General features: G+C 43.7%; 5 protein-coding genes and 1 long non-coding RNA gene across 21 annotated transcripts; 3 read left to right on the forward strand and 3 right to left on the reverse strand.

Moving 5' to 3' along the window:
* The first annotated feature begins 3,101 nt into the window (after positions 1–3,101).
* On the forward strand, positions 3,102–25,829 carry SCTR (secretin receptor). 6 transcript variants are annotated; one of them, XM_081199907.1, is made up of 15 exons: positions 3,102–3,295; positions 6,024–6,093; positions 9,063–9,192; positions 10,925–11,180; positions 14,744–14,862; positions 16,160–16,257; positions 17,583–17,718; positions 18,701–18,854; positions 20,192–20,252; positions 22,209–22,275; positions 22,475–22,566; positions 23,544–23,682; positions 23,790–23,825; positions 25,244–25,285; positions 25,372–25,829. In XM_081199907.1, the coding sequence occupies exons 4-15, from the start codon at positions 11,084–11,086 to the stop codon at positions 25,552–25,554; spliced, it is 1,224 nt and encodes a 407-aa protein (XP_081056033.1). In that variant the 5' UTR covers positions 3,102–3,295; positions 6,024–6,093; positions 9,063–9,192; positions 10,925–11,083; the 3' UTR covers positions 25,555–25,829. The 6 variants fall into 6 exon arrangements, with proteins under 6 accessions (XP_081056033.1, XP_081056031.1, XP_081056028.1 ...); XM_081199905.1 differs by having other exon boundaries at positions 11,070–11,180; XM_081199902.1 differs by lacking the exon at positions 6,024–6,093 and having other exon boundaries at positions 11,070–11,180.
* Positions 25,830–28,420: 2,591 nt separating this feature from the next.
* TMEM37 (transmembrane protein 37) lies at positions 28,421–36,736 on the reverse strand. Of its 2 annotated transcripts, XR_014009739.1 has the most exons (3): positions 36,486–36,736; positions 31,482–32,504; positions 28,421–31,221 (listed from the first exon to the last, which is right to left on the reverse strand). XR_014009739.1 is itself a non-coding variant. In XM_081200208.1 (2 exons), exons 1-2 carry the CDS (start codon positions 36,504–36,506, stop codon positions 31,932–31,934), a joined length of 594 nt encoding a protein of 197 aa, XP_081056334.1. In that variant the 5' UTR covers positions 36,507–36,736; the 3' UTR covers positions 28,421–31,931. The 2 variants fall into 2 exon arrangements, 1 of the variants encoding a protein (XP_081056334.1); XM_081200208.1 differs by having other exon boundaries at positions 28,421–32,504.
* Positions 36,737–46,364: 9,628 nt separating this feature from the next.
* Positions 46,365–53,152, reverse strand: DBI (diazepam binding inhibitor, acyl-CoA binding protein). The gene is made up of 4 exons (XM_081200293.1): positions 53,012–53,152; positions 51,502–51,619; positions 47,303–47,365; positions 46,365–46,601 (listed from the first exon to the last, which is right to left on the reverse strand). The coding sequence occupies exons 1-4, from the start codon at positions 53,018–53,020 to the stop codon at positions 46,525–46,527; spliced, it is 267 nt and encodes an 88-aa protein (XP_081056419.1). The 5' UTR covers positions 53,021–53,152; the 3' UTR covers positions 46,365–46,524.
* Positions 47,372–51,494, forward strand: LOC308590336. The gene is made up of 3 exons (XR_014009751.1): positions 47,372–48,023; positions 48,264–49,551; positions 49,763–51,494. It is a non-coding gene; the product is annotated as an uncharacterized lncRNA (long non-coding RNA).
* Positions 53,153–53,265: 113 nt separating the features above from the next.
* Positions 53,266–85,454, forward strand: LOC308590272 (UPF0538 protein C2orf76 homolog). 8 transcript variants are annotated; one of them, XM_081200131.1, is made up of 8 exons: positions 53,270–54,149; positions 54,698–54,973; positions 56,379–56,531; positions 57,752–57,802; positions 60,199–60,236; positions 60,382–60,459; positions 66,485–66,603; positions 67,031–67,344. In XM_081200131.1, the coding sequence occupies exons 3-8, from the start codon at positions 56,399–56,401 to the stop codon at positions 67,176–67,178; spliced, it is 567 nt and encodes a 188-aa protein (XP_081056257.1). In that variant the 5' UTR covers positions 53,270–54,149; positions 54,698–54,973; positions 56,379–56,398; the 3' UTR covers positions 67,179–67,344. The 8 variants fall into 8 exon arrangements, with proteins under 8 accessions (XP_081056258.1, XP_081056256.1, XP_081056257.1 ...); XM_081200132.1 differs by lacking the exons at positions 54,698–54,973; positions 67,031–67,344 and adding an exon at positions 85,387–85,454 and having other exon boundaries at positions 53,266–54,149; XM_081200130.1 differs by lacking the exon at positions 54,698–54,973 and having other exon boundaries at positions 53,266–54,149.
* STEAP3 (STEAP3 metalloreductase) lies at positions 77,239–102,729 on the reverse strand. Of its 3 annotated transcripts, none has more exons than XM_081199833.1 (5): positions 102,642–102,729; positions 86,608–87,102; positions 85,434–85,961; positions 81,244–81,405; positions 77,239–78,666 (listed from the first exon to the last, which is right to left on the reverse strand). In XM_081199833.1, exons 2-5 carry the CDS (start codon positions 87,091–87,093, stop codon positions 78,376–78,378), a joined length of 1,467 nt encoding a protein of 488 aa, XP_081055959.1. In that variant the 5' UTR covers positions 87,094–87,102; positions 102,642–102,729; the 3' UTR covers positions 77,239–78,375. The 3 variants fall into 3 exon arrangements, with proteins under 3 accessions (XP_081055959.1, XP_081055960.1, XP_081055961.1); XM_081199834.1 differs by lacking the exon at positions 102,642–102,729 and adding an exon at positions 102,361–102,634; XM_081199835.1 differs by lacking the exon at positions 102,642–102,729 and adding an exon at positions 89,310–89,454.
* Between the last annotated feature and the right edge of the window lie 23,528 nt (positions 102,730–126,257).

Here is a 126,257-nt window from a genome sequence, read left to right on the forward strand (position 1 = left end):
TACGGAACTAGATAGATCAATGGTCTGACTTGGCATATGGTAGCTTTTGATGCTTCCAGGCATATCAGCTGCCAGCACCTGCACACCTAGGATTAGAAGGCAAAACAGTGGTTTTCAGGGTTGGTCAGATTATATCCCCCCTCCCCAACCCCTATTTTAGACATTAATTATTGCAAGTATTGTAGCTCCAGGGACCCTGGAAGCTTGTCAGAGCTTCTCTGATGATTGGTAAGAATTGTAGGGAGTTTTCCATGCAATACAGCTTGCCCATCAATCCCAATTTCCGCCTGCAACCTTTCCCTGATATATAAGAGGTTGTTCAGAATCCTTTGCAACATGCAGCAGATCCACAGCAGACCCTCAGGGTCTGACTGATGTAAAAAGCATTCATTGAAGGCATAAGGTTTGCAAAACCACTGCACTAGAAGACACAATTTTAAAAGTTATGTGCAACAGTCCCTCACCTTGCTTGTACATGTAACTGTGAGATAATAAGCAGTGCCTTAGCTGCATGTTATATCAATGCTGGATTTACGTATAAGGTAAACAAATTATAGCATAAGGCCCCACTCTCTTGGGGGGCCCCAAAAAAATTTACAGGGGGGAAAAACCTTGATGTACATTTCCAAAATTTAAGATAAAAAACAAATAGAATAAAACCTACATACAGCAACAGTGTTTTGTGTGGTGTAGGCTCCTATGATGTAAGTAATCAACACAAAAAACAGCGACAATTTGTTGTTGACAAAGGGCAGCTGGACATATAAAGGGCTCCATTACCTTCAGTAGCTCAGGGCCTCATCAAACCTAAATCCGGCCCTGTGTTATATGCATGACCTGGAAGTTCAAAACAAGCAAGAGGAAGGCACCTTGCTCCCTGTAGTATCTGACGATGACCTTACAACCTGAAGGTGGAACTGCTGCCTCATATGCCACCTTATAACAGAAACACTTCTGAGTATTATGATGCATCCTTGCCTTTGCCAAGGGGATGTGGCTGGTGCTTAATAGCCAGCCATAGCAATCCCAAGCAAACAAAAGTCTCATTATTTTGTTAGTAGGCTACCTGTCTAATTCAAAAATGAAACACAAATGAGGAAGTTAAGAAAAAGGGCAATGAAAGGTAACGGGAAAGGAACTGTGTTGCAGCAGGACATTGTAATGGTGAAGATACAAGCAGGCAAAGCAGGTTAAAATTCTGCCAATGGAGACGGAATCTGTTGTCCTGTTCCTTCTCTCAAATACCTGATCTCTGGAATTTTCCAAAGGGCTTCATGGCTGGGGGTCAGGAGGAGAGAATGGTCTTGTATTCAGGTCTGGCTTAAGTGTGCTTCCTATTTAGGCACCTGGTTGGCCACTGTGAGAAGAGGAGGCTGGACTAGATAGGCCATTGGCCCAGTCCAGGGAGCTCTTGTTAGATTCTTTTGTTAAATGCAGGGCAAACATTGCAGAAAGGTAAAGCGTCATCAACCACATCACTAGCTGTCTCATGAACCATTCCTCTGCACCAGATAGAGCAAAGGTACTTCGCCAATATGGATGTGAATCTTTGATGCACCAGTTGTGTTGTGCAAGGCAGAAGAATTGCCACAAACTAGGCCTTTAAAAAGTTGGGGGGACAACAGGGATTTTACAGGGCTAGTTCTTCCATTGGGCAGAACTGGGCAGCTGCCTCATATGCTAAGGCATGCAGAGTGGACAGAGTGCTGTGTGAGCCAGACAGCTTGCCCTGTGCCTTCTAAGCTAGCCTGCTGCCCTGAGGTGCAGTAAATAATGCTGTCCTGTTTAAATTAGTCCAACGGGTTAGCTTTTCAATATGGAATCGGGGTGATGGAAATCGCCATCTTGTCCTTTGCGTGACACATTAAAATGTTTTGGGCTGCCAGACAGGGAAATTGCTGGACCACAGTAGTTCTGCGGTTTACTAATGTCGTTCTGGGTTCTTCAGAATATCTGAGGGAGCAAATCATCTCAGTACCTATGGATGTTGGTAATATTAGCCCAAAGTATATTTAATATGGTCTTGTAGCATTATAAGAAAAATAATGCTTCTAATTTAATTCTACATTAGCCTTTCCTTTTTTTTTCTTTTGCATTTGTTGTATTGCTGCACAGTGATTAACATTTTGTGGCAGATCAAATATCAGAAATGCAGGCAGGTAAAACATTCTAGAGTGCAATATCCTCTTCCCTGGACATAGCTACCCTTTTTTAAATGGGCTACTTGGGCAGCAATTAAAAAAAGGATGTGGCATATACCAAATATAATCAGTGCAAGCCAGCAGTAAGACACGACAAGAGCGGGGACTCAGGTCTGTAGTAAAATTTCACATTTGATAATAAGCATGTGTGTTCAAGAGGTGGAGGCATGAAATGCTCTGTATGTGTTTGTTTTTGGTCGAGGGCTCTGAAAAGATTTTACCAGGTTATAACTCTGCCCTCCCCCCAAATGTCAATAATACAAGGATGCAGTTTTGTGCACCATTACTTAGATGTATAAGTCTTGAATAAATGTGATTAGGCATGGGCTGCACCTGTGGCAGCTGTTGCCCTACTTTTTACACTAGATCAATATAGTTGTCACCATATGTAGCTTCCAGGGAGTACTTGCATCCCTACCCACGTGAGTGTGAACAATGAATCATATTCCATATACCCACCCACTGAAGCTTGCTCCTACTAAAGCTCCGCAGGAGTGGAGCTTCCATTTCCATTGAAGTTAGTCTCTCTCCATCAGTTTTCCCTTGTGCTCTCCGGTCATCATTCCAGGCAGACATTAGCAGAGGCGTTTTGGTCAGCTTGAATCCCATTGTGCAAAGCTCTCCCCCCACCCCATCCCACTAGATTTTTTTCCTGTGTGCTCACCTGCTTCCTTCCAGTCTCCAGGATATTAAATTATCTCTCCCCCCCCCCGGCTCCTGTGATATCTGTGCCAGAACTTTTCTTGCTGCCCTTACCGTGGGAACGTAAAAGATTGACCTTTCCTTGCTCAAGTGCAGCGATAACAATGAGTAATGAAAGGGGGCATGGGTGACGAAGATACCTGGGGCATGGACTGCAGAGTTGCCTGCAGTGCATCCTGCTTCAAAGAGGCACCTGGGACTCAGTAACAGAAGCAACAGCACTGGCAAAAGATGAGGCGAGCTCAGGAACCCAAGGAAACAGACTGAGAGAACCTGCTGAGGATTGCCCATTGAAATGACTTCTGATCCTGTGCCTGGGAGATGAAAGAGACAGACAACAGCTGAACATGTGGACCATCGTAATAATAATCCTTTCTTCTTCGACACTAACTGTAAGTAACCAAAGAGCCTTGTGTTATTGTTTTGCTGCAAACACAAGAGCCCATCCGCTGAAAAGGGAAAGGGGGAGAAATTTGTGAGAGCCTGGTTGATGCACTAAGGCTATGATCCTATATATATATATATATATATAATTCTGTGAGAGTAAGCCCTACTGAACACCAAGGCATTTTTCTTATTGAATAAACAAAGCACTGTGGGATAAAGCTGGAAAAATTCTGAGCTTCATTCCCCAAGGAGAGGACATGAAACTCCCTAAAAACTTGTATGCCCCATACAAAACATTCTGATGCATCAGCAAAGCGGTGAGAGGATAGGAAAGGTGTGCTTTAGAAGGGAGATTAGAGTTTAGTTATTTTAGGGGAGCACATTCACACTGGCAGCTTCAATTTAGGAATGCATGAGATTTTCCTTGGGAAAAGTTTCTTTCCCTAAAGGTGTGCTCAGTGGAAAAGTAAACTTTTCAGACCATGTAGCACAGTCTTGTCCTCAAATAGTTTCTGTGTGCTATGGGGACTAGAATGCTTAAGTGCTGTGCATATGCAGAGGGGATTAGCTGAATGGATAGTCTCCCGATTTGTTCAGTCTATAAACGTAAGTTTTATGACAGCTGCTTTCTTTATCTTCATAAACCATATTGAGACAGCTGCTGGTTAAAAGCATATTTGCTTATGTTTTATATAATCATTATTGTTTGTAACTGATATACTAAATTATATGAGAAATAAATAGCTTTGTTGACATACACCTGTTCAAAATTTTATTTCTTGCTTGCTTGTTTCCATAATGCAGTGTTGTTCAGTTGGGGCTAGAGGAATAAATGTCATGTGGAAACGAGCAAAACATTTTAAAAAACCCCAAAACAAAATTTAAAATATATAGAGTTTGTAATTAAACATTTTTTTAATCAATCCATCTCAAATATTTAAAAAATGAGGTATCCAATATTATTTAAGGATTGGGTAAAATTATTGCTCAAAGTACAACAGTGTATCAGACTATTATTTGGAAACAAGGGTATTATTTGACCTGTATAACCAGATTTTCATATTCACACACAAATTTCCGCAAATTAAGTTGCTTAGCTTAAAACCATAGCTAGACCTGTTGTCACAATAGGAAGCAATGACTCCCACAGGTTGCCTTTGGCTTTTGTGATTATAATGTCTTACATTTGTTTTAAATATGATGTAAAAAGAAGTAGCTACTTGGCACCGATTTCCTGAGATAAAAAACAACCTATGCAGAGCCTACGTCTCTCCCCACCCCAATCTGCAAAATTATGGGAAATTGGCACATGACTGAGCATGGATTAGCCATGCTGCTTGGGATAATAGGTGCACTGAATGAGTGATTCCACTCAAATCTCTCTTGTGGTGTGCACTCACCACAACCACATACCGTATTTTTTGCCCTATAGGACGCACTTTTTCTCCTCCAAAAATGAAGGGAAAATGTGTGTGCGTCCTATGGGGCGAATACAGGCTTACGCTGAAGCCTGGAGAGCGAGAGGGGTCGGTGTGCACAGACCCCTCTCGCTCTCCAGGCTTCAGGAAGACATCCGCAAGCCTTGCAAGCCCGGCGGGAGGTCCCGCGGGCTCGCAAGGCTTGCGAGCAGCAGCCTGCAGCCCACAAGCTCGGGGGATAGCGGGGAGGCGGAGCGCCGCCACCCCGCTATTCCCCGACCTGATCTGAAGGCTGGCGGGGGGGGGAGGAGAAGCGAGCTTGCTTCTCCCCCCCCCCCAGCCTCCATAAGCTGGGGGACAGCGGGGCAAGCCGCTGCCCCATGGAGGCTAGAGAGGCTGTCCCTGAAGGCAGAAGAGGGAGACGGAGCGCTCTGTCTCCCTCTTCTAGCTTGGGGATGGCTGTGCAAACCTGGGGGGGGGGGAATAAAATTTCCCCCCTTGATTTCCCCCCCAAAAAACTAGGTGCATCCTATGGGCCGGTGCGTCCTATAGGGCGAAAAATATGGTACATCCTAGAGGTCTAACAATTCAGTGTTCAAAATGCTTCACATATATTACCTCAGCAGTTCTTACTGCTGCAGATACAGGGAGGGGGGCTGATATTAAGGATACATTAACCCTCCCATTTACAGTGCTCTCGCTGCATTTCCAGTGTTGGGTTTCTAATCTGTGTTCATAGAATGCTGTGCGAAATCCATATCCATCCTGTACTTTGTTATACAACTTTGATGTGCTGTTTCACATCACACAAGTAGCTGTGAACACATTTGCATGGAGTAAAGACAGGAGAAAGCCCCCTGGTGTGTACACAGACAGAAACGAATCTGACACAATTGAAGCCAATGCTGCTATGCACAGCTGGGCAGTAATGTGAAAGCATCCTAAAAGACAGTGGCTTCCCTGAGGGAATTCATTGCTGAAACAAGATTTGAAGCAGGACTTCTTGGCTTGTGTCTTACATGCTTATCCACTACAGAACATCAGCTGTGCCTCACTTACTCTCTATAACTTTAAATATATATATAGTTATTTGTTTTAATTGAAAATACTTCAATAAAATATAAAGTGATGCAGAAAAAAGGAAAAGTGGGGGGGGGGACAACAAAAATATATCTAAAAGTGATACACACACAAACACACATGGAAAAGAAGATACTCCCTTATAGTCGTATTATCCTAATACTTAGGTAAATGTTAATAGCCTATTGCATTCTGTATAAACTCATTCCAGATGTTATCATATTTATCAAAACAGAGTCCATGCCTATAAGCAGTCCGTGCATAGGTTGCGAGTGATGTCACATCGCCAACCCATTGATTAAAGGGTATCATATCTTTACTTTTCCAGTTCTTCAATATCAAGCTCTTGGCCACCATTAGGGCGTGCAGGATCCATTTTTGTTGTCCTGTTTTTAATTTCCATACAGTAGGTAAATAGTTCAATAGAATATTCGCCACTGAAAGATTTAACTTTTTCTGCACAGTCATAGCTACACAGTCCAGCACCTTCTCCCAAAACTTAATAACTATAGAACACTGTACAAACACATGTTTCAGGAAAGCATTGTCCTTCTCACATTTCCAACACTGAGCTATCTTAGCTAACCCTTTTTTACACAACCCTAAAGGAATCCTGGCTGCCTGCAGGAGAGCTGTGCCCTTACCTTTTTCAGTCATGTTGCTTGAGCTACCTTACTTTTTAAAGCGCCCCCTTGTTATTTAGAATGGCAGACTCAAGCTGAATAACATCCGAACCCATTACGCTGGAATAATAGAACTGTAGAGTTGGAAGGAACCATAAGGGTCATCTAGTGCAACCCCCTGCAATGCAGGAATATTTTGCCCAACATAGGGCTCAAAGCCATGATGCTTAAGCCATGATTAAGAATCTCATGCTCCACCGACTGAGCTATTCTAGCTGACCAAAATACGCATATGCTTACATTTTCTGACATGTTTATATCCAACAAGGCAAGGTAAAAATCCCCCTCTCTCATTGGAACTCATCTGGTTTGGAAACAAAACAGAGCGATCAGACTATTTTAGGTCATGGCTTGGTATATATATATATATATTCTGGTTTATTTTCCATTTCAGAGCTTGGACACATAGTTCTCAAAGCATGTAACGGGGCTTTCTAGTGACACACAGGTGGCTGTGAGGGAATTAACATGCACTATCTACCCTGCTGAGGCATTTTTCCACCAAAGATGATTCCAAGCTCTATTCTATGTGTGCAGACAGAAAGGAAGCCTTTTTTGTACTTGCTGTCATCTAGAAAGCTCCCTCTTCTAAAATGCAAGGCTAGTTGTCAAGACTGTTGAGAGTGTGGCTGTCAATTCAGTTTTCCTAGCCAAGAGTCATGGTTCATGATGAGTAATATTTCATTGACGTAAGGCCCAATGTCATGAGCCATGGTTGTGGTTGAGCAGGCCCAACCATCCCCACGGTTTTGCTTCCTTTTACTCGTGAGGGCCCAAGAGTACACCTTCCTTCTAGGTGTGATTGTGCAAAGTTTGAACCCTCCCCTCCCTTTCCTAGTTTTAGGCAATTGCAAATTTGTGTGTTTTTAGATTACACCCCTGTTCTTCGCCAGGCTTCTCTGGAATGTGAAGCAAGGGGGCACCTTCCCTCCTGTGTTTCCATCTTCGCCTTGAGTCAAGTACTGTCACAAATAAGTTAGGATAAGTATTATGATTTCCATGCTGAGTGACTGACAGGTAAGAGAGGATCTCCCTTCCTCCTGTCTTTGCTCAAATGACCAGCCAAAGAAAAGAAAGAAGCCCTTAAAAACGCAAGAAAATAAACCCGAGGACTATGTGTGCCACCTCTATAATCTATCAGATATATCCCACCCCCTAAGTGCGACAGTCTCTTTGGCACTTGCCATAGGGACCAGTCCAGGCCATCTGAACATCTTATGGTTTAAAATTGTACAGATTACAGGCAGGCAGGTTGTAAATATTTTTTTAATAAATAATAAATTTAGGCTACATTCCTAACTAGGAGGTGATATGTTCAACCTATAGGCAGATTTATGCAAACTTAAGAAATGAGCTGACCAAAATGTATACAAATAATCTATTTCAATGTATTTAGTCAACTTCCAGCCCTTCTTTATGGGCCGAGGCTCAAATGAAACCCCAATAAGAGCAGTAGCCTTGTTTGTAGCATTTAATCTGTTTACCTGTTGCTTTCCTGTGTCTGTCACTGCTAACTGGAGACCTTTCTAACACCGATGTAAGGTATGCTGTCTGCAGTTAACACTGGTCAGTTTTGGAATGGTTGCTATAGCTGAGCAGGACTGGCTTTGTTAAGACTGAAATAGACTCGCCCCATTTTGATTTGCTGTGTGCAGAAAAGAACAAAAGAAAAGAGCGGGGTGGGGTGGGGGAATGGAAATTCCACACATTTGTTATCCTGAATTTTAGCAGGGCTGTTCCTGTCTAGGTTGCCTTTTCCGCTGCCAGTTGTGAGGGATTTCCCCTCTTCTTCTCTCTCTTTTTTGTGTGCATAGTTATCCTGTTCTGATATTGTTCGAATGGCAAACAGCAAGGGTTCATTCATTTGAAAGAGATTTTTTTTTTTTGGAAAGGCAATTGAAGGAGCAGCAGACCAACAAATCCTGCCCACACATTTTCAAGAACTGGCTGGGTTACCTTGGTATCGTAACCCGATGTGTTAATGCAAGTTTACAATGTACATTAGTTTAAAAGCATTAGATAAATGTGCAGATGGCATGGAATTTGCTCAAAGCAGTGCAAATCAAATATGTGCTAAGGGGAAACAAGGATATCCCGCTGTTATAGGACAAAGCCCCAGTGTGCTTTCGGCTATACCTGCTGCAGGTCGTGTCAAGCTAATCTGGGGTGGCTTTTGTATAAACTCCCTCTAATTCATGAACATATCTTTTCAGTGAAAGAAGCTGACTTAAGCCCTTTGCAATCTAACCCTGATGACATAGACTTTTTTTGTCAACATGGAACTGGTGTAGTTCAGCTGCTTCCACTGAAATCAGTGGCTTGGGAGAGGCCCAAGGACCAGAGCCAGAGACCTGGAGGGGCTGCATTTGATCCCCAGACCCGAGGTTCCCCACTCCTACTCTAGTGAGTTCAAAATGAGCTCAGAAGGGCAGGCAAAACTTCAAAGGGCATTCTCTGATTTTAACATGCTGCACTCTTAGGAATCCATCTATTTCTATAGCTGTAACCTGCCCATAAACCTTTATGTGGATGTTTTGTAGGGTGTGTGTTTGGCTACTGACCAATAAAAGAGCAAATGCTTTCTCAACTAGCAGGTCAGAGCCTTTATTTCATCATGTGAAATCATGAAAATTATGACAACAGAAGAAGAACTCTGCAGCTTGGTCCTCTCCAAGGAAGAAGTGAATGCGACAACTGGAAATGAATCACTCCGGAGTTCAGGTAAAACTGTGTGTGTGTGTGTGTGTGTGTGTGTGTGTGTGCGCACGCGCGTAAGGAAAAATTAGGCTGATGTAGCCATGGGTTCACTTGTGGGACTCATTTCCAAAACAGAGATTGCAGGCTAGGAAAGTCTCAGTCATTAGAGATACCAGGATACGCATCAAGGATTCTGGAATGAAGAAGCAGCTGTTTCTTTTTGTCGTCATCGTTTTTGATAGAAAATTAGACTAATTTCAGCCTCGTTTCACTCACATCCTGCTTTTGTGCTTCTTGTATAATGTTTGAAAAAGAAAGCTCCAGTTTCAAAAATTTCAGTGTTGCATGGAATCAAATCTAGTGTGCTCAGAGAGTACAGTGGTACCTCGGCTTACATACGCTTCAGGTTACATACGCTTCAGGTTACAGACACCACTAACCCAGAAATAGTGCTTCAGGTTAAGAACTTTGCTTCAGGATGAGAACAGAAATCGTGCTCCGGCAGTGCAGCGGCAGCAGGAGGCCTCATTAGCTAAAATGGTGCTTCAGGTTAAGAACAGTTTCAGGTTAAGAACGGACCTCCGGAACGAATTAAGTACTTAGCCTGAGGTACCACTGTATTGTATTTAGTAGCTAGACTAAAATATTTCCCCCTACTATGGTGTCCACAGAGACCTGGGTGAATGAATGTGGGTGTGCATGTTTCAGGTGGTATAGGGAATGGTTGACTTCTGGGAAAGAGATTTCAGAACAATGACTGGCTGAAAGATAGTATTGATCTGTTTCCTCCTGGTCTTGATTAATGACGTTTTATTAATATAGTCATTTCTTAAATAAACAACACAGTGTCCTTGCCCTTCCTGTTTATCAGTGAGGTGAAGTCTGGTGATAGGCATCCAGTGGGTCTGTGGGAACCTTTGACATTAATGGCCCTGTCTGTCATCTATCTGCTCCCCCCCCCCCAACTACGCTTTATCTCTATATGCCATTGGCATCACGGGGGGTCCTCTGTTAGGAATGCCAGATGCCTACTTCAGAAGATATGTATATGGGGCACAATAGTATACAATTGAACAAGATCACTTCTCCTCCCTTTTCCCAGCACACTCATCACAGTTTCCTTCTCAAATGCTCCTGGAACTGCCTGATTAATGCCCACTTGGCTTAGTTAATGCCTGTAGGCTGCCAATTCCCGTGGTGTCTAGGCTCTACATGAAGCAGACCCAAGTAGTCTAAAACAAAGTATGATCATGTGAAGATGCAGAATAAATAAAAGGAGCCCTTTGTATTTTTGCACCAGCTGGAAAACACTTGTAGCGTCGGATGGTGGTGGTGGCGGCAGCAGAGGGAATGATACGAAGCGCTGCTGTACATCAGGTTTTTCCCTTCCTTGTAGCCCCTGCAGTGCCAAGTGGGCTGCTCAGATTAGTTTGCAGTGAGTGGAGCTGCCATCTAGCCCCTCCACATCATCTCAAGCACTGATGGCCAAAATTCTGGGGTTTGCTCAGAGAATCAGCCAAACTGATTTTCCAGCTAATCCATCAGAAGCAGGGAGCCTCAATAGAGGAAAAGCTGCTCTGGACAGAAGTGTGTGTGTGTGTGTGTGTGTGTGTGTGTGTGTGTGTGTGAAAAATGATCGCTAATGCCTGCACAAATCTGGGAGTTTTAAACTTTGAGTTTCCATCACAATTTGTGACAGCCCTAGAGAAGCCACAAGCTTTCCCAGAAGATAAGACACTAATCATCTCCACTATAGGTGTAACAAATGGAAAATGAGGCGTAGAAATGTACTTAAAGCAGGGTTGAGGAACCTCAGGCCTGGGGATCAGAATGTGGTAATTCCTCTTCTTCGTCTGGATGGTGTGAGGTATGTAACTTTTGTTGTTGTTCTTGACTCCTAGACAGATGCCTTGGAATGTGGGATAATATAACCTGCTGGCTGTCTTCTTCCATTGGGCAAACAGTTAGCGTTCCTTGCCCCAAAGCCTTCCAAATGGTAACTGGGAAAACAGGTAAAACTTAAAACATAACACTTCCATAGGCACTGTCTGATGCCAGGCTTTCCTTGTACCCTGTCAAGGATTAAAGGCTGAGTCCTCAGTGTAACACAGGCTAGAATATGGTTTGTCATGTACTGTTTTTCTAGAGAAAGTAGAATCTTACCTAGAATCTAGGAGCTGCTTCCAGAAATGTCTGATGCTGCTATCTTAGCCTTGCACAGAGTTATTATTACTATTATTAATTAAATTTATATACCACCCTTCATCCAAGGATCACAAAGGAAAAAAAGAAAGAGGCAGAAACGTCACAGACCAAGAGCCCTTTTGGGGCTCGGCTTAATGGATGTTGCTGGATGTCCCATAAGCTGATTGGCATCAGGAGGCATAGCAGGTTTCTGCATTTGCTCCTTGCCTATTCCCCTGTGGGGCAATTGCTGTTTGCCCCAGGCAAGAAGGTGAACAGTAAATTCCCATTCCCAGGATCCCATTCGGACCAGAGTGTGAATTCTGTAAATGTTATGTTGGCCTTTTCTTTCTGTGACGTCAAGCAGAATTTGACAAGTGGCACAACCTATTTGGATTTTTTAAAATGTCATTCCTAGACGAATCCACCATCTATCATGGGCAACTGGTTGTGGTGGTTGTATACATAATCTCTGGATTCATAGGCAGTATGGCACTGAACACCAGCTGCTGGGGAGCCAGAATGGGAAGGAAGGCTATTGCCTTCATCTCCTGCCTGTAGGGTTCCCAGAGGCACCTGGTGTGCAGCAGGATGGTGATTCAGAGGGATCTGTAGCCTGAATCATCTTCTCATGTTCTTGTGCCACACATGGAGAGAATTTGGACCAAGATCAGGGCTCAGATCCCAACAATGGAACTTTTTAGGCTTCCTATCTGCAAAATGAGAAAAATAATGGGCTGCCCGCAGAGTGCTTCTGAGGAAACTGCTTGTTCATATAGATATAGATATGGATCTATAAACACACAGATAGAAGTGGTAATTTCCCCTTCTGGTCCACGGGAATAAAAACGAAGCATAATATAAACAAGGAAAGACGGCTCCTGCCTGATGTATTTGTTCTGTGGTGTTTTCATGGAGCCACAGTGAAGGGTTGCTTTGGATGGTGATTAAGATCAGTGATAAGCTAAAAACATTAAACCCATGTAAACATTCTGCATATTTGGGTAGTCTTCTCTAGGAAAAAAATATTTTAGCAGGCACCGAAAAGAGTACAGTCAATTGAAGGTGCCTGCCTGATGTTAATGGATGGGGAGTTCTAAATAGTGGGAGCTGCCACCCTAAAATACTGATTTGCTACAAATGGTTGTTATGTGGCACCTTTGCAGTGCCAGTTCTGCAGATTGCAGCAGTTGAGTGGACATATAGGGTAAGGTAAACTGGCTCTTAAGGGCTTTATATTCTAATAGTAACACCTTGAACTTGACCCAGCAGCAAATTGGCAACCAGTACAGGTCTCTGAGCACAGGTGTTATATGCAAACAAGGACTGACTCCTGTCAGCATCACGTCGCACCATTCTGCATTAACTGCAGCTTCTGGATCAAGCTCAAGGGAAGCCCCACATAGAGTGCATTGCAGTAGCCCAGTCTTGAAGTAACCAATGCGCAAACTACTGTGGCTAAGTTTTCCTGGTGCAGGAACAGTTGTAGCAGTTGTACCAGTTGCAGCTGCAGAAAGGTGCTTCTAGCCACCAAGGTTACCTGAGCCTCCATCGACAATGCTGGATCCAGAAGCACCCTTTCTGGGACTGGCAAGTGTGTATCAGGCAGGGGGCGGGTGGAGTCTGACTCGGGAGAGGGGGGGCAGTGGTTTGTGGGGACCTGTATCAGCCAGGAGGCAATAATCAGAGGCGGGTGGAGGCTGGTGGAGCACCAGATGGGTTGGAGGAAGAGGAGGATGAGGCAGGTCAGGCAAGGGAAGGGCCCACCTGCTTCCCCACCCTCTCCTGTCTCCCAGAACCAGGAGGGAAATGAAAAGGGAAGTTACCATGCAAGCACAGTCTCCAGCTGCGTGTATGCAGTCTATCAGAGGAAGGTACATAAACTGGCAGAGGAGGAGTGGTCCTCTGTTGCTGCAACTGCTCCCCAGAGCATGGAGCTGTAGAGGCGACAGGAATCACTTAGCCACAGAGCCCCTGTCTTGCCAGGCTTCAAGCTCTTCTGGTTCTTCCTCATCCACTTCACCACTGCATCTGAGGACTGCACAGCCTCTCCCAATTCAGGTGTTATGATTCAGCACCTTAACAGCCTGCTTGAGAGGGTCTGGAAAAGGGACACCGAGCAGCTTGTCGCCTGATCGCTGGGAACACTGCAAAGCTGCTTTGGACTACAACTCCCATCAGCCCTGCTGGCTGGGGCTGAGACAGATGGAAGTTGTTAGTTCCAGAGCAGCTGGAGGGCACCAGGTCAGGGAAGACGGACAGCCTCTCCCACCAGCTGCTTGCAGATGGAAAACTCAGCCGCTAGAGGGAGCTGGTAAAATTGAAACAACTCAGCTCTTGGCTTTTTTCCCTTGCTGTTTTGATTTGTTATGCTTGCTCTGGGCTTTATTGCTTTAATGGTGAAGGGTGATAAGAAAACCTTTAAATACATATTGATCAATCACAGTGTTGCCCCAAGACATTTTGGTATCGGACGTGAACCACAAAATGGCACCCCAGCGTACCTGTCAGGGAAGAAGCGGGAAGAATATGAGAAGCTCTGTATCAGGAACCAGGAAGTAATAAAGATCTATATGTGATGTGTTCCTTGGAGGCCAGATATGCTGCCCCAGTGGATCCTGCTGCCTAAGGTGGTCACCTCACCTTGGCCCTGATCTTTCAGTTACATTTTAAACAACCTGAAGCCTAAGTATACTTAGAAAGGAGTCAGTCTCGTTGAACATAGTGAGACTTACTTCCAGTTGATATACTTAGGATTTAACTGCATACCATTCACTATACTATAGGCGACTGATGCTAGTGCTTTATGGTTCATAGCATGCCATAACAACCACAGCGTAAGTGTAACCAGTTGTGTGATATATCTCCACGCTTGCAATCCTGAAATGATGTTTTCATTCTTGGGAACCATTTATTTTTATGGTGTCAACAATGAACTTTGTTCCTTGTAAAACAAAAAAAGTAAAACAGAGACAGCAGCAGGAATGTCTGTGTTCAGACAGAGTCACTTAATTGCTCTTAAACATAACAGGATTAATGCATCTCTTTGGAACATAATGAATACAGCTATTTTTGTCCGTGGTTTAAGAACAGTAAACAATTTTCTGCTCCACTAATGGCTAATCTTGAAAATGCTTTGCTGAAACAAGCCAGCTTCATAAACTACAGTTTGAAATTGGCTTGTTTCAGCAAACCATAGTTAAGATGAACCACAATTTGCCCGGGTTCTGACATCACAGCAAGCTGCAGGTAATCTAAAAGGGAAGCAAAAACTTCCAGACTCCACCATGTGGCCTTGAATGTGTATTTACTGTATAATAGCTGCTTTCACCAGTGCTAATTGCAACTACTAACTGTATGACTTATTTTGTTTCTGTCATTGCAAACCAAGGGTTTATATATCGTAACTGCACCAAGGATGGCTGGTCGGAAAAATATCCAAGACCCTATATTGCTTGTGGTTTAAATGTGGAAGAGATTAATGCTCCTATAGTTGCGTGGCAACGTAGGGTAAGTTCAAATAATCAGTACAGTATCCTATGGGCACTTTCAAATGGTTGCTGTTTTTGGGTGAAATTCAATACTGAAAATTCAGGTTGGGCAATTATAGTTGATTGGAAGGTCTTTCACAATAAACCTGCTTCCCCAAAACATGACCTTTTGTGATAAGGAAAGTGAAGGAGAAATTCACTGGGCAATGTGGGATGACATTCGCCTTAAAGCAATGCCATCTTACCTTCCTGCAAACAAACCAGGATGAATGCTCAACGGGCAGGCCATCTGGAAGCATCAGAAGTGGGGTGGAAGTGGTTTGAGCACACATTCCCTGTATTCCTGGGTATTTCTGCTTGTTTAGATTGACCCTCTAAACCACAGGTGGAAAACCCATTAGGATATCCTCTCACCAGACTCTTTTGGATCTGCATCATTTCCTGATAACTCTGGATGAGGTTCCTGCTGATATTCAAAAACTGGAGCCAGAGGAGAGGAAGAGAATCCAGTTCCATGGCTCTGTCTTCTGTTGTGCTTTTAAAACTGCTGCTTGTTTGATTTTAGCTGCTGTTGACTTTGCTTCGTAGTTTGTTTTGTTTTTAGGCTGTACTTTTATTGCACTTGTTTTTAGATTGGCATAGAAGGGTGGGATATAGAAATATCGTAAACATATGTTTTCGTTCTGCAGCAGAAAAAGTGCGCTCAAGCCACCTATACCACACTTTTAGATATCTGCCTTCATCCTATGCATTTATCATCTGCCAGTGGCTTATTAGTGCACAGCACTAAAGAGCAGAGTAGGAAAAGGTGTTGCAAATAGCCCCACCTGGTGACAAAACATAGTATTATTCAGTCATAATACAGTGCAAACAGAGCCTTTCTCCCTTCAAAAATTCGTTATAGGACAGCAGTCTGTTTTAAGTGACTGACGCTCAGTTGGGACTAGTTATACACAAGCGCAGTTGACATGGAAGCAAAGGCTACTGCCAGGCCACTGATTTCTGGCACATCAATACTGAACCTGTAGACAATGGTAAAACAATTTAAATATGTTGTCAACCACTTACAACCCTCTGTGGGCTTTTTTTGTGTGTGTGTCTAAATTTTAAATCTGGCCTAATTCTACTTGGGGCAGTGTTTTCTAATCACTCTGATTGCAGGCAAAGCCAAATTAGTTCATGGTAGTGCTTTTAGAACAAATGATGGGACAGCATGTTCTGAAAAAAGACATGTTGTCACTCCTTTTGAGACAAGTGGGTTTCCTACACATTCACATCTCTGCCTGGACTGAGTGTACCTGGTTGTTTCTTGACAGGTCTCTTACCTGAGGAAGTTGGAGATTGTGTACACCATTGGAACCAGCGCTTCTCTGGTGGTGCTGACAATTGCCTTGGGCATTCTGGGTTCTTTCAGGTGAAGAAGAATTATTCATTCCTTTTTAAATCATAGAATCATAGAATCATAGAGTTGGAAGAGACCACAAGGGCCATCGAGTCCAACCCCCTGCCAAGCATTCGGGCATCCGATGCTAATAGGTGGAGGCTGTAGGAAATGGCTCGACTCCATGCTCATTTAACAATTGAGGGCTGGGCGAACTCGAGTCGTAAGGCTGCACCTGAGACACATCTCGGGATGCCGGAAAGAGATCTCAGAAACATATGAAGTGGGCGATCCAAGTTACCTGATGTTGAATATTTGTTTCTACTTCCTGGTTAATCTGTGAAAAAAAAACCAACCCCAAATGAATAGTGAAATAAAGTGTTATTCCAAAAGCCGTTCCATTGATCTTTCGTCAGATATTCATTCTGAAAGGGCTTCCTGTTTTGCACAGTAACAGTGGGGAAGTGTACATTCTGTTCAAACGTCAACAGGCAGAAGTGTATATTCAAGTGGGTAGAAGAAAAAACTTAAGTTTTAAAACTTAAGCTGTGGATTTGGGAAGATGATCTGTATGTTAGGTGGATATCCTGCTCATTGGATAAGTTTTTCAGGTGGATCTGATGAAGCCTGGCAAAGAAGCAATGACTGCATCCTCCCTTTTTACTGCCCTTTTATTAGTTCTTTTGCCTTTCTATTAAAGCAGGGGTGCAACCCACAGTTGTCAAGATGCTGTAGGACTCTAGCTCCCATCAGCCCCAGCCAGCATGGCCAAGAGTTAGGGAGGTCTACTCCGGAAACATCCAGAGGGTCACAAGTTCCTCACCCTAGTGTTGTGGGAAAGATGATATTCAGTCCAACAATTCTCAGTTTTACCATCAATACATCAGTTTTGCTTCATGATGCTATCAGATCAGGCAATGGTATTGGATGGTTGCAGAGTACTGATGAGGTTCCTGTTGATTTGAATGACCATTGCTGAGTGGTAGCACACTTGTATCCATGAGGCCCTATATTTAATCCTCAGTGACTTCAAGTAGCAAGACTGAGATCTCCAGGACTGAGATCTTGGAGAAGCAGTTTCCTGTCAGAGTAGATACATGGGTGTGGCCAAGGGGGGCAGAAGGGTAGCTCCTCCCCCCTAGATCAAGTAAAACCATAGAAATACTTAACTAACTGACCAGTCATGTCAGTTCTGCCCCCCCCCCCCAATCCTGGCTACACCCATGAGCAGATGGGTTTGATGGATCAATAGTCTGATTCTGCTTTAGATGGTATAAGATCTGTTCATATGTCTGATAAGAAACCCAAGCAGTTCCTTGTTTAGAAAGCGTCTTGATGCTTTTCTCTTTGGGCCACAGAAGGCTTCGCTGTACGAGAAATTGCATCCACATGCAGCTCTTTGCATCATTCATTTTGCGAGCTTTGGCAAACTTCATCAGAGATCCTGCCCTGTCTGAAGACACTGACAATGCAGTCTACTGTGAGTTACACATGGTAAGGAAGCAGCCTATAAATATCGCCTACCGTCCAGCTCATCACAGGTTGAAGAAAGGAATTAAATTTCCTTTCCATCCCTGTGAGCCATTTTGTCAGAGAAAATGGCAGACTTGAGGTGCAAGCTTATGTGAACTTCCCTGGTGCAGACCCATTGAAAACTGAGGATTTACCTATGAGTAAAAAATGCCAAGGAGTGTGCTGTTCATCTGCTTGCTTGTGTATGTATGTATGTATGTATGGTCTGAGCATAAATAATATATTGTTTATATATTTAGTTGTTCTTTGGTTTTATGAATACCACAACCACAAGGGGTGGATGTTCAAACTAAATGAATGAAATAATCACAAGGCCAAAGAAACCAAAGAGCAAAACGTGTTTAAACACAATTTGGATAACGTGTCGTGTGGCATCATGACACTTTACGAGGAAATTAATTGAAGTGCATTAATCAGCTCTTATAAAGATTTCACAAGGGAGTGAATGTGAATCTCTGTGATTGGCAGTAGGTTTGAAAATGGGAAAACTGTTCAGGACTTGAACAATAATAATTTGTTGCAGACTTGTTGATTTTAAAAGATAACGTTTTGAATCTTTTACATCATTTTTTTTAAAAAAAGAATACAGTATACATTTAAACATGGATGCTAGTGGTAGAAATAAAACAATCCAAACCAATACATAAAATACATGGGTAACAGCGACTTATATCCCATGATATCATACTCAGAACAGACCCATTGATTTAAGCAACTTCAGCCCATTGATTCCCACAGGTCTATTCTGTGTGCGATTTAGTTGTGTATCACTCAAAATCTACAGTGAGAATGACAAAAATGAGTGTAGTAATTGTAACAACCACAATCCGACTTTTACACCGGTGATAAATAAAGCAAGGTGAAGCTTGGGAGCAGGACTGTGAAATGCCTAGGGAAGGGAGACAAAGCACATGCTGTTTAGCTTCTCTTCTTCTTTCCTCAGGGCCGATGTAAGATTATCATGGTCTTCATTAACTTCTGTATCATGGCTAACTACAGCTGGCTTCTTGTGGAAGGGCTTTATCTTCATACCTTGCTGGTGATGTCTTTCTTCTCCGAAAGAAAGTTCTTCTGGTGGTTTGTGGTTCTGGGATGGGGTAAGTACCAGTTGACACCAGTGGGGGAGCCGCAACAGAATGCTGCACAGTATTATTCCCCCATTGACTCCATTTCAGTCCTTGCTCTGCTTCCCTTGCCTTCCTGCACTCTTCTTTGCTTACCCTCATTTGGTGTGTCTCTCACTTCCTGTCTCACTCCATCTCTGGCACCACAACTTTAAAGCACACGGCTTCACGCATATAATCCTGGGAGCTGTAGCTACAATTCCTAGCACTCTTAACATGCTCCTGTTCCCAGAATCCTTTGGGGGAAGTCATGTCCTTTAAACGTGTGGTGTGTACACAGCCTCTGGCTCCCTCTTCTTCGTTCCCTGCTCTTGCTTCCTGCTTTATTCCTCTTTCTTTCGTCCTCTTTGCTACATTGCTTCTTTTGATGCTTCCCCTCCCTCTATTTCTCTTCTTGCCTCCCCACTCGCCACTTTCCTTCTGTCTCTCGCTATCCTTTGCACAGCTTTGAGGTGCGATGGAGCAGGGTTTGCGGGGGCAGAATGTATTGCTTACACAGCTGAGGTAACAAACACATTTCAAAGAAGCCAATAATATGCATTCATAGTCCTCAGCAGCCAGTTTTCCACATGCTCTTTTTTGTTGTTGCTCCCTTTTGAGTTGGGGACAACTGAACTGAAACATGATGTGCTTGTGTATAGCTTCATATTCCCTGGGTATACAGTGGTACCTCGGGTTACATACGCTTCAGGTTACATACGCTTCAGGTTACAGACTCCGCTAACCCAGAAATATTACCTCGGGTTAAGAACTTTGCTTCAGGATGAGAACAGAAATTGTGCAGTGGCAGTGCAGCGGCAGCAGGAGGCCCCATTAGCTAAAGTAGTGCTTCAGGTTAAGAACAGTTTCAGGTTAAGAACAAACCTCCAGAACGAATTAAGTTCTTAACTCGAGGTACCACTGTATCAGGGGAACTTCTCTTTGGTTTGTGGTTGTTCCCATTTTGCTTCAAATTGATTGGCACAGAACCACGGGAGTTTGCTATTATGAGTCAAAATATTCATTTAGCTGGTGATGGGATAGCTGCATATTCCTGCTTTGCAGGCCAGATAATCCTCAGGGTCCTTTCCAACTCTACGATGCTATGATTTCCTGTGCGTTGTATGATTAAGGGCTTTCCCACACTTCCGCTTAGTCTTTAGCTCTAAATTGGAACAAAGGGCAATCCGCAAAACACCTGAACTGCTATTTGCTCCAAGTGAGCACTAAAGAGCGGTTTTTGCTGTGGGCAAAAGGAGCGGGAGAAGAGGAAGTATGGAAAAGCCTTAAGGGTTGACGGGGGGGTGTCCCCTTTTTTTTCTTTACTGCAGGCACTCCAACTTTCTTTGCAATTGCATGGGTCACAGCCAGACTACTACATGAAAATGTTGGGTAAGTTGTGTTTCCATTACATCTTTCCATGCTCTGTATTTATTAGCGTTGCCTCAGCTATGTGCCCACAGAACCTTTGACAGCTGGTTTCAAATGGCTGCCATCCTATTTTCTTGCAATATTCTGAAACACTAAGACAAGAAGAGAATAACAGTGGCAGTTCAGTTGCAATTAATACTGATCAAACCACACCTAAAAATAGTGTGTATTCCATTATACAAGTGCCTGGCCAGTATAAAAAAATCTGCAGCTTCCTTGTGAAAACAGAATCCGTTCTTTTCTCTTTGCCATCTCCCACTGCCCAGACATATATTGTCTCAAGCAATCTCCATCATTCTATGCTGGTGAAGTCAGATCAGTTAATCTGGTTCCAAACCATTTTTACGTCTTTTGTTCTGTTCCAAGAACCACTTGTAGCCTTCATTTGTCATCTAGAACTCATACTTTTATTATTATCAATAAAATAAAATAGGCAGAGTTTTCATCTGAACATCACAACAGCAGCAGCAGCAGCAGCAGGGCATTTATGAAAGACTCTCATTGTCAGGAGCTCTCTGTATTAAAATGGCAAGAAGGGAAGCAGCTGTATCTGCAGTTATTGTGACAATAAATTCCAGAAGGGCAGCTGTTCCTCGCCTGTTGCATCAAAAACAACACAGATTATTGTGGAACCTTAAATACTTCTTTTTTAAAAAACGTATTGTTGCATATGCGTTAATTTGATTATGATCATTTCCCATCCAGCAGGGGGAGTTGGGTTGTTTGTGAAGTGCTGTTGTTTTCTCGTTGCAAAGACCGCGCTAAACGAAAACACAATATTATCTTGAAAAACAAGGAAGTGTTTTCGGAACCTCAAGTCAAAGGATAAGAAGCTGACTCAGCTGCATTGCTGTGGGGCCTCTGGACTTTGACGTTTGACTGGGGTTGGAATACGGTATCAGAAGTAACAATCTTTCAGGCCAGCAGCCGTATATACCTGTGTTATAGTCAAGGCTTTTTTCCCCAGCCAGAACTTGCCAGAACTCAGTTCCAGCACCTCTCAGGCAGGCGCCATTGCCATTCTAAGGGAATAAGGGAGGTGATCACAGCCCCTCTTTTTCAAGAAAAGTAGTCCTGGTTATAGTGAGAGCCAGGTGAAGCTGTAGAGGCTGCTCTATGAGACTCTATTAACCTCAGTCTGTCCTCAGCCAGCCCTCACCTCAGCCCTGGTCTTCTTACTTAGCCTGGGGCCCTCCAGAACCACAAGCCTGTTTTGCCCCAGCAGCATCCTCCTGCTGCACATCTGATGTCCTATGTGAGGTTAGCTGTGTGGCAGGTAAAGGAGCAGCTGGGCAGAAAGGCTGCCTGCAGTCACCACAGGGCTATGCAAGCCCAGACAATCAGCTGATCCTCAGGGCTTGCATGCATAGTGTTGTGCCTTTGCCTGCACAGTTTGATTTCAAAATGCACAGGCAAAAATGGATCATCTGACACCATTGGGACTTCCCTTACCAGGTTGAGGGTGATCAAGGTCTAGATGGATCCAGCTCCTCCCCACCCCTAGACCAGGGTACACTTCCCGATCCTGGGGGGGGGGGGGCTTTGGACTACAACTCCCATCATGCTGTGACCATTGGCCAGGCTGGATGGGGCTGATGGGAGTGGCGAAGAAGGGCATCAAGTTGAAAAAGGATGGCGACTAGGGCATTGCCAATTTGTTGAGTTCCTCTGAATCATGACTCACAGTAAAATGCAAATGTATTCTTCTGCTTTTCCTGCTTGTTTTCTGCACACTTGAGTATTCTAATAGTTTCATCCATCCGGTATAATTTGAAAGGCCAGGATGGATGCCAGCTCCTATCTGCTGGGCATGTTGCCTTGCAATATTTTTCCTTTGAAGCCAAATATTGCTAACATTATGCTCGCTGGCATTTGTTGGCCTGAAAAGCACAATGAATGAATTTTGCTATCTTACAGATGCTGGGATACTCATCTTACATATGCCCGGTGGCTCATTCAAGGCCCTGTGGTAGTTTCTATTGTTGTAAGTCTGAATTACAATGCCTCTTCTATTTTTGTACCAAATGTTATTCGACTGTGGCCGTAATAAACAAATTCATGCTATTGCTGTAAGTCCATTTCACAGCCGATTTCTGAGATGAAGATCGAACTGAAGAGAGCAAATTTGATGCGTGTCTTTCAAATATGTGAATGTCAATGCCAGCTTTTCATTCTCTTTGCAGATCAATTTCGTTTTGTTTGTTAATATTGTGAGGATTCTAATGAGCAAACTTAGATGGCCAGATGGAAGGAACAAGGATTCCAGTCAATACAAGTAAGACAGCTTAAAACAAAAAACAAAAAAACCCTCAGCCTCACACATAATCACAACAGCAAGAGATACCTGTGCACAGATGTTTTACCTGTTTGCCTGCAAATATATGCAAAGATATGTATCACCCAGACAAACGTGTCTGATTAGCTGCCTCAAGGACACCCACCCCAATAAAATGCCTCCAGGTCTGCTTGTGCTTCTTTTGGAAAGATCTTATCCCCATCTATAGTAGCAGCATCAGAGCACAAATCTGGATGCAAAGCCCTGAGCGTAGTGTGATGAAAGCTGATGGAGAAAATCCCCATTCCCTCTCTTGTAATACAGTCATACCTTGGTTGTTGAATGCCTTGGTACTCGTCTGTTTTGGCTCCTGAATGCCGCAAACCCAGAAGTGAGTGTTCTAGTTTGCGGACGTTCTTTGGAAACTGAACGTCCGATGAGGCTTCTGCGGTTTCCGATTGGCTGCAGGATCTTCCTGCAGCCAATCGGAAGCAGCACCTTGGTTTCTAAATGTTTTGGAAGTCAAACAGACTTCTGGAACAGATTCCGTTTGACTTCTGAGATACCACTGTACTTCGGTTAAGGGCCATCCCGTGAAACTGAAGAGGCAGGTGATTCAGGAGAGAGAAAATGAAGCACTTCTTCACACAGCACAGAGTTTAAACTATGGAATTCACTTCAAGGGGGCTTAGATAGATTCATGGAGGATGTCCATAGTGCCTGCTGCCCATATGTAAAAAAACAGAAGCTGCAGGGACTTCTGGGACCTAGACTCTGTGACCTGTTGTCTGGCACCAGTGATACTGCTGATCTTTAAAGGCAGGCCTGCACTGCCCCTGAAACTTCCCTTTGCGTTTTCTGCTGTTGCTACTGGAGGGGATAGTTCTGCCTACAAACTGAGATCAATATGAAGCTCACCCTCTTTAGGCCGTTTCTTCATTTGTGTTTTGTTCTGTTATCTCTGTCTTTACTCCTAGGAGACTCGCTAAATCCACACTCATCCTCATCCCTCTCTTTGGAGTCCATTACATCATATTTGCTTTCTTCCCTTTCGATACCACGAACGGCACCATGGAGATCCAAGCTCTGTTTGAAAAAGCCATCGGATCTTTCCAGGTAATCTGTTCCTTGGAAGGTCTTCATCATCTTCAGATGAAAGAAGCCCCACCTGTCTTTTGCAATCAAAACAGGCTGTGTTGGCAAACCTCCTCAATGTTTTCCAGGCCCCCGGGTGTCTAGAGCAAACAGGATGCAAAGAGGTAACTGGAATTCTTAGGTAACTAGGACAGGGGTGGTTATTGGCTAATGCTTTTTGGGGGGCCCAACACATTAACACTTGGCAAATCTTTTGTAGGTTGCATGCCAGTGGTGGATATGGCTGCACCACTCTCTCTCATGCAGACTTTTACATACATGGAGAGAGTGTGAACAAACACAAGCAGACACAGACATTGGCACACAGCCCCCTCCTCCCAGATCTGGGCAGATCAACTGAGGAGGACAGGTTATTACCTTCTTTCCACTGGTCAAGTGGTTGATTAGATGACTGAGGAGGAAAAATTTTTTTATCCCTATCAGGGTGTTGGTCTCTGCCCATCCCAGTGCTGTTGATTCTCCCCCACCTTTCACCAACATAATTGTTGGGTCTTGGGCACTTCATAAATTGGGAGAAGGCAGGTGAGTCCCTAACCCAAACGGGTTTAGCCATGCCTGCTTTAGGAATAAAGTCCTCCCACAAGGACAAAGGTAGTTAACAGTCTTTCTCTTTTTTTAAATGGCACAAGGAATGAAATACACATTCAGGTTGGGCATGATGTAGCCCTCCTCTGCATTGGGTTTCTGATTAGACCAACACCCCAGAGATCCAGTATTTCTCATGGCACCTTGCAGGACCCTCTTTGTAACAAGGACATGTTCCATCTTGCCCCATGCCTCACTTTCTTCTCAGAATGCCCTTGTTGCAAGAAAGACCTGCACGAGTTTGAAAACACTGCAACTGCTAAAATATCCAGTTGGTCCAGCAAAGTATATCATTTCTCCTAGTGTAACAATCCAATCCTAACCCATGGATCTTTGCCACTGGAGGGGCTTAACATATGGCACAGGTGACAGGGACCATCACTTCTGCTGCTACTTGCTGTGGTAGCAGAAAGCATAGCACTTGAGACGCTAAGCATGGCAGTGTTCGCACAGGTGGCTAACCAGCATGGGCCCCCGAAATGGGGTGTTATGGGGCAGGGATAGAGCAGAGCTGACCATGGATCACTGGTTCCAAAGCTGCTCCAGCTTTCTAATCCTGGAGCTCGTGGGAGTGGTATGGTGGAAATCCCACTGCCACCTTCTGCCCTGACCAGGGGCACCAGCTTCAGGGGGCCAAGCCCTTTGGGGGGGCCTATGTGCCTGTGATTCCCCCCCCCACACACACACACTGCACCTCTCGCCCCGGACTAGTTTGAGGTGGCAGGACTTGGGATGCAGTAGTAGACAGACCACTCTTCTCTGGCCCTAGTTCAGATTGCTCTGTAAGTCACTCTGTCTTTTCTTCACATCTGGCAGCACACTGCATGCCTGGAAGGTCTACACGAGCTTTTTCTTGCTTCTATATTTATTCTGGAGTGCCGACCTGCCATTTCCAGTTGTATATCTCATGACTGACACGGGTCTCTTTTGTTCTCAGGGCTTTGCTGTGGCTGTGCTTTACTGTTTTCTTAACGGAGAGGTGAGTTTCCCATAGATTGTAATGTACTAAAAATCAAAATATGTGTTCTTCTTAATTGCATGTTGACCCCATAATGTTTTGTTTAGGTACAGCAGGAGATCCACAGAAAATGGCAGCAGTGGCACTTAAGAAAACACATTCATTCGCAGAAGCATCACAGCTGCACATTTCCAAATGATGTCAGTGGATTCACCCAGGTGGTGCAGCTGATGAAGCCCAGCCCCCAGGAGGAAAGGGGACCTTCTGCCCCAAATCTGAGTCAAATGTGATGGATCTTGTGCAGGAAAGAACTAATTGCTCACTCGGAGGGAACTGGAAAGCTCAAGAATTGAGATTATGGATCTGAAAGCTAAATTTGCCCCTTAATTAGCTGTGCGCAGAGTCTGGCTTTGTCTTTATTATCCCCTGGAGGATTTTTTATATTTTTTTTACAAAGAAGATGTATGAAGATTTGTTTCCTGGTGGAAGATTCCCTTCTGACTACACCATTCTAAGATGCCATTTTCTAGTGGGATGTGAGTGCCAGATTAAAGAGCTTTTCTGATTTGTTTTGTACTGCTGAATATTGTGCGGCATTGAATAGTTTGGACAAGACATGACTCATGAGCTGCATTTCCTTGGGGAAACATTGTGTTGTCTGGAGACACTTTGTAGAATACAAGCTTTAAAACACACACACACACAGCAAAAAATTACACCCTTAACTGGCTGCAGGATTCAACGATGGATTGTGATCAGCACTGAAACTAGATCTCACAGGTTTGCAGCTTTGGACCTTGGACATTCAGCTGCCATGATGGCTGTGGGAATATTTTTTAAATTACTTTACTTTCTCAGAAGATGATGTCTCTCTCAGCCCAGGTATCTGTTGTCCATGCTTTTGTAATCTAGAGGCTTGACTGCTGTAACACATTCTGTGAAGGGCTGCCTTGATGTTTCAAGAATAAGGAAGCTGGGTGCCATATCTATTCTCCATCGTCTACCTTGATTTCCTGTTGTCTTCTGGGGCTAATCCAAGATGCCTAGAAAGCCCTAAACATCTTGCGTTTTGCATATATTACAGACTACCTTTTCCTCCCATTGTACAATGATCTCTTCAATAAGCTGAGAATGCCCAGCTAATGATCTCTGTACCAAACCAGAAAAGACATCAAACACATGCAGAGTGTTATTTGTGGTGGCTGATGTATTACTATTGAACTCTTTCCAGGTAGACTTGCCAAAGCCAGAGCTAAGTTAGATGTGTTTGCAAGACTGTTCTTGACCAGATGAGTGGGGTTAATGTGCATTTCTTACCTCCTTATTACTTTCAATAGGTTGCATGTCTGTATTTTTTTATATAAACATATAGGTAGATAAACATGGCTTAGAGTCTTAGAGTTGGAAGAGACCTCAAAGGGTCATCTAGTTTGACTGCATGCCAGTAGAGCTTGAGCCTGTATCATGTCCAGCACAAGTGGAACAACGCCACTCTGCCAGGCTGACTAGTGGAGACGATCGCACCATTAAAAACTTCTTCCAGATGTCAGGCACGTGTGCTTGGGTCGTTGCATCTGCTTTCCTTTCACGGCTGCCTCTGCAAAGTGCTTTCTCTCCCTTTCCCTTGGGGAAATCTGTGCTGCTGCTCATTTGTACCATCTGGATCATGCCCCTGTGTCACATGATGCAACTGCAGGAGCCACAGCTAGCCTGACTGGGGAGGGAATGGGTGTCAGGGACTCCCCTCCCCCCCCCGTTTCTCGGGAGCAATGTGTGTGCATTGAGAAGCAGCAAATTCTTCCTCCATGGGCGGCAATAGCTAACAAGAAGATTCCAGCACTCCTCCTTACTCATAATCTGTGCCTATGTATTCCTGGCCTTCTCTTCTATTGCGCAGAGTTGCAGCCTTGCCCACAGAAGTGCAAGAGCCTTCAAACTGGGAGAGCAAGTGAGCAAAAAAAGAAAGAATGCATCTGAGGCCTTTTGATTTGCATGTGCAAATAAGGATGTGCACATTTGAGTTCCCCTCTTACGGGAACCACATGCAGGTGTTGCTCACATGTGAGATTCAAACATGAACCTACCAGGTAGAAGAAATACATTAGCACATGTGACTGACACTGTGAAACTGGGTTTCAACAGATCCTGGGTATTCATTATTGATTTTCTTATGCCTATATATCACTAGCAGCTGCCAGTCACACCCATGCTAAATGGATCTTGATTGGATTTGGCATTCATGCACGTCCTGCATAGTACAGCTTGTATTGTTTGGCCTTTTGACCTCCTGCTGTAAAAATTGAATACTTTCCCCTCATTTATTTCTTTGCACTCAGGGTGCATGTGTATGATACAAACACACTTTTCGGTGCCCACTTCATGCATCTGCCAAAGCGAGCTCTGTACTGCCCTCGTGAACCTCCCAAGCAAAGAAAGATGAAGATAGCAATTCCTTGCTATTATTCAGCCCTGGGTGTGAATGTGCATCCTTCCCCACCATGTGACTATGCACATTACCAGTTGCATGTGTACCTTTGATTCAAGTTCAATATTTTCAAATATAATTTGGTCTCTTCTGCTAAGCTTTCCACGCACTGGGTCACTCTGCTCTAGATAAATGTGTGGTTGTGAGACTGTGCCATAGTCTGTGTTCCAATAGTCTTCCATTTTCATTTTTGATTTTGGAGGAAAGCTAGGAAACACTCAGTCTGATTCAGTATTATTTACACTGACTGGCAGCCGTCTCCAGTGTCTCAGAGATGGATCTTTGCTGGTTCTACCTGGAAATGTTGGGGGTTGAACTCGGGTCTGTCTGTGTGCAAAGCACGTCTCTCCCATTGAGCAACGGCCCCTTCCACATCCGTTTCCATGCTCTTGTTTAATAGCTAAAAGGTAAAGGTAAAGGGACCCCTGACCATTAGGTCCAGTCATGACCGACTCTGGGGTTGCGGCACTCATCTCGCTTTATTGGCCGAGGGAGCCGGCGTACAGCTTCCGGGTCATGTGGCCAGCATGACTAAGCCGCTTCTGGCGAACCAGAGCAGCGCACGGAAACGCCGTTTATCTTCCTGCCGGAGTGGTACCTATTTATCTACTTGCACTTTGACATGCTTTCAAACTGCTACCTGCCCCCAAATTGCGACACAGGACTAGAACTAGCAATTCACAAAGTAGTTTATTGAACATTTGACATTCAGATCTGAGATTTCTTCCTATATTCTCTTACCATTTTTTTTAAAGAAAACAGTTTAGAAAAGCTGCAGGTTTCATAATAAAAAAACACCACTTATTTGAGACAAAGACCACATACAAACACACCCCTTTGCATTCTCCAGTCTTTACTGACAAAATGGCCTTTAATAGGAATGGAATCATACGCCCATAAGAACCAGCTATAGAATGGTGTGGAGGGCTCCTTCAGATTGTCAGCTCAAAATGGGTCTCTAATGCGTTTTAACCTCCATGGGATAGTCTTGAAAGCTTCAGTTCAGTGGAAATGGTGTGATACCCAGGCCCGACTAATGCATGTGGGATGCCTTATCATAGTGTGCCAATTTTAGAAAAGTCTGAATGATGTGTACTTCAGGGAGTGTTGGAGTGTTGAGCTTTTTTAAAAAATGGAGCTGAAACTCTTAAGAAGCAGCCAGTGATAGGGGGAGGGAATGCAAAAGTCCCGCAAGCATGTGTACTTATTTAAGGGAAGCTATCACTTCTGTGGCTCTTACACAGCAGATTAGTCACAATTGCACAGTTGTTGTGCTGCAAGATGATTATCTGGGGAGGCCCATGGAGAACAAAGCCTTGCCACAATTCCTTCATTCACTAGACCGTTCTTCCAAAAAGACATCATGTTTCCTAAACAAACGTTTGGGATTGCCCTTGAATGAAATCCATGGCACAATATTGCCTCTTCCCAGTTGCCAGATGTCCATTATTTTAAAAGGACTGTGCTTAAATGGAGAACAGCACAGTCTCTCTGAGGGCCTGTCCACACGTCACATGTTTCTGATAAGGGTTTGCGTTCATCAGCCCTTTCTACCATTTGACAACTCACCTAGAACGCCTGAACCATTTGTGGACAATTGGTCAACACTTCTGCAACATAATCATGAACAAATGTGTGCCAACCACTCACCATTTTGACAACTATTTGGGGGTCGGGTGTGTTGAACAGCTTCACATAAAAGCCACCTTGACCAACCCCTTTTAAGCCATCGTGAGGATACTTCTCTCTCCACTAGTCACGAAATGGTTGCACTGGGTAAATGGTTGTTCTTTAGGGTATTACGGCTGTTGTTTCACCAAGGAACAATTGTCAATCCATACAGAACTACCGTACATGTGTCCCTGGATGTATTTTCAAAACAATCCTGCCAGCAGATATACACTAGATCACTCCTGAAACCCAAACAAAAAAAATTCCAAGCATTTTTATCAAAGCATAATTATTATTTTTTTAAAAAAAGAAGAGAATTTGAACAACACTCCCAGCTTGGATGACTGCCTTCAGAGAAAGAGAGAGCAGGAACTTTGCTTCCTGTGATTTTGAGAAGGGGGAAATGAAATTGGCAATGCTAGCACAGCATTCCCTGATCTACATCCTGTTCTCTGAGGACTGCATAGAGTGATGGCATTTTGAAAGATCGTCTCAAGCCCATAGGGAAGAGTTTGCCTTGTTTTTCCCCCATTAACTCTGAGTAGCAAAGACCTCTTTAACAATATATTGGGCAGATAGCTCTGCCTCTCAGCAGCAAAGTGCCTTTGTTGCTGCTAAGCTGCCCAATTCACCTCTTTGGCTCCAACACAATGAGGGTTGTGGATCTTCTATAATTGAAATCATTCTAACCCATCTGGCCACATAATGAGATTGTGGAATCATGTGAAGAAAAAGGGAGAGGGAGAATAATACTTATTCGTAAAGATGCTTACTCTAAGATAGAAATGACTGGGGTCCATGCTTGCTATTCATGAATGAAAGAAATAACAATCAGACATAATATTAAATTATATAGCATAAATTCCAGCCATATGAGAGATGACTGCAACCCATATATTAAGCATTTTGATTCTCTGTGTAGCAACAGGGGTGCCTGAATGTTACAAAATTAAAGGTGGACCTCTTAAGGAAGTTTCTTTTAAAATCTCTTATACTGAACCAAATGAATACTGCAGGTGTTATTTTATCATTTGGCCGGTGTTGTTAAGAGTATACCTACTATCATTAGGCTCCTTGTTGTGGTTCAAATCAGTCAAGCAGCTTTGTCATGATGACCAAAGTCTGGTTGTCTATGTCCGTCTCCATCAATGCGCCTTCCTGTGGTTCCCCTTCAAAGCCATCCTGCTTTCCAGGTAGGAGATGTGGCTGGGCAATCCTTGGAACCTGTGGCCCTCCACGTATTGTTGGACTACAACTCCCATCATTCCTGACCACAGGCCATGCTGGCAGCAGCAGCTGATGGGAACTGGAGTCCAACCACATCTGGAAAGCCATTGAAATCCATGCCAGGGCAGCCCAGCCACCTCTTGCACTCTGGCCTGAGATCTCTTCCTTTCCCACCTGGAAAGTGGTTAAGAGAGACTCCAGAATGTGGTGAGATGTAAGACAAGCCCTGTATCTCTTGAAACCAAATTGTCACCATAAAAAGCTTCATGGGAGGTACAGTTCAGATGAGAGCAATAATCTCCACAGTGCACAGCTGGTTTGTTGAAATGTTGGCATTGTATATAAATCAGATATACTCTCATGGCAGAAACAACAAGGAGCAAAACCCATATAATGTTTTTTGAATAGGTTAAGCTAAAATGCAAATTATTTGAATTTGGAGATGAGGCCCTAGTTAGCATTCCCAACATTTTGCATAGTACAAATGATCCTAATCTTGATCCCAGCTGATGTGCAAAAATGAAACCATGAAGTTTTCTGAAAAGGACAAAGCACATTTACCGTATTTTTTGCTCTATGACTCACTTTTTCCCTCCTAAAAAGTAAGGGGAAATGTGTGTGCGTCTTATGGAGCGAATGTAGGCTGTGCAGATATCGCTGAAGCAAGCAGAGCAAGAGGGATTGCTGCTTTCACTGTGCAGCGATCCCTCTTGCTGTTCTGGCTTCTGAGATTCAGATTTTTCCCCCCCCTTGTTTTCCTCTTCCAAAAACTAGGTGCGTCTTGTGGTCTGGTGCATCTTATAGAGTGAAAAATACGGTATAACCTTTTCTCACTTGGATACTGAGTATGACCTCCAGTGAGGTTTCTTAGTCCTGACAATCTGACCTATTGGTTTTAATGAGATTAAGTCACAATTTACTGTGACCTGATTGGGGCTTTTGATTAATAAATCTAAGAACTCCAGATAGATTACAGTAAGGATGCGCCTTAAATAGCATTAAAAACAACAAACCAAGTTTGTTTTGCTTTTACTGGGCCACCTTTAAATGAATGAGCTTTAAACAAAGGAAACCAGTCTTTTGCACTTCCATTTCTGTGGAGAGTTACATCATTCAAAATCTAAGCAGGTCATAATAGCCAACTTCCAGTATCCAGCATCCATTATCAAGTGATCTTGGAGATATCCATTTCATATATTTTCTCTTAATGTAAACTAAGAAAACTTGGTCTCCTTTTGAAAGGCCTCAGTTTACTTTTCTGTGTATCTGGTGAAGCTAATTCTTTTAATTTTTCCTCATTCTATTCCATGGAAATGTGATGTTGTTAAGATGAAGTCCACTGATTCCATTCAGGAAGAAAAGGAAGGCAGAAATGAATTCACACCAATAGGTTAGTGTGAAACCCGTGAGAGTGATGTGGTCCCTCAGAAGGAATAAGAAGCTCAAAACTCCAGTGAATGAGAGCAGGAACGAGAGAAGAACAAGGAGCGATCCCATCGACCACTTCTTCCTGGAGTTGACGTCTTCACAGACTTGGGAGACCATGAGAAGTTCCAGGCCAAAGATTGCGACGACAACAGCAAAAGACACCAGACTTCTTGCAAAAGTCATTCCCGCGTTGATCCCTCGAATGTTGGCCAACGTGAGATCAGTGGCACATTTCAGGGCACTATTGTTCCCGACTGTGCAGAAGTGCCACAGTCCAAAGAGCTTTCCCTTGGCAAAAAGCCAGTGCCCATCGCACACAGCAATGGAGGACAGGACAATGGCTATCGCAACGCAGAGGATAATCAGGCTCCTGATGAACATCTCAAAAAACGATCTTGTCCGTCTTCTACGAGTGAGTAACCACTGGGCCTTAAAGAGAAGGTCCAGAAAGAAAGAAGTTAAATACCCCTACTATTAAAGCAACACAGATTGCTTTTAGATCGCAGCCAGCAATTATATTGCTATTGATGTTGTGACCAGTTAGAAAGAATGCTCAATAACAGCAAGTTAAATACACTATGCAGACAAGCTTGGTTGGGTACAAACTATACATTTAAAGCACACTGCTACTTTCAAAGAATCTTGGGAATTGTAGTTTGTTAATGGTGCAGGGAACTTTAGATCTGCGAGGGGTTCCCAGGATTCTTGGGGGGAAGCAATGTGCCTTACATCAATGGTGTGTGCGCAGCCTTAATATACAAATGATTTGTGAGTGCTGTGAGAAAGGGAAGGCAGTGATAAAACATTTAAAATGCCACAGAAGCAGTGGGAAGTCTTACCAAATCAATCTTTTGAATATAAGATCTCATGTGTGTGTGAGAGAGAGAGGGGGGGGAGGGGGGAGGGAGATGCTACATTTATGCTGTGTAAGTAAAAAGTCTGGAAAGAAAGTAAATTATCTGCCATATTTCATTCATAAGAAAAAGAAAAGTGAAGCAGGCTACACTTAGTCACATCTTTCTTGGGTCTCATAGGCAATGCCCTGGCTGACTGCTATCCAGAGAAGCAACAAGGCACCATATACTAGCAAACAGAGTCCCCCCCCCCCACTAGCTGGACCATAAAGAAGGCTGATTGTCGAATAATTGATGCTTTTGAATTATGGTGCTGGAGGAGACTCTTGAGAGAAGATCAAACCTCTCCATTCTGAAGGAAATCAGCCCTGAGTGCTCACTGGAAGGACAGATTGTGAAGCTGAGGCTCCAATACTTTGGCCACCTCATGAGAAGAGAAGACTCCCTGGAAAAGACCCTGATGTTGGGAAAGATGGAGGGCACAAGGAGAAGGGGACGACAGAGGATGAGATGGTTGGATAGTGTTCTCAAAGCTACCAGCATGAGTTTGACCAAACTGCGGGAGGCAGTGGAAGACAGGAGTGCCTGGCGTGCTCTGGTCCATGGGGTCACGAAGAGCCGGACACGACTAAACAACTAAACAACAACAACAAAGCAGCACAGACCTGTTCTTGGCTGAACCAGGAAATCCTCCCACCATCGGAGCGGTTTTTTAAAAGTGTGTGTGTAGGAACAAGTCTATTGCGCATGTGGCTTGCCCCACTTTACGAACTTGTCTCCCTGGCTGCCACTGCAAGCTTGCCTGCTCAGGCTGCCCGCCCAAGGCTGCACTGAAACTTCCCCAGCTTAACATTTCGATCTCTCTTGCCATGGCTTGTTCTGTGCAGAAGTGTTGGCTGTCATGGACGCCGCCTCCGGAGTTTTAAAAGTGAGAGATTAAAATGTTCCACTTCTCCCTATACACACTTTTCTAGTAATGAGTATTGCAGCTCCACCGAGTTCTGATTTCCTGCGTGTTGGAGGAAAGGACCCTAACCATTTTGATGTCTCCATCAAGATAACCTTTATTGTCTGAGGAGCTGTCTCATGGGTTTTCCAGGGCCATCATTTTATAATGTTGCAAAGGGAGTAGTGATGTGATTTCATAGAACTGTAGAGTTGGAAGGGACCCCGAGGATCATCTATTCCAACCCCCTGCAATGCAGGTATATACAGCTGTCCCATACAGAGATTGAACCTGCAACCTTGGCACTTTCAGCACCATGCTCTAACCAACTGAGCTATCCAGGCTGCTTTGGAGATGGGCACAACATAGGGAGCAAAGGAATATCACTGAACTGTACAGCTGGAAGGGACCTCAAGGGTAATCTAGTCCAAGTTCCTGCAACGCAGGAATCTTTTGCCCAACATGGGGCTCAAACCCACAACCCTGCGATTTAGGGTCTCATGCTCTACCGACTGAGCTATCCCAGGCAGAGAGGTGTCAAAGAGAAAACCAGGACTTCCTCTCTGATCAGCACGATGAACGGTGATGTTTTCAAAGGATAAGGAGTGTGAAGCAGGAGAGGACAACTTGGGGGGGAAAGATGGGAAATTCAGTCAAACAGAGCTTGCGTTGATGATGAGACATCCAGCAGAGGAATAATAAATGCCGGATATGAGTTGCTTAAAGGTTAAGTGTTTTTAAATGCTTATTTTTATTATTTAAGAATCTTAAGGGGTGTGTGTGTGTGTGTGTGCACGCACATGCATAGATTGATATGATTTTGCTGGAAACTGCTGAAATGGGAATTTGAGGAAAAGGCTGTAGCTCAGTGGTTGGAGCATCCACTTTCCATACAGAAGGTCATGGGTTCTAATCCCAGCATCTCCAGGGCAAGGAGAAACCTCTGTCTGAAATCCTGGCGAGCAGCTGCCAGTGCAGACCAGACTCAGTTAGATGGACTAATGGTCAGACTCAGTATAAAGCAACTCCCTATGATACCATCCTGCTCCCATTTCTCAGGAGCTTAGTTCACAAGCTAAAAACATTCACTGTGAGCATATCTTCCTTGTAACATTCTATATCTCTTCTTTTCTTAATTGCAGCCCCTGTGGTTCATTATATATATCTATCTATCTCTATATATTAAAATATGGCTCTTGCACAAAATATCCTCACAAGATCCACTGAGCGAGAGTCAGTTTTGCTGAAACATCAGTAATAATGTCCCGGGGAGGGACAGAGCCACTGATCTTTGTAAACAACTCATTGCATTCCAGGAGAGAAGGGAGGAAATGGAGCAAGTTCAGAATGTTATTTGAGTCCTTAAGTTGACAAAAGCTTACACAGTGAAACCCCAACGGACCATAGCTCTGCTTCTGGAGCAGAATCGTTTTGTACACTTGATGTTAAAAGGGGCTTCATGGCAGAAGAAAGGCAGGCCAGAAATGTCAGAAAGTAAACAAGTTTTTAAAAAGTCCCCACCCCCGAAGAATGCAGCTAGAGTTTGCATATTCAATGGGACAACAACCCTGTGAGGTGGGTTCGGCTGTGAGGCAGCGACTGGCCCAAGGACACCCAGTGAGCTTTTTGTTGGGTGGGGAGGATTCAAACTCTAACCCCCACGCTCTAACCACTGTCTCTCATCAGAATTCCCTCATTGGATGATGAATGTAAATCTAGAAAAGCAGTCCAGACATTCAAACTCAGACGTAAACGCCAGACCCTCCAAGTGTCCCTATTTTCCAGAGACAGTCCCAGATTTACAAAAACTGTCCCGGTTTCTGATTTGATCCTGGAATGTCCCTGGAATGTTCTCATGGGAGAAATGTTGGAGGGTATGGAGTTATGTGACCCCCTCCCAGCCAAGGAGATAAGGTACCATTTTTAGAAGATGTCTGAAGGCTGCCCTGTATAGGGAAGTTTTTTTAAAAAAAGTTTACTGTTATATGTATGTATGTATGTATGTATGTATGTATGTATGTATGTAGGAAGCCTCCAAGAGTGGTTGGGGCAACCCAGTCAGATGGACGGTGTATAAATAGTGAAATTATTATTATGATGGAATAGGGTGTCCCTATTTTCATCGGAGAAATGTTGGAGGATCTGAAACACACACACCTACACGAAGAGGGAGCGATGGAGAGAGAGATTTTGAGATTGCAAGAGGACAGAAGATCTTCTATCCGGGAAGCTCTCCTAAAGGAAACGACAGGGAGAGACAGAGAGTTGGCCACAGCCAGGGGAGATCGACACAATAGCACATAAGAGAACTTTTTCCGCCTTGCTTCAAGACAAAGCGACGATAATAAGCGGGGAATTTGCATCGAGCAACAGGTGGCAAAAGAAAGTCGGCTAGTTTGAAGCGCGGGCTGCGATGAGCGGCTCTGCCTGTAGGGCGAGGGGGAAACGCGGGCAGAGGCGCTGCAACGCCAGAACAAAGGGCGGCGGCGGCGGCGGCACACAGCGATGCCAACAAAACACACAGCTCCAGCCCAAACAAAAAGAGATAGATATATATTTGTCCCACCCGCCAGAGAGGAAGAATGGCTTCTCCTGGGCTCCCGATTTTACCTGCACTGCGATGGCTGTCATGCTGCCTTGCGCCCCTTCCCGCGGAGCGAGGCGGCGAAGTCCGGGGAGCAACTTTGAGGTCGGCGGCTGCGCGGCGGAGGAGAGCGCGAGAAATGTCTCCCGGGCGCCCGCTTCACGCGCCCGCTCCCGGCCAGGGGCCCATGGCGGCGGAGTGGGGCGAGTCAAAGGCCGCTCTCGCCCGCGCGTCCTGCCGAGAGCGGCGGGAGGCAGGCAGGCAGGCGAACTGCCCTTTGAGTCAGCAGCGGAGTCGAGGAGGGAAGGAGGAGGAGGAGGAGGCCGCCGAAAGCGGCTGGAGCCGGCGAGCGGCTGGAGGAGGAGCAGGGGGAGGAGGGCCGAGAGAGGCGGAGGGCGCTCCGGGCAAGCCCGGCGCCAGGGAAGGGCCGCCGGGGGCACAACCGCCGCCGCCTGGGCCGCGGCAGAAGTGCAGGGTCCCCTCCTGGGTCGCCGCTTGTGGCAGGGATCCACGCAGATCTCCACGGATCGCCTTTTCCGGGAGGATCCGCTGTTTTCTGCGCGCTTACTTGCGCAGGTGACCTGGAGTGCTCCAAGCCGCTTCTTTCAGGGCGCCCTAAGTTGTGCTTCCTTCCTCTGTGAAATAGGCATTTTATTGTTTTTTTTCACAGCAGGGCAATAACCGCAAACAAAACAAGACTTGGAATACAGTTTGTCAATTTGTCAGTAACAACAACTTATTTGTACCCCACCTTTGCCCCTGACGGGATTCAAGGTGGCTTACAAAGGGGGGGGGGGAATCACTAAAAACGTAGAAAAAACAATAAAAAACAAGCGTTTTTGTAACACGTGTTTTAAAAATACCAACAATTGTGATAAAAAGCAGCAGGGCACCAGCCCTTTCATTAAAAGCAGTCACTTGGCAAAAGTCTGTTGGAACAAGGTCTTCATCTGCCAATGGAAGGACAACAAAAAGAGCCAGGCTAGCTTCCTCAGGGAGGGAGTTCTGGAGTTGCTACCACCAAGAAGGCCCTTTCCCACATTCTCTCAGGTGGAGATTGGGAGAAGGGCCTCCCCCAAAGGTCTCAAAACCCAAGCAGGTTTGTATGAGGGAATGTGGTCTTTCAGATAGCTTGAACTGCCTCTAGGCGTTGTGATCAAGTTGTGACCAGAGGAGGCATGACCACGGGGAGAAGCGCAGAGAAAAGAAGCACCATGGTGATTCTGCAGAAGCAAAACCAGACACCTTCATCTGCCTCAGCTGCAACAAAACATGTCTCTTCCATACAGGTATTAGTCTCTACAGCCCACACTGCAACCTTCCAACAGTTTGACTTCACCCGCAAAGGCATGCTTCTCCACTGTCTCCTGAGACAGACAGACAGGCCGACAACAGCAACAGGTTGCATTTTTGCATTTCATTATCATCTAAGGTCACCTTTTGAAAGTCCACCAGTCAATTGGGGATAACATGTCACAAAAAGGCTTCTGAAATAATCCTAAGGACATAAGAAGAGCCCTGATGGATCAGGCCAGAGGCCCATCTAGTCCAGCATCCTGTTCTCACAGTAGTTAACCAGATGCCCATGGGAAGCCTGCAAGTAGGACATGAGCCCAATAACATTCCCTTGTCCTGCAACAGGTTGTCAGAAGTGGTATTGCCACTGAGAGAAGCATATTGCCTCCATTTTGTTTGTTTTAGAGGTGTCACTAGACACTCCCCCCCCAACAGATGAACACAGCACGCACGCATGCACTCTCTCTCTCTCTCTCTGGGAGTTCTTACTGACAGTAGGGATCTCCCAGCAATGATTGCACAACATTTAACATAAGAAAAACACAAGAAGATAAATGCCAGTTGGGCAGCTCTGAGCAGCCTGTGAAAACTGGATCCAATGCCAGCGTCTTGCCCGGGATAGACTGCACATGCTTGTAGTTAAACTGGCATTGGTATGCTAGGATGATTGAAGGCTGATGCTCTAACATATTTGTACCCTCAAGTCCTTCTTATGTTCACCGCCTGCAGCTATCAAAGCATTGCTGAGCAAAATAAGGGAGGCAGGCTGGACAGAGGATCCTTCTTACTCTCTTGCTGCTCACCCTTGCAGTGAATTGATTGTTGGAGCAGGGTGGTGGGCTTATTGATTTGTCTGTGCTGTCATTTCCATGTAAAGTGTATATCCTCAGTTTCTTTCTTGTTCTGAAATCTATAGCTCTTAACATTTAAAAAGCTATATTCTTGTGTTTGATAATTGCCCACGCAGTATTTGCACCAGCACTGTGAAATGTTATTTCTTGCAAGCTGTCATCCACATGCTTTCCCTGATCATTCCATATTTCTGAATTCGAAGGCCAATATTGTTTCGTACTTGGTGACTGTTTCATTGACTAAATCAGGTTATGTGGAAGAAAAAACAAAATGGAAAGAAATCCAAGCCACTTTATTAGGATTTCATGTACTTGTAGCGCTGGTCAGCTATTTTCTTGTTTCATGCTCCCTTTGGACTATGTCACAAATTAGGAGTCAAGTCTCTTTTCTGAGAGCAGCAGCTAGTTTTCAGGATCAACTGAAACAGCAGTTAGTAGAGTGAAATACAGTAGATATAGTCCTTTGCAGCACACCTTAGGGGATACAGCCTTGTATAAAGTCAGGGAATGGGCTAAAGGTCTCCAATTTTACATCCCTATGATCTGATAGTGTTATAGTTACTCCACATAAAAGTAAGGAAGCTCCTAGCCATAATAAAAGAACAGCGAACTTTTGCACTCTCTCATTATATTTGATAAAGTCGTTACTGCTTTAAAAAGATTGCAGCATGTGAATCACAAGGAAAAACATCCAACTTTATCAGAGTCTGCTGTCAAAGTCCAAGCTTTGTCTTGAAAACATAGCAATCTAGCGTTTTAAGAGTGTGATTAGGGCAGTTCGCAACCCCACCAAGGAAATACTCCAAACCAAGTGGAAGGCTCACAGTTCAGGGTGAGACCATGTTTCAATCTTTGGCATCTCTAGTTAAAAGGATCTCAGGTAGGTGTACTGGGAAAGGCTTTGTGGAGAGGCACTGTGCGCCCGAGTAGAAAATACAAGCCTAGATAGTCCAGTGGTCTGACTCTGCATAATGAGAAGTGTAAGACAACACTTTAAAACAGCTGCCTCATCTTGATTAAGCATACCTTAGCACATTCAAAGTGTTCAGCATGATTTATGGTCACCTCATTCATTTTTACAACAGTCTTGTAAGGTAGGCCCGTATTATAAAGTTCTATTTTAATGCTGGGGCAGAGAGAAAAGAAAGTGGTGCTTGAAAAGAGTGCCACCAAAATACATTTGGGGCTGAGATGACATTTGCAGTCTTTTAGGTGGGAGATACGGGACCAGATGATGTTGGACTACAACTCCCATAATCCCAAATCATTGTTTCCCGTCCTTTCTTTCAGATGATGTAGAAAATACAGTGGTACCTCGGTTGTCAAACGTAATCCATTCCAGAAGACCCTTTCACTTCCCAAACGTTCGAAAACCGAGGCTCAAAGGACGGCCTGCAAATTCAATAGAGGAAATTGAAAAAAACCCAGAGGAAGCCGTTCGACTTCCAAGGTGCGTTTGAAAATGGAAGCATTTACTTCCAGGTTTTCGGCGTTCGAAAACCAAAATGTTTTAATTCGAAAACCGAGGTACCACTGTACAAATATTTGAATGTGCCCTTTCATAGCACACACAAGTGAGATAAATATAAGGTTATGGGCTCATGTTATATCAGTGGTATATCAGTGTAGAATAGAGGCATGATAGAAAAACTTGCTCAGCTACAAGGACTGAGACTGAAAGAAGAGCTCATCATGTTGACTCACTTCAATACTGCAAGATACCGGTAGTTTGGCCTTTTTCGATGCAGAGCTTGTAATGAAAAACAGGATGTCCAGTGGAAGGGGTTCTGTGCAAAACAAAGCTAGTCAGCCAATGTATTGCGAAACAATATGATAATCTGAAGCTCAAAAGATACAGGGGGTTGAAGGAGAAAGAAGAGAGATTTGGAGTGTTTAACAGTTTTAGCTACATTCCAGGGCAAATTTGCTTTAAAGGCATCAGTACAGCTGTGAGCGAGCTCTAGAATTGTGTGCTCTCAACTCTTATAGAGAACTCTTGCAATGTGCAGCTCTGAAAGTCATTCATTACACAGCAGTCAATTTTTCCCCAACAGTGGAGACACTTGCAGATACAAGGTGTACAGGGTGAACCCATGCGTATCTCTCCGCACTTTTGAAGACGTTTGGGACCTTTGGGTGGAGTTCGTATGTGTCCGTTCATGACTATGTGCTTCTACCTTTAACCTTACGCCCAATAATGAAGTCCACAAAACAGAGGAATAAAGGTTGGTTTCTTACATGAAATAAGATGGAGAGAGCATACGGATGCTGCTTAAGGCAGCCTGTTTACATACAGAAATAAAATAAATAAGTAAATAAATAACCAGTGCTTTTTTCCTAAAAAAAAAGGTTAGGGGTACTCTCATTTTCCTACTCATATTGAAATACTGCCCCTCAGTGAGACCAAATGTAGATTCACAAAATGTTTAGGGGTATGTGTACCCCTGCGCCCCCCCAGTAAAAAGCACTAATAAATAAAATAAAATAATAATAATAATAATAATAATAATGGGCAGCAAATCATGTAGTACATACCTTGATCATAAAGGTGAAATGATCCTCCCCCAAGGATCCTTATCTATCTAAAAGCCTAGAGTGGATATGATTTGCTGGAGTATCCACTCTAAAAAAAAAGGGGGGCACACATGTATTTGTCTTGAAGCAATCAGAACCAAAGATCTGTGCCTTGTGTGCTAAGCTCCCTCTGTTGATATTCTATAGCAGCACAGCTACAGTGTCAACTGTTTCTTGATCGGTGGTCCAACAAAGCTGCAGAGTTTATCCTTGAGATTGTGGTGTGAAAAGTGGGTCCCTGATGTTGTGAACTTCCCAGAATCCCAACCAACTTAATTATGGGGTTTAAGTATAATGGACCAGCATAACTCTCTGGGAAGAGGCAGGATCTTCCTGACCGTTATACCTCATTTATTCATTGTACTATTGTCTATTCCTACAAGTTACTGCCTGTTTACCAAGTTTGAAGTTGGAAGGACATGACCCTAGTGAGACATGACTGTTGATTGTATGTTTCCTGAATCATTACTTTACCTTTGGAGAAAGATGGCACTGCCTATGCTGAACCCAATTATTTCTTACAGGAAATGGCAATTAGCGTTTTCTGGTAACACAGGATTGTGTGTGCCGACCATTACATTAAGCATTAGGTCAGGATATTTACTTACATTTTCTAGGTCACATTTAAGCTAAGGAATAGTAATAGGGTCAGAATGGGGGCATCTTTTCATATGAAGTTATGCCAACTGCAGTGATACCGTGATCAACAGAAATAAACCATAGAAAAAGTTCAGATTGGCATCCTTTGTTACAATGCATCCATAAAAACAAGAGTCTGCCCAGTTATCAGATTTTCTTCTAGGCTGAGCAGGTGAAGTGGCAGCTTAATCAACCTTCAAGAGTTGTAGCAGGAGCTCTTCAAATCCACAGATAAGGCCATTTTCAAAACATATCTAGCAATGGTATAAATAGTGCAAGGGTTTGTTTTTGAATGTCTGGCAAGAGGCTGCTGTTGTGTACAGACCCCTACACACACTCAAGAGATAAGTTTTTATTTGTTTAGGAACAAATCCTTGAGTCACATCTAGCTAGTGACTCCCCTCTCAAGGCAACACTCCGCCTCAAAAAAGTAGGTGATAAGGAAAAAGATCCTCTCCCCTTTCCTTCTAGCAGTCTTGTTTTGCTGAAAAAAGCCCGCCTACCCACAACTACTATTTTCCATCCCATCTCCCAAAGGAAAAAGATATGGGAACTATATATTTTCTTCCATAGGAGAAATCTTAAACTCCTGAGATGGAGAACAGCATTTTTTAGGAAGGAACAAAAGACCCAACCCCTGTACAGTCGTACCTTGGTTCTTGAACGCCTCATGACTCGAATGTTTTGGCTCCTGAACGCCACAAACCCAGAAGTGAGTGAAGTTTTGTGAACTTGTTTCGGAAGTCTAATGTCTGACGCGGCTTCCAATTGAGTGCAGGAAGCTCCTGCAGCCAATTGGAAGCCGCGCCTTGGTTTTCAAACATTTTCAGAAGTCGAACAGACTTCTGGAAGCATTCCGTTTGAGAACCAAGGTATGACTGACTGTACTCATCTTCTGAAGCACATAACACACACATCCATGAGGAAAACACATAGCCGAACATCATTTGTGTATGTAGCTTAGCCTTCTCACAGGATATATTTTTTATAGCTTTTAACTGGAAAGGCTTAGTCCAAGTGGCACACTTCCTCTCATTTTATCTGCAGAGCTCTAAGGAGCAGGGCCCGGGAACTTCTTTTGGTCCCAGCAACTACTCAAGGAGAGTCAGCATTCAGTGTTAAAAGGCATCATGGAATTCCAAGTCTACTCTGATATGATCCAGCTTAGGCCTTCTTACCTGCTCCTGTACGAAGCCTGCCAGACTTAATTCTTCCCTCTTGATTCCACTAAGCTTCAGGTTCTTTTGGCTACCTCCAAACAGATAAAACAAATCTGAGCTGAACCAACCAACCTAAAGCAGCACAAACTAGCTTTAGGAGTGAAAAGATTCTACTTAATTCTTCCAGTTGAATATTGTAACAGATACTGCTTGAATACCCTTTGAAAATCAGTAGTTACAGTTAAGAACTTTAGTTGCCAAGAGTAGGCAAGGGCATCCGAATCGCCTACATTAAGAGCTATTTGGCTCCATCTGGTGACCAGGATAGGTTTTGCAGCTCATCTTTGAGTTATGACCCAATTTGCTTCTACAGTGGTACCTTGGTTCTCAAAATTAATCCATTCCGGAAGTCCGTTCCAAAACCAAAGCATTCCAAGTCCAAGGTAAGCTTTCCCATAGAAAGTAATGCAAAATGGATTAATCCACTCCAGCCTTTTAAAAACAACCCCTAAAACATCATTTTAACATGAATTTTACTATCTAATGAGAACATTGATCCATAAAATGAAAGCGATAAACAATGTACTGAAGTCACACAATCAATCAGTAGCTGAACTGGGTTCCACACAGTCACACACAAAAAAGCCACAAAATAGCAAAAACAGACAAAACCTCAGTGTAACACTCAAAACGGAAGTGTGGCACTCAAAACAAAGCATGTTCAGCTTCCGAAAAAAGTTCACAAATGCTTATTTCCGGGTTTGCAGTGTTTGGGTTCCAAGTTGTTTGAGAACCAAGGTGCCACTGTATAGATATTTGCAGCGGGGAACACCTCATCGTCCTAGAGTAGAAGCATCACCTAGACTGTTGCCCATAGTAGAATTTAGGAATCTTCCCAATTGTGCCGGATCTAGCTAAAGAAGCTATAGCTTAGGGCCCCACTCTCTTGGGGGCCCCCACAAAATTTAAAGGAAAAAAACAACTGGATGTACATTTCCAAAATAGAAGATAAAAAACAAATAAAACAAAACCTACATATAGCAACAGTGTTTTGTGTTGTGTAGGCTCCTATTTGTTATGTGCAAATGGCTTTAGATACCTATTGGGTCCATAAATTACCATATAGCATATATTCAACACAAAAAAACAGCGACAATTTGTTGTTGACAAAGGGCAGCTGGACATATAAAGGGCCCCATTACCTTCAGTAGCTTAGGGCCTCATCAAACCTGACATATGGTTGTCAAGCCTCTGCTTAAAGACCTCCAAAGTAGGAGACTCCACCACACTCCTTGGCAGCAAATTCCACTGTCAAACAGCTCTTACTGTCAGGAAGTTCTTCCTAATGTTTAGGTGGAATCTTCTTTCTTGTAGTTTGGATCCATTGCTCCGTGTCCGCTTCTCTGGAGCAGCAGAAAACCACCTTTCTCCCTCCTCTATGTGACATCCTTTTATATATTACATGGCTATCATATCACCCCTTAACCTCCTCTTCTCCAGGCTAAACATGCCCAGCTCCCTTAGCCGTTCCTCATAAGGCATCGTTTCCAGGCCTTTGACCATTTTGGTTGCCCTCCTCTGGACACGTTCCAGTTTGTCAGTGTCCTTCTTGAACTGTGGTGCCCAGAACTGGACACAGTACTCCAGGTGAGGTCTGACCAGAGCAGAATACAGTGGCACTATTACTTCCCTTGATCTAGATGCTATATTCCTATTGATGCAGCCCAAATCCGGCCCTGTCCCAATACAATACAGGCTGCCATGGCTCTGCCAAAAACCACCTTCACACCATTTCACTGCTTGTCCTGGGGTCCCTTGTGCTGGTACTTGTAGTTTGAATGAAACCTGCAGAAGATACTAAGCCTTTAAGGTGACACACAGTCTAAGACTGCCTGTGAATAGGCAGTTTTCTAAGGCTATGCCTGCATCCAAGGGATTAAGCTGGCTTCCCCCACCCTGTACTGAAGGGTCATCTTTGCTATTTGAAGCTAGATCACAGGGAGACATCCAATGTCAAGTCATGCTTAGAGCAGACTCCCTGAAGCCAATGCAATCTAACAACATCAGCCCATTTATTTCCGTGGGTCTAACTCCAGGTATGAAGCAGCTCCTAGTATTTTCACTCCTAGTATTTTCCAAACAACTAGAGAGGAATATGCCTAATGCATCTCATAAGCAGAAGCACTGCACAAGGGCTCTCACAATATGGGTTTTCCTGCTGCTCCTCTTGAAACCAGCTATGGTGGGCATGGAGAGAGCATAGGTATAGCCCAGTTAGTTAGAGAGAGGTGCTAACAACACCACGGTTGCAGGTTTGACAGCTTCATATTTCTGCATTGCAGGGAATTGGACTACATGGTCATCAGAGTCTCTTACAATTCCATAATTCTACAAAACTCCCAGAAGAGTACATAGGGGAAGCTGAAATGCTTGTGCAGGTGACACGTTTCAAATCATGCATCGTTGAATTCCCCTCCAGTGCTTTACACTACATTATTTGTACAGCTGCTATGAAGGTGTAGGGATGCGGGTGGCGCTGTGGTCTAAACCACTGAGCCTCTTGGGCTTGCCGATCAGAAGGCTGGCGGTTCGAATCCCTGGGACGGGGTGAGCTCCTGTTGCTCGGTCCCAGCTCCTGCTAACCTAGCAGTTCGAAAGAACATCAAAGTGCATGTAGATAAACAGGTACCACTCTGGTGGGAAGGTAAACGGCGTTTCCATGCGCTGCTCTGGTTTAGGTGATCAGTTGTGCCAGAAGTGGCTTAGTCATGCTGGCCACATGACTGGGAAAAACTGTCTGCGGACAAACGCCAGCTCCCTCGGCCTGCAAAGCGAGATGAGCGCCACAACCCCAGAGTTGTCTGTGACTGGACTTAACTGTCAGGGGTCCTTTACCTTTTTATTGAAGGTGTGCCCCACACTGGCTGCATTGTTCAATTACAGTAAGTGCGGCATCATTCTGCTTGGCACCTACAAGTTTTACAATAATATTTGCAATGCACTTCCAATCTTACATCAAGAACAAGGCTCCTTAGCCTTTGTGGATTGAACTCACCACTTTTCTGACCAGTGGTGTGTCACAGTGTTTGTTCACGCATGAGATGGGCAAGAGACTTGGAATTGTGAAGTAATGTCTGCTCCAGCACTGGAAGCACTTGAGCAGCTCTTAATGACTGGCCAAGGGACAAAGAGAGGAAGTGCCATGGGACTCCAGCTAAAAGCAGTCTGTGGCTGGCTTCAGATATTTCAACAGTATCCTGCCATCCTCGCTGGAGAGCCACACAGAGGCTAGCCTCTATACTAGTGGTCCTCTATACAACTTGAGCAGGTACCATGCACAGTAATAGACTCCTCCTGATATGAGATCCACAAGAGTACCAACAAGTGAATTTGATAGTGTTTATTATACAAACCATTAGAAGTAAATTTACACAGCTATTAATTATAGAAACTGGCATCAAGTCTTGGCACTGCCATACTGTGTAACACAGTTTAAGTTAGTAGAGTAAGGCATGATTCCATTTTAAGGCATGCAGGAAAGGGGTTTATTGCATTCCATATTTTTCCTTCAGCTCTTCCACTTTTTTAATATATGCTTTCATTGCATCTTCTTTGGGCATTCCTGAAAGAGAAAAAGGATTATGTATGTGAGCAGAGATAAAACATGAAGTAGTGTTCAATCCATGCTAGATCTATGGTATCAGCCTCCCTCCCTCGCCCTAGTCACCTAAGCAAGGACTCCTCTGTGCCCATTTGTTACGTAACCGTACGGTAGGTTAACCTTTACTTCAGTGGCCTGTGAACACGAATAGTCAATTCAGTCTAAAATATGGCCCAGCTGTATGTTGAAACTGGAACAAGTGGTGGAGATCATGATCCCTTAAAGTGGACAAGGTGGGGAAAGGAAAGCAACAAACAACCTTGACTCCCATGTACACCTTACAAGTTATGTGTTTTGGCCAAAGGAACCTCCTAGCTTCTCAAGTACAGAGCTGTGAATCTATAAAAGACGACTCTTGGCAATTCTAAAGGTGATGAAACAGTCTGCTAGGAGGAGTTTCAACACAGATTCACCCCCACCTCCCTCACTGCATCCATTGACTCCAGCACATCTGTGCACATGTGGAAACATGAAATGGCTGCAGTATAGCCAGCTTTTGTGACACTGAAACTAAGGGCTTAAAGGAAGGCCATAAAGCTGAAGGAATGAACTGCTAGAGTTAAGGCAAGTAATGTTGATCTATGGGTGAGATTAAGTTGAGTCAGCCATCCCGGTGATTTGATAGCAATTGAGTTGTATTTGCTGTTACACTTAAGGCTTACCTTTCAAGGAATTCCAGGCGTCCCACTTGGCCTTCCCTTTGAAATCAAGCATCCCAGGACGGTCTGAAACAGTGACATTTTAACATAGTAATGAAACAGCCTTGCTTTCCCCCTACAGTACAAGAGATCGCTTTGGGTATACAAACAAAGGCAAACTGCATGAACTTGCAGGTGCAACTTCTTAAAAATAAAGATGATCACGATCCTGACCAGTCAGAGTCTTATTTAAGTTTCCCATTTAAATTTAAGAGGCAACAGCATGGTTGGGGTATAGATTTTGGCATCCTTTTGTTACTTATTGTTTGTTTTTTGCAGCCTAGAAACAGAAGTTTAGTCCTGCTTGTTAAAAAGCTTTAAGCCTGCCGAATATTTACTTCCTGCACGTTTTTGTTCATTGTATAGTAAGTTGTTTGTTAACTCTGAGTTCTCATTAGGATAGATCACATTTTGCTGTGTGCTGATTCTAGCTGTTTTTCTAAAGTTGATATCTAATCTAGAGGTACTTCCTTGAAGAGTTGCTAACGATAGCAAAGTTGCTCCCTCTCAACTTTCGAAGGACGGCTTTAATCCAAGGATTGTTCAGTCAACATGGCATGTTTGTTCCTGGATGAAGGGTATTTACTAATCGTTGTTCAAAATGATTTCGCATACATGGTTTAATGTGCAACCTAAAAGCCAACCCATATTCTCGGAACCAGGATAACCAAGTGCTGGAGAGACGGCAAAATAAGCACCGTATTGCCTACAGTGGAGCCCCCTGAACTAAGATGAACAAGTTTCCTTTGGATCATCTAACTCAACTCACTAACACATCAACAGAAGTGCCTGCATATTTGTTCTTCCATAAGGTAGGAAGCCTGTGTTGCCAAGTTAGGCAGCCTAGATTTTAAGACAAATATGCCCATACTGGCTACACCTATCAGAAACTGACTCATCAATTCACAACTAATTTTAATGGTAGGCAACTTGCTCAATCTCATGCAGGGTGCAATGCCTTGTAGTTTGACATTAGGGAATCACCCTACATTTTCATGCAAACTGCATGCCATATGTGTTGCAATATTCCATTTGGAAATGAAAAAGAGGATACGAAAAGATAGATTTCTCTCTCTATATATACATATATCCAAGGACACTTAAGACAACCATTCACTGGGACAGAAAATGCACAGAACATCTCAGGAGCAAGCTCTGGTAGTTACTTGGTGCTCACTTTGGAACCACTGCTGCCATATTGGTTGTTGCACTTCCATCTACAAGGAGGATCCTTTTCAGCAATAAGGAAGACCATATTCTTGCACTCTCTTCTCCTCTGATCTACCCAACTAGCCATTCTATAGTACACAGAGATACAGGGGCAGATTCCATTGTGGAAATGTTCACCTGGAACAGACGGCCTCTTCCTTTTGGTTCCAAGAAATTCTGGGTTTTTGGTAACAATCTCCATCGTACCATGTTATTTTGCATTACAGCATCCTCCAAAGGATCGAATGAACTCTGAGGCAGCAACTTCTCATCTGGCTTCCAGTTAACCATTTGTGCCTTGGCCTACTGTAGTGGCTACCATACCAGAGCAGCCTTTGTTTCCTTGGCAATCTACTGAACACCAGCATTTGGTCTAGTAGGTTTGTCCGTATTTGACTGCTCTTTCAGAAGGACTTGCCTGAAAGCTCAGGATGGTCAAATATTGCCCTTTGACCTACTTTCCGTGCCTGTGCTTTAGGAGTGGCTGGAGAGGGGTGGGGCATACATAAACGAATGTATTGTGCTCAGGTTCTACGATTAGCATTTCAGAATGAATTGCATGCAAACACAGCACTGCCATTTTTACCCCAGGATTGGCAATGGGGCTATTCATGAAAACCAGCTGCTTGCAAGGTCCTGGGTGACCTTTAGCTCTAGTTGGCACTGTCATCCCAGAGGGAAGCTAAGCTACTGCCTGACCCTTGCACTGCTGGCACTGGAAGCGGAGGCAATTAGCCAAGAGTTTCAGATCCCCTTCCTGCAGCATGTCCATCAGTAACCACAGTGTTGCAAAATAAAACAGAGGCACTCATGTCAGTCTTCTGGTTGGTCCCGTTATCAAGAACCAGTATGCTATCCTTTATTCATCTACCAAGCCTTTCGCCCCTCCCCATCCTCCAAAACACACACAAGCTACAGAAACAGCAGAATAATGCCTAGACTTTCCATCTAGTTTTACGTACAGAAACTGGACTCCCTTTTCAGCTAACTTCCCTGCGTTTGGAGTTACCCAATACAGTGGTACCTCGGGTTACAGATGCTTCAGGTTACAGACTCTGCTAACCCAGAAATAGTATCTCGGGCTAAGAACTTTGCTTCAGGATGAGAACAGAAATCACGCAGCGGCAGCCCCCATTAGCTAAAGTGGTGCTTCAGGTTAAGAACAGTTTCAGGTTAAGAAAGGACCTCCAGAATGAATTCAGTTCTTAAGCCGAGGTACCACTGTAGGCTGAACCACCAAGTAGGTTGGTAGATCAGGGTACCAGCTGTGGCAACAAGAATGGCCTCTAAGAGCAACTAGTCATTCTCGTGATCAGTACAAAAGTTGAGTTTGCATGACGCTCTCGCACCAAGGTTTAAACAAAACCAAAGTTAAAGGAAGCAGACATACAAGGGCTTTAACTTCCCAAGCATCTTTAGGGCTCTTCTGAATAGTTGCTTGCAGGACACCCCAACCTGACTTCAGCTACTTATTGATACTCCTGCAAAGGATATCTAAATATTAAACCTCCCCCTGCCCCAAACAGTGCTATCCAGTGCAACATGAAGACTCTATAGGTGTGCTTTTAGTTGTAAGATACCAAATGGGTGCTTCTGTCCTCGACTAGCGAATATGATAGTTTCACCCTCCTCTTGAAAGATAAAACCCAAGTGTAATACTAGGCTGTTATGCGAACCCTAGTCTAGCTGTGCAATAGTCTGCTATCTCAGCTCCAGCCAACTAAAAGTGGCCCAACCTATCCTTTTGGAATTCACTTTCTGAACACTCGTCCAATAGGATACTTGGAGTGCCAACATGGCAAGACATCCAAAGCAGCAGACCCATTCATATCCTGCTTAACTGTTGTACTGCAATACTGGGCAAGGGTTGTGGAGAGGGGTAAAGAGGATCTGGTTGTAGTTTCTAAAGGCAGTCGCTCCAACTCATAACAAGTTCCACTGGAACAGAGTTTACAGTTGCCATTCTCACACGCAGCAGTTTCACAAGTTCTATGCCAAGGACCCTCACAGAAAAGGCATTTTGTTTTGAGTTGTGTGCAAATCAGAGCAAGCTTTGTCGCAAGTATCTTTCAGAGCTGCAAGTGCTCCTAGCCCAAAGCTCTTGAGAGTCAGTTAGACTAGGACACCAATAAGTTAATCAATGCCCTGAACTACTGGATTGGGTAAATTGCTTCACTTAGAACATGGAATCTCTGCAAGGATCGGACAACTTGTCCTGACTAGGCCTTTGAAATGTAGAACATTTCTGCAGGCACTACTGCAAGTTACATCCCACTTGAAGTTTCTACTTTTTCATAATAACCAGCTAAATCTGGCTACACTCCTTGAAGTATGTGAGCTATTACATATTTCAAAAGAGCTGCTGTAGCAGAAGTTACCAGTGATGGTCACTTCAATAGGGAGACTTGATGTGAAATGATGTACCTGAAACTATAGTTATGATTGCTGCAATATTACTTTTTAATCCACTTATTTATGTGCTGTTCTATGAAATCTATGCACATCGCAGGACTTGCTGTAGCTCCATGCTATGTATGCAAGCAGTAGCAACTGATGCTTTTAACTATTTATGGTATGAAGCAGATTTTGAAAGAGGTTATAAGCAGCTAAGTAAATTGCTTGCTATTGCAAGTTTCTTTCAAGCAAACGAGCAAGTCTGAAATGAAAAGCAAGTTGATCTCATTGAAAGGCTGCCCTGGGCATTTACTCTGTACTGAGGGAGCACATTTACTATCAAGTGTTACATGCAGTTAATATACCCAGATTTAACTTACGGTGCTCATTTGGACTCACAGCATATAGGATCTTTACCTATCTGGTGTGAGATACGTTACATTTCAGTATATAGTAGTTTATAATTCTCAATGAAATAACTCAACAGATTAGGATGAAAGAATTGCTCAATGAGCAATCCCTAAGCATGGATTTGAATGTGGTGTGAAGTTAACTCATACCTGTATTTACATCTCCAACTGTGGCCTGCTTGTAATGGCTGTAGATATCCAGCATTTCTTGATCTGTTGGTTGGGTCTTCAGCTTCTTGACTTCTTCTGCAGCTTTTTCAAACTCTGCCTATTTCGAATAAGGATTCAAATTAAGGGATCTACTGCTGTTCAGTACACTTAATGTAGGCAAACATAATTCATCTAAATCATAATAAATTTTAGCACCAAACTTTTTAGAGCTTCATGAACTGTGGTACAGTCCTTTACATGTTTACTTTGAAATAAGTCCCACCAGGTTAGTTGGACTTACTCCCAGACAAACATGCATAAGATTCAAAGTGTGAGAATTTAGTTGGGCAAACAGTGTGGAGATTTGAAGCTTGATAATTATCCTGAGGGTGGAAGGTTGCAAAATGAGTTGCTTTACTAACACTTGGCAGAAAAACTGTTCCAGCACGACTTACGGGGGCTGCCTCCGATGTTGCCCAATTTCTTTTCAAGTTCAAGTTCCTGCAAGCCACTTTCACCCAGACATTGCACACACCACCAAGTGCTGCCGGATACCTTGAGCAAGCTGCTCATGCACTTGGCAGCGGAAGCCACAAGGGGCCATTATCTCCAGCTGCATTTGCATGCTTTTCCCAGGCCCAACTTTGTAAATTCTCTTGTTGCATCCACAGTCAGCATGCTAAGGAATCCTTTCACACAAGAGCCTCACATACCATAAAAACTGAGGTTTTATCACCTATCCTTCAACCACTAGATCAGTTAGGCAAAAGTGCCTGTTCCAGATTGGGGGCGGGGGGGGGGGGAGAGAGAAAGAGAAGAAAAGGCTGCCTGTACAGTACAGTATTAGCAATTCTAAACAACAAGAACTCAGCTTCAAGCTATTATGTATAAGGACTGCAGACCCACTGTGCAAAATCTTGAAAGTCTGGCTTCTGAAAAGTTTCAACCACCATGACTGAAGATACAAAGTAACAGCTTTGGAAGAATTTTTAAGAATTTACTTGGCTAGTACACGCTTCACATTTGTGGTTTTATAATGATCACTGGCTATTATTTCAGAAGTAGCGACCTACTTTTAAGAGTTGGCCGCAACTTTGCAGAGGAATAAGCCCCTGGAGAACTTCGCACTGCCTACCAAGGCACAAGCGCGTGCTCTGCAATGGGAGAACAAGGGCGCTTCATTTCTCCTCCTCCTCCCGGACGAGGAAAGAAAGAGACCCCGCCCCCCTCATTCCGGGCCGCCTATATTGCGTGGTGGGGTTTGTGTGGGTGCTTGCAGGAGCAAGATAAAATAGAAACTTATTAGGCAGCGGCCAGAGGGAGAAGTGCGGAAGACACACTTCCAACTAGAAAAAAAGCAGGAACAAGACCTCAATAGAGGTGCGTACACCCTTCCACCGACTGCTGCAAAGAGAATCGAAACCGACACTGAGAAAAGCCTAGCGAAAGAGAAGCAGACTTGCCGCGCCTGTATTGGAAGAGCGCCCTTTCGTTAGGGGAGGGGGCTTACCTGTGCCATGGTTGCAGAAGCGCGCAGTGACCTCCTCCCGATGCAACAAAAGGCTGAACTGCGCCCGTTGCAGCTTCTTGCCCCAGAGTCTCTATTTCACGAATCAGCCCAGCTCACGCGGCCAATCAGAAGAGAGGGGGCCGGCCTTTGTTCCCACTGCGATTCGGCAAGCGGGTGGGACTGACGGGTGAAAGGCAACGCCTGATTCCAATGGTGGCCACAGATGTACGCATAACCAAAATGCAAGACTAACCCACTTCCCTGGTTCCTTATGTTGTTTGAAGACCCTCTTCACGAGTGAGGCAAAGGCCCATGGGCGTAGCCAATACTGTATTTTTGTTAGGGAAGGGCAGGACTTTTGTTAAGGGCGAAAAAACCGACGTGATTGGCCAATTAAGCAGGCATTCCTATTGTTTTACTTGATCTGGGCAGGGGGCAGCTGCCCCTCCTTTGGCTACGCCCATGACAAAAGCTGATAAAAATACATAAGGATTCATATTAAGGTTAAAGTAAGCAAGTATTTTGGGGGGGATGGGGGAAAAGTAACAACAACGATGATGTCTATCGAGGAAGCTGCGGGCTGCACATAAGGACTTTCGGAAGTCGTGCGCGTGCATGCATCCTGAGCTTAATTCGAACTTTAAAAAGCAGGCAGCCGCGATTATTAATGGACCGTCCAGCGCCTGCTGGCTTGTTTTTTCGTTTGCAGAGGTAATGCTACGATAGGTGGACTTTGCAAGCCGGGGTTTCTTTTTTATGTTCTTAAGCAAAACTGCATGCTCAGAATAGCTACGGTTCTTATCTGGGGTAAGAACTCTTGATTAGCAATTTCAAATCATGGAAATTGCCCTAATTGATAGATGCCGACTATGCTGAGAAAATGTCATGATTTCTATCAATGCGCGGTTTCCCCCATTCTTGACCCGCACATGGAGTATTCGAACAGACTAGTCGACAACCGGAAGTATATCAACGTTAATGACGGCGGCCTCTGGATAATAAGCGTACGGTAATTAGGCGAGGGGGCGCCCGCCCGAAAAGAGAAGCGCCTGCAGTCGAAAAGGAATGCCGAACGCGCAGCTTCAAGCCGTAGTCCCCACCTCGCCAAAGGAAAAGATTGTTCCCGTCTCCGTAGACCGTAAATCATGCTATTTTAATATGAAACTGAGCGGTTGATTTGGGTTGGAAGTGGGTGTCTCAAGGCAACTTCAGCGCATTAAATATTTGCTGCGACGAAAGGAGCGTTTTGCAGTATTAACAGTGGGCTACACTGCAGGGTTGTCATAAGCCACTATTGGCCACAGCCTTCTCCCCAACCTGCAACAATGGGGAGAATGGACTGTACCGCAAAGCAATTTTAATACATTTTAAAATTCTGATTACACTTTTCACGCAAATGTAAACGTTAATAATAATAATAAATAACAACAACAACAACAACAACAACAACAACAACAACAACAACAACAACAACAACAACAATAAATTATACCCCGCTCATCTGGCTGGGTTTCCCTAGCAACTCCGGGCAGCTCGCAACAGATTCCGCTGTACAGTGCAAATCCCAAATAAAGCAGAGAACATGAAACACTTATGTAAACCTCTCTAAGTTTCAAGAACGTGTATGTATATAAGATTGCAGGTTAAGCTTTCTACAAGTTCCATATCTCTATATTTCCCATATAGTGTTAACCGGCCATGGGTTTTGCTCTCTCTATGGACAAAGTTGCCGTCAATTATAAAGGGACCAGTGGGCGACGCAACTCCGCCAGTAGGGCGGGAGAAATGTGCTCGCGACAGCCAGTCGTTGGCGAGTTCGTGGAAGGCGTTTGCAGAGGAGGCGAGGCTGTGTCTGGAGGCAGCCGGGGCAACGCGGCGTCTAAGTACAGTACCAGGAAGTGGAAGACCTCTGTCTGAGATTGGGCCACGTGTTTGGAGGGAAGGCGTTTGCCTGGAGCGCCGGTGAGGCAAAGTACGGGGAGCATGAGGAGAGCGGGATTCGTCGTGCGAGTTGGTCGGGGATTCCCAGTAGCAGCAAGAATGACATTTCCTAGACATGAGAATGGTGTCAAGCGCAGAATTGCTCCACGTTCTGTTTGACACTTTGGTTGGTCGCTATAGTGGTTTTGCAGAGGATTGACGCAATTATTTATATATTAGCGCCCGCCATAAGGTGATTTCACCACTCTGAGCTAAGTGGCGGTGCTTCGTCCCTGCACCGCTACACCATTGAGCAAGAGACCAATAAAATAAAATAAAAATAGAGTTTGGAGTGATACTCAGGGAGATTTGGGTTGGGTGGCTCCGACCCCAGTGCCCTGGTACATTGTGTGTAGCGAAAAATAGTATCTGGGAGAGTACAAAGTTTGTATTTGTGCATTATGAGCAAATGTACAGCTCATGGTGCTAAAAACTAAGTGTCTTAGTTAGACACAGCGCTGCTTGACTTTTACTAAACATTATTTATGCCACCGTGTGGTATTGATGTAGCTTGCATGATGCTCTGAACGTGCCAGACCAAAAGTGGGTGGGCCAACCGATGTGATTCTTAAACAAACACCCTTTTACTTAAATGGTTAAAACGACAAAATAGTATATTCTAGCAAATAAGGTACAGCAAGTAAATGAAACATCTGTTTACAAGTACAAACCGTATTACAACAAATTGGAAGTGGCACAAGAATGAACATTGTAAAAACTTTGCTAAATCACTGATTAAACAATCTGGCCTTTTGAACAGCAGGGGTATTTTTTTGTTTGTTTGTTATTATGCTATGTATTTTTGTGTTTTATATTGTAAACCTCCCTGTGATCTCAGTATGGAGGGCAGTATAGAAATTTATTAAATATTATTCACACAATAGTACCTGCAAGTCACCATTTTAGATTTGTTTCAATAGGTTACATATTGTCAACTGCTTAGAGGTTTTATTGCAGTCAAGCAGTATATAAATTTTGTTCACTTGAAAGTGAGTAGAATCCTCAATTGGTGCCGGAGGGGAATCCTTCCAGTGCAAATGCTAGATTCAAAAGAATGATACAGTATTCCACAGGGCAGGGATGGGTTAAATTCCCCTTTGCTGTCTACTACAACCCTGCCAATTGTTAGCCCCTATGGGCTTCTCTTTGTGTGTGTGTGTGTGTGTGTGTGTGTATAGAGAGAGAGAGTTCTGGTTAGATATCAATATGCATTTTGGGTACAATTCTTTTATGTACAATGCTGGAATACATCTTAAACAAATAAACAAAAGAACTTGAAGTTTTTTGCTACTGAAACATTGATTGTACCCAATGCTAGGACCTTATGCTCTTGTTTTTTCCAAAAGCAAGCTCCTTCATTATGTTGCTTTACCTTTTTGCCTTCCAGGTACTTGTTGGATAACTCACATGTCATCGGAAGACGTTACTGTCACTGTTCGTCTAGTTCGCTCCTTTGAGCACCGTAATTTTAAACCTGTTGTGTACCATGATGTTACTCTGGATCAGACTGTCGGAGAGTTTATTGAATTTGTGAAGAACGGTAAGAAACTGTTACGGCTGGCTAGTGCTTCTTGGTGTGCCAAGGAACATGTGGCGGGGGGGAAGTGGGGGGGACACTGCCCCATGCTGATAGGCCCCAGGGAAGAGCTGTAGCCTAGTGCTTTGCATGCAAAAGGTACCAAGTTCAATCCCTGGCATCTCTAGGTAGTGCTGGGAAAAGCTCCTTCCTGAACCCCTGGAAAGCCAATCAGTGTTCATGATACTAGGATAGATGAACCCAATGGTCTGATTTGGTATAAGGCAGCTTCCTATGTTTTTACTATGTCATCGCCTGGATGAACAACGCTCTAGGCATCCGTAGGTTCCATTCTGTTGCTCATCCTTCAGAGGACCCTCAGCTTCTCAGAGACATGTCACATATAAGGCTTCCTGCAGTTAATGGATCTACAGTGGTACCTCGGGTTACATATTCTTCAGGTTACATACGCTTCAGGTTACAGACTCCACTAACCCAGAAATAGTACCTTGGGTTAAGAACTTTGCTTCAGGAGGAGAACAGAAATTGTGCTCCGGTGGTGCAGCGGCAGCAGGAGGTCCCATTAGCTAAAGTGGTGCTTCAGGTTAAGAACAGTTTCGGGTTAAGAACGGACCTCAGGAACAAATTAAGTACTTAACCCGAGGTACCACTGTAATAGTGTGGATGGAATTCATGGGATTATGATGACTGTTCACAGATACTGGGATGTATTGTGCATGATTTTAACCTGTAATTTCAAACATCCTTTGGTACACTTAATGTGCCACTATAAGCCTTTTCCATGTTTTTTTTGGAACTTGGATTCCATTGATTTGTATGACTTGGACTGCAGGATCACTTACTTGGGAGTAAGCTCCATTGGACGCAGATGAACATATTTTTGAGTAGACATGCATAGGATTGTGCTGCTGGTTCTAAGAACAGATAATAACTGTGGGCAGGATTCACTTAAAGCAGGAGCCCAGGGCAAGAACTTCTGCTTGTGAAATGGGGCTTCCCCCATCTTCTCCCCATGCCCCCCCCAAACTGGCGCTGGGGGGCTTGGGAGAACCCTCAAAAGAGTGTGCAGGGGAAGTAGGGATGATTGCTCCACCTGGAAAGCTGAAATGCTTATACAGATGGAACAACTGGAAGAATGCAGTGTTGAATTTTACTCATTGTGTGCATCTTGTTAAATCCAAGTGAAAATTGTTAATGTTCCTTTTCAACATTTTTTCCCCTAGATGTGGTATTAAGGGCAGGACTTCCACCTCCTTTTAAAAAATATAGATATGGTATGTATCTTTCCTTGCACTTCCATTAAATTGGTTTATTTGCATCGGGGTTAGCCTGTGATGCCCTCTGGATGTTGTTGGACTACAACTCCCGTGAGCCTCAGCTAGCTTGGTGAGGGATGATGGAAGATGTAGTTCAGCAACATCTGGAGGGAACCTAATTAGATACTCATTGTGGTTTTTTGTGAGGGGAAGCTGAATGTAGAGGTTGGGCTGGAAAATAATTGGGAGTTTTGGTTCCATGACAGGTTAAGCTTTACTTCATGGAATAATTAAACAGTTGTACATCTTGGAATTCATTTCAGTATTAGCCTGCAGATTATTCATGCTGGTGTTAATTGGCAGCATTGTCTTTTGGGTATTAATTTTTTTATCATCTTCCTTAAGTGCCTTTTAAACTCGCCTCACATGTTGAAGTGCTGCTCATGACCCACAATCCTTTGAAATTGCAGTTTCCTCCGTGCTTCTGCATTTCAATATCCAGCAACTAATTGTGAGGTCAGAAGGGGTAGCCAAGCAGGAGCAAGAAGCATGGAATGTGAGGCTTACGTGCGGAAAGAATTTACATAGTAAATAAGAAGAGAGTGGGAATGAGGCTGGAGGTAAACAGGAAAGAGCTTAAGTATGAATTTGTGAAACGGATATAAAATTAAAGCAAAACAAACAGGATTTGGGCTGCAAAATCAAATATATTTGATTTGGCAATATAGTATATATAATATATGTAGCTCGGAATCTGACATTTTGAAAACTTTCAACTTTCAGGGAGCAACAATTAAACAGCAGGTTTCTCTTGCTTGTTGTCAAGAAGATCTAGGCTTGGCTCAGGAGTTACAGGGGACATTTGTAGTGGTTACTAGTTGCAGTGCTTTGCAGTTCAGCCCTGTCTTGGGATAGGGGGAGAAACTGAATTCAGTTTGCCTTTAATGCTGAATGTATCAAATTTGCATTTTCTGAAACAAAGTTCTCTAACCAGTGTTTACAAACATGCACATAGCTGGTGAAATGTGTATAAAAATGAATATATTAGTGAAAACAGCATGCAAAACATACAGTACCATATTAGGAAAAAATCCTTGCAAAATGTGTACATTAGGTGAAAATAGCATTAAAATTTTAATGAAACAATAGCACTAAATTTTAATGATCATAGCACTTAATTTTTATGAAAAAATTGCAAACTGCTGCAGCATTTTGGAGAACTGAGTTTAAGATTGAAAAAATAAGAAACTGAGAACCGAAACTGACAGGTTTCGCCCTCTCCCACCCAATCCATTATAGTTCTTCACTAACTGTCGGCAAGAAAACAGCAGTTTAGCTAATGGATGGGTGGTTTTTTGGTTGTGAACATTTTGCCTTTTGCCTTGCTTTGCTAATGCATAACATAATAATGGTTACAAAAGCAGCAGGTATTGATAATAAGAAACCAGAGTGCAATTCTCAGAAAAAAGCAGCCATTTGAAGCACACCTACTTTAAAATAAAATGCTGCTCATAGCTTGAGGGTATGACTTTCCTGAAAACACCGATAGGTAGGCTGGACGTTCAGCAACAGTATAGCAATTGCAAGACATGGTGGTTGTTTCATATTTTTACTGAGATTACTTTAAATAGGTGATTGCCACTTACTTTGCAAAGATAAAGAAAAAGTCAGTTGTAATGTGGCCTCTCTGTGTTTGGTATAAAAGGTCCTCAGTGAGTGTCCTTAGCCAACACCACCAGCTTTTATATTTCATGCACAATTCAGCATGTTTGTTGCAAGTAGAGGTTTATCACGTAGGGATGCGTTCTGAGGTTGCCTCCAATCTGGATTGGGAAACTGTATATCAGGAAGAAAGATGATCTCGTATCACACAACTTTTTATTTTACTGGAATTCTGATTAACAGTTTAAAAAAGGACCTGCTTTCTGTGTGTGCGTGAGTTTTTACTTTTAAACCATATAACTACTAATCAAAACTGCGATTGGAAATTCAGATTCATTTTGTGGCTTGAATTCTGCAGCCTATACTGTCAAAACTGGGTTTTTAATTTATTTGTATTTTTGAGTAGTCTTAAGGATTCTGCTCGGCGTTTGTGTTCAGGGCTTAATGGATGTGAGATTAGATTGCATGTTTCTAAGTATATAAACCTTCTACAGCTGATTCCGTTAGTATTTTTGAGCTTGTAAAGAACAAGTCTCTGTTGAATTCGGAGGGATTTTCTAGGATTGTGATGATGTTGTACTGCCTGTCCAATTCTAGTTGAGAGAAGCAAAATAAGAAGAAAAATATTGCAAGGTAACAAATGTGCGGGAAGAATGTATGGTGTGATGCACAAGACCTTAGATGGAGCATTATAGCTAAATGCCCAGTAGAAGAAACAAAAAACCTATCTCAAAGCAAGCAATCTCTTTCAGATACAATGAAGATTCTTCACCAGGCGCATGGCTCTAAGGTACATCTTATGACTGCTCACTCCCCTCCTAAATCTCTCTAAATTTAATTTGTTCATGCTGGAAGGTGCCTGCCTTCTAGTAGGGTATAATGTTATTTTACTACTCCGTATTTATTTTCATCCCCTCCTCCCCCTCCATTTCTAGACCAATGAACTCGTCGTGAGTTTAGAAGATGATGACAAACTCATTTTGGCAGAGGACAGCACCCTGAAAGCCGCTGGCGTAGGTTGGTAGTGGGCTGGGATTGACTGAGGCCTTCGTTCGTTGTGCTTGTCATTATCCTGGCTGATTATGTTTGGATAGCCTGCTGAAAAGCAAATGCTAAACCTGATGTTCCGTACGCAACCTGACTATTATTGAGGACCAGTGTGTGTGTGCTTAACGTACATTCAAATCATTGGGTTCGAGCGCCCCATGTACCTCTCTTCAGAATGCTAATGGGGGTATTCCCTCTGTCGTCCCGCCCCCACCGCGAAATAAAAAGGTTATGCTTGGAATTCTGTAATTTTAAATGACTGACAGCTTGGTTATTCGTACCGTGCCTGCCTCATCTTTTCAGCGACGTTTACACTGATGCTTCAGTTGGAAATTTAAGCAGTGTAACTAGTGAGGAGTACAGTGGTGCCTCGCAAGACAAAAAGAATCCGTTCTGAGAGTCTCTTCGTCTAGCGGTTTTTTCGTCTTGCGAAGCAAGCCCATTGACGGATTAGCAGATTAGCACTATTAGCGCTATTAGCGGCTTTTAGCGGCTTTTAGCGGCTTTTAGCGGCTTATCTGCTGATCGGATCAGCTGATAAGCGGCTTAGCGGCTTAGAAAAGGGGGGGAAGGAAAAAAAACCAGCAGGAACTCGCAAGACATTGTCGTCTTGCGAAGTAAGCCCATAGGAAATTCGTTTTGCGAAGCACCTCCAAAACGGAAAACTCTTTCGTCTAGCGAGTTTTCCGTCTTGCGAGGCATTCGTCTTGCAGGGCACCACTGTAATGAGGAGAGCCTGTTCAATAATGTGCAGTTCTGGAGAGTCACTAAGATCACTTGAGAGGGAATACAAGTATAAAAAGGGCATATTGGAACACACTTGCTTGCTACCCAATTGGGAAGTGCCATAGGCCATGCCATTCAGTGATAAATGCAAGATAACAGTGTTGTGTGGCAAACCAGGTGTCCGCTGGGTGGGTGTAAACTTTTGCTCCACATAAGCCAGCTGAACTTCTGAAACATTCGTTGAGCAGGTAGCAATCACATCTCATTCGATTCACGTTATACGAAAAAGAAAAGTAAGCTTTTGGGTTGATACTCTGGCTGGCCTGTGAGGTAGTCAAACTGCCAAGGCTTACTGCTAGCACAAGAGGAGAGCTAGGTTTTGGTCTTTTGTTTACTGGACCAGCAAGCTTCCCAGTTAACTGCTGAGATTTTAAATATATGTATTTTAAAACAAAATTTTACTGGTTTTTAAACAAGTACAAATACAATAACCATTAAACACTTATCCCACAGTACAGCTAATGGTGCTTGTTTTATCCCTTGTCTCTATACACTTGCTTACATATTCAGCAATCAAATGTATTACTTGATGAAGAGATTTTAAATATTAAATTAGTAAGGTGTGTTAGGGCATTTCTGCATTCAATTAATTTTGGTGAAAACCTGGTATTTCCAGATGTTTGGCACTATAACTCTCCATCATGCTTAGCTCTTGCTGGTGGGGGCTCATGGGAGTTGTAGTGCAAAACACAAGGAGGGCACCTGACTGGAAAGCTGATGATGCAGTGTTGTTAAAAGCTCTGCACCTATAGGGGAGCTTCATTACGAGACAGTGATAGGCTGTAGCCTGCACGGCTGGCCTCTTTCTCCAAGCAGAAATATGCTTTTGCTGCTGTAAGGGGAAATTTCCTTTGCTTCTTGGAAGTGTTCTAAAGCAGCTGTTTAGTGGAACACCGGTGGGATCTGCAGCAAAATGTTACAGCATGGAGGTGGCTGTTCCATCCCATCTCTCCAGTTTTTCCTGCCTCTCTCCGACAGTCAGCATTCCATGGTCTCTGAGCATACGCAGCCCTCATTGGATTGTTTTGGGCTCTTATCCCCCTTAGGGCTTCTCTCTCCCTTCCTAAAGCTTTTTGCACCTCTTCAAACTTTTCAGTCCCCCTCCTCCCACCCCTTTCTTGCCCTCTGACAGTAGTGTTTTGGCTACATAAGCAATGGCACTCACAGTGTAAACATCAGGAATGGAGGGAATGACTATGGTTATAAACAGAGTAATAGGGATGTGGGCTTTCCAGAAATGTTTGAATTGGCTCATTTAGGCTAATTTGCATATTCGGCTAATTTGTAAAGGGTAATTATCATTAGAAAATGTTATGGCGCCCTAGAGAGTGACCTGACTTCGCATGCTGATGCTGCTTGGATTTTGTAAGCAAATCCAACCACTTTGAAGCTGCCAGTTCCCGTATTTGCAATTGGCATCCATTAATTGTTGCTAATGAACTTATGGAAATGGAAAACTTTGCATGGGGCGGGGGGAAAAGCTCCAGAATTCTTATCATCTGCACTGAACCAGAAACATGGGCAGCTGCTATGTAGGTATACTCTCAACGAAAGCCCTGGAACAGATGAGTCCTGTAAGAACCTAAATCAGACATGCCCAAACTCGGCCCTCCAGATGTTTTGAGACTACAACTCCCATCATCCCTAGCTAACAGGACCTGTGGTCAGAGATGATGGGAATTGTAGTCCCCAAACATCTGGAGGGCCGAGTTTGGAGGTTGCCTGACCTAAATGCTTTTTTGCTGTCTTGTGAGATTGGCTTTCTTAGGCCAGTCTTCTCATGGTGGAGATGTAGGAGGCAGGCATTAAAGGAAGCTGTATACCTTTTGCCTGAATATTTGGACCATAGAAATTTTGCTTCATGAAGTGGAAGAATTATGTTCAACCCTCCCCCAGAATGGGGTTCTCAGCTGGTGAAACACTTAATGAATTGAATTTGAATTGAACAATCAAATTGACCAATTAAATTGAAAAGCTAAGAGACTTGGGCACTTTTAAAAAGACTCTATGATTGAATTGAGTCAGATACAGAGGGCTGTCATCACTGCCCCTTTTTACTATTTTGGTTTGGCTAGTGATGTAGCCCAAGAAGATACAGAGGAGGGGATATGGACCTTTGCGTTCGCTACTTTCTGAAGTTGGGAAATGCATCCTTCCTTTATGGCAGGGGTGCAGAAACCTGCAGCCTTCCAGCTACTGTTGGACTCCCAACTCCTAAAAGCCCAACATGCTTGGCCAGAAACCAGGGCTGCAGCATCAGGAGTGCCACAAGTCACCCACTTCTCAACCTGTGCTGCTGCTGCTGCTTCTTTGGCGATCACTTGTAGCCAAGTAAGATTGTCTTCCATAAACACAGTTTTAACAGTGAGTCCGTAAGTGACTGTGGAGGCCAGTTCTGGATCCACATGTCCTTTCACAGCAGGGACATAGATTTCCGGGCGGGGAGTTGATCACGGTAAGGGTTTGCCAAGCGTGCCTTCCTCTTAGCACGTTTCTCCCTTTCATTCTGAGTTTGAGCATCTTCAAAACCCATGACACAGGTAAAGTCATGGTAAAGGTAAAACAGGTAAAGGCTGTTCCCCAACTGGAGCGCTCGCATGCCAGTGTTTCCCAGTTTTTGGTGTTTATACTACATTTTTAAAGATTTGCCTTGAGAGAGTCTTTGAACCTCTTTTGTTCACGACCGGCATTGCGCTTACCATTTTTAAGTTCAGAGTAGAGTAGTTGCTTTGGAAGACGACAATCTCCTTGTCACAAGGAGGCTCTAGTAACTAAACCAGAAAGATCCTGCATTCAAAGAAATGTGGTTCCTGAGGGAGTGGACAGTGGGGGGTCAGTGTGTGAACCTGAAGCTTGCTGCTTATTTCTCCCAGGTTATAAACCCAGGAGTGAAATGTTATATGCAGGTTGAGTCTTTTAAAAGAGGCCCTGTTGAACAAGTGTACTCTGTATCCATGGGGCCTCTTTTAAAGGACTCACCCTGTAGAAACAGGCCCTATAACTGGAAGTGCTTGGGAGAATTAACTTTTTTTTAATTGGCAACAATTGTCTGATAAATAAGGTTTAACTGTCTCGTGGGGAAGGGCTGGAACTCAGTAGAGCATCTGCTTTGCATGCAGAAGGCTGAAGATTTATTTTATTTATTTATTTAATTTATATTCTGCCCTATCCTCACAGAAGATTCAATCCCCAGCATGTGAAGAAGCTCAGCCAGAAACCTTGTGAGAGCTGCTACTGACAATACTGAGCAAAATGGACCAGTGGTCTGCCTTGACTTAAGGCAGCATCCCACAATCTCACTTTTGTTTTGCAAGTACAGTGGTACCTTGGGTTACAGACACTTCAGGTTACAGACGCTTCAGGTTACAGACTCCGCTAACCCAGAAATAGTACCTCGGGTTAAGAACTTTGCTTCAGGATGAGAACAAAAATCATCCAACGGCAGCGGGAGGCCCCATTAGCTAAAGTAGTATCTGAGGTTAAGAACAGTTTCAGGTTAAGAACGGACCTCCAGAACAAATTAAATTCTTAACCCGAGGTACCACTGTATATTGCAGGGGTCGGCAACCCGCGGCTCTGGAGCCGCATGTGGCTCTTTTACACCTTTGCCGCGGGCAGATACTAGCGAGGGAAGGAGGCGCATTGTGGCGGGCTCTGTACTGGCTGTGACGTCGCATAGGGGCGGTGCGTGCATTAGTCACCTTCCCACCCACCCGCCCGCTACATTGTAAGGGGCATGTACGCTGGTCACTGTTTTGAAGGGGAGTGAAGAAACACACACAAACAAAAAGGTAACTTGTTAATTTAACATTTATTTCTATGAGGAGGAGTAATTCTGAGGGGTCAAACAAAGAAATAATAAAAAAGTGACAAAAAAGTTATTTTTATAATGACGAGTTTTGCAGCTCCCAGTTTTTTTCCCCTTTGGAAACGGGTCCAAGTGGCTCTTTTTGTCTTAAAGGTTGCAGACCCCTGGTATATTGAATGACAGAGGTTCCCAAATTGTGGTCCACGAGCTTCATTCAGGTGATTTGCAGCGGGCCTGTGAGGAACATTTAGAATTTGAATGCTGTAGAATTTTATGGCATTCAATAAAACGCCATATAAGAAATAAAAGAAGCAATAGAAATACAATTAAGAATCATAGCACAGCACATCACAATTGTAAAAACAGGAAGAAAAAATATGATTAAGTGACCCACCAAGACCCTCAACCATTTTTAAGAGGTCCAGGGGGGAGGGCAAAAAAGTTTGGGAACTGCTGCTGTATCTTCCTCACTTTCCCTTGCCCCCAGTTTCCGCAGGCATCCTAGCCAATATTCAGAGTTGCCATCCCTCGCTCCTGTTTTGCATTACACAGGCAGACTTCATTAACTTCTGGTTTAGTTTATTAAAAAAAATAAAACCGGTGGAACTTAGTCGTGGCTCGCCACTTCAAAAGAATCCGACGTCTCTTAATTGTGATGGCTTTCCGTCAGCTCCATCCCCCGCTCTGAATTAGTAATGTTGCTGACTTACTGTTTTAGAAGAGGAAGTCCTTGACCCGCTGGTGGGAAGAATTGTGGCTGCTCTGAACCTTTGTGGGTCCTTCAGCTCTGCCATATCCCCTGTGGATAATTAGAGGCATTTGAAGGTATTGCTGGAGAAGCCAATTTGTGTCTTTCACTTTGCATATTGTTGAAGCCTCATGAATTAATCATCGGCAGGGCAAAAAAATTAGCTCCCTCAGACGCACGTTTTTTTATGGGTCATGAGGGAGAATGTAAAGTGATCTGTAAAATATTCTACTGATCCTCTAAGTATTAAATTATTATGGCTACAGGTTAATTTCAGGGGGATATCCCCCCTCCCGCGGAACAGAATGAGGAACTTTGTTATTTTCCCATGTATTCTGAAGAGAAGCACTGGATTTATTTATGGAATGCTCTGCGAATGGTTTCATAGCCCTTGTTTTAAAATGGTGCCTTTTAACAAGGGTGCTGTTCTTGCCCCCGGCTGTAGTATGCTTTTGGGGGTGGGGTGGGGTGTACTAAACGCATTCTTGCTATTTGGATCCGATGTAAAAACAAACAAGCGAATAACTAGCAATAGCCTTGAACCATAGAGTATTCAGCACCATCTGTGATTCTAATTAATGTTAATCTAACGTTCTGTGGCTTGAAAATTAATGTTTTCACCAAACACGCTCAATATTTTTCCTTTCAGCAAATGAAACGGAGCTCGCATTTTTCTGCATGGATGATTACAGGAAATATAAAGCGAATCCCGTCGCTACCTGGTGAAGACTTTGCAACTTGGGAGAAGATTCCCCCGCTGCTTGTTTTGTGAGGCTTTATAAATTCTTAAACCTTAAAAAGCTGTATATTATAAGTATAATGTATTTTGTTTGCAGGAACAGCAAAGCCTGCTTTTCATACAGTTGCTATCTTCAGTTCTTTTCAAACACAAGCCCCTACTCACAAATCGTATGGGAAGTGTTTTACAGTGGCAACATACCAATCCACCATATATTTTTAAAATGTGAAATGTTGACTGTGGACAAGATGTAAAATGTAATTAACTAACACCAGTATTTTATTAGGGCTGTGCCTTTGCCTTGGATGAGATGCAAGTCAGAGGCAAAAATCTCTTCCTTGGAGGTACTTGTACCTCCTTAGAATCCAAGGCAGCTTGAGTCCAAGGTGAAGCTGGCTGACTTCAAGACTTACTTAGGAAATATATTGGGCAATTTTCTAAATTATTTTATTCAAGGGGAAGACATCTCAGACTTTGGGAAATATGGCAAGATGACCTCTGCCTTGGATCTGAGGCAAAATATGATGCTAATCTGAGCTACGAAGCCATAGCCAAGCCTATGAGGTGGGTTTTTTCTGTACACAACCCAAATATATATATGTAAGCTAATTTTCCTTTCTTTTCCCTTTGTAAAAAATTCCTTGCTGTGTCTTCTGGATAAAATGTAAATGGGTACTTGCTGCTTAATGGTTATATGTTATTGCTACAAATCTGAAAAAGTGTTGTGTACAAACTCGGAAACTTTTGAAATAAAGGATTATTTATCGCAAGTGAGTCATTACTGCTGAGGCTGGGAATCCTGTGGGGTTTTGTCAGAATGGCTGCTGTTCAAGATCTTGTCACACCATAGCCAGTTCCTCCCTCAGAGCTCACTCTCAAAGATCCTTTTCTGTGAGGAAAATAATAAAGGAACAGGTGTGACTGATCCATTAGCACAAACTCGTGCCAAATCTTTCATGTTCCATATTCAAATTCATTTCTTCAGCCTTGCAGAAAAAATCCTTTTCTTTTTTAAAGGGATGGCTAGAATTCTAAGTGAAATACGTTCTTGTAAAGCACAGGGGTGATGCTTGGTGGATTTGTGGGCAGCAAATGGAGAATTTTGTTTGTTCTTTTTGGAAATAGGGTGGAATTCCTTGTAGCACTGAGGAGATTGTTCCATCACCGTAAGTATTTTGGCTTGCCTTACGGAACGATCTCCTCTTTCCCCCCACCCATCACATGTTGTTCTATGGGTTCTCCTGACCCACTAGAGTAGATCTGGGGCAGAAGAAGAAGCTTCCTTGTAGTTGAACCTGCCCCCTACTAGCCAGTCATTTACCCTGGAGGGCATAGAACCATTTGCAGAGTCAATAATTTCTAGCAGCCCCTTCTGTGATGGGAATTTTACACCTGCTCTCCTTCCTTGGTTTTCTGATTGGGTGTAGATGTGCAGTAAAATTCCTTGCACCATATTGGCTGGTTACTGGGGCTTTCAACAAGGTGGTGTGTTGCCATTTGGTCAGTGGCCATCCCAAGGCATGTTGGGATTATTTTCTCTGTTAGAATAATAGAATATACTTTGGTCTTAAGGGATAGCCATTTGGAGACCAGAATGCGTATTTAAGAGGTGGATAGTAACATAAATGCCCTGCAGATTTAAAGTCTGCAGCTTCCGTTTTGTGGTGGTCTTTAAAGAAGAGAGGTACAGGTGTGGTTCAGATATCTTCAGAACCTGGCAGCGTTTGTCTTTTTTGATGCACTTTGTCCATTGTGCACTGGCTCTTTTTGAAGGTTATTACAGTTGTTCCACTCTGTGCCTAGTGTTCCCACATTGTCCAGTTGTATTGCCCAGTGTAAGAAATGTGGAAATATATAAAGAAACTCTTGAGAAAAGAGTTAATGCTTATGTTTCAGGAATTCTTCAGTGCAAAAGCAGGGGCACTTCATTGTTTGAGTGAGCTTTAACAATAGGGTCTCTGTTTTGTTCCTGGCAATGATGCTTCTGTATTACGACTTTCTGAAGTACTGATTATTGTGTGTTTTCAGTAGCTCTTTAAAATGACTCCTCACCCCAAGGGTATGGAGAAGCACTAACATTGAAACATTTTAGTTTTAGATTTCTACCCCATCCTGTTTCCTCTACAAGCTGAGTGCCTCATTTCTGCTTACAGAAGGAGAAATGAGTCAGAAATACATAGTTCGAAATTGTGTAGTGGTAAGCTTTGGTTGGCAGGCAGCAAAGAAAGTACTGGTGGAGCTCTGAGGTATAACGTTTTGAACTGCAATACAAGATGATGGCTGGAACATCAGAAACCCCAAGTAATTTTTGGCTTTTGGGAACACATAAACTGTGCCTTCCAATTTTCTTTTCTGCAAAATGGTGGGTGTGAAAATACCTAGGCTTCCTTAGAATTTAGTCCCAGTTCAAATAAATGTATTTTATAACTCATTCAGATTTTATCCAGATACATGAATAACTAACTTCTGAATATTTGATTAATACCTGAAATGGAAACAGATGCATCTTCTTGTGTGTGCAGTGCAGTTCAGCTTGTGGCAGATACAGGGTTAGATCAATCACGATGCTTCAAGAATGTGGGGTGTTGGTGGTGATTTGGAAGTGCAAGCGATTGCAGATAAAATAATCTCTGCTACCAAAGTAACATGTGAATTGAACCTGTTTTCATGTCACTGCAAGCATTTAGATATACTCTGCCATGGTCATAAGCGAAACATCTTTTATTGTAGGGAGAACACAAATGTGTAGCCGCTCTTGGCTTCAAGGTTAAAAAGCAAATTTATGGTTTCTAGAGTGCTGAATTGAATTGACTGTAGGAGAAATGGTCAGGAGGATAAAAAATTTGTAGCCGGTGAGAAAACCATGCCTACAGGGGGGCCAAAACTCTTTGGACGAAAAGTCACAAATGCAGAAAGAACGTATATCCTTCTGAACCTGGGTGAAACTGCCTTGCACTTCTGTGATGATGGATTTGAGGAGAACATAGAAGTGGGAGGGCTTGGAAAGGGTTTTGATTTTTATTACATAGAAGACATAAAACAGTGATTGGGAAGCAAAGTGAGAGATTTCTTTGGTGCCCAAGGAATGTAAGAGACATGTTGGGGGAGCTGTGGATGAACTATGGGGTGCAGGAGGCAAGAGACAAAGTTTCTGGATACATCCTCTTCTCACACAAAACCCTGCAGTTTTTAATCTCCCTGTCTCCAGCTGCTTTGAACTGATGGATATGCACCCAGTGACAGGGTCACAGAGCAAGGAGAGCATTGGGAGTGTTGTTAGGCGAGGGATTTTCAGCTCCTTGTGTTGTCTGAGCTGTGCTAGCATGCTATTTTTCTGCGAAGGTAAGGGGCAGAGACTCCTACCCCCCCCCATTTAGCTGCCTAGCACATCAGGACGCTTGTCCTCTACTTGAGTTGGTGCGAGTGTCCCATTCAGTTTGGTTTACTCGTGTCGTAAGTGTCACCTTGCATCTGTTCTCCGAGTGACAAGCACATGGTTTGCCGATAGCCGTTTCTGGAATTTCAGCAAGCACGACTGTGACAGACAGACACACTAGTTGCTTTTGAAGAAAGACCAATGCAATTTTGCTCTGCAGGGAGAAGGGAGAAGCAGATTTGTCTGCGGCAAAAGCCACAAGGTGTCAGCACAGCCTGTGCTTTTGCTTTGCAGGTGCAAGGAAAAATAGTGATGCCTTTATGAATAACCATTAGTGAACTGGTTTAACCCAAGGGACCTGTATTCTCTATGCCCGACAAAATGCCAAAGGCTGCACAGACAAATATTTGCTGGACTGATGTTAAGCAAAAAGCCAGGGGAAACTCCTAGCTTGCTTCTCTTGTATGTTAATCCTCTTTATTATATGCAAACCTGAATCTATTCCCTGCAGATCATGGATATGGAATCTTCTTCATGCTGTTAATTTAGTTCTGTTTTTGTAAAACAGATCTAGTTTGCTGAAATAGTGTGCATTCATTGCAATTCGGTTGTTAAAGATATTGATCACAGAAAAAGTCATTTGCATGTTTACTTGGGAGCAACTGCCATGTTACTTCTGAGTGTGCATGCATAGGATCAGGGTGTACAGCTTCCCTAAGAATACATATGCAGAAACAGGTGTGGCTGAAATTGATGGGGCTTCTGTAGGAATAAATATGGTCAGTACTGAGTGCTAACATCAGGGCTCCCCCCTCCCGCTGGAACTTACCTGAACTCAGTTCTGGCACCTCTCAGGTGGGTGCCATTGCTATTATAAGAGAACAAGGGAGGCATTCATGGTGAATTCTGGCACCTCTTTTTCCATAAGAATAGCACTAAGCAACATGTATTTATAAATTTACAAAACATAACCAATACTTGCCTACAATGGATGCAAATATAGCTGGGGCATTTCGTGTCTATTTCGTTGTATTAAATGACAGTTGTTGGGTGTGTTGATCTTAGGGGTGAATATAAAACATTCCCCCCCCCCCCATAAATCTTGCTTCAAATTAAGCACTCGCTAGATCCTAAGACTTTGGAAGGGAAAGCTTTGCATAATGGAAACTAGTGAAATTGAAAAAATAAAAAAAATCCAGTGCAAATACCTAGGGAGTGTTTGAAAGCTTTACCTGCAGAGGTTAAGCTTCAGTGCAAGAATTTAAATGAACTCACTTGAAGCCATGTGCCAAATAAGCTCATCAAAATTCTGCATCTCCTAAGTAGGAGATGGTGTCTTCGACATGTTGCATTCTTTTGAGGTAGTGGCTAAAAAGAAAAGTGATGAAGAGGGAAGGCAACCGTTGCCTTTCCTCTTTTGCTTGTTCGCTTTTTCCTGCTATAGCTTTTTAAAATAGAGAATGAAGTGACTTTTGTTGCCTCGAGATATCCTAGGTCATTGTATGGATAAGTGAAGGTTCCCTGACAGTGTTTCCTCCCTATCGTAAGCCAAGAATGAAACTGTGGCAAGATGGCAGAGGAGCTGCTCAGAACATCATCCCAGCATCCACAGGTGCAGCGAAGGCTGTTGGCAAGGTCATCCCTGAGCTGAATGGAAAACTCACAGGGATGGCTTTCCGCGTCCCAACTCCCAATGTTTCTGTTGTGGACTTAACATGCCGCTTGGAGAAACCAGCCAAGTACGATGACATTCAGAAGGTTGTGAAGGCAGCTGCCGACGGCCCTATGAAGGGTATCCTGGGATACACTGAGGACCAGGTTGTCTTCTGTGACTTCATTGGTGATACCCACTCCTCCACCTTTGATGCTGCTGCTGGCATTGCTCTTAACGATCACTTTGTGAAGCTGGTCTCCTGGTACGACAATGAATATGGATACAGCAACCGTGTGGTAGACTTGTTGGTTCACATGGCATCAAAGGAGTAAAGGCAGAGTTCCATTTCTTATTTTCTTACAACTCGGCTCTGTATCTTGCAGTAAGAGGCCTTCTCTTGTTCCATCTGCCTCTGAGGAAGTGGAGAGGCTGGAAGAAACTTGACTGTTTCAGTAACATCTCCCCTCTCAATAAAGTCATCACTGTCTCAAAGAAAAGAAAAGAATGGCTCACCCCTTCCCTTAGAAGAAGCTCAGAGGCCAGGTGACCAGCCTATTAAATAAAAATAATATCAAATAAATATTAAATAAAAGCAATAAATATTAGTGCAGGGGAATCTCTATTGGCCTTAGGATTCCCTCCCTCCCTGGAACTTGGTGTTTCGCAAGGGGAGAAAATGTGCCTCAAACAGCCAAATTAGGAGAAAATGCAAAGGAACTTTAGAAAGACCTTTTTTTTTACTGCGAATAAGAAAGAAAAAAAATAGCAGGGCTTTGCTAGTATCAGTGCTTCCATTTCATAGATATATATCCTGGTTACACTTTGTACAAGATAGCAACAGGACGCATTAAAGTTCCAGTATGAGGCAGGATAGTAACTGGTTAAAACTCCCAAGGCACAATTGGGGCAGTGCAGAAAACATCAATGGTAAGCAGTATACATTTTCATGTCTCTCATTTTGCTGCAGTATATCCATACAGAATATAAATAGAAAAATAACATAGGTATGTATCTTCAAGCAAGCGTCACGTAACCCTTCTGTCCCAGTACTGATGGGTTAAAAATGCAGAAACTATTTACAAAAGATTTTTGTTTGGTAACTTTTTTTATTTATAAAGAGGCTTTATTCTGTTTAACTTCACGTATGTTCTCGTATGTTTTATGGGTTGTTCATTGTAGACAAAGGAAGGTGCTGAAACCTGGCCCCCTCCATGTTTGTATGTAAAGCAGCTGGGCTTCGTTTGAAGAAATGATGAGTGAGAACGTAACAACTATATGGGCATCTTACAATATGAACAGGTGGCCTGTCAAGTTACAGCTGCCAGAGCTCTGGGTCTTCCTTGTGTGCACTGCACAAGGATCTGTCTGGGGCTGGAGGGTGTGTGTTTGTGTATTTCTGGATCTTGTGGTTGTGGAGGGAAGTCAGAAAATATTGGTGGTATCTATTAAAAGCTAAGAGGCTGGATCCCCACAGGATTTCCACTTGCAAGGGCACAGTTCTCTCACCATGACTGTCATTATCTTCCAGGTCCCCAAACAACTGCACCCCCTCCTTCTGCTTGGCCCCCCTGGCAGCACAGTACAAGCTTAGCCCTCCCTGTTGAATTTCGCGTCTTGAAAGCAGGCAAAAATGTGGAAAGCAACCCTGTACATTGACATTTTTCAGAATATCTGGGGAGGAGCTACGCTTTGCTACTCCCGAGTAGCAGCCTTGGAACAGATTAGCAAGGGAGGGGCATGTTAGAGAACATAAGGGATCACTTGCCTATGGTTGGTGGTGCTTTTCTCTCCCAGCTCTTTTGCTTCTCCCATGGTAGTGCGGTAGCTACCCGGTTGCTTGCTAAAGAAAAGCAGGTAGCGCTTAAGTGTCTGATCACTGGGAAGTTTCTCCTCTAGACCTGCATAAAATTGTGAGGAGTAATACTCCACCTCTCTCTCCCTCTCAGCTCTTCGGTCACATTGGATTTCTCAATACAGTGGTGCCCCGCAAGACGAAATTAATTCGTTCCACAATTTTTGTCGTCTAGCGAATTTTTCGTCTTGCGAAGCACGAAATCCCATAGGAATGCATTGAAAATCAATTAATGCGTTCCTATGGTCAAAAAAAGTCGAAACAAAGCCAAATTTGGTACAACAACAGTTTATTAACTGATCTTTAAAGTCACACATACTGTAAAGAGCAGTTCAAAAACTGAAGGGAAAATAAATTAACTTTATAAACAAAACATGTCTTTGTTTTTAGACAAAGGAAACAAAGCCGTGAGACGTTTTCGTTTTGCGAAGCAAGCCCATAGGGAAATTTCGTCTTGCAAGGCAAATCGAAAATGGAAAAACCTTTCGTCTAGCGAGTTTTTTGTCTTGCGAGGCATTCGTCTTGCGAGGTACCACTGTACATGTCCTCACTGGGTTTTTGCTTATAAATAGGGTCAGCTGGCTACTTTTCAAGGAGAGATGTTTCTTGATCTTGCAGCTGCAGGCTTGATTTTCAAAGGATAGCGTGTGAATGGAGTCAGTGGTATCTGGGGTCCCAGTGGGACTGGTGGGGGGGGGGGAGTCAGAGAAGGCAGAACCAGAGGCGATGACTAGGTGAGCCAACTAATTCTAGTTTTGTCCCCATCCTCCTCACTGCTGAGTTCTGCAAGGGGACCTCTGAGACTGAAGAGGAGGAAGCTGACTGGCTGGGCCACTTCCTGGACTGGACGTAGGTCAGAAGGCAGAGAGCTGGTAGCTGGCAGCCTGAGCTTGGTTATACAGTGTTCCATTTGCCCCCATAGACCAGCCGCCACTGAAGCAAGCACAACTCTCTGGAAGAGACATTCAGATACATTTGCTTTCATAGCGCCCTGACTTGAATGCCATTCATTCATTCAATTTTCTTCGTATGCCGCTTTTCCACACACACACAAAAATCATGCTCACAGTGGCTTTCAACAAAGAAACATGGGTGTCCTATACGATTGTGTTACATCTGGTGCCAGTGTTCACTTTTCTGTACCAGATGAAGACAGCTCAGATCCATGTGAAACTCTTGAAAGGAACAATTGCATTTCCGTCTTTCCATCCTCCATGGTAATAATGGCTTAAGGCCAGCCCATTACTGAAAAAACTTTGCTGCCTGAGTTTGTTACCTTCGACAGAATCCTTGCTTGCCTTCTGCCTGATTCTTCCTCCCTCTGCAGCATTTTGAAAGCCTTTCAGACGATTCATGTGTTACACAACATTGTGACCCAAAGGAGTGCTCTATAGTTAGCTTTTCAAAGATTGCCCCTGCAGAACTCCCAAACTGCTTTTTAAACTCCTCCCAAGATTTTGTATGACAGCAGTTAAATTAGGGGAAATTGTAAATCGTGCACGACAGTCATTACTCTCCAGGTTTCCCTGTAAAATTTTTTTTTTACCCAAACTTTCAAAACTGCCTTTCTGAACTCAAGCAAAGTGTAAGAGGAAAGGGTGGGAGGAATTACTATTAGTACAGTCCCCAAGAACATCTTCTGGTACATGTAGAGAATGTACTGATCCTACTTCTGGTTAAAGGCCACAGCCTGATACTTGCCTTGATATGCCCCTTCTAAATTGTATAGGCAGAGTAGCCTAAAAGGAAGCTGCAGATTGTGGTTTAAATGGTCCTGTGGTGTGTATCAAGACAGGTTCCGTATCTAATACTTCTAAATGTCCATGCTGTATTTTCAGATTCAACTAGCATGTAGTCTCAAAACATTTTTGCACCATTTAATCCATTCAGCAGTCAGGATCTTATCTGGCCAGAGTTACAGCATCTGTCCTCAAGATATGAGACAACACATCAGAGCTAGCAGCCTGAGTCCCACTCTACATACTGTATGTGTAGTAGCTGATGGTAACATGCATCCCTGGTGGCATTGAAACCGCTATCAGATCAGTTCAACGGGGTTGCTTTGCAATGCAAGTGGGGTGTGCATGGGTGCAGCAGCCCGTTTCTAGACAAAGATTTCTGTTGCTTTAATGGAGTAATCAGCTGCCCGTGCTGTGAATCAGTAGTCTGAGTCGTTATTTGTTTATAGTGACTTGCACTAGTGTTAACTTAGGAGACGTGGTTTTTCTGGACAATACTGAAAGCAGCTTCATCCCACTTTCTGCTCAGCTGTTTCTTTTTGTTAAGGTTGTCCCGTGGCTTTTTTTAATTACAGATGTTCCAGCTTCCTTCATTGGCTTTTCCAGGTCCTGGAACAAGTGTTTCTGAGCCGATGAATTCATTCCTCATTAGAACTTTGTATGCGTTTTTACTGTCCAGAACCTCAGGACTTATATTTGGCGTGCAGAAATGCCTTTCCATTGTACGTCAACTGTGGAAGTTGCTTCATTAGATAATGCTTTGGCATCAAAGCTGTGAAAAAGACTGGGTGGGAATGCAGCAGCTCATTAAATGAAGATTTAAGATGCAGGGAGTTGAGGTGCCCTGGTGTTTGGGGGCATTTGACTGGCAGTCTTGAAGGATGTGAATTTAAAATGTCACATTAAATGCTTGCCCTCTGGTCACCTCCAAGTGGGCCAATGAGCCTCTTTCTTCCCTACAAGATGCCATAAAAATGGGTGCTCTTCAGCCATGTCAGCTGGTTGTAGAAGCTCCTGGTCAGTAGCTTCGTTTGCAAGTTTTCATTGTTTTCTCAAGCGGTTGGCCAGCAACCGAATTACTGCTGCTCCCTTGTTTTTCTCCCTCCTTGCCTCACCACCCTCAATTTCTCCTGCGCTGTTTTAAAACAACTCTGCAATTCTATGATATAAAAGGGGACACTAGATGAGGCGGTGGGAAGGCTCATTTCTTCTCTTTCTATAAACTGTTGTACGTATTCCTTCCTCCATATTAAATGGGTGGGGAACCACGATTGCAGGGGCCAAATGCAGCCTTCAGACCATCTTGACCAGCCCTGCTCAGAGCCCTCCTTAAGTGCTTCTGCCCGGCTGGAACATGGTCTACAATACCAAGGCACAAAGAGTTGCATCCATTGCTCCACCCACTTTTGCCTCTGGCCACACCCACCACTGGCACACAGCCCCCCAAGGTTTCCTCATAAGGGAGTGTAACCCTTGGACTGAAGAGATTCCTCGCCACCCACTACAAACTTTGCGAGCCATTCCAGGAGACCTTTCCCTGTGTGTCACCTGAAGTGGCTGGAGGGTGAGGTGGATGGGGAAGACCGACATGCTGCAGATGAGGACACAGGAGGACGTTTCATTGGGCAAAAGGCTCTGCTTAGAATCAACTGTTCCATGTTTCTAGAGAAACCAGCTTCTTGTTACTCCCTCTTGGGAATGAAGGTTGCTTTCCAGCTTTTGCACCTTTTGTTTGCAAGACATCTTGAGTGAATTCCTGTCGAGGGCCAACATGTGCTCAGTTTGCAGCCTGGTTCTTCACTTCACCTAATTTGTTGACATGCTAAAACGATCACTGGCACACCTGCCGTTTCACTTATTCAAAGCTGCCAAAGAGACTTGAGCAATTGCCGCATGAATGACATAGTGGCCTGCTCCAGTCAATGGACACCAGTTGTGTGGGAAGGAGAAGAGAGAGAGACAAGCAGGCAATGACAACATCACGGTTTGGTTTGCTCCAGTTGGACTGTTCCCTCCTCCCCCACCAGCTTAGTCAGGGCCAACTTTACATTTTGCATCATTTATTTGTTCAATATTTAAAAAATCATAAATTGACTCAGGCTCCTTGGCAGAAAGGTGTTATATAAATGTAACAAATACATAAGTAGTAATGTGTGAATTTGGCCCATGCAAAGGAAAAGTGAGGCTGGAACTGCATTTAAATGTGTGGCAGTTTCACGCTTAGTTCTTCCTCTGCAACAACCGATGACACTTTTTGGTTTTGTCCCGTCAGCTTCAGACCATTATGTCCGGTGGGCAAATGCACAGGCTGTGGCATTGGGGCACAGGTAGTTTGTATTGAGATCTACAGAAGGGGAGGAGGGATTATAAACACGTGGTTGCTGTTTTAATGGCAGCGGCGTAATAAACTTAACGCGTACTTCCAATCTGACCTAGAGTATTTTTTTTTTTTACACCGTTTGTTATCGGAGAATAGGCCCTTCCAGAGTTGCCACTTTGGTTTACGGGTGGACTGATCATGTGCTCTGTGTGATCATGCAGGAATGCTGGCTTAAAAAAAGATAGAAACCATTTGCCAGGTGCTCAGAAAACGCTGTGTCCCACCCCTTTGTTGAATGCATCTGCAGAGTGATTCTATTTTCCTATGCATCATTAAACTGTGCAACTAAAATTGTGCACTGAGGTTTTAAGGCAACCATTCTGCACCCCCTACATTAGGGTTAGCCAACATGGGCCCCTCTGTGTGTTGTGGACTGCAAGTCCTATCAGTGACAGGCTAGGCAATAGTCAGGACTGATGGAAGTTGTAGCCTAAAACTTCTGGGAGGGGCACCATGTTGGCCACCCCTGCCTTACATAATTACCAATATATTCCAAATACTGCGATGTAAGCCAGATACATTGGTAACGTCTCTCCCCCGCCGCATCAAACACCCCCCAAAAGATTTAAGTTTTAAGGCAACCACTCTCCCCACCCCCAGAATTACCAGTATATTCTAAAACACTAGTAACATTCCTTCCTTAAGTGCCTGAAATAAGATGATAATTATCACCACCATTCAATAATACCAAACTTACAAGCTTCAAAAAACAAACAAAAACTATATTAAGAAACCCCCAGAATCTTCATAGTGCTCTTTGAAAACTTGTCATGATGGAAGAGAGAGAGAGAGATGCTGGATCACACAGTGCTGCTGGTTTCTCCACTTGAAAATTCCCCTGATGCTCTGGGCAAGGTGAACTTGACATACCTGCCCCTCTCCCACCCGTTCCTGATGCGCCGCAGTCTTTGGTTCATACAAGGGAGCTGGAAGAAGAGTTTGGCCAGGATCACAGAACATGGTACCAGTAGCGTGAGAGTAAAGGTGGGAGGAAGGTAGAACTTGTACTGGCTTTCATCAAAGGCCCTGGTCCAGCCGTAAGTCAGGGTGTGCAGAGTGCTGATCACCAGAGCGACAAAGCCAAGGGAGGACTGAAAAGGGGAGCAGAAGAAGAACAACAACATTGTTTTCAGTGACGTGGCTGGAGTTTGGTACTCTTGTTTCTCCAAGCGTTGCTTATCCTTTGTATGTAGCCGTATCCTACCCAACGCTACAATCCAATACAGTACACAATTCCTTGGCTGCAAGTTCCACTTTCCTCAGTGGGATTTACTTCTGAGTAAGCACAGGGTTGGGATGCACTTGAGGAGCAGCTTTGAAATGGGCCTTATCCCCAAAGGAGCCCCTCCATCCAGGTCAAGTAAGTTTTAATTAGGTCCGAAACCAATGAAAATTATTAGTAGTAGCCATGTGAATGGTGCGTCAATAGAACAATCATGACAGGCCCCTGAATGCTAAAATAAGGGAAAGCAGATCGAGGGGGAGATGGAGGCATATAGGCAATATGTGCTTATGTCAATTAGGCATACTTTAGCTTTGTCACAATAAGGGACACAGACTTGGAGGTTGAGAGGGGCGGGCAAATCCAAAAAGAACAAGAGATTGGAAAAAGAAAATGGATAGGAATGATATCATGGTGGAGAGGGTGGGTGGGTGGATGCCCTAGTGTTTGAAACAGGCGTATCTATTGGGACCTCCAACAAAGTGCATGTGGGTTCCCTGGGGCTCCTGGCATCCTGAGCAGCCAACTGGACAAAGCCACCACACCCAAGCGGCCCTGCTTTACCTCCTCCTAACCAAACTGCTAAGCTGTTGATTTCAATGGGATGTAGTTATAACTAATTTGAGTGGGATAGGAGCTAAAATGGGTAATGCTGACATTTTTGTTGTTGTTGTTGTTGTTAGGCCAGATTATGTTGATGGGAATATATGAGCTTCTAGGGCATGGGTAGGCAAACTAAGGCCCAGGAGCCAGATACAGCCCAATCGCCTTCTAAATCTGGCCTGCGGACAGTCTGGGAATCAGCGTGTTTTTAAATGAGTAGAATGTGCCCTTTTAATTAAAATGCATCTCTGGCTTATTTGTGGGGCATAGGAATTCGTTCACCCCCCCCCCAAATATAGTCCAGCCCTCCACAAGGTCTGAGGGACAGTGAACCGGACCCCTGCTGAAAAAGTTTGTTGACCCCTGTTCTAGGGCATTTTACTTGGGCAGAATGAAGCTACTCTTTTCAAATTTCCAGACTCTTACAGCGGATTGGCCTGATCAGATGAGCTGTCCTCACATTTACATTCCTGCTCAAAGGCTGGCACAAAGTAATCAGGTCCATTGCCAAGTAATCAGGTCAGTTTTAAGTAATGATTTGTAAAAGTTTACAGCTCCGTTTATGCAACCACCACCATCATCACAGTGAAGCAGTTTTAACACAAACAACTCTAACTATAGGTATGGAACAATTGTAACACAAGCCTTTCTTTTCTTATAAATGAGCAAAACTCAGGCAGCTAAAATTCAGCCTAAAATAGATACGGTGACTGGAGCAGGATACTTTCCAGTGATTTGCTTCTGATGAGTCATTGGCATGGATCCTAACTTCCTGAGAGTGGAACTCTGCTCATGAGATCCTGCTGCTGGCGGTGGTGATTTTTTTGCAGGTTCCCATTGTATGTCCTCTGCAAATCCACTCCAGAGTATAGAGGGGACGCTCCAGAACAGCTTGGGGTATGTGCTGGGGGCTGCAGGGGAATTGATGTAAATGGCCTCTCCCCTCCCTCCAACCCCTAACCTCTTTCTTCCAACAGGAAGAACTGTTGATTTGGGAGTCCCTTCTGTTTATGGAAGGGCAATTCAGTATCCAGACCATTGTCTTAGTCCAATGGCTTCCTTAAAAAAGAAAGAGCAGCGCAATCCGATGGATATTTGGTCAGAAGTAAATGGCCATTGGATTCAGTAGGGCTTATTATTAAGGAAGTGTGCAGTGGAGTGTATCCTAATACACATGCATGGAAAATAAATTCTTGATATCGTTTTACAACATGCATGTCCTAGTAGAGTTCTTCTAAACTAGTTTTTACACACACAAACACGAACTCTCACCACTGGGGGGCAGAGGAACAACAAAGTCCTCTGTTATGGTAATGCAATGTAGAGAAACAAATAGCAAATGACAAAATGTAAAGGAAAATAACAAAAATGGATTTGAACTAGTATTGAACGTATTTGGTGCTGATATTTTCTATATTTCATATGGGCCGGCAGCCACAAATCAGTTCTTAAGTGTCACAACCATGCTGCAGAACGGTCTGGGGTCCAAAGAACCCCAACACTCCTCCTGTGCACCAAAGGAACTTAGGGCTTGTACTTCTCAAACGGCAGCAGCAACTGGCTTGGGAAACCAAGGGGCTGTGCAAATGCTTTAATGTTGGGTGTGGCTAAAACAGCTCTTGACCCTTCTTTTCAATCTTCTGATCTACTTCCACTACTTTTTCTTGTTTTACGGTGAAAATGAAAAAAAAGGAAGGTTTTCCCCAGCTACCCTGCACTGGAATGAGATTAGAAAAAACATCCCTTGCTTTTTATGTGAACAACAGCCTTGTTGTGTCTGGTTTGGCCCTGAGAACTGTCTTCCTTCCTCCCTCTCTAAAAACCCTTGAATTGCAGCACTTACCTGAATGAAACTGAATTCCCTCCAGTTGAGAGAGTTGGAGATGGAAGGAAGTGAGGTTATGGCAAGCAAGGACAGCAAGCCCAAGGCCATGATGCCAAAAGAGATGTACATCTCCATCCGCCAGACTTCCTCCTCTACCCATGGATCTGTTTTCTTCTCCACCTGAAGGAACAAGAGCAAAGGTGTGTAGGAGCAACAAAAGAGGGTTTAAAAGATACACAGAGTTCGCTCCGTACCCATGAAGCATTTTCATGGGGTTTCTTTTCTTTAACAGCAGCAGCCTGGTGGTCCTTCTGTCAAAGGTGGCAATGATTAAATTCTTCTACACCAGCACATGGCTGACTCCCATTCCAGTCTAGGCATTTAATTCTGCCATTGGCCTCAATCTACTGCCTCCTCTCCTGGACAAAATGAGTTTGCACCAATGTTGTCCATACAGCAACCTTATATTTCATCCATCGCCATCATCATCATTTACAAGTTATATTTTGCAACTGCCACAGAGAATACCCTCTCCTGTGCTGCCAACTCCCTCTAAACTACTGAGGACGGTGGAATTATCAAGAAGATAATCTGATCTTAACACTTGAGGGGGTCTCTGAGAAAGGAGGTAGACTTTCAGACATTTTGGGGACTGAATTGGGTCTGGAAATTTATTTTATTTTATTCATTAAACAATTAAATTAAGTTCATCCGAAGATCACAGGGCAGTTCACAACATTAAAATACAAATAAAAAGAACACAAAATACTTAATAAAAGCAACCCCCCCCTGTCCGAAACACATTTAAAAGGATATCGGGGTTTATGTGTGTTCTAAATGGAAGCCAGGATGCGGGTGGCGCTGTGGGTAAAACCTCAGCGCCTAGGACTTGCCGAACGCATGGTTGGCGGTTCAAATCCCCGCGGCAGGGTAAGCTCCCATCGTTCGGCCCCAGCTCCTGCCCACCTAGCAGTTCGAAAGCACCCTTAAGTGCAAGTAGATAAATAGGTACCGCTTTATAGCAGGAAGGTAAACGGCATTCCGTGTGCTGCTCTGGTGCCAGTTCGCCAGAGCAGCTTCGTCACGCTGGCCATGTGACTCGGAAGTGTCTGCGGACAGTGCTGGCCCCCCGCCTCTAGAGTGAGATGAGTGCACAACCCTAGAGTCTGTCAAGACTGGCCCGTACGGGCAGGGGTACCTTTACCTTTATCTGGAAGCCAATCCCGTAACCTGGCTACTGCATTTTGGACCAACTGAAGTTTCCTAGTTGTTTTCAAGGCCAGCCCCACTTGCAGCATGTTGCAACAATTCAAGCTGGAAGTTACAGTGGCTTCGCTTCTGTTCCAAAGGGCTGTAGCTGGTCAACTAGGAAACTTCAGCTGGTCCAAAACGCAGCAGCCAGGTAACTGGAAACAGGCATTCCTAGCCACTGAGGTCCTCCAGTGACAAATGTAACTCCAGGAGTACACTGAAGCTACAGACCTGCTCCTTCCAGAAGAGTGCAGCCCTGTTCACAGCAGACTGTCTTCCCACCTCTTGGACCAGAGAGCGTCAAATACGCAACACCTCTGTTGTATCAGCCTCAATTTCCCACTGACCTCTGCAGGGCTTGCCAATAACTTGGCACCTCCATGATCAGACCATGCTTTGCCATTGAAGGCTGCAATTAATATGTGAAATCAGCTCCAGTTTCGAGCTAAGTCCACAAGTGTCGCTCTCTGAATACTTGACTGCTCAGGGCTTAATGGGATTTGGTTTAAGTGCATTTAGGAGAGAAGCGTTCAGGCTAATGGAAAAAAAGAAATGGGATTTGTACTATATTACAGAGACTGACACTTAGACCCAGCCATTTATTCCATTAAAATCAATGCGCTTCATGAAGCAAGGATGTTGCTCGGGGGGGGGGGGGGAGGAGAAAGAAACAACGCAAGAAAAGAGGGAAATGGGCATCAACGGCTTGCAAGGGATTTATTTACAAGAATCACAGAAGAGAAATAAATGCAGTTGGAATTAAGAGGCTGTTGGGGGACTGCATCCCTTGCACCAAAGACAGCAAGGTGATCTGGAAGGAGGCTCAGACAATATTAGCAGGAATAAAAAAACTGAAAAGTGCTAACTCATTGCGGCATCTTGCATTCATCAGTATTTCTTAGGCTGCGAGTCTAAGACTGCTAATGTGGAATATATTTCCACTAGCTGCATTGAAACTCCCATGCAATGCTTTGGGGAACGTAAGAAGATCTCTGCTATTAGACAAAAGGCTCATCTCATCCAGAATCCTGTTTTCCGGAGTGGTCCATCAGCTGCTCATGAGAAGCCCTGTAAGCAGAACATGGCGACAACAGCACTCTACAATTTGTGATCTCCAGCAACTGCAACTTAAGAGGCAGACAGTCTCTGATATGGGGTGTAGTATGCAGTCAGCATGATCCATTGTCACTGGTAGCCTTATCTTAGATCGATCTGTCTAATTCTCTTTTTAAGCCGTCCAAACTGGTGGCCATTTCTACACCTTGCGATAACGAATTCCATAGTTTAAGAGAGAGAGAGAGAGAGAGAGAGAGAGAGAGAGAGAGAGAGTGTGTCCACTTTCCTCACATCAGGTATGGTTTTATACAGCTCTGCCACATCCACCCTTTCTTGCCTTTCCCCCCCTAAAATGAAAAAGCCGCAAACATTCCAACCTTTACTCCAAAGCAGAGTTGCTCCAGGCCCTTGATAATTTTGATTGCCCTTTTCTGCACCTCCCCCCCCCCCAGCTGTACAATATCCTTTCGGAGGTGTGGAGACCAGAACTACAGACAGTATTACAAGTGTAGCCGCAGCATAGATTTGTATAACGCACTATGATATTGGCAGCTTATTTTCCTAATGAGGGAATTTGCCTTTTTCACAACTAGTACACACAGTGGGGTTGGCATTTTCATCAAGCTATCCATTGTGATCCCAAGATCATGATGGTCAGGCATATCTAGCTCAGAACCCCATTAGTGTACAGTGGTACCTCGGGTTAAGTACTTAATTCGTTCTGGAGGTCCGTTTTTAACCTGAAACTGTTCTTAACCTGAAGCACCACTTTAGCTAATGGGGCCTCCCGCTGCCGCTGCGCTGCACGATTTCTGTTCTCATCCTGAAGCAAAGTTCTTAACTCGAGGTACTATTTCTGGGTTAGCGGAGTCTGTAAGCTGAAGCATATGTAACCTGAAGCGTATGTAACCCAAGGTACCACTGTACATGTGAAGTTATGGTTTTTTCCTCCAACCTGCATCACTTTACACTTGTTTATGTTGAATTGCATTTGCCAATTTTACTGCTCATTTGCCCTGTTTGGAAATATCTTTCTGCAGCTCCTTGCAAACCTGTTTCATTCTTACCCAGCCTAAACAATTTGGTGTCATCAGCAAACTTGGCCACCTTACTAACCCCCTCTAACCAGGTAGAGGGCCTTCTCGGTAGTGGCACCCAGCCTGTGGAACGCCCTCCCATCAGATGTCAAGGAAATAAACAACTATCCGACTTTTAGAAGACATCTGAAGGCAGCCCTGTTTAGGGAAGTTTTTAATGTTTGAAGTTTTGTTCTGTTTTTAATGTTCTGTTGAAAGCCAGCCAGATGGGTGGGGTAGAAATAACAACAACAACTCTAGATCATTTGTGAACAAGTTAAAAGCACTGGTCCAAGTACAGATATTTTTTAGGACCAGACTACTTAAATCCCTCCACTGTCTTAACTGTCAATTTATTCCTACTCTCTGCTTCCTGTTCTTTAGCCAGCTACTGATCCATAAAAGGACCATAAAGTGACTTTGGTGAGGGGGCAGAATGAAAAGCTGATTGAAAGTTCAAGTACACAGTGTCTACTGGATCACCCTTATCCATACTTATTTGACACTCTCAAGTGAGACTTGAGACTTATCTTTGCAGAAACTATGCAAGACTATGTGCTTGGTAATTTTAGCTTTAATAATGCTTTCCACCCCTTTTCCTGGTTCAGATATTAAGCTACCTGCCTTGTAATTTCCCAAAATTTTCTCTTCCCCCAAATAGCTTTATTATTTATTTAAATGGTGCTAAATTGACCACTTTCCAGTCCTCAGGTATGGAGGCTGATCTTAGGGACGAGCTAAGATCACCAGCATTTTTTTACACCCACATCATTTGCAGACAGAACAGACCACGTACCAGCATTCCAAAGAATCGGAATAGAGTACCTGACTGACAGCATCTCTGAGCAACGAGTAACGATGGGATCGCCGCATGGGTAGGCACAAGCTGTACACAGCGTGCAGCGCTGCACAGAAAAAGCTTAGCAGACCTATCTGCTTCCTGTGCTGCAGCCACTGGTCAAGCCAGTCAGGGAACCGCCTATACTTGGTGCAGCGGTAGAGCTGGAAAATGGCCGCCAGCACTCCAGGCAGGTAGACGAGGGATAGCATGACGTAGGCGACGCAAGGCAACGTGGTGTTGACGACCTCCACAGGGATCTTGTAAAACTTGTTCTTTTGCTCCCGGACGTAAGGGTGCAAAACTTGCCGGATGAAGTTGTATGTGTAGAAGCAGAGAAAGAGACCCAGGGCCAAGAAGACGGGGATCTTCCAGGCAGGAAGAAGCCGCAGCGGAATATTCTCAATCTCACGAGCTGAGCACAAGGAGCCCATGTCCACCGGGGTGAACCCCAGCATGTGAGCAATTTCAGCAATGGCACGCTTGGCTTCTTGGTTGTTGGAGCATATGAAGACCTGCAGGAAACAGAGGACATGTGATGGCAGCAACTGGCAAGCAGAGACCAGGAGCACAGGTACGGGGTTCAAGGGAAGGACGACGAGCGATGGCATGGCGAGTGCCATACAAAGCAATAATACGGAAACATCTGAGCATTTCATGTGTACACCTTTGTCTCTGTTGACTCCTATGTACTTCCTCTTCCCAAGTTTCTTGAATTTTGAGGTAAGTTGTAGGCTATGACCTAGACTCCTAGAGAACCTGAACACCAGGTTTTTTTGTTTTTTGTTTTGCAAGGGCTGTCACTAGATTATAAAGACAGCTTAATTGATTGTTTGAATTAATTCTGTTTGACTCAATCAGATAATCAATCCATTTGCATAAAAATCATGGCTCTCGCAACTCTGAGGCCCAGAATTTAGTGTTTTACTTTAAAGGAAGCTGAGAGTTTTGGGGTTTTGCTGAGGTGTATGCAAGGCAGCAGGCTGTGTGCTGTTTGTACACGATATCTCCAAACTGCAAAGAGCCCTGATCACAGGTATGAGAAAAAATGTATTGTAACTGCATTTTTAGCTATGTTTTCTCTCCCCCCACCCCATTTTTTTTCTCTCCCAGTGTGACAGGTCTGGATGTATATACACAACCGATATATCAGAACAGTACCTGCTTATTCCCGTCCCTTGGGCCTGACTGTAACGTCCACGCTGAGATGACGTTAAATCCTTTGACAACAGTGCATGATGGGAAAAGTGATGCCAAATACTCAGCATTTGATTCTTTGTGATGGTTGATTTCATCGTTGTTGCTGACATCCACCAGGATTTTGCCAGACAGCTCATCGCTGAGGTCGCAGAGTGTGGTGTAATGTTCTCTGAAAACCGCCACAAAGATAATATCTGTCTTCTTTATAGCATCTGCCTGGAAAGTTACTTCAGCTGCTGATGGAAAGAGGGTGGCATTGCGCTTTGGGTTCCGGCTTCCAATCACCACTTTGAAACCTGAGCACACCAGGCGCATAGACAAGGAGCGTGCAAAGTCACCACTGCCCAGGATCCCCACCGTCGTGTTACCAGTGGTGGCGATGAGGCTTGCATTACTTTCCACATTTTGTCGGCCGAGGAGTGGCTTTGCCATGTCACCCTCCGGCATCACGATAAGCTAAAGCAAACAAAACACAAAGTCGCATCAGATACCCGGCTGAAAATGGCACCCCCACTTTGTATGAAAGTTGTGGAATTTCTTCTGGGACCAGTTGCAGAATCTCTTTCCCCCCTGAGGTCCAGCTGGCACCACCATTGGCCATCTTTTGGGGCCAGCTGGAAGTCTACCCTTTTCTCCAGACCTTCTGATTTAGGAGCCCTGGCCTATCTAGTAGTATGCTGACAGATTGAATGATTTATGTAGCGAATTGCATGTTTCAATGTTTATTGATTAGTTTCATGCCGTTTGGTTTGACAGTGAAGGGTGGGATATAATTTTGCAAACAAACAAAACAAATAACATTTTAGATCTTAACAGGAAATCTGTAAACGGGTGATCTCTTATTCCTAACTGGTAAGTGAATGTATGTCTATATTTCAGCACTCAAGATAAACAGCTGGGGTTAGAATTGCAGCCTTATGCCATATTATCATAATTGCTTCGAGTAGATTAGCTTAGCCTGAATTAATTTTAACCATCTTTTTTTTTGTTCACATATTCAGGGTGGTGAAAGCATGGGACGAATCTCTTCCATCCTCCAACACATTGTTTTCTTGGCATCTTTAGGCTTCGCTCAGCCCTACCTTAATCTACGTGTTTTACTCTGGAATAAATATTTAGGAAAGTTCTCACACTCATGAATATATGGATAAGATGGATCAGTGCCTTTTGCTGCTCTGATGCAAATAAGCCTTGCGGTAGCAGTCACAAGAGTGAGGTAGCTACCATAAGAGGGTTGATTGACATATTTTCTATTGCTCTGCCCAACATATGGGTGAGAATAGAGTGCAGTTGCAGACACATGTTAAGTTTTTGCCTTTGAAGGAACACAGGAGTAGATAAAGCTTGAGTCAGGCTGTGAAAGGTCACTTGGGTTATTTTTTCGTTTGAGCTGCATTGTAAGTAAGAAGTAGTCTTAAAGCAAAGGTGAAGAATTTGAGATCCTCCAGATGTTGATGTACCCCATCGAGCATGGCCAATTGTCTGGGATGGTGACAGAAGCCATAGTCCTACAACATCTGGAGGGCCCACAAGTTCTTCATACCTGTCTCAAAACAAAGAGAAATGCATTTCTGAGCAAGTGAAATAAAGATATATTAATATTCAACACGTCAAGGTAGGTTTTTTTCCCTGGCGACTTCTCTCACAATGGGCCCACAGCACTTCAAAAGCACAGTTACGTTCTCCCTAAGGAGCAGTAAACTGCTCTGCTCTCTTTCATAGCTTGGCATTTATATTCTGTAATTAAGTGCCATTCAGAAACGGAAGAAAGATGTGTTTGCAAAGTTTTGAGAGAAGCAGGTTTTTGTTTTGTTTTTCACGGGGCAAACTGATGGATGATGTGGCTTGTGCAAACACTGTCAATTAAATGGTTGAAAAATGTAAGCCAAGCCAAGGTGCTTTAAAGGAGATGAACAGGCATGGCCTCTGTAATTAAAGGTGGATTAAATAAACTCCCTTGTTTTAAATACTGCGCTATCATGAGCTCAAGGCGATTAAGCCAAGTTGTAAGATGATTGTTTAAGAAACAGTGTGGTCTAGCAGAATGGCTGGTAAGAGCTAAAGTATGCATCTTTGGTGGTCCAAAACCTTATTTTGCTGATTCACATGTAATGTTTATCTGGGACTGGTCATACATACGTACTCTGCTCTTGTTTCTCCTTCCCATAATTGGCACTTATTCTTAAGAGCAGTGGAAATAGCTTCAACCTCAATGCAACCAGGAACAGGTCTCATCCAATGTTGCCAGTTTGAGAGGCAGCCGTACTGCTGGTTGAAAAGTACGCTGAATTCCTAACCCATATCCCAAGGACAGCAATTTCTACTCCTCTTCAAGTCAAAGAGGTGGCGAAATTGATTTACCAGTTTGCAAGCAGCCCTACTTAATTCTACTCCTGACAGAGAGTTCCTTTAATGTCAGGGCACTGGTCAGAAGGAAATAAAATGTGCTCTGCTTTATTATTATTTTTAAAAGGCTGCAGATAAGTGGGTAGGCTCTCATTTAATCATGTCATTTTAAAATTTACATTTTAATTTTTCAACACATCTGGTATAAATTTGGGCACTATATTAATTACTCAGTTCTATACATATTTATTTGGTCTCAGGACTGTGCAGTTAGTCATCATTAAAGGAAGATAGGAAAATAAGGAGAACATCAGCACCTGAAATAAACGTCAGTTTTAACCGATTTTTCTTTTGAAAAAGTGGGCCCCCAAAAACTTCCTGCAGCTGCTTCATTATGAGGGAAACAAAGTCATTTAATTCCTTCCTCAGATCTGGAGAGGCTTCTCTCAGAAGAACTGAGCAGGTGCCACATCCCTGCTGTGAAGTGAACAGATTTTGGTAAGAAAGAGACCTTTTAATCAAAGACTCTTTTTTTGTCTCCAGCTCCACAAGATATCCCAAGAGTCTCTCCATCCATAAAGAAAGTTAATAAACCTGACCCATCTGCCTACAATTTGCAGTTACAGCAGCAAAGATGCTAAGCAGAAATCATATATATCTCAGCACCGCCACCAGTGTAGAGGAAAAGTAGAGCCACTGTGTTGTTGTGTTTAGAGCGTTGGACTAGGATGTGAGAGGCCAGGGTTCAAATCCCCCCCATAGCCATGAACCTCAGTGGGCGACCTTGGGCCACTTACCATCTCTCAGTCTATGCTATTTCACAGTATTGCTGTGAGCATAAAATAGGGAAGAGGAGAAACAAGGATGCCACACTGAGCTCCTTGTAAGAAAGCTGGGATATTATTATTATTATTATTATTATTATTATTATTATTATTATTATTAAAATGTAGAGACCATTTCATGGCACAAACCCATCAAAGTGGAGCACACTGTTAAACAGAATTAAAACACAGGAACACGAACTTGTAAGAATAAAATCATTCTACGAATTCTAGACCAATAAAGCCACCCATGCAAACGCTTAAAAAAACACAAAACATTTCCTCAAATATAAAATTGATCTTCTGTAAATGACTGAGTTGCACCTCAGGGAAAGCCTTCCCAAACAAAAATGTCTTTAGCAGGTGTCTACACAACACCACACTCAGTGCCTGTCTGATTTCAGCTGGTAACTGATTCATGAGAGCTGGAGATGCAACACTAACTGCTTGGTTTCCAGGACAGGTTAAGCACACCTCCGATATAGCAGCAGCAGTAATATCTAGCAAGACAAATTTACGAAGGTGAGTGTGTGTCAGTCATGGTACCTTTTACTGGCAGACACAAGCAGCAGTATGTGAGGCAAAATTAACAGTAAGGCAAAGGCTACTCCTCAACCTCTTTTGAAAGTTAGGAAACTGAGACTTCCGGGTTGACGCGATCTGGAAATGGCGGATTCCCTCCGAGCTGCGGAGGGAATCGGCTCTACCGAGGACGGGTCTTTGCCGCGCCGGCGACGCGGGGACCCTTAAAAACCGCAGGCGCGGATGCCTGCGGACTGAAGACTCGGCGGGTGCCTTAAGCGCCCCCCCTGATTCACGAAGAGCCTTTTTAAAGGCTGCGGAGAGGATACGGGGGTGGCGTGGCACTGAGAGTCGATCGCTACCTCGGTGGAGTGAAGCCGCGAGCCATGACCAGAGAGCGCTGACTTCCTTCCTTGAAAATTTGGACTGAAAGAATCACCCGTGAGTAAGACGGATTGGGACTTTAAAAAAAATTACCCTGAATTGGAGACGACCGGGGTGTGTGCTAAAAGGAAGTCCGCACCCCCCCCCTTGCAGACGATCTAAGCAACGACATAAGAGCTAAGCTGGAGAGCCTACCCTTGGTGGGGTGAGTTAAAAAGAACACTAACTTTCAAGATTTGGCTAAAGGACATTCTGGGCTGGAGAGTGGAGTTTTGGAAACCTTCTTTTTGTTTTAAACAACCCCCCCCTCCCGGGCTCGGGAAAGTCCTGCCTTTGTGCCTGTGTAAGAACTGCGGAGTTTGACAGCTGTCAAAGCTGTCAAACGGGCGGTTTAAAGTGGAAAAATCGTTATCTAAGATCCCTCTGGACTAAGACGAGTTATAATTGAGCCAAAATTGTTGGAAACAAAGTAATAATAATTTGCTAAAGGACTGTTGGAGAAAAGACTAATAAGTAACCAGATTCCCTCTAGGGGGAATTCTGTGAAACTACAATGGATACAATGGCTGTGGAAGGAAAGTTACTAGTGGAAATCGAAAGGATGTTTCAATTGGTGGGAACCTTACAAGAGCAGAGTTTGGCCATGAATAAACAACTTGTGACTATGACCTTGGGAACAGGCAGCTCTGCTCTCTGTATTGAGGACCTGAATGAGAAAGAATCCACAGCTGAATGGGAAACAATATCTACAGAGGTGGAAGAGACTAAACAACAAGAAAAAGAAGAAGTAACCTTGGGAAGTAACGACCAAAAGCTGACATCTGTGGAACACAAGCAAGGAGACGCTGGGAACTTATCTACCACAAGTCTGCGAAAGACACAGAAGAAGAAGGAGGAGGCCCCGGGACAATATGGAATACAGGAACTTAAAATAAAGAAATATGACTGGGGCCTCCGTTTGGACTTTGATTCTGAAGATACAGGCTTTGTGGAAACTTTTCAGCAGTTACTTTCAAATCTCCTTGTGGGAAGAGAATACACTTTGATGCTGAAAGAACTTTTTCCAGACTCGATGACTGACATAAAGGACTACCAACAAGACAGGCGGAGAGGGACTGAAATTGACTTGAAAGCCTCGGACGTGAGGAACCCAGGCTGAGAATCTCGAATTTGGATTTCTATTGGGAAGGGACAAAAACCGGGGATGGGAGGGAGGGAAGAGGAGATTTTTAAAAACTCTTAAGACTTTTAGGTTTGGTTAATATGACTCTTAATTAAGACAAAATGAAAATCGATGGAAGAGAACTTAAGTCCAACTTAGGAAAATCAATTTTTATTATAAAAGAGGTAATAAGATGAATAAGATGGTTAAGAGGAGAAACACCAACTTGCTGATATAATCTTGGGAACTGGGATGCACGAGGGGGGGTGGGGGGAAGTCAGGGAACAAGGTTATGAAATGGGGATTTGCTGACTTTATACATGTTTTTGTTTTGTGTCTTTTCTTTGTGTGTGTTCTGTTTTTATAAAAGCAGAAAACCAAATAAAAATTTTTATAAAAAAAAAAAAGAAAGTTAGGAAACTGACGGTATGATCCTTTGCATGTATCTTTGGAAGTAAGTCCCTCTGGGCTCAGTAGGGTGTAGTCCCAGGTAAGTGTACTCTGCATAAGATTGCAGCATGAGAGTGGGAGGGAGGCAGCCACCTACATGTCTTGAGAGTGCCAAAAATTGGGAATGTGATTTGCCCGATACGTATTTTGTGCTTCAGGGCAAGAAAATGTGCTGTTCCGATTTCTCTTTCTGGGACATCAGGGGCTTCCAAAGCTAGGCTACAACATCTAGAAGGACGTCCAATGCAATTGCCACACATGATACATTGTGCATAGCTACCTCCCTTGCCCCCATAGCTACAGGAGAGATATTTAAAAATAAGACGTGATTGCGAAGAGCCTGTACCTCAAACATCTCTGTTTGCCCAGTTTGAGAACTGGAAGAAGTCAGCATGTGAGTTAATATGATGCCTTTATTTGCTATAATAAAAAACGCAGTTTGCAGGATTTTCTGAATGCAGTTACTCCTCCAGTGCAATAATGGAATGACCTGCATGAATCCATGTCATAATAAAGAATATAATTACATTAGAATTTGATAGTGTAACTTTAAGCCTACGTTCTTGTACAGCTGTGTTGTATTTAGTGAAGGGCTTTCCCACTCTTCTAAAAGTCCATGTTGATTGCGTTATATCCTATAGGGCAGCTCTCCAGTCTGTGAGAGGCTTGCGTGTTCTGTTCTTGCCCAATAAAAGCAGCATGGAGCAAATCTATGGGGAAATACTGTACATGGGCTTTAACTGAGCAGAGTCAATTGCAGCCACCATGGCACCATTGCCATAGGGGTGCGAGTGGCTCAGTGGTATAAACCACTGAGCCTCTTGGCTTGCCGATTGGAAGGTCAGCAGTTCAAATCTGTGGGATGGGGTGAACTTCTGTTGCTCTGTCCCAGCTTCTGCCAACCTAGCAGTTCAAAAGCACACCAGTGCAAGTAGATAAATAGGTACTGCTGCGGCGGGAAGGTAAACGGCGTTTCCATGCGCTCTGGCTTCCGTCACGGTGTTCCGTTGCACCAGAAGCGGTTTAGTCATGCTGGCCACATGACCCGGAAAGCTGTCTAGACAAACGCCGGCTCCCTCGACCTGGAAAGCGAAATGAGTGCTGCACCCCATAGTCACCTTTGAGTGGATTTAACCATCCAGGGGTCCTTTGCCTACCTTTACCTAATGCAGGAGACAGAACCAGTTCTTGGGTGTCTAAGCAAAAGGACAAACAACCCCTTTGCTCCAACACTGAAACCCTAGTATAGATCATATGTTCTGCTGCTGGAGCACAGCATCCAGCCCAGAAGGCATATTACATAACCAACTGTGTATAAATATAGTTATTTTTGTAGAGCGGATAAAAGTCAAGGAGTTTGACTCAGCATTCTACTTAAGCACGTATTTAACACTAAGACACTAAGAGCATAACTGAATCCCTTTGGGATTGAATCGCAAGGGCTTAGCTGAATCAGGTTCTTAAGACTATAGACGCTATAAAGTAGGCAGAGTAACATCATGGCCATCTGCAAGATTCCCAATATCCTAATAGACACCACAAATAGCAACAGCCCTTTTTGACCGCAGTGCAGGAAGCCCTGGCTCCTCACAACTATGAAAAGCTAATGGCTGATTATCTAAGGGCTCTTTAAGACCTTTTTTCACATATTTGTCTTTTATTTGTGGCAAACAGTTTCCATATAGACTGCTTCAAGGAAGTCTCATTTTTCCAAGCAGTCAAAAGACTTTATTTTCTAGTTCAGAAAATGTGATGCTTCTCCCAGACAGCACAATAATTGTTGTTGCAGTTTAATTGTGGAATATGGTTGTGTAAGGGTCATAAGCATTTCTTGTGTACATTTAAATATGCATTTACTGACCAGCAAAATACCTCTCAAATTCCATTAACTACTCAAATACCTGGCGATAATAGTTTTTTTTTAAAGAACTCTTTCTTTGGAAAGTCTGAAAATGTTAAAGGTTGTTTTGATAATAATTGCCAGAGATTTGTTTGCTTGTCTATGCATAACAGGTGTTCACATTTGATACCATCACTGCCAATGGGCCAGATTCAACTTTGTTGTTGCGCTAGCAGAAGCGAGCACACTAAGTCCTGCTAGCGCAACAGGGCACTGTGGTCAATGAGCATACAGGAAAGGTCTTAAAAGAGGCTCTTGTTGACTTGCAGACCCACCACAATGGCTTCCGCCATCATGCCAAGAATGTTATGATTCCACAAAGATTTGCCACAGAAGAACCTAGCATAGCAATCAGGGCCAATTATGAGATTAACTATGCCATGAAATATATCCATTAATCTTTTAAACCATTGCCGTTGTTGCTGCTCTCTGATTTTATTTTGTTTCTGCATTCCTTTTAACCCAGACTTTTGCCAAGCTGGTGACCTCTAAATGCTTTTGACCACAACTCTCATCAACACCACAGCCGACATTAACTGTGCTGGCTTTGGCTGATGGAAGTTATGGTCAAAAACATCTGGAGGGCACCAGCTTGGCAAAGACTCATGTAATCTACGTGATCCTCCCCAGCATTTGAGATGCACTAATGATGAGGACCGGCTACAAATTACTGTATTTTTCGCTCTATAACACGCACCAGACCATAACACGCACGTAGTTTTTAGAGGAGGAAAACAAGAAAAAAATATTCTAAACAAAATAGTGGATATATGATTTTTGTGGTTCATGCTGTGGCCACAGACATGTGATCTGACAGTGAGTTTGGAGTAGCCCAATGCAAAAATCCTGAGGATCCATGTGGATCCATGCTTTGTAACCACGGAGGAGGGAAGGAAGGGGAACCATGGATCCTCTGCTCACGACTGCAGCAGATCCCCCCGCCACCCGCAGGCATTTGCTCCATAACACGCACAGACATTTCCCCTTACTTTCTAGGAGGAAAAAAGTGAGTGTTATGGTGCAAAAAATACGGCATATCCTTCACTGAGGCTAGTTTATCTTCCTATTTCTCTGCAAGAGGTGTGTGCAGCCTCTTTCCTCTGTTGTCCTTTCAAAGATGAATGGCAAGTTAAAAGATACCTGTTTGAAAAAATCTTTGCTTGCTGATTGCCTGTTTCTTATTTAAAAACAATATTGATTTTATTGGGACCAGTTGCTTTTAATACTACCAATTTTATTCATTTAAAGCATTACAATAAATAAAACTAATAGCAAATCTAAAAAACCCTAAAAACCAGAGCTATCAATAAAAAGCAGCAGAATAAGAGATTACAATAAAAACCTCCACTGATTTAAAAGAGAAAGCAGCTAATATATATTATTACAATTTTAAGTTTTTGAATTGTTCATCTATCTGAAACTTCACAGGGTTGTTGTGATGATCAAGAAAACCTGGAAATTGTACTCTGTCCCTTGGAGTCTTTGTTTGTAAAGGTAACTAAGGCAGGCTATAAATCAATATGGGTCCACTCAGCGATCAATAGTTTTTTGGGGGGCTAGAAGCCTCTTTGGTCAGAAAGCACTTATTAGGTAGAGCCAGAGATTTGTGGAAATGGACCTCACCATTCTAGATGCATGACATAACATGACTGGTGGATGGTTGATTGAATTTAGCATGCCAGAAGCCCCTACTCATGATAGGCAATCAAGTAACCAATCTTAAATCCTACCTGTCAGGCCTCTGGAAACTTGCCCAGTGCCTATGCCAAACAACCACCAGTAAACAAAGTTAATTCTTTCCCATTAATAAGAGGTGACATTAACTGCTCACATCTCCTGTTGCTTTTTGCTACCATTACGCAATCCCTAAGCACTTTTGATGATCAACCATTATTTTACCCTAACAAATAATGCAAATTTACAGTTTTCATGGCAAGGGAGTCAAGCGCTCCCCCCCCCCCGCACCATGTGAATATATATTCACACACACACACACACGTTCGCAGAAACGGAATTGGAAGTCTAATTGTTTCCAGAAATTTGCATTGCGAATTATTTTCTGAAGCTGTGTTTCACAAGAGGCAATGCTAAAAATAAATATCCAAAGTCAAGCCTATCATTATCACTATGATAATTAAGCACACTTGCACTTACTGTGCCTTATTTAGTCTACTTTGGAAACAAAGACTTTGCAATAATTTTAGAATCTCTCTCCAAAGACACACAAGGCTGCAGGCCATGAAGGACATGAACGGAATTAGAGAAGAGAATGTGAGATGAATTTAGGTGGAGTATGGGGACAGGAAACAGCATAAAGGGTTGTGGAGCTAGCTGTAAGGGAAGTTTTTAATGTTTTATTGCTTTCTTTCTTTCTCTTTCTTTCTCTTTCTCTTCTTCTTATTACTCTGTTGGGAGCTGCCCAGAGTGGCTGGGGAAACCACCCAGATGGGCAGGGTATAAATAATAAATTAATTATTATTATTGCACATCTGTTGGATTCTATTTCCTCATAATTATATTTTTGGAGATGTGATTTTTTTAAAATAAAAATGCTTAGCAGATGCTGGCATGACACGCTTTGAGAACCTTTGATCAAGATTATTTCCATTTAGTCTCTTACTGGGGATGTTCAAGGGCAAAGTCAAGGCATTCTTGGATGCTAGACTAAACAACTGGCATCTATAATGCATATTTTCCTACGTTTTTGTTGTTGCATAATTCACTCAATCTTGTAGATATTTTTCCCCCTTCAGTTTTTGTTGTATGCAATTATAGCATATAAAACTGCACCATCAAATTGGTATCTGCTACAACAAGCAGCACAAAGAGTCTTAGTGTCATATTTAAATCTTTTTTTAAAAGGAGGGAAAAAAAGCTTTGCAGGAATTTTGATACTATAAGCTACACCTCCTTTCCCAGCATGTTTGGCCACGCCAGGAAGTGGCATATTTCAATGCACACATTGTATTCAGAAAGCAATTTAAATGTTCTTAGGAGAAGGGCTCATATTCCTGTAATATATGTGTGTGTGCACCAGCAAGGACAAAAGGTGTGTGTGTGTGTGTGTGTGAGGTGGGGGTCTTGTACAAACAGATGCCATATTTGATGCATTCATTAACTTTCTGTCACCTAACAGCTTGCTGCATTCAGGATTTGATCTTACCTGACCTTATATACTCACACAAGCACCAAAATCAATATTTGATATTGCTTCCAATCCCCTTTCTCAATTTCCGGAACTTCAGTACATTTTGGAAGATTACAACCCTGACTGACTCCAACCACAAACAGCCAAGCACTAGGTCCACAGTCCACTGGCAAGTTCTCCTGCACAAACACCACCACAACCAGTGAAGAGATGCACGTTTTCTTTTATGTAATTGGGCAAGAAAACTTCTCAGCTGCCCTGAAGTAATTTGAAGGCTCCCCTACACGCAGGATTATTATTATTATTATTATTATTATTATTATTATTATTATTATTAGTACCCCACCCATCTGACTGGGTTGCCCCAGCCACTTTGAGCAGCTTCCAGCATATATAGAAACATAATAAAACACCCAGCAATAAAATGTTCCCTTCAGATGTCTTCTAAAGGTTGTTTATCTCCTTGACATCTGATGGGAGGGTGTGTGCCACTACCGAAAAAACCCTCTGCCTGGTTCCCTGCAACCTCGCTTTTTGCAGTGAGGGAACTGCCAGAAGGCCCTCAGAACTAGATCTTAGTGTCTGGGCTGAATGATGGAGGTGGAGATGCTCCTTCGGGTCTACAGGGCTGAGATCAGCAGCAACACTTTGGAGGATGCTATGGAATCAGATGTAGGTTGCCTCTAGTCTCTAGCCTATAAGAACTTTTGCAAGATGGATTCACTCACACACTGGAAATTTAGGTCTGGGCAATTAAAGTGAAGTGAAGTACTTTGTCACAACATATCCACTTAAAAGAAAACGCAGTGGGCCTTTTGCAGTTAGGAAGGTGACATGGAAATGCACAGGCAACATGGGATGAATGACCAATTGGCAGGAAGATGTATATGCTCCATGCAGGCAAATCGGGACAAACGTCTACTTTTGTACAACCTCCCCACAAACAAATCCGAACAAATGCTCAACGAAGAGTGAACACTGTCGAACCTCTGTGTGAGCTTTGTACAAGCAAATCAGGACGAGTGCTATAGATAACTCTAGGTATAATGAAGATCCTGGGGCCTAGCTGCTTCACTCACTGCTGGGGTATCAAAACTGTTCAGGTACTTCCATAAAATACCAAAACCTTGAATTGGTACATGCAGAAGAACCCTTCTGATCTACCCTAACAACTAAGAAAACCTAAAGGCTTCTCTCTCCCTTTCTCCGCTCTGAAACTCAAAGCGAGAAGCCCCTTCCTCCTCAGAGTGGCCACTTTTTCTTTAGTCAAGTTTCTTCTTCTTTATTTATGTTAATGCTTTCAAAGCAGCAAAAGCAAACCTGGGAAGAAAAGGGATGAAAACTCAAGCACCGTCTTCATTTTTAACATTCATTTAGCATTCTGCTATGTGAAACCACACCAAACCCTTAATGTCCCATTCTTCATTATTACCTGGGTGAAGGGAAGCATCTTAAACCCCAGTAATTCAAGTTCAGCAGAAACATCATCTGCAAAGTGAAACATCACTGCCTTCTCCCCCTCCCCCACATGCAGATGCACACACACAATGTGAGCTAAAGGCCCTTTCCAGAGAGTCGCTACTTTTGGGGTGGGACTTAGCCACATACTGGCAAATTCAGCACGTGAATTATAATTTATTGGGAGGCTGTGCACAACATATCCACTTCTTGCCCACAAGCTGGACTTTTTGTGATAAGAAAAGCGATGGGGAAATGCACTGGAAATTTGGCACAGTGGCACCTAGCTTTCCCACAAATGTGGTGCAAAATCAGGATGAATGCTTGACAAATAGGTCATCTGGAAGTCTCCCTAACTCTGATCATGGGAGAGAAGTGCTAATAACTGGGCCATTACAGCATTTCTACAACACCTCCAGAAAAATTAATCGGCCAATTGGTGCTAAAGAAGGATAGAACTTTCTTTATGTATGCTACAACAGCAGCAAGAATACTTATTGCAAAGTACTGGAAGACACAAGATTTACCCACTCTGGAAGAATGGCAGATGAAGCTGATGGACTATATGGAATTGGCAGAAATGACTGGCAAAATCCGAGACCAGGGAGAAGAAATGGTGGAGGAAGATTGGAAGAAATTTAAAGACTATCTGCAGAAATACTGTAAAATTAATGAATGTTAAAATGATGTTGGACTGAAAAGAAGTGGTTTTGGTAATAAGGTTAATAAGAATAGGCAAATATAGATAGTTATACGGATGAAAATGTATAGTTATAATAGGTTAAGTATAGAGCAAAGTCAAATGAAAGAGGGTAAGAATTTGCTGAAAAGACTTGGAAAACGGGAATACAAAAGGGGAGGTGTGAGGAGGTCAAGGAAATAAGCAAATGAGATCAAACATGCTGAAAAATGCATTTATCCTTTTTTAAAATATCTTTTTTTCTTTTTCCTATTTCCTTTTTTCCTTCTTTCTAGGTTGCCTTTTTGTCAACTTTCTTGTTAGCTTGTGTTTATTAGTTTTTGTTTGTTTTTTCTTTATGTGTAATTTTTTGTATAATCTCAATAAATATTCTTTAAAAAAAAATTAAGAGGCATTAAGAATTGGCAGTAGAGAATGGCACAATTATCAACCGATACCAATAGTCTCATGGCACCTTAAAGACAAACTGATTTGTTGTGGCATAAGCCCTTTGTGGACACCTGGCAGCCCCTCTGTATTACCCCACCTCAATGTTATTCCAGAGGGTCCCCTCCCCAGGCTTCCTGAGCAGATTTCCAGGGAGCACAGGAAGCTACAGGGCAAGTTGCTGAAAACTGTTTCTGGGAGAGCAGGATCTTAGGATCTTAGCCTTAGTCTTTCAAGGTGCCAAAAGATTCTGTTGTTGTTTCTACTGCTGCAGATTAACACAGTTGGCTCTCTAGAAATTCGAAACCAGATGCACACTGACCGAGAATAGCGACCATATGCAAGGTCAGAGCTTTTTTTTTTTTTTTGCACAGGGTTGAAATTAGCATGGAAGACATCTCTGCTCACAGGCTGCAATCCTAAGCGTTGGGAGTTGGTCTCACTGGATCCTGTAGGGCTTACTTCTGAGCAAATGGGACTCAGTAAAGTACATCAGAACCAACCCCAATGCATGACCTGATAACTACTAAGATACAGTCACATTTATCCTTCAATCAGCTGTAGTTTCCTCCAGCAGTACAGTGGTGCCCCGCAAGACGAATGCCTCGCAAGATGGAAAACTCGCTAGACGAAAGAGTTTTCCGTTTTGGAGGTGCTTCGCAAAACAAATTTCCTATGGGCTTGCTTCGCAAGACGACAATGTCTTGCGAGTTCCTGCTGGTTTTTTCCCCTCCCCCCCTTTTCCTAAGCCACTTATCAGCTGATCTGATCAGCAGATAAGCCGCTAAAAGCCGCTAATAGCGCTAATCCGCTAATCCGTCAATGGGCTTGCTTCGCAAGATGAAAAAACCGCTAGACGAAGAGAATCACAGAACGGATTCTTTTCGTCTTGCGAGGCACCACTGTAATTTACACAGTACAGTGGATGCTTGGGTTGCAAACGTGATCTGTGTGGGATGCACATTTGCAACCCGCAGCGCTCGCAACCCGCATCTGCGCATGCACAGGTTGCGATTTGGCGTTTCTGCGCATGCACAAAGTGCAATTTAGCGCTTCTGTGCATGCGCGACCGACGAAACCTGGAAGTAACCCATTCCAGTCCTTCCGGGTTTCGGCGGTCCGCAACCTGAAAAGACGCAACCTGAAGCGGCTGTAACCCGAGGTATGACTGTAAAGCATTTACTACCTACTGCTGTGGTAGTATGGAGGAGACAGAAGAGGAGTACTTTGCAGATGATGTTTCTTCTGAACTTGAATTACTAGGGTTTAAGATTTGTGAACGGAGCAAGGTCTCTCTGTTGGCTGTAAACAAGAAATGCATGCAGGTGGCTGGAACAAAAGCTAAAACAGAAGCTCCAGGGCCAGCGTGGGCTTGCAGAAGAGGGACAACAGAGCTCCAACAGGCTAGTAACATAATAATAATAATAATAATAATAATAATAATAATAATAATAATAATAATAATAATAATTTATACCCCGCCCATCTGGCTGAGTTTCCCCAGCCACTCTGGGCGGCTCCCAATCAAGTGTTAAAAACAATGCTCTTTTTTTGCAGGCTAGTAACTTTTGTAGTTCAAGGGTCCGAAGAGATAACACACCCCACCCCACCCCACCCAATACTTGCTTATCAGGGGGCCTACAGAACAAACGTGCCTAAGACTGTACATACCATGCATTTAAGACACCCCTCAAGAATCCTGGGAGCTGTAGTTTGTTAAGGGTGCTAGGCTACATGAAGGGTAAACTATAGTTCCCAGTTCTTGGGTGTGGGTGTGCTTTAAATGTAGTGTGCATGCAGCCTTGGCCACATGTGATGATCCCATTTACTCGGAAGCAAGTACCATTGAGTTCGAGACAGTCCTGGAAGTCTTAATCAGAACATTATCAGAGAGCAGTACTTTTTTTTCTGGGGGGACGCATACCCCTAAACATTTTGTGAATCTAAGTTTGGCCTCATTGAGGGGTAGTATTTCAATATAAGTAGGAAAACGAGAGTATCCCTAAACATTTTTTTAAAGAAAAAAATCACTGTCAGAAGGCAATCATATCTATACACACACACCAGAAAGCGGAGCAAGCCCGGATGCTCCCCTCTCATTCAGGTTTTCAAGACATCCTTCCTATGCATACTATACTAAATCTTCATGGGGCGTGGGGCGGTCAAGGAAACACAACTCGGAGGCGGCGGGGCTGAACGGGGCAAGGGAGACAGGCGAGCAAATGCAGCCGAGGTGGTCAAGAGGAAATTGGCCGTGTCCTTCGCGCGCGCACTTATCCACCCCACCCCCTTAAAAACAAACTGTGTTTTCAGAGAATCATGGATTGGGTATTTGGCCTGTGGGCTTCGGAAAGGCCAAGGAGGAGAGACCCTACTTTGAGGCCTGCCTCTTACCAGAGAGAGAGGGGCGCGCAGAAAGAGCTCTCTGCGCGCAGGCAGACGCCTTTTGGGGCGGCCCGGAGCCTCCCCGGGTCTCCGCGCCCTTCCTTGCCAAGTCCCGGGAGCGCAAGCCGCTCCCCTCTGCGGATGGCGATCCAGTCCCGCGTCCTCTCCCCCCCGCCCGAGTTCCTCCTTGACACCTGCGACCAGCAAATGGTATTCAGCCGGAGTCGCGCTGCGCTCTCGGTGCGCGCTCGGCTCCCCAGCCGCCTCGCCACCTGGGGCTGTTTACTCACCGCTCCTCGGGCCCCGGGCAGCGAGCAAGAGCACGCAGGCTGGTTTATGGGCGCTCGGAGCGTAATGGAGTAAGCGCGGGACTCCGCCTCTTCCCTCCCTCCCTCGCCTGCCCGCCCGCCCGCCCGCTTCCCTCCAGCCTCCCTCCCTTCCCCGCCTTTGCTTCGCGTGAGGAGTCGACCTGCCTCGCCTCTCCTTATCCAGGCCAGGCTGTGGCGCGTTGTGGCTTTGGGCATCTCTCTGTGCACACATATCGTGCCAGATCCACCCATCCAGATGCAGCCCTAGCTTTGTCGGTGGTGACAGCAGCAACAAGCCACAAGGCAGGAGCAGTCCTCTAGCAAGAAAGCTTCCTAAAGCCATATAGGACCAGGGCAACGTGGGGTAGCTTCAGCAGGTCCCAGGCACTGCCCCAGGTGGATTTGGGAGTACATGGAGGCACACATCGTTGTGACATTGTGCAACATCTTTGTGGATCACAGGTGGCTCTCCTGTTGAAGCATTTGCCTTAGCTTCCACTTTCCTAGGTTTGGGACAACATAAGAGGTCCTTAAGGGATGCGGGTGGCACTGTGGTCTAAACCACTGAGCCTCTTGGGCTTGCCGATCAGAAGGTCAGCGGTTTAAATCTCTGCGATGGGGTGAGCTCCTGTTGCTCGGTCCCAGCTCCTGTCAACCTAGCAGTTCGAAAGTATGCCAAAAAGTGTGAATAGATAAATAGGTACTGCTCCAGCGGGAAGGTAAACGGCATTTCCATGCGTTGCTCTGGTTTCGCTGTTCCGTTGTGCCGGAAGCGGCTTAGTCATGCTGGCCACATGACCCGGAAAAACTGCCTATATGCGACTGAACTTAACTGTCAGGGGTGCTTTACCTTTACCTTTAAGAGGGCCTTAGTTTTGGTCGATGTTGGCATCAACAATAGGGTGTGCCTCTGGGGGTGAAGTCAAACGGCTGTGTTAGTAGCACTGAAGTGCCATCCCCAGGGTGCAAGCCTGGGCAGTGTGTGTGTGTGTAGGTCCTGGGCTGCCCAGATGACAAGAGGCCTCGCTGATGTGACGCTAAGGAAAGCAAAACAATACATTTGGCACCAGCTTGGCTGCAAAGTGGCAGCGGTTTTCCTTGATCAAGGAATAATGCCAGTACCATTTGGTGATATACTTAGCATAGCTGTTTTTCCTGTTTACAGCATGCAGAGAGTTTTGCTTTGGAAACAAAAAATGTTTTTTTTTTTTATAATAATTTTTATTGCGTTTTTTCCAAATTACAGATAGAAGAGAAAGAACATAAATAGTAAAAAGAAAGGAAAAGACAGAGAATCTCAACCATTTCATCAACTTATTTCAGAATTCTATCGGACTTCCCCACATCTCCTGCATAATGCATTCTTAACAATAAAATTTATCAGCAAATTGTAACCTTGTTTCATGTGTTTCTTTTTTACTTTCAATTGCAGTTTAAGTTTAAATCTCTTGTTTTCCATTTACTCTTAAAATATAGCATATTGTCATTTTTACCCATTTAAACCTTAATTCTTTCATAAAAATTATCCAATTTCTTATATAAACCACTTTTGTTGCTGGGGCTAACGTTCCAAATCATACGGCGTCTTAAGGTTCATATAACTTATAATACTTTTGCAAATAGTCCTTAAATTTTTTCCAATCCTCCTCCATAGCTTCTTCTCCCAGGTCTCGGATCCTTGCAGTCATCTCGGCTAATTCCATGTAGTTCATCAGTTGCGTCTGCCAGTCCTCCAGTGTGGGCAAATCTTGAGTCTTCCAATGCTTGGCGATAAGAATCCTTGCTGCAGTAGTAGCGTACATGAAAAGAGTTCTGTCCTTCTTTGACACCTTCTGGCCGACAATGCCCAGGAGGAATGCCTCCGGTTTCTTAGGGAAGGTGTATTTAAACACCTTTTTTAACTCGTTATATATCATTTCCCAGAAGGCCTTCACTCTTGGGCAGGTCCACCAGAGGTGAAAGAATGTCCCTTCAGCCTCCTTACATTTCCAGCATTTATTATCGGACAAATGGTAAATCTTAGCAAGCTTGACTGGGGTCATGTACCACCTGTATACCATTTTCATAATGTTTTCTTTCAAGGCATTACATGCCGTAAACTTCATACCGGTGGTCCATAACCTTTCCCAGTCCTCAGACATGATGTTATAACCAATGTCCTGAGCCCATTTTATCATGGCTGATTTAACTGTCTCATCCTGTGTGTTCCATTTAAGCAGCAAGTTATACATTCTCGATAATAGCTTGGTCTTTGGTTCTAACAATTCTGTCTCAAGTTTCGATTTTTCCACCTGGAATCCTGTTTTTTTATCTAGCTTAAAAACCTCATTAATTTGGGCATAGTGAAACCAATCTTGCACCTTACCCTTTAACCTTTCAAAGCTCTGCAACCTCCAATTGTCTCCAATGTTCTCTATTATTTCCCAATATTTCGGCCATCCGGCCTCCATATTGGGTTTTTTCCGAGCCTTGGCCTCTATTGGTGATACCCACCTCGGAGTTTTGCTTTCTAATAAGTCTTTGTATTTTTTCCAGACCATAAATATTGCTCTCCTGACAATATGGTTTTTAAACATTCCATGTGTTTTTGCCTTGTCATACCACAAATACGCATGCCAACCTAACGAGTTATTAAAGCCTTCCAGATCCAGGACATCAGTGTTTTCCAACAAAATCCAATCTCTCAACCAGCAGAAGGCTGCAGCTTCGTAATATATCCTTAAGTCCGGCAGGGCAAATCCCCCTCTCTCCTTTGCATCAGTTAGTATTTTAAACTTTATTCGGGGCTTTTTGCCCTGCCAGACAAATTTAGAGACATCCTTCTGCCACTTTCCAAAACATTCCACTCTGTCCACAATCTGTAAGGCCTGAAACAAAAACAACATCTTTGGCAAAACGTTCATTTTTATAGCCGCAATTCGGCCTAACAAGGATAACTTCAGTCTTGACCAAATTTCTAAATCTTTTTTAACTTCTAACCAGCATTTCTCGTAATTATCTTTAAATAGGTTCAAGTTCTTGGAAGAGAGATTAACCCCCAGGTATTTCACTTTTTTAACAATGTTTAGTTCTGTTTCCTTCTGAAACTCTTCTGTTTCAGTAGCTGTCAAATTTTTCCCTAACACCTTAGTTTTTTGTTTGTTCAACTTGAAACCCGCCACCCGACCAAATTTCTGTATCAGTTCTAAAACTCTTTTTGTACTAGATTCTGGCTCCTGTAATGTTAAAACCAAGTCATCTGCAAATGCTTTCAGTTTATATTGTTTCACTCCGACCCGAATTCCTTGTACCTGCCGATCCTTCCTTATCATGTTCAGCAAAACCTCCAGGACTGAAATAAACAATAAAGGGGACAGGGGGCACCCCTGGCGTGTTCCTTTTTCAATCTGAAGTTCTTCTGTCACCACATTGTTCACTATCAACTTAGCTTTTTGTTCGGAATAGATTGCTTCTATTCCGTTCTCAAACCCCCTTCCCACTCCCATCCCTTCCAAGTTTCTCTTCATAAATTTCCAAGAAATATTGTCAAAGGCTTTCTCCGCATCAATAAAAATTAACACTGCTTTAGTGTTAATGTTTGTTTGTAAAAGTTCCAGAATATCAATAATGTTCCTGGTGTTGTCAAACAAATGTCTACCAGGGAGAAAGCCTGCTTGGTCCTTATGAATTACTTCATTTAAGACCCTTTTAAATCTATTTGCCAAAATGTCTGCAAATATTTTGTAATCCACGTTCAGGAGTGAGATGGGACGGTAATTCTTAAGTTGAGTCTTTTCAGTTTCCACTTTAGGTATCAGAGTGATGAATGCTTCTTTCCACGTATCTGGTGCCCTCCCTCCCCCCATAATCTGGTTGCAAACCTCCACTAATGGTTGTGTCAAGTAGTCCTTTAACATCCTGTAGTACTTGGAGGTAAGTCCATCAGGGCCTGGAAACAAAAAATGTTGAGGCATTGTTCTCAGCACCACAAGGTGAGTTAGCGGCTAAATAAAGTTGATTTGTCATAAGGCCCGAGAGCTTGCACAGAGCAGCAATCAAACCTTTTCAGCTGTCCAAGAGTTGGTCTCTTAAAGGGGCCATGCGCCAGGTATTTTTTACAATTGACATGAGACCATGTGTTTTGCTTTATTGAAGGGCTGTCTGGTCCAAGCCAGGCTAAAGCTGCTAAACCAAAAGAAGTAAGAACAGGAGCTAAGGGCATAAGAAGAGCTTAGTGAATCAGGCCAATGACCCGTCTGGCCCAGCATCCTAGTCTTACAGTGGCTGAACAGTTGCCTGGGGAAAGCCAGCAAGCAGGATTCGACCACAAGAGCACTCTCCCCTCCTGGGATTCAGAAGTATTGCTGCCTCCATCTGTGGAGTTGCTGGACAGCTGACCAATCAAGTCGCTTCTTCACAGCCTTCTTTCCTATGGGGAACTGTATTTTATTTCTACTTAGATTGTAGTCATTGTTTCTAAGTGTGCATCTAAATGTATCAATTAGTATGTGCAAATCTGACTCGGCAAGTGCAAATTTTATGCAAAGCCTTTTGTCCTCTTTTTCTGGTGATGCATAAGTGGCTGCCCTAAATGTGGAGTATTTAAAAATATGTCCAGCACTCTACCACCTCCTGTGTAAAATGTAGAACTGTTCTCTACAAAGTCAGGAGAAAACACTGTCAAACATTTACGGACACACACTGCAAAGTGGTGAAAGACTTGGTTGTACTTGTGTGCAAGCAATGCATTGAAATCTCCAAAGGCACTTGCACTTAAAGGCTTGGTCTGTACATGCAGCAGAATGAGGTGGCAGAGATATGAGGTGACAGAATTGGGGGGGGGGGTCACTTCAGGTTTCAGGCTGGAGATCATAATTGTGAATGCATTCATTTTGGTGAAATCTCCCTGAAAGTAAGAAAGCTAGAACATCTGGGACAGAACCTTTCTCCTTGATATGCTAGCTTTTATATTTAAAAAAATGTGATTACTCCCGCTTGCTTCATCTGTGGTCTGACATGGTACAGTCTTTTCTAAGCCCAAAGCTGAAAGTATTTTAGAGGCGAAGGAGTGGGGAGCTGATTATATGTGAAATCCAGTTTGAATAAACCCAGAGAGATGAAATAATGACAGGTGGATTATCGCGCCATCAGCATGCTGGAACAAGATAGCTCCAGTTTCTGCTCCGAGACAGGAGTCCGACACAGACCTTAATTTTCTATTAGTGAGCACATTTTACAGCTGCAAAGCTCCTTAGGAGAAAGTGTGGGATTTTTGTTTATAACTTCTCTGCATGCTATCAATAGCCAAGCCCAGAGATGCCAAAGGGTGTAAAGGAGATAATAGAATTTACCCTCGCTAGACAGGGAGAAAAGCTGATGTGTTGAAAACAATGCAGCTAACTTGGCCCCTCACAGCTCTGTTCCATTAGCCTCCAAACGCACGCTAGGAGCGCCTGCGGAAGGCAATGTTATACTTCAGGAAAGGAGATTGTATTTAACCCCTACTGTGAATAAAGGACGATCTTATGAATAAAATCACCAGGCAGCTAGTGACGAACGGATCTGATTACAAACAGTCGGCAGCATCTGATTTAAAACTAGAAAGTAGGGCGATGGTCATATTCTTTTGTTCACATATCTCCACGGCTGTGGCTCCCTCTCCAGCTTCTTTGCAGCTGAGCTGCTTCTACCTGGAACACTCCCCATGTGGGCTGAGGCAATAGATTCAGAGGAAGGGTGGTGTTAGACAAGTTATGAGGCCCTCAACAGTCGCAGCTATAGGTGGTGGTGGGGTTGACTAGCTGAGGACAGCTGAGTTTGCAGCAACACATATTTGGGCTGTTGCTGCAGTAACCGCTGTAATTTCCTGAGGCATTTTGGGATGGATTCCCAGCACACATTCCTGTTGAAGCTGCTACAGATCCCAAGGCATCTGGGGAACCGCAATGATGCAAGATGTTAAAGGGGGGCGGGAGGGGGTAGTTAAATGATTTGATAACTTTGTAAGTTTGACCCCGGCCTGAATGTGGAAAATGTGGAACACGGTGGGAGGAGGAGGACAAATTAAGTCAGTGTGGAACAACAACAGAAGACCCATAAAGGTGTCTGGAACTGTCATTTGATTCCTTATACTTCATACATGGGTATAATGGGGGGGGGCAGGGGAGGCAGCTGCGCGCCCCTAGATCCACAAATATTATTGAAATATTTGAAATACAGTGGTACCTCGAGTTAAGTACTTAATTCGTTCTGGAGGTCCGTTCTTAACCTGAAGCTGTTCTTAACCTGAAGCACCACTTTAGCTAATGGGGCCTCCTGCTGCCGCCGCACCGCCAGAGCATGATTTCTGTTCTCATCCTGAAGCAAAGTTCTTAACCCGAGGTACTATTTCTGGGTTAGCAGAGTCTGAAACCTGAAGCATATGTAACCTGAAGTGTATGGAACCCGAGGTACCACTGTATTGAAATATTTCCTCTACAAAGCTCAACAACTCAATTTCCTTAAAAAAACTCAACAACTTTGATTTAGAAACTTGGTCAAGACTAAAACTTTCCTTGTTGGGCCGAATTGCAGCTATAAAGATGAATGTATTGCCAAATATGTTGTTTTTGTTTCAAACCCTACAGATTGTGGACAGAGTGGAATGTTTTGGTAAATGGCAGAAGGATATTTCTAAGTTTGTTTGGCAGGGCAAAAAGCCCCGAATAAAATTCAAAATATTAACTGATGCTAAGGAAAGAGGGGGGGTTTGCCCTGCCAGACTTAAGGTTATATTACGAAGCTGCAGCCTTCTGCTGGATGAAGGATTGGTTACTTTTAGAGAACACTGATGTCCTAGATCTGGAAGGGTTTAATAATTCTCTAGGATGGCATGCATATTTGTGGTACGACAAGGTGAAAACTCATAAAATGTTCAAAAACCATATTGTCAGAAAAGCAATATTTATGGTCTGGACAAAATACAAAGACTTATTAGAAGGAAAGACCCTGAGGTGGTTATCACCAGCGGAGGCCAAGGCTCGAAAAAAACCCAATATGGAGGCCGGCTGGCCGAAATATGGGGAAATATTAGAAAAAATTGGAGACAATTGGAGGCTGCAGAGCTATGAAAAATTAAAGAATAAGGTGCAGGATTGGTTTCATTATGCTCAAATCCAAGAGGTTTTTAAGCTGGATAAGAAAACAGGCTTCCAGGGGAAAAAAATCGAAATTAGAGACAGAACTGTTAGAACCAAAGACTAAGGTACTTTCGAGAATGTATAACTTGCTGCTTAAATGGAACACTCAGGATGAGACAGTCAAATCAGCTATGATTAAATGGGCTCAGGACATTGGGTACAACATTATGTTTGAAGACTGGGAAAGGTTATGGACCACCGGTATGAAATTCACGGCATGTAATGCCTTGAAAGAGAATATTATGAAAATGATATATAGGTGGTACATGACCCCAGTCAAGCTTGCTAAGATATATCATTTGTCGGATAATAAATGCTGGAAATGTAAGGAGGCTGAAGGGACATTCTTTCACCTCTGGTGGACCTGTCCAAAAGTGAAGGCCTTCTGGGAAATGATTTACAATGAGCTAAAAAAGGTGTTTAAGTACACCTTTCCTAAGAAACCAGAGGCCTTCCTCCTGGGCATTGTCGGCCAGAAGGTGTTAAAGAAGGACAGAACTTTTTTCATGTATGCAACTACAGCAGCAAGAATACTCATCGCAAAGCACTGGAAGACACAAGATCTACCCACACTGGAAGAATGGCAGACACAATTGATGGACTATATGGAACTGGCTGAAATGACTGGCAGAATCCGAGATTTGGGAGAAGAAACAATGGAGGAGGATTGGAAAAAATTTAAGGATTATTTACAAAAATTTTACAAGTTATATGAATGTTAAGAATTTGCATGATTTGGAAAATCTAGCTTCAGCAATAAGATTCGTCATTATGGGAATTTAAGTTAAATTAATGAAAGGACTAATGTTTAAAACAATATTACATTTGTTTTTAAAGTAAATTGATAATAAGTATTTTAAACCTAAAATATAATTATTTGAAAGAACAAAAGAATACACGAAACAAGGTTATAATTTGCTGATACTTTTATTGTAAGGAACGCATGGTGAGGGAGACGTGGGGAAGTCCGGTTGGTTATGGAAAAATATTTTGGAAAGATGATTCTCTTTTTCTTTTTCTCTTTTTCTTTTCTGTTATTTTTTTGTATATTTGATCCAGCTGTATCTGGAAAAAATGCAACAAAAAATATTATATAAAAAACAAAAAAACTCAACAACTTTGGCTGCCCCTACCCCCCAAAAAATCCTGGCTACACCCATGCTTATATAACTTTAGTAAAAAATGAAAACCTTAATGAAATTAAGAACAGAGGGCCAAGTGCTTCTTTATTGTTTATTGCGTTACTCATCACTTTTGTCAGTATCACTCTTTCCCATTGCTAAATGAAAATATACAGCTACATAGAAAAGATAGAAGAAGCCTTTTTCTTCCTCTGTGGTTTCTGTTTCCCCCCTCCCTGCTTCAGGCAGCTTCCTTCCTCACCCCACTGCTTGAGATTTTAAAGAATCCAGATTTAACTTGTGTGCATTCAGTTGTATGCATGTAGCTAGCTAGCTAGCTAGCTAAATAAATAAATATAAATAAATAAAATTCAAAAGGGGGCAGAAAAGAGGTGGGGTTGCAGGAAAAATTCTTTGGCAATCCCACCCACCATTGCACCCAATGTGTTTTGGCTATATATGATTTTGGCTTTAGGCACGTTCAGTGTTAGAAACACAGATATATAAGCTAATTGCTAAATGGCACCTTAAATTTAGGTTGCAGTCACTGCAAAGGTAAATTTAGGCATCTCACCCTTGATTATGTGTTGGTGTTGTTGTTGTTGTTGTTCATTTCCTTTCTATACCGCTTTATATTTTAAAGAAAAAGAATCTCCGCAGTTGACAACACATTAAAACATCAGATGAAACAATCCAGAATAAAACAAATTCAAGCTTCAGGGGAAATATTTCAGATCCTTATCTAAGTGACATTTTGCTTTCCCCATATTGATTGACCTTCTTAGTTTATACAGCTGCTCCATAGCAGAAGTACCCTAGGAAGGCTGGGTGGTGTAGTGGTTAGAGTGTCGGCCTAGGACCTGGGAGATCAGGGTTCAAATCCCCACTCAGTCATGAAGCTCTCTGGGTAACCATAAGCCAGCTCCAGCCTCTTAACCTATATCACAGGGTCATTGTAGGGATTATCTGAACGGTGTGTGTGTGTGTGTGTGTGAACAATGTACTTCTTGGAGGAAAAGGTGGTAGAAACCTGCAATAAATAAGCTCTTTTGCTTAGCTGCTTAAGAGAGCTGGAGGGGCCAGCCTGATGAAGATGTCAGTTGCTAACCTGGCATCCAGAGATGGTCACAATTGGACCTGTGCCAGTTGCAAAATGCACCTGGCCCCTGGCTAATTTCTTACACTGGGCCTGCTCCCCAGAATGTAACCCCCATGTAAGCTGCAGGCTTACTTTATAGGTATAATGGGTTGCATCCAATGTAGCACTGAGTTATAGCCACTTAGCAATATCCTTGTTCCACAAAATGCTGTATTATTTGTTTTAGGATAAATGTGCTATAGGTGTGTGTCTGTCCAAGTGTCCTATTGGAAAGGTACTCTGAGCCTTGCCTTGGTCAGCCAGGCAGTCTCCCTCGATCTCTGGGCTGATTAAAAAGACGTATAAACGCTGACAGGGCAACACCCTAGAATAACTTTCTAATATTGGGAGGAATCCAGGCGTTCAGCCAGGCAGGCTGGGGACCAAGGAAGAAGGGCATCCTCCTGGCTGGCAGGCTGAGTTCACAAGGTGGCATGGTGCCCTGTGGACAGTGCGTGGACAATGGATGCTTCAGGCTAGCATAACAATGTCAGGTCTGGGCAGAGTGATCGTTTAATCTTCTTTTTCTACCAGCCACCCAGGGAATATTTCCCTCTCTTCATTCTTCTCCATCCTCACATCATCCCCTTTTAATTTCTTTCTGGGTTTTGTTCCCTTTTGTTTGATGTCATTCGTGCCACCAGGAAAAGAAAAGGATCAGGAGAACAAATAAGAGCTGGAGCAGAGGAGCAGCTGCTTCACTCTGCTCCTTTACATGGAGCACTTCTCTCCCTCTCCCTCTCCCTCTCACCCCCCCCCGCCTGCCACTGATTCGCCTGCAGCCATGCCACTGGGGGCAATTATCTTGTCAGATCTCTGCAGCTTAGAGGGGTCAAGCATGTTAGCTATGACTATGAAGGGAGAATGCATGTGCTTTGGGAATCTGAATGCTAGTTCAGCAGGATGCCGATCTTTTGCCCCCTTTCAGATTATTCTTCTCAGGCACTTTTAAGCTGTTGAGGGCTAACAACGCGTCCTGACAGATCTTCATTTATTTGGATGAAGGAGCAGTTGACCTCTAGATCCTTTTGTAACAGGTGAGACTTGGATCCTGCCTGATTGGTTTGAAAAGAGCAGAGATGACCCCCAATTCAATTTTTAAACATGTATATATATATTCCCTTTGCTGAATGTATGGTGTCCATTTCCAGATACAGTGCTACCTTGGGTTACATATGCTTCAGGTTACAGACTCCGCTAACCCAGAAATAATACCTCAGGTTAAGAACTTTGCTTCGGGGTGAGAACAGAAATCGTGTGGTGCTGGCAGCAGCGGGAGGCCCCATTAGCTAAAGTGGTGCAGTTTCAGGTTAAGATCAGACCTCCAGAATGAATTAAGTTCTTAACCCGAGGTACCACTGTAACTTCATGGGGTCGGTGGGGGAGTGGAGTCCTTCTGAGTGTTGCAGCATAAGGGAGTAAAAGTAAAAACTTTGCACAAGGCAAGTTTCCCCGAAGGAAGTCATTTCCGAGCATCAAATCACACGAGCTCCATTCAGTCCATCAACAGCGACAAGTGCAGATTTTCCTTATTTAGCTGCCTGTAGGTATGGGAGGAAGCCACAACTGGCAGCAGCTTCCGAGTGAATGGAATAAGAGCATCTTATGTTTAGCAAAACATAATGAGTGACATGTGGAGTTCACGCTGCTTCCTGCCTGAAATGTCCTATGTGCCCTGGCCCTGAAAGATTTGAATTAGGTTAGTTTATATGAGCATGAAAAAAGAGGAGCAGGCAGGATATGAGACTAGCTGCTGAACAATACTGGAGACTTGAGGTTAAAGACACACAAATGCATGTAACTGAACATAACGGCCTGCAGCCACACCTAGGCGACACCACTTCAGGAGGGGGTGAATTGTAGCACAGTGCCTGTGGTTGGTGTGTGGTGGTGCTTAATCCTTGCTCTCCCAGGCATTCCCCCCACCATTCCTATTATCTTTGGGGGAAGACAATGGCAAGGTCATCGCTGAACACATTTCACAATCACTTGATGAACCCCACCGAGAAGCCACGAAGTGGAGCAGAAGTACGAGTTAGGACTGAATGATTTTGCGGAATGGATTGAGTATTAATCGTGCTCTGAATTCTTGTTTCAGTTCAAATTCACCTTAATCAGCTTTCTCAGAGAAGACTTTTTTCCATAGCTGACACTATGATTATAACAATTTCTATGACAGACGCATATCTGGCATTTTTTCCAAGACAGGGAAAAATCAATAGTAATGACAGAATCTGCTTTTGAAGATCCTGAGCAGCCGCCCTGAGACCATCTAGTGGTTAATATAGAAAATATGTATTTGATTATGTGAGCATTTCGCATATTGGAATATGCTCACTGTTTGTTTACCTCTGGAAAAGTTATACTAGGCGACAATCCTGACTTCAGCCCCTTAACTCTAGCTGGAGTATTCCCCAGTCTGAGGACCATGTTTTGGGGGCCGCATGGCAATGGCAGACAATGCCAAAATCAAAGTGGGTAAGCATCCAGAACTGAAAGTGGGTGGGGACACCAAACTCCCCCCCCCACACATACATTCAGCACACACACACACACACACACACACATGCATACAAATGTTTGTATCTTCTCCCCTAAGCTACTAATATTGAAAAATACAGTCAAGATATCATACCCTCCAACTTTTCTCTGATGAAAATAGGGACATCCTAAGGAAAAGTGGGACCATCTGGGATCAAATAAAAAACTAGGATGGCTTCTGTAAATTCAGGGTGTCCCTAGAAAATAGGGACACTTGGAGGATCTGAGATATATAATTCCTAAGACATGTTTCCTTTCCTTTGTTTTTTTGTGCACAGTGGTAAATTGGAGGAGACAAATATGTCCTTCTTAATTTGATACCGTGTTTAACATGATGAGTACCAGCTTATTTCTGATCCTCCAAGTGTCCCCAATTTACAGGGACACCCCTGATTTAGAGAAGTCATCCCGGTTTTTGATTGATCCCGAAATGTCCCGCTTTTCCTTAAAAAAGGTAAAGGTACCCCTGCCCGTATGGGCCAGTCGTGTCCGACTCTAGGGTTGTGCGCCCATCTCACTTAAGAGGCCGGTGGCCAGCGCTGTCCGGAGACACTTCCGGGTCATGTGGCCAGCGTGACGAAGCTGCTCTGGCGAGCCAGCACCAGCACAGCACACGGAAACGCCGTTTACCTCCCCGCTATAAAGCGGTACCTATTTATCTACTTGCACTTAAGGGTGCTTTCGAACTGCTACGTGGGCAGGAGCTGGGACCGAAAGACGGGAGCTCACCCCGCCGCAGGGATTCGAACCGCCGACCATACGATCGGCAAGTCCTAGGCACTGCGGTTTTACCCACAGCGCCACCCGCGTCCCCTGCTTTTCCTTAGGACGTCCCTATTTTCATCAGAGAAATGTTAGAGGATATGTTTCTTAATGAGCAAATGAAACATTTGTCCCTGAACACAGAGGCTGTAGTAGATAGGTAGCCGTGTTGGTCTGCCATACTCAAAATAAAAAAATTCCTTCCAGTAGCACCTTAAAGACCAACTAAGTTAGTTCTCATACCAAGAACTAACTTAGTTGGTCTTTAAGGTGCTACTGGAAGGAATTTTTTTATTTTGACAGAGGCTGTGTACACACTACACCTTCAAAGCAGATTCGAAAAACAAAAATTCTGGGCCCTGTAGTTCCCCCCTCAGAGTCACAATTAGAAGCAACCCTTAACAAACTGTAGTGCTCAGAATTCTATGAGGGGAAGAATGTTATTTCAGGTGTGCTCTAAAGGTATAGTGTGTACACAGCCTCAGTAGCCAGTTGCCATTTCCAAATGATGTTACTGCCACAGCTTCCCTCCTATAGCCCAACCATTATTTCTGCTAGACAGAATAATGTCCATGCATGAAGGGAGGTGTGTGTGGGGAAGCAGTACATGCATGTTGTCTGGGAAGCAGCGGTGGCAGTGCCAAGAGGCCCCCTGGAGCAACAAACAAGCAAATCAACTTACACTGATTACCAGAAGCTGTGAAAGCAGAATATGCAGGTTAGAAATGAGCCGCAGAAGAGACATTGCAAGGTTTCAGACTGTGTACAATCAGGCAAGCTATTTTAAACAGACCCTGAACACCTTTTTGTCATGGACTTTGATGGCTAGTTGCAAACCGAACTGTAGAAATTATCTTGTGGTCAGAAACCTAAGTGGTTATTATATTTTGATGTACGTTTTGTAAGCTGCTTTGTAAATAATGCCTCTCAAATTGTAGATTATAAATCTGTTACAGAAATAAAAATAGCGTAATGTCTCTTGAAAAGCAGATCACAAATCTGTTAACTGAATGAACAATTAGTGTGTTTCTATGCATGTTTAGTCAGAAATGAAGCTCGCTGTCTTCAATGGGTTCATACTCCTTTGTGAGTAGGTCAGGATTTCAGCACAGTTCAGCCCTAAATGCTGCTAAGAAGTAAGCCCCTCTGAACACAGGGGAACTTACTTCTGAGTAAGCATGTATAGGATTCCACTGTTTATCTGCATCTGCTCTTAATCCAGAAGTGCAGCTGTAGGGTTTAACAACTTCATCAAGACATAAATAGGACTGGCGTTTGATTAAAACCAGGCTTTGTCATCAGTGCTGCAGCTGCTTGGCCTGTAACTGGATGCTGATGCCACAGTTCTGTTCTGCAATGATTTTGATTGATGCAAACTGTGGGATATAGGGCGGTTGCGGAATTCATGGCAATGAATGAGTGAGTGAGCTGTTGTCACTGACAAATGTTGAATAAACTTAGTTGAGGAACTTATACTGCCTTGGGTTTCTGACTTTTTGGGCAATACCAAACAGCGACCCCTATTGCTGAAAGCAGGTAACCAGCAGGGAATACTTCAGCTCAGCCTTTGCACTGTTGACTGAACACCCCCTGCTGTGCAGATAATGGAGAAAGCTGGTAAATTGTATCCCTTCTGGCATCCTGGCCAACTCTATTATGCTGGTGTAAACCCTGGTGCATCAGAAGAACAGAATAGCAGCAAATAAAATCCGCTCATATGTCAGCGACTGATAAGACTTGTCAACCAGTTCTTCCAAAGTCTTCCTAAATTATAAAGCTCCAAAATACAGGCCAAAAGAGAGCAGGTTTTGGAAGAGCAAGGCATACAATGGGCACAAAAAGTATATATTTTCAACATATACAAGCAGAAAATCATACAAAACAAAGTGGCACTAATAAAGAAAAGTTCCAGGGTGGAAACAGAAAGCAAACTAAAAATGTTTTTGCAGTTCATCAAAACTATCCAGCAATATCAAGTTATAGGAAAACTGGTGTTATTAACAGTAATCCATCTTGTTGGTTAATTGGTTCAGCAACTTCCATGCACATGAAGTGTGATGCTTCCCCCGCCCAAGAGTTAATGATAACTAATCACAGGCAGTTACAGGAGAGCTATGAGATTCAGGTGAGGGTCAGATGCCTTGTCAATCCCAGCAAGTATATAAGAGGACAACCCGGCCTGCCCAGGCCCCAAACCACCTGAGAGTTCTTCCAGCAGATGGTGGTCTGCCCTAAATTAAAACAAGGTGGAAAAAGATGTGTAAAACATTCCAGTTTTTGCTGCCTCTTCTAAAGGTGCCCAAAGTACAGAGGAGGGATATTTTGAGACTCTTTCCAAATCTTGTATTATCACCATAATTGTCATCATCATCAGATGATGGTCTCACAGATATTGTGATCACACATAAGGGATTTGTATGTTTCACTGCACATGTGCTGGCGCAACTTCCATGTGCTAATTAAACTTATCCAGTAAGTAGAGAATGGATTTCCACTCCACATCAAAAAACCTTCGTTTCTTGAGATTAGGCACAGGTGGTGTTGGTGTGTGCGTGGAATTAAATTCAAATGAGAACTTGAGTAGGAAAGTCTTCCAAACCAAATATCATCATTGGCCTCATAAGATTAGAATCTTTATCTAAAGTATCTGCTTGAAAGTCGGATTTGTAAAAAGAAAGTTCCTTTGGATGGCAAAACAAAGCAGAATATTAAAATGAAGGGTCGAGCCAAAATTAGCCTTCGCTCTGAATTTGCGATTCAGAGAAGCAAAGGAAGTTAAGAAGATCACAGACAATTCAGTTTAATTGAAAGGGGAAGATTAAATAAAATGAGAACAGAAACTGAAGAGCAAATTTGAACTGAGGCGGGGGGAGGGGGTAAGAATCCACAACAGCTTGCCTAGAGGAAGCCCAGGATTAAAATTGCTGTATTTTGCATAGGGCTTTTAGACTACTTGTGCAGTGTGTGTGTGTGTGTGTGTGTGTGTGATTATACATATATAAATTATGACAGCATTTCACATCTGAATGCAAGTACCAGTGACCCGCACTTGGAGAATGGAGAGCAGAATGCATTAAAACCAGTGGTCTTTTTGTTTTTTTACTTCATAGAATTATAGAACTGTGGAGATGGAAGGGACCGCAAGGGTTCTGCAATGGAGGAATCTTTTGCCCAACATGTGCTTCAAATCCACAACCCTGACTTCAACAAAAATGGATTTGTTTCCTTCTTCATCAGAATATATGAAGATCCCTTGTTGGATCAGGCCCAAGTATATCTGCTTCTAAAAGTGGCCAGTCACATGTCTCCAAGAAGCTTGTAAATGGCCTCCCTTCCCTTGCTTGTCTTCAGCACTTGGGATTTAGAGATGGACTGTCTCTGAACATCAGCAATGCAGCCTTGCTCCAAAGATTTACTTGGTGTCGATATAGTATGAGATGCAGACAAATGGAGCAAGGAGGAAGTGAAGGGAGGTACATGACTGGAGGTTCTGCCCAAGATAGCTTCCTCACTCTCCCTAATGGTGGAACCAGGTCTCCATCCATCCATCTGCTACATCAGGCATGGGCAAACTCCTGCCCTCCAGATGTTTGGGACTACAATTCCCATCATCCCTGACCACTGGTCCTGTTAGCTACATGTTCATCCTGTTCAGAAAACCGTTGTCTGTGAGTTACATTAACTAGTGCTATTCCTATGCCCTTGACCAGGGGTCAGCAAACTTTTCAGCAGGGGGCCAGGCCACTGTCCCTCAGACCTCAGGCGATTGGGCCGTATCCGGCCCCTGGGTCTTAGTTTGCCTACCTTGACTTATACTGGGCAAAAATGAGTTTGAACTGGTCTGTTTGCACCATATGAAGGGAGCGTTGAGTGTGCACATTATGCATGCATGTTGTCTATGCTATACTAAGAAGGAAATGGCATGAGTTGATTAGGGTGTTGATTAGCCGCAGTGCATCCCAAATGAAAGGAAATTGCAGATGTGGGGAAGCGCATCTTGTGCTTCCTTGCAAAACCTAATTGAGCTAACAGTTGACATATGGAGCTGCACAGGCAAACTAATTAAAGTTTACCTCTCTTCAGCCTTATGCAACTTCCTGAAGAGGAGCTCGATTTTATATATTAATTAAAACTCAAAAGCACAACAAAGAGGACGTACCTGTTTGCTCTGTGAGAGGCAGCCAAGCTGGACTGTTGATACTATATCAGAAGAACTCTCTGGATTATGGGGTGCAGTTCAGCTTGCAACATAGAAAGCTGCCATCTTTTTAAGTGACTTGGGTAAAGGTATTGAGGGATAGTCGTCAAATTTGCAGATGGTACCAAACTGGGAGGGGTAGCTAATGCCACAGAAGACAGCATTGGGAATCAAGATGACCTTAACAGATTGGAGAACTAGACCCAAACTATCGGAATGAATTTCAAAAGGTACACAGGAACAGGGACCGGGCAATGGGAGCTCACCCCGTCGCAGGGATTCGAACCGCCGACCTTCTGATTGGCAAGTCCTAGGCTCTGTGGTTTAACCCCAGCGCCACCCGCGTCCCTAGGGAAGTCATAGTTCTGCTCCATGTGCCCAGTTCTGGGCACTACAATTTAAGAAGGATATTGACCTTAATGACTAGAACATGTGCAGAGGAGGGCAACCAAGATGATCAAGGGCCTGGAAACCAAGCCTTAGGAGAAAATTAGGAGATTGAGAGGAGATATGATAACCATATTCAAATATCTCAAGGCTGTCACATGGAGAGTGCAGTATGCTTGTTTTTTCTTGCTCCAGAGGCTAGGATTCAAAATAATGGTTTCAAGTTACAGGAAAGGAGATTCTGACTAAACTTCAGGAAGAACTTTCTGACAGTAAGAGCTGTGGTGGACTCTCTGGCCTTGGGGTTTTTTAAGGTTGAGGTTGAGTGGCTGCTGGAACAACTATTAAAGGTGCAGGAGTTCTGTCCACCTTTGGATTTGGCCACCCTAATAACAGTCCCTATGCAAATGTTAAAATCAGCTGGAACAAAACCCCATCAGCACCCCATGCATGAGTAAATGAGATAAGCCAATGCTCCCCTGAGTCCAGTTGTGATTGCAGCTGAGAACAAATTGTATTTCTCTGCATTACATTACATTTTATTGGCATTTTAGTTCTAACACTGTAGTATAATGTGTCATCAGTTTGTGCATTCTCTGTGTACAAATCAATGTGGCTAATCTAATACATTTCTGGCTGGGCTGGGTGGGACCTTGCCTTAGCCTTGGCGATGCAAACGCATTTACATTCCAAAATGCATCCAAGGCAATACATTTTAATTTAATCTAATAATACAGGGCTTGCTGCATATTATGAAAATGAAGCATTAGGAATAGGAAATATCGTGCTGTCTGTATGCTTATCTGTCAGATCACCTTGAAATGGGTCTGATTTAGTGCTGGTGGAGTGGCAGAAATTGAAAGGAACAACTCAAAATGCAAATGAGAAGTCCTGCTTGCAGCCAGGGACACGGCCAGGGCCAGGTTGAAGAAAGAGAATTAAGGACACCCTCTGGCAGGTGAACAAGAGCACAGCTGCATTATTTCTGTAAGACAGCACATCTCTGCTGTTTCCATTTATGGAAAGCACCCCTTGGCTTTCAATTTTATTAACTTATTTGCTTGCTAGCAGTGTGAGTAGACTTCGGTCTACTGAGCCCCACTGAGTTCAATGGGACCCATTCAAAGATATGTGTGCCTAGGAAATAGCAGGGCTGCAGGACAGCACCTGTGCACAACATATTCAGAAGGTTCACTCCCCCAAATCTTCACTTTGTACCTTTGGATCACCGTATACTGTGATCATTTGTGTAACTCTGATGTTTCATATATTCAAGGTTTACACTCATTGCTACTCTATAGCAGCTTTCATCAACCTGGTGCCCTCCAGGTGTTTTGGACTACAATTCCCATCAGTCCCAGTCGGCATAGCCATGCTGGAGTAGACAATACTGGCGGGAGCTGATGTAAGTTGTAGTCCAGCAGCCTTTCTCAACCTTGGGTCCCCAGACGTTGCTGGACTACAACTCCCATCATTGGACTGGACCTGTTAACTAGGGATGATGGGAGTTGTAGTCCAACAACATCTGGGGACCCTAGGCTGAGAAAGGCTGCTCTCTAGTATAGTCATTCATGCCGTGTGTTTATGTTTAGTCCAATCTTTCTTGTAAAAGGCTCCAGTAACACGTGTTGGCCTGCTTATTTGAGAATTGTTTTTCTAGGTGCTGCTGTGTGCATCTCTATGTGACATATTATATGGACAAACTGGTTAGCTTTTGGGGTCTGCATACTCACTATACCTCACTGATCCGGCCTTGTTGATGCCAAGCAAATGGGGTGTGTGTGAAATGTAAGGGAGAGAGGAAGGAAAGAGAGACTGTCATTGCTAAAGTGGTGGCAAACGACAAAACCAACAAGAAATGGGCCAGGGGTGTGCAGAGGAAGAGGGGCTGGAGGTGCCAGGGAAGGCAAAGGAAGGCACACAGTCGGAATTGCCCCAACTCTGCACCTCTTCTGGGGGCATCCCTGCCTCCCATGGTGTTGTCAGGGCAGAACTATGATCATTTTATGCAGTTTTTTAATGTATTTTATGCTGTAAGTCGCTTTGAGACACTGCTGTTTGTGAAAAGCTAAATAATAATAATAATAATAATAATAATAATAATAATAATAATAATGCCATTTTAAAAACAGTGTTATCTCCAACACTTCTGCTTAGCCTCCCTCTCAAATGTTTGCTCTCGCTCTCCTTGTGTCTTTATACATTTGACTTTCAGCCTAAATCATATGTATGAGTTACATATTGCTATTGATACGTTAGATAGCCATGGTGGCGCTTAGGAAATTTGTGATTCCCATTCTTGGTGTATTTGACAGATAGCATTCGGAATACAAATGTCAAAATAAATTTAGATTTCCCCCCTTTTCTCTAACGAGCCCTGAAGAATATACAAACCCTTCTTGACAGAATCAGTTCACCAGACTCCTTCAAGGCATGCCTTAAGTGTTCAGGAGAATCTAACTCTTAAAGCCATGAGGAGCCATCACAGCTACATGAAGTGGGGGGGGGGGAACCCAGCTCCAGCCCAACCTCAAAACAAAAAAACAAGCTCCAGTCCTCGAGGGGAATCATTGAAGAAAATTTTGACATGGTTAGATACACTTTATACCAAAAGCATAAATATAGAAAATATTTAGCAAATTAGATAGTGCTAACTTAATTTCTGTGAAATCCCTCCATTGTCATGCAAAACAATGACAGAAGCTGTATATATTTGACATCTAGTTTCTCTCTCTCTCCCCGCTACCCCCAGTTGAAAAATTCCCATTGGTTCTTACCTCAGGAATCTGAGCCAAATATTTGTCATGCTTTTGTATGTAGAACAGGGCATCAAAAAGCCAATTCTACATGTTCAGAAAAACCACAAAGTACAGCCCTCCAGCAATTGTACCACTCTGGAATAGCAGGTTGCGGGTTTCAAATGTGAATGCTCTCCTGAATAGCCAAAACAAACAAAAAGTTTCTTTCATATAAAATAACAGGGAGAAGGTTCAGCTACAGCTCTTCTCAGTGACATTCAAGTTTTCCCTACACAGGAGGTTTTGCTATGAGAGAAGCAAAAAAAGAGGGAGAATAAGGAGGGAAATAGGCCAAATTCACAGTGAATAAAATAAAACAAGAGCTTCTAGGCTACATTTACTTCCGTACCCATGCTTATGGGAAGCTGAGCTCCATTTTGGATACAAACTCAAGACTTTGTCTTAAATCTGCCCTCCCTTAGTTTACCTGTCTCTCCACCACCCCAAGACTATTCCTTTTGGAGACTTTCCTTAGACAGTCCACTTGTCAGCCCTTCTTTCAGCCTGGTTCATGGCAGCTCTCCTGGATGTGAGGAGAGCGGTCCCTATCTGCAAAGCATGGAGAGCTGTGAGGGGAGAGACTCACAATTCTATCTTTTTATATTCTGACTACTAGAGGGCATGGGAATGGATGCAATTAGGCAGAAAGGCTAGTTTAGCTCAGCTGAGGACAAATTGTTGGCCTACTAACATAACGTTCACAACATGAACTTTATAGTGCACAGGGATGGGATTGCCCTAAGACATTTTGCTGCCTGAAGCAGAACAACAAATATTGCGTCCCCTGCTCCTACAGCTCAATGTGCAGAGAGTTCCCAAGGCTAGTCAAGTTATTCTGAAACCTTTTCTCTGCCTGCCTCTCTATGTGATGTGGGGGCGAAAGCAGGGAGCCTGCTGTTGTTATGCTGGCTACCCCCACAATTTTGCACTCTGTGCCATTTTTAAAACTCTCTTTTTGGGTGTGTCTTCAAAGCACTGCCAATCCCATATACCCCACCTACTTCTGTACGTTGTGGAAGCTTGAAATGGGTTGCTGTACAACTGATATTTGTTGTTGCCCTTTAGCTGATGTATGTGGGACTTCTCTCAATGAAGATCAATTTGGGTAACAAAACATAGAATGATAGAGCTGGAAGGGACCCTGAGGAACACTTAGTCCAACCTGTTGCTGCAATGCAGGAATATGCAGCTTTCCCATACGGGGATCAAACCTGCAACCTTGTCCTTATCAGCACCACACTCTAACCAACTGAGCTATCCGGGCTGAACAGACTGCAAAGAAATAATGCAGATCTGACTCTCATGTAACTGAGGCTTGGATGAAGCACGTACACATTCTTTGCATTTCCCCCCAAGTAAAGTTCACATGGAAATCACGGGAATTTAGACTTGCGCCTTCCAAATATGGGAAATTGACCACTTCTGTGGTTGACTGCTGCCCGTTTCAGCTCGACTTTCTGTCTAGCCATTTGGCACCTTCTGGGCAATGTGCCTTTTAGTAACTGGCAAAGCCCCTTCTGCATGCTGGAGGTTCAAGGTCCCTGCTGAATTCACTAAGCACCCTGATGGGCACAACTAGATGGGTGGCGCTTGCAATTCAGGGAAGGTTTAGGGCAGATCAAGAGCCGGTGGTAGAAGGGAAACCTTTATGTACCTGCGATTAGCTAGCCTAGCCACAACATGTCACCAGTGCTCCACACAAGCTGTACTCCCAGGGAAGAGGGCAGCATCACAGCACTGTGTTTGCAAGCAGGGAGAATGTCAGACAGAAGCGCAGGTATCAAGCCTTGCTTCCCCATCACAGATACCGGCTGTCCCATAAAAGCATAATTTATAGTGCACATTGCAAAGAAAGAGGGACTTGGAGGCGGGAAAGGCTGAAAGGTCTGGCATGAGTGTTAACCCCCACTTATTTTTCATGCATTTCCCCTTGGGTCTCTTTGACCTGTTGTACTTTATGAATCCCTTCGGAAACACAGACCTGGATTAATGAGCCAATGCATTGATTAGCCATTGTATTTATTAATTAATCACATATGTACTTAAGTTCAAACTGGCATGCAATGTTTGGTAAGAAGCCTCACAGCTACCTTGCAAGGTAGGCTAGGCTGTGAGAAAAGGAATGGCCAAATCCAACGCAGGGAAACCCAGTGGCTGAACACCCCTAAAAATGTAATACAGGAGTATTGCAAACAAGTGTATCATATAAGTTCAACCACTGCTTGGCTCTCTTCTCTCTCTCCCACATAGGAGGTTGTTTGGCCACCTCTCTAACCTGCCGCTTGAGGCACATGCAACCCTTACCCTCTAGCAACAAAGGCCAGCTCTAGACTCTTAAGGCCCTTCCTGCTACCTGGATTGGATCTCCTGTTTCTTCTGCTTAGTGACAAACTGTCAGGGGCTGGACTGAGGAGGAATGGTGGGGACCGCCCCCCTTCTCCTGACCCTTCCTGAGAACAGGAGGGCAGTATAGATCTAGAACAGTGGTTTGCAGAAGGGCATAGTTCAGAGGCTACAGAGGGCAGAAGCTGGGAAATATTAGAAGAGTAACAGCAGGAAGAAGCAGCAGCACCAGGGGAGAGACAGCTGACAGACTCAGTGTCCTTGGAAAGCATTCCTGACCCCCTTTCTCCCAGGACCAGACGGGCATCGAGAGTAGTAGAACAGAGAGCTCACTGGCAGAAGGCTCAGATTAGCCAACACAGGACTGATGTACCGTAGATTAGGGGAGACGAAGGGGGAAGGGACTTTACTTGGAGCAATGCCATCATTGCATAGAGAATGCATCCCTTTGTCTCCCTCTCTCTTTGAATACTGAATAAATTATGTGGTAAGGACTTTTCGTGTTATCTGATTTTATTTCCCTGCCACCAGGGGAGGGATAGTATTCCCTGAGCCTTGACACAGGGGAGAGGGGAAAGGCTTTGGATTCAGCACATGTTCTAAGGCCTTCATAACCTTATTCCGCCCATAGCCTATTCCAGGCTTAAGGCTTCACAGTGAAAGCAGTTGCAGGGGCTGCCCTCTGCTTGAGCCATGGCTCAGATTAAGCCCCTGGAAAAAGAAATTTGATGAATATGTAACAAGTGTGTGTGTGTGTGGGGGGACACTCCTCTTTGACTTTAGGAGGCAATAGCTTAAATATGAGATTGCAGAAGACGAGGGGTGCGCTCTGGCATTCTCTAAGGCATGCATCATAGGATAAGTAAATCAAGGTTACTTTTTGCGGGGAACGTATTTCTGAAAATGCGAGGACTTTTTATAATGAGCCTGGCCTCCAACATGCTAGTAGCCTGAATAGGTTTTTCACTGTTTTGCCTCCACTCTGCACTGCATACCATAGGTAATTTCAAAGATGCTCTCGGAAGAATGTGCTAACTCAACCCATTTCCTTTGAATACATTTCTTCATCTTGCATACACCCCCCCCCCTATCCTAGGGCATTTTGCTTCATTTAAAAAAGCACAAATGCTCGGCTGCCTAACAAGCTAGTGGC

This window comes from Podarcis bocagei, assembly GCF_964188305.1.
Source record: "Podarcis bocagei genome assembly, chromosome: 1".
NCBI lineage: Eukaryota > Metazoa > Chordata > Lepidosauria > Squamata > Lacertidae > Podarcis > Podarcis bocagei.

What these genes read in the sequence shown, in the direction of transcription:
- TMEM37 (XM_081200208.1), bottom strand. Translation starts at nt 36,506, where the DNA reads ATGACAGCCATCGCAGTGCAG. An exon ending in TGACAGCCATCGCAGTGCAG is followed by an intron (nt 32,505 to 36,485) that starts GTAAAATCGGGA and finishes CTTCTCTTTAAG; the next exon opens with GCCCAGTGGTTACTCACTCG.
- STEAP3 (XM_081199833.1), bottom strand. Translation starts at nt 87,093, where the DNA reads ATGCCGGAGGGTGACATGGCAAAGCCACTCCTCGGCCGACAAAATGTG. An exon ending in CAAGGGACGGGAATAAGCAG is followed by an intron (nt 85,962 to 86,607) that starts GTACTGTTCTGA and finishes TGTTTCCTGCAG; the next exon opens with GTCTTCATATGCTCCAACAA. An exon ending in TCAGAGATGCTGTCAGTCAG is followed by an intron (nt 81,406 to 85,433) that starts GTACTCTATTCC and finishes TTGTTCCTTCAG; the next exon opens with GTGGAGAAGAAAACAGATCC.
- SCTR (XM_081199902.1), top strand. Translation starts at nt 3,251, where the DNA reads ATGTGGACCATCGTAATAATAATCCTTTCTTCTTCGACACTAACT. An exon ending in CTACTACATGAAAATGTTGG is followed by an intron (nt 20,253 to 22,208) that starts GTAAGTTGTGTT and finishes GCTATCTTACAG; the next exon opens with ATGCTGGGATACTCATCTTA. An exon ending in ACTGTTTTCTTAACGGAGAG is followed by an intron (nt 25,286 to 25,371) that starts GTGAGTTTCCCA and finishes TGTTTTGTTTAG; the next exon opens with GTACAGCAGGAGATCCACAG.
- LOC308590272 (XM_081200130.1), top strand. Translation starts at nt 54,077, where the DNA reads ATGCCGAACGCGCAGCTTCAAGCCGTAGTCCCCACCTCGCCAAAGGAA. An exon ending in TTTTAAAAAATATAGATATG is followed by an intron (nt 57,803 to 60,198) that starts GTATGTATCTTT and finishes AATCTCTTTCAG; the next exon opens with ATACAATGAAGATTCTTCAC. An exon ending in GCACCCTGAAAGCCGCTGGC is followed by an intron (nt 60,460 to 66,484) that starts GTAGGTTGGTAG and finishes TTTTCCTTTCAG; the next exon opens with CAAATGAAACGGAGCTCGCA.
- DBI (XM_081200293.1), bottom strand. An exon ending in AGTTGGAGATGTAAATACAG is followed by an intron (nt 47,366 to 51,501) that starts GTATGAGTTAAC and finishes TCACTGTTTCAG; the next exon opens with ACCGTCCTGGGATGCTTGAT. An exon ending in CGCCTGGAATTCCTTGAAAG is followed by an intron (nt 46,602 to 47,302) that starts GTAAGCCTTAAG and finishes TTTCTCTTTCAG; the next exon opens with GAATGCCCAAAGAAGATGCA.